Source organism: Moschus berezovskii, chromosome 2 (genome assembly GCF_049115385.1).
Source record: "Moschus berezovskii isolate FMDL1 chromosome 2, NW_MosBer_1.0, whole genome shotgun sequence".
NCBI classification, from domain to species: Eukaryota; Metazoa; Chordata; class Mammalia; order Artiodactyla; family Moschidae; genus Moschus; species Moschus berezovskii.
In genome coordinates, this window is record NC_142461.1 from 65901141 (window position 1) to 66045319 (window position 144179).

A 144179-nucleotide genomic window follows, 5' to 3' on the forward strand; every position below is an offset into this window, starting at 1 on the left:
CTTCCTTCCCTTGTCACTCACCCCAGGTTGCCACCCCAGAACTGGTCCCAACTGGGAATACATGGCGCTTCCCAAGTCCTGTCTACTCGGGCCGGATGCCACAAAATCCCAGCAAATCACTACACCTCCCTCTGCTGGCCTCTGCCTGGTATTGTTACTGAAAGGAATTCGTGGGTCTGGCTGCTCACCACTCAAAAGGCAATAAACAGGTCAGGTTGGTGGAAAGGAAAGTATGTTTTATTTCAGAGCAACAGCCCTGGGCGAGGGTGGCGGAAATCTGCCCAAAGGCCTGCTCTCTGCCCTTGACAAACAAGGGGTGAGAGTTTTTACAGACAGAGTTGCCCGGGCGGGGGTTGTGGGGCGGGAGGGGGGTGTGTTACAGGCAGAAACAGCACAGTCATCTCTAACAGTCATCTTCAAACTGGTCATCAGTGGTCTGACCAGCATCATCTTGATTGTTTTAGGTACAGTTAATCTTTCGTTCCGGGGTACACTTGTTCCCATTTCTTTGTAGTCCATTCTCAGAACTGTGGCAGCTCATGTCCTGGATACAGTCTGGTCATTGTGTAGTTAACACCTCCATCTGGTGTTTTGGTATCAATAAGACAGTTCACAGGATATGGCTCAGAATATTATCTATAGCCCTTGAGAAAGAACTAAAGGTCCTTGACTATGTTTAATGACTACATTATTATTATTTAGTCTCTTTGACTGTTTTCCTTTGTTTCTGCATTTCTCACATCGCTGATTAAACTTATCCTTCGACTAAAGTTTTCCACAGGCAAAAGGCAGGCAGAGGATATGGTGCGGGGTGGGGGGCCTACGATCCTGCTCCGTTTCAGTACTACAGTCAAAGAATCCACTTGTAAGTCCCCCACCAAAGCCTGGCACCCTGTTGCCTCCTTTAACACACACCTCTGTTGAGGCTGCCCAGTTCTCCTGGACAAGGTATGGGTGCGGGGGTTGTGGGTAGAGTCTCATCCTCTCCACCGTGAAGTCCCGTCATCTTGTCCCTGTCATTCCATCCCACTGAAGCCAGGATCTCAGAATCGCACACCTTGACTCTGACGATACGTACACAGTCCAGGGCAGCAACAGTGATGGGCCTGGTATGTGGACACATAATCCAGACAGGGCTGTCCCGGGCTTCTTATGCGTACACTGTGCTAGTCCCCTTGCTCTGGGTCTCTCAGGCGGGTCATCAGCTTGGGCTGTGTGTGGCCTCAGCCCTCCTCCTGGCCTAAGGTAACCCATCCACAGCAGGAGGGAAGCAGGCCAACATCTATTTTCCATAGCAGAGCATCACAGCTCCTGAATCCAGTCAGAGTGGGCTGACCAGTTCCTTTCTTGAGAACAGGGTTTGCTGTGGGAGTTAAAACAAGTGGAGGAAAAGACCCCCAAGGAGGAAGCTGGGGGCTTCTTAGAGGGGTGGTCACTTTCCATCCTATTTTTTGGATATTCAAGATATATCATGTATGAATATGTATTTTTTGGCTGGCAGGATCTTAGTTCCCTGACCAGGGATCGAACTTGGCCCCTCGACAGTGAAAGAGCCAAATCCTAACCACTGGACAGCCAGGGAACTCCCAAGATGTATCATATTTAAAATCTATGATTATTATTTTGTTTCCAGATATTTTATAGCTGGTATGAATGCAGATTACTTTCTTATACGTAATAATATAATTGAATAGAGAGGGTCATGAGCATAATGTTCTTCCTTATTTCTTTGCATTTTGAGAGAAATTGTTAAATGAGAGAAGAACACAGTTTGAGCCCCTTCCTGGCAAGCTCCAAGGCATGACAGCTGTGTAGTTATCGCTTTCTTGGAGTCACCTCTGACTCAGTTTCCAAATTGAGACAAGTCCAGAGTTTTCCACTTTTATCTTCTGCTTCAGTTATTTGTGATTATGATCAAGACTGCATCGTAGTTAATCACGGAGGAGTTTATTCCAATCAGAGTTGCAGTACGATGTATCTTAATAGGTTGACAATCCAGCAAAGAATGTGATGGTGGAAATGGGCTTCTCTTTTCTAGGGAGAGAATAGGTTTTACTTTCCAGTGGCCTAAAGGACTGATGACTCTCTTGTTCTTCAGGCTGTGGCCCCAAAGAATGAGGCATGTCTCAGGCAGGAAAGCAGGCATGGCTGGAGCAGGGCATCACCAGCTTCATCAGCAGAGGCACTAGTACATTGAATGGCTTTGCATCCCGGCCAGGAGGGGGCGCATGTCCTCCGACTATTGACCCCGAGCGTCCTGCTCGGCCCTCAGTGGCCGGCAGGTGGCGCCAGAACTTTCTGGCCTCCGCACGGGCGCATGCGCACTTCTCCGGCGTCCTTGGCAACGGAGCGGCTTTTTCCCTCCGGAAGACCGAGGGCCCGCCACGGTGGCTCTGGGGCAGTTGCCTGGCGTGGTCGCGTCCGAGGCGGCAAAGCGCTTCCGGCTACGCCGCGCGTCTGAGGAGGTGATCAGGTGAAGGGGCTGGTGGTGCAGCGGGGGCCAGTGCGGGAGCTGGGAAGGAGGTCGTGCTGCCGACATGTCTGTCAGGCTCAGGGTGGTTTGTGGGGGATGGCAACCCACTCCGGTGTTCTTGCCTGGAGAATCCCAGGGACGGGGCAGCCTGGCGGGCTGCCGTCCGTGGGGTCGCACAGAGTCGGACACTACTGAAGCGACTTAGCAGCAGCACAGACGTGTCGTCGTGGAGGGAGATGCGGTGCTGGGGGCCCGCAGCCTCGGGAGAGGGACGAGCGGGACTCGGGCCCGGCCTGGGGAGACGCAGGACCCCTGGGCAGAAGGGAAAGTTTACAGATATCCCCGTTCTTCCGTTACTGTTTCCTCACTGGCCCTCGAAAGGTTATAAAAACGTCTGTTTTCCTTCGTGACCGAGAGTGTTTGCCTCCCCTTGTTCCCAGGGCACTGAACTATTCAGTCACTGGTGCAGAGATCTTTACTAAATTCCTGGTCTGTGCGGACAAAACGGATAGAATGCAATAGTAGTTGAAAAAATACTGAAAAAGTAAAGAGGAAGTGTGTTACATTACTTTAATATTTTAAGTACGCAAAACCCATAATTTTCTATAACTTTAATTTCCTGACTTTAAAGGAACACAAATTATCTAAAATATACTTAATATACTTCTTAACCTCATTTCCAGATTAAGATATTGCCATGCTTGACAGTTTCTTTTAACACAGTGACCATCTTAGATATGTGTAAATATTAGGTCATTGAAACATCTTTTGCAGGATTACAATTCAACTAGACATGTTAAATAATAATATCCAGGCCACTACCAAGTTTTTTTAAGAATATAATGAAAATACTGCAAATCACTTTTAGAAGATCCAAAGACAGTTGTGATTTTTAAAAAAAAAATACTAGCCATTGTGTATTACTTAAGACAATTTAAGATGAAATATATTAAAACTCAAAACTTTAGCATATTTAAGAGCCGAGACAATAGGTGCTTTTTGTAAATTAGACACTTTTGTTGCAAATTAGAAACTTTTGTAAATTATAAACTTTCTCCTAATAACTTCAATATCTGAAGACATTTAGATTAATTTTGTATCTCTCTTTTCAAATGGTAAATTGGAATGTCTATAATCTTATTTTTAATAAGCTCCTTTCCCAAAAGAATTGATATTTTTATATGTAGTTCTTCATTCCCCATTTCTTTACTTTTCCTTTTTTTATTTTTTATATCAGAAAATGTATATCTGTGTCTTGTTAAAGCTTTTGATTCTTCTAACGTATTTCAGGAGGTACACTCTCTTCCTGTAAACAAGGAAAGAGCCTTTCTAATAAGCATGCATTATATATATAATCAGGATTTTTCCAAGGAGCACTTAACAGTTTCCACTTGGCTTACGGTATCATCCTGTCTTGAATCCTGCATAAATATTTGTACAATAATGTCCTTTTACCAACATGCTTCTGATTTCACCATGGTATATTTCCTGATATGACTTTATCTTATTTTTTCATTTCATTTTTTTAAATGGAGTATAGTTGCTGTACACTGCTGTGTCGTTTTCTGCTGCAACCCACTCCAGTATTCTTGCCTGGAGAATCCCAGGGACAGAGGAGCCTGGTGGTGTGCTGTCTATGGGGTTGCACAGAGTTGGACACAACTGAAGTGACTTAGCAGCAGCAGCAGCAGCAGCATCCCCCTATATATTCCTGTTTTTGGATTTCCTTCCCATCTAGGTCACTACAGGGCACCAAGTAGAGTTCCCTGCACTATGCAGTAGGTTCTTCTTCTTAGTTATCTATTTTATACATAGTAGTGTATATCTTGGAGAAGGAAACGGTAACCCACTCCAGTATTCTTGCCTGGAGAATCCCATGGACGGAGAAACCTGGTAGTCTACAGTCCACGGGGTCGCAAAGAGTCGGACACGACTGAGCGACAGAACGGAACGGAACGGAGTGTATATCTAGGGCTTCCTGGGTGGTGCTAGTGGTAAAGAATTGCCTGCAGTGGAGCAGACACAAGAGATGCGGGTTCAATACCTGGGTCGGGAAGGTCCCCTGGAGGAGGGCATGACAACCCACTCCAGTATTCTTGCCTGAAGAATCCCATGGACAGAGGAGCCTGATGGGCTACAGTCCATAGCTTTGCAAAGAATCAGACATGATTGAAGCAACTTCACACGCATGTGCTGTATATATGTCAATCCCAATCTCACAGTTAATCCCACTCCATTTACCCCCTAGTGTCCATATGTTTCTTCCCTACATCTGTGTCTCTATTTCTACTTTGCAAATAAGATCATTTATATCATTTTTCTAGATTTCAAATAATGATTTTATTTTAAATATTAATACAGTATTTTTGACTTTGTTTTGTATCATCTACTAATATATGCTTTAAGAGAATGTATATTAATATTTGCTAAATGTAGTTAATTTGAATGAGATGGTGAAATTGAAGTTGCTCAGTTGTATCCGACTCTTTGCGACCCCGTGGACTGCAGCCTACCAGGCTCCTCTGTCTGTGGGATTCTCCAGGCAAGAGTACTGGATTGGGTTGCCATTTCCTTCTCCAGTGATCTTCCCAACCCAGGAATTGAACCCGGGACTCCCATATTGGAGGCAGACGCTTCAACCTCTGAGCCACCAGGGAAGACATAGCTGATTGCCTTTCATCTTGATGCCCATTGGGCATTCTTATGAGTGTTTAAAGTACTTTTTAGAACAGATGTGAAAATATCTTCCATCAGGAAGCTTCCATTAGCCTCTTATCCTTATCTGTCAGAGGACAGACAGAATGAAAACCACAATCACAGAAAACTAATCAAACTGATCACGTGGACCACAGCCTTGTCTAACTCAATGAAACTATGAGCCATGACATGTAGGGCCACTCAAGACGGACAGGTCATGGTGGAAAGGTCTGACAGAATGTGGTCTACTGGAGAAGGGAATGGCAAAGCACTTCAGTATTCTTGCCTTGAGAACCCCATGAACAGTATGAAAAGGCAAAAAGATAGGACACTGAAAGATGAACTCCCCAGGTCGGTAGGTGCCCAATATGCTACTGGAGATCAGTGGAGAAAGAACTCCAGAAAGGATGAAGGGATGGAGCCAAAGCAAAAACAGCACCCAGTTGTGGATGGGACTTGTGATAGAAGCAAGGTCCAATGCTATAAAGAGCAGTATTGCATAGTAACCTGGAATGTTAGGTCCATGAATCAAGGCATATTGGAAGTGGTCAAACAGGAGATGGCAAGAGTGAACGTCGACATTCTAGGAATCAGTGAACTAAGATGGACTGGAATGGATGAATTTAACTCAGATGACCATTATATCTACTACCGTGGGCAAAAATCTCTTAGAAGAAATGGAGTAGCCATCATGGTCAACAAAAGAGTCCAAAATGCAGTACTTGAATGCAATCTCAAAAATGACAGAATGATCTCTGTTCGTTTCCAAGGCAAACCATTCAATATCACGGTAATCCAAGTCTATGCCCTGACCAGTAATGCTGAAGAAGCTGAAGTTGAATGGTTGCATGAAGACCTACAAGATATTTTAGAACTAACACCCCAAAAAGATGTCCTTTTCTTTATAGGGGACTGGAATGCAAAAGTAGGGAGTCAAGAAACACCTGGAGTAACTGGCAAATTTGGCCTTGGAGTACAGAATGAAGCAGGGCAAAGGCTATAGCAAACATAGCAAACACCCTCTTCCAACAACACAAGAGAAGACTCTACACATAGACATCACCAGATGGTCAACACCGAAATCAGACTGATTATATTCTTTGCAGCCAAAGATGGAGAAGCTGTATACAGTCAGCACAAACAAGACCGGGAGCTGACTATGGCTCAGATCATGAACAAATTCATGACTTAAATTCAGACTTAAATTGAAGACAGTGGGGAAAACGACTAGACCATTCAGGTATGACCTAAATCAATCCCTTATGACTAGACAGTGGAAGTGAGAAATAGATTTAAGGGACTAGATCTGGTAGATAGAGTGCCTGATGAACTCTGGACGGAGGTTCGTGACATTGTACAGGAGACAGGGACCAAGACCATCCCCAAGAAAAAGAAATGCAAAAAAAGCAAAATGGCTGTCTGAGGAGGCCTTACAAATAGCTGTGAAAAGAAGAGAAGCAAAATGCAAAGGAGAAAAGGAAGGATATACCCATTTGAATGCAGAGTTCCAAAGAATAGCAAGGAGAGATAAGAAAGCCTCCCTCAGCGATCAGTGCAAAGAAATAGGGGAAAACAATAGAATGGGAAAGACTAGAGATCTCTTCAAGAAAATTAGAGATACCAAGGGAACATTTCATGCAAAGATGGGCTCAATAAAGGACAGAAATGGTATGGACCTGACAGAAGCAGAAAATATTAAGAAGAGATGGCAAGAATACACAGAAGAACTGTACAAAAAAGATCTTCACGACCCAGATAATCATGATGGTGTGATCACTCCCACTCACCTAGAGCCAGATATCCTCTAATGTGAAGTCAAGTGGGCCTTAGGAAGCATCACTACGAGCAAAGCTAGTGGAGGTGATGGAATTCCAGTTAAACTATTTCAAATCCTGAAAAGATGATGCTATGAAAGTGCTGCACTCAATATGCCAGCAAATTTGGAAAACTCAGCAGTGGCCACAGGACTGGAAAAGGTCAGTTTTCATTCCAATCCCAAAGAAAGGCAATGCCAAAGAATGCTCAAACTACCGCACAATTGCACTCATCTCACACGCTAGTAAAGTCGTGCTCAAAATTCTCCAAGCCAGGCTTCAGCAATATGTGAACCGTAAACTTCCAGATGTTCAAACTGGTTTTAGAAAAGGCAGAGGAACTGGAGATCAAATTGCCAACATCCACTGGATCATCGAAAAGCAAGAGAGTTCCAGAAAAACATCTATTTCTGCTTTATTGACTATGCCAAAGCCTTTGATTGTGTGGATCCCAATAAACTGTGAAAAATTCTGAAAGAGATGGGAATACCAGACCACCTGACCTGCCTCTTGAGAAACCTGTATGCAGGTCAAGAAGCAACAGTTAGAACTGGACATGGAAGAACAGACTGGTTCCAAATAGCAAAAGGAGTACGTCAAAGCTGTATATTGTCACCCTGCTTATTTAACTTATATGCAGAGTACATCATGATAGATGCTGGGCTGGAAGAAGCACAGGCTGGCATCAAGATTGCTGGGAGAAATATCAATAACCTCAGATGTGCAGATGACACCACCCTTATGGCAGAAAGTGAAGAAGAACTAAAGAGCCTCTTGATGAAAGTGAAAGAGAAGAGTGAAAAAGTTGGCTTAAAGCTCAACATTCAGAAAACTAAGATCATGGCATCTGGTCCCATTACTTCATGGGAAATAGATGTGGAAACAGTGGAAACAGTGTCAGACTTTATTTTTTGGGCTCCAAAATCACCACAGTTGGTGATTGCAGCCATGAAATTAAAAGACGCTTACTCCTTGGAAGGAAAGTTATGACCAACCTAGATAGCATATTAAAAAGCAGAGACATTACTTTGCCAACCAAGGTCTGTCTAGTCAAGGCTATGGTTTTTCCCGTGGTCATGCATGGATGTGAGAGTTGGACTGTGAAGAAAGCTGATCGCCAAAGAATTGATGCTTTTGAACTGTGGTGTTGGAGAAGACTCTTGAGAGTCCCTGGGACTGCAAGGAGATCCAAGCAGTCCATTCTAAAGGAGATCAATCCTGGGTGTTCATTGGAAGGACTGATGTTGAAGCTGAAACTCCAATACTTTTGCCACCTGATGCGAAGAGCTGACTCATTGGAAAAGACCCTGATGCTGGGAAAGATTGAGGGCAGGAGGAGAAGGGGACGACAGAGGATGAGATGGTTGGATGGCATCACCGACTCAAAGGACATGGGTTTAGGTATACTCTGGGTGTTGGTGATGGAGAGGGAGGCCTGGGGTGCTGTGCTTCATGGGGTCACAAAGAGTCGGACATGACCTAGCAACTGAACTGACCTGATATTTGTCAGGTATGTTTGTCAAGTCAAATACCAACAGGCAAATTTGGCCTTGGAGTACAAAATGAAGCAGGGCAAAGGCTAACAGAGTTTTGCAAGAGAATGCACTAGCCTTAGCAAACACCCTCTTCCAACAACACAAGAAGATTCTACACATGGACATCACCAGTTGGTCAATACCGAAATCAGCCTGATTATATTCTTTTCAGCTAAAGATGGAAAAGCTCTATACAATCAGCAAAAACAAGACTGAGAGCTGACTGTGGCTCAGATCATTAATTCTTTCATGCAAAATTCAGACTTAAATTGAAGAAAGTAGGGAAAAATACTAAACCATTCAGGTATGACCTAAATCAAATCCCTTACGATTATTCAGTGGAAGTGGCAAATAGATTCAAGGGATTAGATCTTATAGACAGAGTGCTTGAAGAACTATGGGCAGAGGTTCGTGACATTGTACAGGAGGCAGTGATCAAACCATCCCCAAGAAAAAGAAATGCAAAAAAGCAAAATGGTTGTCTGAGGACCCCTTACAAATAACTGAGAAAAGTAGAGAAGCTAAAGGCAAAGGAGAAAAGGAAAGATATACCCATTTGAATGCAGAGTTCCAAAGAATAGCAAGGAGAGATAAGAAAGCCTTCCTCAGTGATCAATGCAAAGAAATAGAGGAAAACAAAAAATGGGAAAGACTAGAGATCTCTTCAAGAAAATTAGTGATACCAAAGGAATATTTCATCAAAAATTGGCACAATAAAGGACAGAAATCGTATGGACCTAACAGAAGCAGAAGATATGGCAAAAATACACAGAAGAACTGTACAAAAAAGATCTTTATGACCCAGATAACCACGATGGTGTGATCACTCATCCAGAGCCAGACATCCTGGAATGCAAAGTCAAGTGGGCCTTAGAAGACATGTGTACACTGTCTTAATGGTGTTTCCCACTGTGGTTTTAAATGAAATTCTAGGTAATGAACAGTTTTCCTTCGTCTCAAGTGAAAACTTGCGGGTGGGTCCTATAGTTTGATACTTTCCTCTCACATAATAAAGTGTCCTTAGATGAAGTGAAATAAGCCTTACACAAAGGATACACAGGTATGATTTCACTCACATAAGTTGTGGAACAGGCAAAACTAATTTATGGTAGAAAAAAATGAGAGTGATGTTTGCCTCTGGGAGTGTGATGACAGACAGTGACTGGAAAGGAACTTGAAGGAACTTTCTAGATCAATGATGGTGTTCTATAGTTTTGTTTCAGGAAGGGGGACCCCTTCCAGGGCCCTAGACTGAACTCTTGTCTAACACTCAGAAATGGATTCTCCAAGAAGAAACATGGTGCTGACAAAGCAAGAGATTTTATTGGGAAGCGGCACCCCAGTGGAGAGCAGGAGGGTAAATGAACCCAGGAGAACTGTCTACCATGTGGCTTGCGGTCTCCGGTTTTAGGTGATGTACTGCCTAGATTCTCTCTGATCAGTCATTCTGGCTCAAGGTCCTTCCTGTGGTATACACATTGCTTAGCCAAGATGGATTCCAGCAAGGAGGATGTGGGAGATTGGTAGGACTTTTGGCATCTCTTGTTGATCTTTCCCAAATTCCTGTGGTTGGTGGTGGCTTGTTAGTTCCATGTTCCTTACCAGGACCTCCTGTTGTAAAGTAACTGGTGCAGATAGTGCCTGGCCCAGGGTGAGTGGTTTCAGTCAGTGTTTCCCCTAAGATTTTGATAGGGATTTGGGTTGTACAGGTACATGTACTTGTTGAAACTTACCAGTTGGTATATTTAAGATTTTGCATTTTATTATAAATAAATTTTATTCCAAAGAAATAATAAAACTAAGCAAATGTTGAACTATACTTAATAATATTCCATAACATCTTACAGAAACACCAGAATGAACTTTTTGGCCAGCCCAATATATACGCCGAAGTATTCAGGGAGAAGCATATGAATGCCTGCAACTTACTTTGAACGGCATCCAAAAATCATTCAGGTTGCCGGATAGAGTAGTGGAAGGATAGCTAGCTATATGATAAAACAGCTAGAGTGAAATGCTGTGGTAAAAATCTAGGTAGGGAGTGCTCAAGAGCTCACTGTAAAAAATAGTATTTTCACTTTCATTAAAAATGGGCAGAAATAAGTTGGAAGTCCTTGAAAAGTCCTTTAAAGTTCAGTGAGGCTAAAAGAAGGCCCGTTTCTCTTGCTCTGCTGTGCTGTGCTTGGTCGCATCGGACTGTTTGCAACCCCATGGAATGTAACTCGCCAGGCTCCTCTATCCAGGGGATTCTCCAGGCAAGAATACTGGAATGGATTGCCATGCCCTCCTCCAGGGGACCTTCCCAACCCAGGAATTGAACCCAGGTCTCCCGCATTGCAGGCGATTCTTTACCGTCTGAACCACTAGGGAAGCCCAGGAATACTAGAGTGGGTAGCCTATCCCTTCTGCAGAGGATCTTCCCGACCCAGGAATCAAACGGGGGTCTGCTGTATCGCAGGCGGATTGTTTACCAGCTGAGCCACCAGAGACGCCCCTCCTGCTCTGCAGCCACCTGTTTCTGCAGATCCTTTCTCAGTCTGTGTCCTGTCCTGTGGCTGCCCACGCATGAGAACGGCTCCCTCCCTCCTAGCCAGGAGCTTGTGTTCCTGAGCAGGCTTGTGTGTCTTGACCAGTTGGCCTGGTGTAGAAGGACTGAGTCCTCACCTACTGCCTGCGGTGGCTCCAGGGAAGACTAGGCACTTAGCCTTCTTCTCCCAGCCTGTGGCATCCGGCCTGCCCAGCCTGCCTGGGGGAGGCACCTCCGCCCCATTCTGCTTTCCTGGGTGCAGTCCAGCTCTGCACTCCTGCCATCTCCAGGGGCTTCCTAGTTGACCATTTAATATACATGGCCTTGGTTAATGGAAAACATCTGGCCTTGTGCTCCCTGGCAGAATGAGACTTTGAAGAGCAGAGGTGAAACTGAGAAAGAAATGTCTGCTCCAAAGAAATGAGCAGAAAACTGTGCAAGATGGTGAAAGATGACCAGGAGGTTGAGAGAGAGAGGGAGGGAGAAAGAATCTGTAGGAGCAGAGGTCACTAAAGAACCTGGAAAAGACAGCCCTCAAACACTCTCACTTTCAAGAGAATCTCAAACTGCAAGACACCACTTTTTACCTGCCAGATTGTAAAAACAAAAGAAATTTTAAGTGATAATATTCAATGCTGGCAAGGAAGTGATAGTGAAAAGGCACTATAGTACATTAGCAGTAAGAACTTTTTATGGAAATAATTTAAAAATATGTATACAAGATGATAAATTTTGAATCAATAAATTACATTCTAAGTGAAAAATCAAAATGTTTTCAAAGATCTGTATATAAAGATGTTTAACAAATTATCATAATAATAGCAAAAAGTAGATATTGTCTATCAGGGTACTAATTAAATTACAGTCCAACAAAGTGATGCAACTATTATGCAGACATTTTTCATGAAATGATTTTAGGAAAGAAGAATCAGGTTACAGAATTTTATATACAATGTGATTCCCATTATATGCTATAAGACTATGAGAGTTAACTTGTTCTCTTTTTTACATTTCTGGCATTTCCCAAGTTTTCTGCAATGCGTGCACATTGTTTTTCAAATCAGAAAAGACTTTAATTTTTATTTTATTATTTATTTCATTTTTGGCTGTGCTGGGTCTTCACTGCTTTGCATGGGCTCTCTCTGGTTTCTGAGAGCGGGGACTACTCGTGATTGTGGTGCGCCGGCTTAATGCGGTGGCTTCTCTTGTTGTAGAGCATAGGCTCTGGGAAGCTCCAACTTCAGTAGTTGCGGCATGTGGGCTCAGTAGTTGTAGAGCACGGGCTTAGTTGCTCCAAGCATATTAAATCCTCCTGGACCAGGGATTGAACCTGTGCCTCCTGGATTGGCAGGCAGACTCCTGTCCACTATGCCACCAGAGATGTCCAGAAAAGATTTCTTTTTAAATGCCGCACAGTCTGGGACTGGGATATGAGAGCGATGTCTGCATAGGGATTTGGGATATGTTGTAAAGAAACTGTATCTTAAAAGACTTGTTTAAAAACTCTTAAAAATCAATTTGCAAAATCTTTTGTTTATAATATAAAGTCAGTGCAGGTCCCAGTTTTGGATCATATTGATGTAAATGTTAAGTTGGTAGGTAGAAGGAACAAAGATTACTGCTTAAGAGCAGAGCTCTGTCTGTACTGGGCTGGAGCCATGTATTACAAATTTCCTGAGTGTACTTGTAAGCATAGGGTATGAACTGTCCATGATGATAAAGGTTGCTGCTACTGCTGTTTGCAACATAGATGGCATTAGTTGTGGATTCTCACTATCCACAAGGGAAATGAGTTATTGGAAGGGAAGGAGCGGGGGTAAGGGAACTTCCAATTATGGAGCTCCTATAGTTTGCACTGTGCTGTGAGTTTTGCAAGCATTCAGTTCAGTTCAGTTCAGTCGCTCAGTCGTGGCCGACTCTTTGCGACCCCATGAATCACAGCACGCCAGGCCTCCCTGCCCATCACCAACTCCCGGAGTTCACTCAAACTCATGTCCATAGAGTCGGTGATGCCATCCAGCCATCTCATTCTCTGTCGTCCCCGTCTCCTCCCACCCCCAATCCCTCCTACCATCAGACTCTTTTCCAGTGAGTCAACTAATTAGCAATCATCTAATCCTTAGAGTAGCACTGTGAGATATTGTTATATTGTAATCAGGAAGTGATAGAAACCTATGTTAAGCCAGCTGAAGCAGAATGGGAGTGTAATGGTTTAGTTATCTGGAAAGGACAGTTTGATGGCGGCCACATGCTATATGGTCATAAATCTCTGGCAGGTTATACTAATATTTTCCCCAAAGAGCAGCAACAGTGTCTCCCATCTTACCAGCCTTTCCTACATTGTGATCATGAGACTTTCCATCAAGAATGGGGTCCATGTGTTCTTTCTCCTTGAATTTGGGTAGGCTTGTGACTATGGTAGAGGTATTGCCATGTGACTTTCCAGGCTAGGTTATAAAAGGCAGTACGGATTCACACTGAGTCTCTTGGGACACTCACTCTGGGAACTCAGCCACCATGCTGTGAGGAAGTCCAAGCCACGTGGAGAATTGTGGGTCAGTGTCCTGGCTAACAGCCAGCATTAACCACCAGACATGCGAGTGAGGAAGCTCCGAGGTGACCCCTATCCCCACCATCATCTAGCCTCAGCCATATGAGCCATCCTGAACAAGAACCACTCAGCTGAGCCTAGTTAAGTCTAGAACCGTGAGAATGATAGTGAAATCACTGTTAAGTCACTAACCTTGGGGGTGACTTATACAGCAACAGATATCTTTTTTCTTCTGGTATCCAAATAGAATCTCAGGTAAGAGATTTTACTGAAATCATTCTTTGCTATGCCAAACAGCTTCTTCCATGCTTCTGGGAAAGATGGAAGCAAGCAGCTCTCACTTATAAAGTCCCTACAGTTAGAGATTTTGGAGGACGGGGGAACTTTCCAACAATGCCTGGCCACTTTAAGGTGTTCTATGCAGCTGGCCATGAGATTGGTTCAAAGACAGTCAAGTGACCTAGGCAGTCATTCTTTCCTAGGATTTTCATGCTGGGACCTTAAGGAAAAATGACCCCTCTTATATTCTAGGACTCTGGAGGACTAATTACCCTGGAATAGGGGAGGGGGCGTTATTACTCAAAAGCAGGGATGCCGGTCCAAGCACACATGAGCACAAAAGATACACAGTTTAAGATCAGGGAAGAGTCTGGACTATCTCAACCAGAACCTCTCAAATTTTAAAACTCTAAATAGATGAATCCATTTTTTAGTCATCCTGAATGCTTTTGTTGATAGTGTGTATTCATTTTTCTTTTTTGTGTTCAGTTCAGTTCAGTTGCTCAGTCGTGTCTGACTCTTTGTGACCCCATGAATCACAGCACGCCAGGCCTCCCTGTCCATCACCAACTCCTGGAGTTCACCCAGACTCATGTGCATCGAGTCGGTGATGCCATCGAGCCATCTCATCCTCTGTCATCCCCTTTTCCTCCTGCCCCCAATCCCTCCCAGCATCAGAGTCTTTTCCAATGAGTCAACTCTTCGCATGAGGTGGCCAAAGTATTGGAGTTTCAGTTTTAGCATCAGTCCTTCCAATGAACACCCAGGACTGATCTCCTTTAGAATGGACTGGTTGGATCTCCAAGGGACTCTCAAGAGTCTTCTCCAGCACCACAGTTCAAAAGCATCAATTCTTCAGTGCTCAGCCTTCTTCACAGTCCAACTCTCACATCCATACATGACCACGGGAAAAACCATAGCCTTGACTAGACGGACCTTTGTTGGCAAAGTAATGTCTCTGCTTTTTAATATACTATCTAGGTCTGTCATAACTTTCCTTCCAAGGAGTAAGCATCTTTTAATTTCATGGCTGCAATCAGCATCCACAGTGATTTTGGAGCCCCCCAAAATAAAGTCTGACACTGTTTCCACTGTTTCCCCATCTATTTCCCATGAAGTGATGGGACCAGATGCCATGATCTTTGTTTTCTGAATGTTGAGCTTCAAGCCAACCTTTTCACTCTCCTCTTTCACTTTCATCAAGAGACTTTTGAGTTCCTCTTCACTTTCTGCCATAAGGGTGGTGTCATCTGCATATCTGAGGTTATTGATATTTTCCCCTGCAATCTTGATTCCAGCTTGTGCTTCTTCCAGCCCAGCATTTCTCATGATGTACTCTGCATATAAGTTAAATAAGCAGGGTGACAATATATAGCCTTGACATACTCCTTTTGCTATTTGGAACCAGTCTGTTGTTCCATATCCAGTTCTAACTGTTGCTTCCTGACCTGCATATAGGTTTCTCAAGAGGCAGGTCAGGTGGTCTGGTATTCCCATCTCTTGAAGAATTTTCCACAGTTTATTGTGATTCACACAGTCAAAGGCTTTGGCATAGTCAATAAAGCAAAAATAGATGTTTTTCTGGAACTTCTTGCTTTTTTGATGATCCAGCGGATGTTGGCAATTTGATCTCTGGTTCCTCTGCCTTTTTTGTGTTAGGCATTTATTAAAATCGCCACTCAATTCTGCACCATAGAGATTATCCCTATTTTATAGACCAAAAAAAAAAAAAAATTGAGGCTCAGAGAAAATAAGCTGGCTCAAGGTCAGAAAGAGCAAAAATAGCCACTTTGTGGTTCAAATTTAAATCTATGTGGGAAGCCCATGCTGTTTCCACCACTACATATCTTCTGGTGAACTGAGTGTCCCTCAGGGTCACACTTAGGCAAAGCTGTGTGAAGGGCTGAGGTAATCATTCTTCCCAACCCCCTCCCACTTTGCAGTCCCCACTCTCTTTTGGTAAGTCTCATGCCCTGGTGCCTGTGGGTGATTTCTAAGTATCACCTTAACAGCAACCTGAGCTTTAGCTTTTCATGATTTCCACCGAAACTGTGCTAACTCCCATACCTTAAGGTTGGTGATTTTTAACTGTTGTTGCTGATGCTAAGTCACTTCTGTTGTGTCCGACTCTGTGCGACCCCATGGACGGAAGCCCACCAGGCTCCCCCATCCCTGGGATTCTCCAGACAAGAACACTGGAGTGGGTTGCCATTTCCTTCTCCAGTGCATGAAAGTGAAAAGTGAAAGTGAAGTCACTCAGTCATATCCTGACTCTTAGTGACCCCATGGACTGCAGCCTACCAGGCTCCTCCATCCGTGGGATTTTCCAGGCAGGAGTACTGGAGTGGGGTGCCATTGACTTCTCCGGATTTTTAGCTGAGGTGGGCCCAATCAGGTATTCACCAGAGAGCCCTCCGGGTAATGGAGACTCATTTGTGCTTGATAGAGACCTTAAGGGTCTTCTGAAGAAGGGCCGCTGGTGCACGAGACCAGCCCACGGACAGTCATATGAGGATTATTAGCAGGCATATTAGTTTCCTGGGGCTCCTCTGACAAATCACATAAACTGGATAGTTTAAAACAACAGAAATTTATTTTACCACAGTTCTGGATGCTAGGCTTCCCTGGTGGCTCAGATGGTAAAGCGTCTGCCTGCAGTGTGGGAGACCCAGGTTCGATCCCTGGGTTGGGAAGATCCCCTGGAGAAGGAAATGGCAACCCACTCCAGAACTCTTGCCTGGAAAATTCCATGGACTGAGGAGCCTGGTGGGCTACAGTCCATGGGGTCGCAAAGAGTCGGACACAACTGAGCGACTTCACGTCACTTCTTCTGGATGCTAGAAATCCAGATTCAAGGTGTTGGCAGGCGTGGTTCCTTCTGGAGACCCAGAGAAGATCCGTCTCCTGCCTCTCTTAGCTTCTGGTGTTGCTGGAGCCCTTGGCATTCCTTGGTTCCTAGATGCCTAATTTCAGTCTCTGCCCCCATGTTTACATTGTCTTTCTCTCTGTGCATATCTGTTTCTCGAATTTCACTTTCTTTTCTCTTATAAGAACAACAGTTATTGGATTAGGGCCCAACCTTAATCCAGGATAATCTTGTCTTGATATCCTTGTCTCAATTGCAACTGCAAAGATCCTCTTTCCAAATAAGGTCACATCCTGAGGTGTGGTGTGTGTATTTGGGGGCAGTGGTGCTTAGGACTTGGACCTATATCCTGAGGGAACACCATCTACCCCACTCTAGCAGAGTATTTGGAAGCCCCACAAGATACACACTGAAGCTACTTGAGATTACCGCTCCCACCAAGTGCAGAATCCTTTACTGTCTTTGATATCTCACTGATTACTCTGAAAAGGCTTTGTAGGGCTATCTAAATGTTTGCAGGCTAGACTTACATTAGTTCATTCCTGAGCAAGGATACTTATAAAAAAATCATATAACAAAAAAGGTGTAGGTCGACTAATTCCTGGTCCTCCAAGGATCGAGTTGCATCCAAGGCAGGAGGGTGTTGTGAAGCAAGGGGGATTCTTTGCTTGTTGGTGTGCACAGAGGGCATTCCAGGGCCCTTCTGGTGTACTTCCTGGTTTATGGCTCTTTCAGAACAAGGAGGGCATCTAACTGATCTTTAAACCCTAGGATCCAGGTAGGGCTTTGCTCATTTGGGGGGGTCTGTTCTTAGCTACCCCACGTCCCTTCAAAAGCCAGGTTGTATGTAATCACAGAAATAAATAAAAGGGAAGAACCATTCTGCCCCTTTCTTTCCTGGGAGCTACTGAGGGCAGAGGCGTTGTCCTGCCCTGAGCCAATCCAAAGCCTCAGCTCCTTAAAGCCTGCCTCCGCTGGTTATTTCTTTTGGTTCATCCTCAACTCTGAATACCTGTAATTTTACTTTACACACCTTTATGCTGCTTAAGAGAAGGAAATGGCAACCCACTCCAGTGTTCTTGCCTGAAGAATCCCAGGGAAGAGGGAGCCTGGTGGACTTCTGTCTATGGGGTCACACAGAGTTGGACACGACTGAAGTGACTTAGCAGCAGCAGCAGCAGCATGCTGCTTAAACCGCCCCCTCACAACTTTCCAGCCTGATTCCTGCAAGCCAGGAACCCCTGGGGCCTTCTCATTCCCCTGTTCCGCTATCCTTCCTTTCTGTACTGGACCCCATGACCTTCTGCTCAGCCCCATTTTACTGATGAAGAAGCTGAGGGTTACAGAGGTGACACAACTTGCCCTATATCTATGTAACTTGGGCAGTGTTTAGCCAAGGTCCAGTTGCAATCCAGGGGCCTTTCTGTGTCCCCTAAGATGGCTGGTCTCTAGCAGCAGTTCCCAGGCTTTTGGATCTTGGAACTACTTTAGTGTAGGGAAAACATGGTGACTGCCCCCCCTTACTACTCCCTTAGTAGTATTATTGAAGCATTACTAAGGAGGGGGCGCTTCCCAGTTGGCTCAGTGGTAAAGAATCCGCTTGCCAATGCAGGAGACCTGGGTTCATTCCCTGGGTTGGGAAGATCCCCTGGAAAAGGAAATTGCAACTCACCCCAGTTTTCTTGTTTGGAGAATCTTGTGGACAGGGGCTGTAGTCCATGGAGTTGCAAAGAGTTGGATACAACTTAGCAACTAAAGAGCAGCAAAGTGGGGAGCAGCAGCTTGTGTCCTCAGGCCAAGGCTTGTCCAAACATTTGGGCAGGGAAGTACTGAGGGTGAGGATGCTGGCTAGGGACGGCCTCCAGGCTGTTCAGTTCAGTCGCTCACTCGTGTCTGACTCTTTGCAACCCCATGAATCACAGCACGCCAGGCCTTCCTGTCCATCACCAACTCCCAGAGTTCACTCAAACTCATGTCCATAGTGTCGGTGATGCCATCGAGCCATCTCATCCTCTGTCATCCCCTTTTCCTCCTGCCCTCAATCCCTCCCAGCGTCAGAGTCTTTTCCAGAGTCAACTCTTCGCATGAGGTGACCAAAGTATTGGAGTTTCAGCTTTAGCATCAGTCCTTCCAATGAACACCCAGGACTGATCTCCTTTAGAATGGACTGGTTGGATCTCCTTGCAGTCCAAGGGACTCTCAAGAGTCTTCTCCAGCACCACAGTTCAAAAGCATCAGTTCTTCGGCGCTCAGCCTTCTTCACAGTCCAACTCTCACATCCATACATGACCACTGGAAAAACTATAGCCTTGACTAGACGGACCTTTGTTGGCAAAGTAATGTCTCTGCTTTTTAATATGCTATCTAGGTCAGTCATAACTTTCCTTCCAAGGAGTAAGCGTCTTTTAATTTCATGGCTGCAATCAGCATCCACAGTGATTTTGGAGCCCCCCAAAATAAAGTCTGACACTGTTTCCACTGTTTCCCCATCTATTTCCCATGAAGTGATGGGACCAGATGCCATGATCTTTGTTTTCTGAATGTTGAGCTTCAAGCCAACCTTTTCACTCTCCTCTTTCACTTTCATCAAGAGGCTTTTGAGTTCCTCTTCGCTTTCTGCCATAAGGGTGGTGTCATCTGCATATCTGAGGTTATTGATATTTTCCCCTGCAATCTTGATTCCAGCTTGTGCTTCTTCCAGCCCAGGGTTCCCAGACTGTTAGCAGTTACTATTTGCTGGGCATTGTGCCAAGCACTTTCCCCATTTTATCAGTTCATTTTCTAGATGGAAGAAAGTGTGGCTCAAAGATAGGTGATTCAGCACCTGAGAGAGGCTGGAGTGGGATTCACATGTGTCTTTCAACCGCCTTCAATGCAGGAGACCTGGGTTCGATCCCTGGGTCGGGAAGATCCCCTGGAGGAAGGTATGGTGACCCACTCTATATTGTTGCCTGAAGAATTCCACGGACAGAAGAGCCTGGTGGGTTGCAGTCCATGGGGCTTGCAAAGAGTTTGACCTGACTGAGTGAGTTTGACTTTATGTTAGCCCAGCAAGACAGGGGTCACCAGGTAATGAGTGGTGACCAGAGGGGATGTGACAGAAGTGGACAGGCAAGGCCTTCCTGGTCAGAGAGCCCTGGGTTTGGATCAACGCATCACCTGAGCCTTCTTTTCTTGATTTGAATAATGGGCATGGTAGCACAGCAGGGAGGTAAAGTTCCCACCTCAGGGCATGTGGATGAATTTCAGAACTAAAGCAAAGAGCCTGCAGGTCATTTGCAAATAATGGCAATTCATCAGAGGCCATGCCCTTGGTGGGCAGAGGGGCCTTGGGTCTGTCTTTTCACTCCAGTGTCTCTCCCATTGGCATCCACTGGAGAAGAGATATGAGTCGTCATAGTACAACCTAAGCAGAGTGTAACTGCAGAGGGCCATACTGTGCTTTTTGTCAGGGCTTCCCTAAGCTCAGGTCCACTCTTTGGGGATCCTGGCTGGCAACGAGGCAATGATATGTCTGAGTACAGGTCTACGCTGCCTTTCCAAGCTAGAAATAGGGCAGGGTACCAGGTAGTTGATTTTCGTATCCACACCATCTCCAGTGTTAGGCTCTTGGACTAGGTCCCTGACTGATAGATACTGCAAGGGATGCTTCCAGGGACAAAAACTGGTTTGAAGGAGGGTGAGAGAGAAATTCCTGATAAAGTGCTACACACTGTGGTACCTCCTGTATGGCAGGACCTTCTCACACCCTCTGGAGGCTACACTAGGCCTGACCCTGGAGCCAGGCCTATTTAAGACAAGCGCCATACCTTGGACTCTAAGATTGTTTTTCCTTTGGCTTACTCCCCAAAACAGCCAATAACTGAGCAAAGATGATCTAAATATGGGTCCAGGCAGGTGGCTATGACTCCTTAGGGCTCAGAGGTACCCCGAGTTGGGTGGTCTTGGCAGCCCGGGTGGAGTGGAGCCAGGTGGGAGGCCAGGTTCCCTGCCTCATATGCCCTTAATCACACCAGCACCGAGGAATGGCGCTGCACAAATGACACTGCTCCTCAGGATGTCACCTCACCGACATGGCACATCTGAACTGTGGGACTTCCTTTTCCATGGGCATCCTGGGCTGGACCTGGATGACTCACTATTCTCAATAATCACTGATATCGTCAGACTGACCATCTGAATGCCTTGACCATGTTGACCATGTTGCCTCTGCTGCAGCTCCCCATCACCTATGGTCAAATTCTGTACTTTTTTACTTGGTTGTCAACTTTCCACTACCTAGTCTTCTTCCACATTGAAGGCACGCTGTATTCCAGCCATACCAGACACCCTCCCTGCTCGCTCCTGTTTTTCCCACCAGTGCTACTCATTCCTTTGAGGCCACCTTGGCTGGTACAGGTATCTGAACCAAGAAGACCTGCACCTGAATGCTGGTCCTGGGTTTCTTTACCAGCTGAGTGACCTTAGGCAAGTTACTGTAGTGCTCAGGTCTCACTGTTCTGGAGCAAGCCTGAACTATGTCTAGGAGCAGGGCACTGGCTCTGGAGAGGAGATCCAAGAGCGGCCTGGCCTCAGAGAGCCTCTCTTTAATTCCTTTTCGCCTCAGCATGCTCACCTGCAAAATGGAAATATGACTGCTTCCCTTGCAGGACTGTGGAAGTGACTGAAGGGGAACATAAGGCACACAGGGTCTGATTGCTGCCTCCTTTAATTCTTACTATTCAACCACCTGGAAAGTCAAGCTTCAGCCTATCTTCTTTGCAGCCTTAACCCCTTGCCCTTCCGAGGTCCTGACTGCCCTTCTCCCTGCTGAGCCCTCACTTCCCCTACTTGCTTTTTGCCTGCCCAGCTGCATGTGGCCAAGCTTCCCCAGAGGACATTGGAGACGCTCCCTGAAAATGCCTGTTTCACCCTGACTGGGGTGAAACCTCCTTGCTTGTTTAGCCTGCAACCATGGACTGGTTGGACCTCAGCCAAACCTCAAATGCTCATCAACCCTGCCTTCCTCAGAGTATGAGGCCAGCAATGTTCTTGACAGAGGGCTGGCAGTGCCTGCATATTGACGTCTCAGCCCACCTGACTGGTGTAGTTGAGGTTGGGCAAGATGGAGACAGGGAAGGCCACTTCTATAATAACTCCTTTGCACCGAGGTGAACACATGCCAGGTCTGAACAGGTGGGTGCACCTGCCCACCCTCCGGCAAAGTGTATAGGAGGAGATAGGTAAGTTCAAACACTTCTAGATGAAATCTTTAGAAAAAGTGAGGAAGAGAGATTGGAACAGAGGACATTATTTCAAGAACCCAAGTTATCGAAGACGTAAAGTAACAAAGATACTTTTAATTCATCTACTGATAAAAATTACTCAGCAAGGATTAGTAACTGTTTCAGCTCCTATTAGAGTCATATCCTGGGCTGTCTTGAGCTTCTGGTTTAGCTAGTTATTTATTAACTTCATCCACAGTATTAGAAAAACAAGGCATTAAATCAGTTTAGGTGAAATGAATGGCTGGCAGCCAAAGTCAGTCTCTTATATTCCATATTTTTTCTTTAGTTCTTCTACTTTGTCAACGTAAGCTTTCATGGCATCTTCTTTAGAAGTCCCTGCAAGGCAGCAACAAGATTATTTGTCAGAGAGGCAGTACTGTAGAAAGGCAGCAAACTTTAGAGCCCCAGGTTAATGCTGCGAGGCTGTTTCTTACCTGTGAAGGGGTTGGGGGTTCTACTACCTAACCTTACAGACCTGGCCAGGATGTGACTTTTGAAGTCCTTAAGGAGCTTGGCCCACAGGGAAGGCTCCATAAAGCACTGAGCTCATAATGTGTGTGCAGCTGCCTGAGGCCTGTCACTGCTTGCTGGCCAGGTGAGTATCCCACTGTTGTGTCCCACTGACTTTCCCGATTGGCTTTGATCTATCAAGTATTTCTGTTGGGCTCTTATCTCTCAGAGTTGTTAAGCTGCCAGGGAAGAAACAAAGCCAGATACCCTCTTTTCCCCAGAAAGCAGCTTTGGGAACTCTGAAGACAAGCAGCTGGCCCTTGGAGGGGAAGACAGAGGACACTGGAGATATCCCTCAGAGATATGTCCTGGATTCTGCGCTGAAGGAGAGATACTCAGTGTGAATTAGTGTGTGTTCTGGAGCAAGGGTGAGTACATGGGGCCTCAGAATGGTATGGAAACGCCCAATGGGAATGGACAGACGGGCATTCCTGTTTCACTTACTTGAAGATCCTAGGAGTGTATTTATTGTATTCTGGCCCCTTTTGAATTCAAGGGTTTCTCATTTGCTGGAAGACAGAGGGCTTATTCAGAAACGAGCAAGCTAGGACACAAAAGCTGGCAGGCACTTCAGTGCCAACTTCTGGGTCTTGCTGCCACAGGTGGCATGTGATTAAGTCACAGCCGGGATACTTCTTGGCCTCTGTTCTTAGCATATAATAGCTCCATTCACCGAGGCTACGATGTGCCAGCAGCCTGCGATGCATTAATTCATTTCTTTTTTTAGGTGCCTTTCTGGCTAGAAGGGAACTAGGGAGGGTTACTTGGGCCAGGGGGGTCACTGCCCGGCCTTGTGAGGGAAAGGAAGGTGTGGACAGGAAACCGTCCCTATTCTGAATATTATAAAGCCCAAGGCAAGTTATCACCCCCCAGTCTGTTTGTCAGTGGCCTGGTCCCCTGCCCCTCTACTCTCCAGATGATATTATGACTCAGAGATGGTGTTTTTGGAAATGGCACAAATGGTATCATAGTGGTCTAGTTTTGTTTTTGGTTTTTTTCCATTTTGGTCTAGGTCAAACTGCTCCCTAGCATGTGCCTCATCTACTCTGTTCTCTCTCCTCACCCCTTACACTCCTTAACAGTATTTCATTACTGGGGTTCCCAAATGAGGGAAGCGAATTAGAACAATTACCTTTCAGCTCATTCCAGGCATCCCACTTGGCCTTGCCTTTGAAGTCCAACATTCCAGGACGTTCTTAAACAAGGGAAGGAAAGACATTAGACCTGCTGCAAGTTCTAATGGGGAACTTTATCCATTTTCTTGCCATGATAGCCATATTTTATCTTCTTTTTCCAGGCTCTGTTGTGGAGTTAAATGGGTCTAGTATAGTGGGTTCTGCCTTCAGAAACCCACAGGTACCGAAATTCAAAGTTAAAATCTAGAGAAAATAGGAGGAAAACTGTTCTCATTACTAGAGAATCCCTTTCTTATAAATTAACGCCAAAATTTCTTTTAAAAACTGTACTTTATTTTTTTTAAACAAGTACCACAATCCATTCACCTGGCTTAAAATTCAAACACCGCAAAGGGATTACTATAAAGTTTCCTTCCACTCTTCCCACCCAAGGTCTCTCTCCCAGGTTACTGTTATCAGCTCTGTAGGTGTCCTTTTCTGTGAACTGTCTTCATATCCTTGCCCCATTTTGCTACCAAATTGTTAGTCTATTTCTTATTGTTTTATGGGAATTTTATCCACCCCCCAGACCCCGTAGGCAAGCTTCCTTTAAGGTATACCATGGTTTTATACCTGTAGACCTGTTATCAGTTGCACTTGGGGAACACACTTACCACCTCCCTGCTGACCTAGTTCACTGCCATGTTAAGAAGAAAGCCCAGGGGAGCAATTGCAGTGCCCACAGCCAGGACCACAGTGTCTGAGAAACATAAAGTCTCCCCTGAAGTGCTTGCCGGGAAGCATTCCCAGGGACACCTGAGGGAAACTGCACCCCAGAATCATCATCAGAATCTGAGATTGGCACAACCCAATAGCCCTCTTATGATGATGGAAAGGTGGTACATTTGCACTGTCTAACTCGGGGGCCTTCCCTGGTGGCTCAGAGGTTAGCGTCTGCCTCCAATGCGGGAGACCCGGGTTCGATCCCTGGGTCGGGAAGATCCCCTGGCGAAGGAAACGGTAACCCACTCCAGTATTCTTGCCTGGAGAATCCCATGGACAGAGAAGCTTGGTAGGCTACAGTCCACGGGGTCGCATAGAGTCGGACACGACTGAGCGACGGAACGGAACTCGGGGGCTACCTGCCACTGGTGGCAGCTGAGCATCTGAAGTGTGACTGGGGAGTTAACTGTTGACTTTATTTCATTTTAACTATTCTCAGTTTAAATTTAGATAGCTGCATGTGGCTAGTGGCTGCTGTATTGGACCGAACAGCCCTAGAGGGAGCTGATCAGGAAGTGGTTAAGAATCCCAAGCCAGTCTACCTACACAAATGTGAAAGCAGGGCAGAGGACAGTCTCTGTGAAAATCATGTTTGTCAGAAAAGTGTCTCAGTCACTCTGGTCACCCCTGCTTCAGTTCCCCTCCCTCCCTGGGAAGGTGCAGAGTTTATAAACCCAGGGTAAAACTCACCTTCACCACAAGACCTTTCTTAACTAAGCCCTCCCTGTGATTTTTATTTTAAAATATTTATTTGGCTGTGCCGGGTCTTAGTTGTTGCATATAGGATCTTTAACTGTGGGATCTAGTTCCCTGACCAGGGATCAAACCTGGGCCCCCTGCAGTGGGAGTATGGAATCTTAGCCACTGGACCATCAGGGAGTCCCACTTCCTGTGCTGTTTGATTTGGCACTGCCCAGGATCCTTAGCAGCTAGCCCACCTGCTCTACCCTCTACCCTAACTGCAATGGAATTATGGAATTAGGGGCTATGCTCACCCTCCTGAAGAGGAGGGAGGGGTGACCTCCTCTATGCTACTGTGGCCACCGTCTCTTGAGTCCCTGTGTGCAATGCATCATGCTATTACCATATATTCCTGAGTTTGAATAACTTAGGGACAGAATGAAAACTGTCCAAGGGAGAAAAGACATTATAGAATATGGTGGTCCAAACCAAAGCCTCAAATCTGTACCTAGATTTTTTGACAGGGAACACATGGTGGAATTGCTGTCAGCAAAAATGTTTCTGACCTGCCGCAGAAAGTCAGCTGCTACTCTGGCTGTAGGAGCTGACGTCAGGCTTGGCCCGGCTGCCAAGCTCCCCGACTTTGATCCTGTCCGACTGGGGTGGCAATAGTGTGGTTTAACAAAACTACTACTGAGCTGAGAGCTTGGAGCAAGGCTCTTCAAAGCTGGGATCTTTGTTCCTCCCAAATAGATGGAAAATGCTGGTGATAACGAGACAAGTCCTCAAACTGGGATTTGAATTCTGCTATCTGAGCCACCAAGAAACCAAGAATAGTGCAGTGTCTGTAAACCCCATTCAGGAACATGCTCTTTGGGCAACCTCTCCCAGCTTAAACCCCAGGAACCACCTTAAGGGTAGGGGCGTGGGTGGTTTTGAGAATGAGGTTCCCAGAGATTAACAGTTTCAGCACCAACCAAGGCTGCCAAGCCTACTTTGATGAATCTGGGCCCTCCCAACTCCACCTCAACATACCTGTATTTATGTCACCCACAGTTGCTTGCTTGTAGTGGCTGTAGATGAACAGCATCTCCTCATCTGCTGGCTTGGTCTTAAGCTGCTTAACTTCCTCAGCAGCTTTGTCAAACTCAGCCTAAATATGAGGGAGAGAAGAGGCCTGACTAGAGTTTGGTAATGAGGATGGAGGGGTTGGAAAGGAAGCACTCTCTTGCCCTGCTGTTGAGGAAAAGCAGTCTTCCTCATCTCCTCAACAGGGCAGCTAGAAAGATTCAGCAAAACCAGGAGGGTAAGCACATCCCTTCACTCACTTGGACAACTATGTATGGGGCTCTCTCACTAAACCAGGTATCACGTGCTGGAAACAGAGGTGAAGGAGGCAGGCTGAGGCTGGCTGCACTACACAGAAAAAGCACGGCCAACTGGCTGGCCAGACAGAGGTCTCAGGATAGCCCTGACTTGCGACAGGGCTGGCATTGGGTGACTGAAACAGCGGAGAAAACTGCATGAACGCAGCGGTGTCAGCGGCCAGAGTCCGCTGGGCTCCTCTCTCTGAGGCCAGGGGATCCGGCGCCATCCCTGTCCCAGTGTCCGGACTGAAGACGGGGGAGGAGCCAAAGATCGCCACCCCCACCCCGACTGCTAGGTCCCAGAAAAGCGTCTACAGTCAAAGAAGGGAAAGGCCTCTAGGTCACCCCTCCTCAGGCTGCGACCCTCCCCTGGCCTCGCGCTGGACACTCGGCCCCTGCTTCCCCTGACCTCCAAACTCTCAACCGCGGCCTCCTGAATTCTCCACTCTATATGGCACCCCTACTCCTGCCCTGTCCTTCCGGATGGGGCACTCTGTCCCCTTTGTCTTTCAACCTATAAAAACCATTACATCCCATCTGTCTATGTTGGACGCTAGCCTCCGACCTCAATTCCTGCTTCACTGCGAAGTCTTCCCTTTGGGCAACTTGCCAGCCGTTGCGGGCTCAGTAAGGGTGTTAGGAGCCCCAAACAGGAAAGTTCCGCTTACAGGGTTCTGTTCAGAGTTTGGGCTGGGCAAGGGTCCAGAAATAACAGCAGCGCACGGAAGGGAAAGATCCTGCGGGGTTGTGTCTGCGAGATGATCCCCGCACCAGCTTCCTGCCTCGTGGCACCTTCGCAGCCAAGGCTGGGCACGCGTATTACCTGAGACATGCCGGCGGTGTTGCAAAGATTCCAGGAAGCCCGCGGAGGCGGCGATGAGCTGGAAGCAGTAGCACAAGACTCAACTGACAGCGCCTTTGGAAGCGCAGCCTTAGGCCCCTCCGCCGGTGCTCGGACCAGCGAGAGACAGCCAATCAGAAGCCAGATGTACGCCGGGGGCGTGCCCAACCACCCCACGCTGCCAACCTCGCTTGAACCCGCGGGGGTTTGCTTGCGCAAGCGCAGCGGGGAGGAGCCGAAGGGGACGCCGGGAGCAGGTGAGGATCGCGGAAGTAGGGCGTTCTCGGTAGTGACTGCCAGTTGGCCAGAGCGGGAATTGGGTTCCCGGGTCACCGTGGGGAGTGACCCGCGAGGCAGAAGAGAGGGGGGTGGAAGCTGAAGAGCGGAGGTTTAAAATTTGTTTCATTCAGTCTTGTGTCCTGCGTGAAATGCCGGAAGTCGCGCCGCCGGACGAGTAAACGCTCACGCTTGGGGAGGGCGAGGGTCCCGGTCCTTCTGTGGGGACTAGAAGAGACTTTCTGGGGGTGGTCCCTGGAGAAATGCTCGAGGGTGGGAAGCTGGACTGGTTCCCAGAGGGTCGAAGCCGCGGCCTCTTCCTCTGTATTTTTGACAGGTTCTGTGACTTGCCATTGGCCGTGATTTGCAGTCCTGTTTTGTGTGCAGTAATCCGTCTGGAGAATCCCAGGGACGGGGGAGCGTGGTGGGCTTCCTTCTATGGGGTCACACAGAGTCGGACACGACTGAAGTGACTTAGCAGCAGCAGCAATCCGTCTGGTGCACTCAAGTCAGGGACAGTGTCTTGGTTGGCTTGACCTCCCTGGTGGCTCAGACGGTAAAGAATCTGCCCAGCAGATTCTCTCCAGTGTGGGAGACCCAGGTTGGATCCCTGGGTCGGGGAGATCCCCAGGAGGAGGGCATGGCAACAACTTCCAGTATTCTTGTCTGGAGAATCCCATGCGCAGAGGAGCCTGGAGGGGCTAGAGACCATGGGGTCACAAAGAGCAGGACACAACTGAGCGAGGAACACTTTCACGTTAACAGACTCGGCCCGGATTAGCTGCTCAGCAGACATCTGTTGTGACTTTCCTTTGTTCACTAGTGTGTACTGAAGTCTTGTCAGGTTACTTGCACTGCTCCAGACCGTAGGGTGAAGGATTAAGGGAAGGTAACTTTTGAGAAAGCCCCTCAAGAGGAAGCATTCCAGGCAGAAAATGAGTGTAAATGTATGAGCAGGGAGTGAGGGGAAGATAGGAGATGAGGCTGGAAGGTTAAGGAGGTGGCAGGCTGGCTGGATGATGCAGAACCTTGAATTTTATTCTGAATGAAATGGAAAGTTAAGAGGCTTTGGAGCAGAGGATAAGGAGACTAGGGCAGTTTTGCAAAGTTGTTGCAGAGGCTAATATTCTCCATGGGAGAAAGGTGGGTGGGGGAGTTTGAACGTGATACCTAAGAGACCAAAGGGAGAATTTTCTGGCTGCGGTTACAGAGGAGCTAGGTGAAAGGAGGGAATTGATGGAAAATAAGTCTCCAGAGATCTTTTGATAAAGAGCGACCATTCCTCTCCAATTCCTAATTTGTAAGGAGGAGTGGACTGCAGATCAACCTCCAGCTCCTTCCCACATTAATTTATAGCTGTAGGTGTTTAAAGGCCAGGTAGATGCTTTCAGATATAACTTACTAACTTAATGGAGGTCAGGCTTTATAAAAAGGGGAAAAGTGGAGATGCAATAGCAGGGAGTACATCTCTCGAGTCTTCATCCTATGTGTAATTTTGTTTGAGAAAGCAAAGTCAAACAAATTAACAAATTTTGGGGCTAACTTTGGGGAAAATTACATTTGAATTATAAGAGATGTGAGTTTCTTCCAAATTGACAATTCAGAACTGTCTTTTTGCCCTTAGTCCCATATGAAACTTGGATTCGCTTTTGCCTCCATCATTTGGTGCTTACAGCTTCCTTGATGAAATTCAGATTATTCCCTGTGTGGATCAATATATTTTCTAGTAGGTAGGTTTTGTGCTTCCCTGGTGGCTCAGTGGTGATGATTCTGCCTGCAGAGCAGGAGCCTCAGGAGACATGGGTTAACAAATTATTGTGTTTGTGTTGTGTTTGGCACATTTGAAAAGATTAGGTACCTCTGAAAATGGAATTTTCTTTTTATTCCTCCAAGGTTGGCTAGTGTGATTGAATTTTGACTGAAGTTAAACATTGCCGAAAGCAAAGCTAGTGTTTTAAACTAACTTGATAATCTCCAGCTTAAGTGGGGTTGATTTTTTGGTTGCTTCTTTGGAATATATGCTACTTTTCTTGAAAAAACTGACCTTCCACTTGGTGGTTTTGTGCCCAGGTTGCTTAAAGTGACTGAAGTATGGAACTGATCTCAGGGAGCCTGAGTCTGCAGCGGCTTGAAGTGGGGCTTCAGTTCCTTAACCAGAGATTGAGGCAGGGTTGCTGTGGTAAGAGCCCCAAATCCTAGCCACTAGACCAGTGGTCAGTGACAAGGGCCCTGGCCCTTCAGCTTTGCAGGAAAGAATTTCCACAAAGTCAGAAAGTAGTGAAGCAAGTGGAATATTTATTAAGAGGAAAAAGAGTACATTATATGTGGATAGAGACACAGGTGGACTGAGAGAGAGTCCCTGAGTTGTGCCTTCGTGGTAATTTGAATTACTTTTATGGGGCATTTCTTCCAAGTTTCTGTTGGCCAGTCATTTTGAATTGCCTGGTTCAGAGTCCATGTTTGATACATCTCAGGATCCTCCCACGTGTGTGCATGTGTCTCTTAGCCAAGATAGATTCTACCGAAAAGGCCTAAGGGTAGAACATCTCTTATCATCTCTCCCCTTTTGACCTCCACGGAACCCTTTTGCACATATGTAGCTGAGGAGTCTCCTGACTTCAAGAATGGGAAATATGTTGTCTGGGCAGGGAACAGCCTCCTATCTCAATTGTCCTGCTATTCTCCACGGTGGAGTTCTGGTCCACAGAGAATCTTCAATTGCTTTACCCTGGCGGGGGTGGGTGTGAGGGGAGCTGTGGCATCTGCCTCCTGCTTCAGAACTAGTAGTGATTGCAGATCCCAGGGAACCTGCTGCTATGTGATCTTGAGAAGGAAGAATGTTTTTCCTTGTTAGGGGATCCAGCCTAGGCCAAGTTTCGAAATAGCTGAAGGCATGCTTACTTTGTGCTTCCTTCCCTCACTTTTCAGTGACCTCCACCTATGCAAATGCTGCTTTATGCCCTGTTACCATCTCTGCTCTAGGGAATTGGAATGTCATTCAGCTTTTAACATGAAGAGAGGGTAACAAGTCAGCAGCTGGTATTTAATTTTTAAAAGTAAATTTTAGAGTATATTTGGAGTCAATAGATGATATGAATTTTAAAAAATAATTTTTTTGGCTATGCTGAGTCATTGCTGTCAGGCAGGTTTTTCTCTGTTGTGGCTAGCAGGTGCTACTCTCTAGTTGTGATGTAAGAGCTCATTGCAGTGGCTTCCCTTGTTGTGGAGCACACGCTCCAGGGCATGTGTAGGCTTCTGTAGTTTTGGTACATGGGCTCAGGAGTTTCAGCTCCCGGGCTCTAGAACATGGGCTCAATAGTTGTGGTGCACGGGCTTAGTTGCTCTGTGGCATCTTCCCGCACCAGGGAACCATGCCTCCTGCACTGGCAGGTGGATTCTTTACCACTGACCCACCAGGGAAGCCCAGAATTTTTTGATTCTACGTTTTGACACTACTGGAAGGGTCTTCATATCACAAGAAAGGACAAGGTTGTTAGCTTTGTTCATATTCTTGTTAGCAACTATCACAGTTGATAATTATTTTTTGTAATTATTTTATTTACAATCATTTTATTTTAATTTACTCCTCTACTGTCTGAGCCCCTGCCCTACCTAAGTCAGGGAGGATAGGGATCACTGAGTATCAGTTGGTGCTCCATCTCCAAGTACCTGGCCCTTAAATGGTGGGTGAATGAACGGAGGGATTTTCTTTCTATGAAACATTTTCCTTCTGATTAGCCGTGAACTTAGAAACCAACCAAGTTTATTAGAACTAAATGTGAAACTATGAGCTAGAGTAAAGTAGATGAACTCTGGTGCAAGGGCTGTGTCATCTCTGTTCTGCCTTCAGTCTTGGAAATAGAACACTTGAAGTGTTAAGGGAAGATGAGAACCTGATGAGCTGACTTGTCAGCCTGATTGACCCTTCGAGTTAGTGGAGGGGCCATTATCATTACTGCAGTTTCCCCCCACATCCTTGTCTTGCCAGTTTTGGCTACTCACAGGCTTCACTTGCTGGGTGTCAGTGTAAAGCCAGCCAAGCCAGTTATATTAACTGGTGAAAGGAGTTCTTGCCCAGTGGGTGTGAATAGTAGTTTAATATTATGTTTCTTGGTGTAAACTAAATCTCTAATTTCTAAGAGTAACCTAGTCATTAAAACGTGAAAATCATTACCAAAAGCTTTATGGTAAAGCTTTACTAGAAGGCAAGGGTTAGTGTATTCACAAATGATGAATTATATTCATTTTGTATTTATTTTCTGGTTTCTTGGCATAAGAGACTAGGGTTAATCATTTTTGTGACACTTTAAAATTGTAGTTTCTAGTTTCGGGAGTCAGTGTGCTCTGGTTTACCGTTCTCTGGCCAGGAAGTCCATGGCTTGGGGGTCTGTTATCTCATGTTGTCCTGGAGAAACAACCTGAGTTTGTTCATTAATGATGACACCTATAGTAGCAATTTTAGAAAGATGTTATCAGTAATAGCGATTGTAGTTATCTGACTCTGGTTGTTTACTGCTCAGCATCCAGTTGAGGTCAGAGGGGATAAAAAAGGGAATAAAATTTTGGATAGAGAGATTAACCATAAACTTGGTAAGGGAACTTGAGTTTAGGGGCACTTGGGTTCAAAGGCACTTGGGAACTGCTGCTGGGATAGGAGTGGGGAGAGCTGGATAGAGTTGTGGCCTTTATTTTGTGAAGGTGAGGGGAACTGACAGCTGAGGTGAAAATGTACCATAGCTTTTCTTCTCCCATCCACCCCCCACCCCCCTGCCTTTTCTCCTCTTTTGTCTCTTTTCCTTTTCTAATAAAAAAAACTGGTAAGAGGCCTGGTTACCAGAGATCTTTTTTTTTTTTTTTTTGTTACCAGAGATCTTAACCAGCCCTTCACCTTTGCCATTCTTTTCTTCCTTTGGGTGTTAATATTTGTAGAAATTGGGTGAAAGAAGAATGGGCATGTGTGTAAGACACATGAGCGTATGAGTCTCACCTTTCCCCTGTCCTGTTTTTGCCCAGCCAACATGGGGTGCGGGGGTGGTTTGGGCTTAGTTGAGACACGAATACCAGGGCCTGGGTAGAGTTGTGGGTATTCCTGGTAGGAAGTGACCTTCACTGGCTGGGAGTTAAGAAGTAAGGAAAGTTACTTATAAGTTGGTCATGCACTGGTGAGGTGCTACCTGTGTTCTGTTTAGAAATACTTACGAATGTGGGCAGGCATAATGAAGTGCTTTACAAAGATAAGTTCAGTACTGTAGTTCCTGTTCAACTTCACTGGAAGAAGTATAAACTCTCTTCTAAATCTTCCTCCCTTTGCCTGTTTCCCTAGCTCCTAGTTGCACGTGACAAGCTCTTGGTAAATGCTTTGAAACTAGGTTGTTAGAGATGAATTTTCTAGTGCGCTTTCCTATTGCCTGTCAACAACAACAAAAAATAGAAATATTAAAATTTGATGACAAATGATTTGACTGATAATTCCTTTGGAGATAATGCTGCTGCTGCTAAGTTGCTTCAGTCGTGTCTGACTCTGTGTGACCCCACAGACGGCAGCCCACCAGGCTCCCCCGTCCCTGGGATTCTCTAGGCAAGAACACTGGAGTAGCTTGCCATTTCCTTCTCCAATGCATAAAAGTGAAAGTGAAGATGCTTAGTTGTGTCTGACTCTTAGTGAGATAATGCAGTTTTGTTTGCTTATTTTTAAATTTTTTTTTTGGATGTGGACCATTTAAAAAATCTGTATTGCTTTTGTTATAATATTGCTTCTGTTTTATGTTTTTCATTTTTTTGGCCACAAGGCATGTGGAATCTTAGCTCCTCGACCAGAGTTTAAACCTGTGCCCCCTGCAGTGGAAGCGTGGAGTTTCTTAACCACTGGACAGTCAGGGAAGTCCCTCTGTGCTGTTATCCCTTGTACTCTTTACCTGTTTTGTCCTGATGGTAACAGCTTGCACAGCTCTTGTACATACCACAAATAGTACATTGACAATAATAGGTTGAAGATACAGAACATTTTCATCATTGTCCTTTTATTGCCCTGTGATAGCCACAACCACTTCCCTCCTGTCCTTACTCTTCCTCTGCTCCGGGCAACCAGGAATTTGTTCTATTTCTATAATTTTGTCATTTCAAGAATGTTATATAAGTGAAACCATGTAGTTTGTAACCTTTTGGGATTGGCTTCTTTACTCAACATAATTCTCTAGTGATTCATCCAGATTGTTGTGTGTACCAGTAATTAATTCTTATTGCTGAATGTATTCCATCATATGGATGAACCAGTTTGTTTAACCATTCACCTGTTGAAGGACATCTGCACTGTTTCTACATTTTAATTGTTACCAATAAAGCTGAAGCTTGTCACTCACGTACAGATTTTTCTGTGAATATTTTCATTTTTTCTGGAATGAAAGCCCAGGAGTGCAGCTCTGGGCCATGTGGCTATTCCATGTTTGGTTTTATAAGAAATTGCCATTGTGTCTGTACCATTTTACATTCCTACCAGTAATAAAGGAGAGATACAGTTTCTCCACATCCTTGCCAGAATTTGGTGTTATTACTATTATTTATTTTAGGCATTCTTATAAGTGTGTAGTGGTATCTCATTGTGATTTTAGGTTTGCATTCCCTAATTATTAATGATGTTGTGCATCTTTTCGTGTGTTTCTTTGTGCCACGTGTATAATCTCTTCTCTGAATTTTCTGTGTCTTTTGCTTATGTTTAAATTGGATTTTTTTTAATGTTGAATTTTGGGAGTTCTTAATATATTCCAGATACTATTCCTTTGTTGGATATATGGTTTACAATAGTTTGTTTTTTCATCTTCTTAACAGTCTTTCACAAAGCATAAAATTTATTTCTGTTGAAATCCAGTTTTTCCAATTTTTTCTTTTATGGATTACACTTTTGGTGTCATGTCTAATAAATCATGACCTAGCCCTAGATTTTGAGAATTTTCTCTTTTTTGGTAAGTTTTATAGTTTTGCATTTTAAAATTCACATAATTGATTTTGAGTTAATTTTTGTATAAAGTATAAGATTTAGATTGAGGTTCTCCTCCCCTCCCCTACCTTGGATGTCTAATTGTTCCAGCACCATTTTTTGAAAAGATATCTTTCCTTTAATTAATTGCTTTTTGCACCTTTGTCTGTAACCTCTTGGGCATATTTATGTGGTCTTTTCTGGGTCCTGTGTTCTGTTGATCTGTGCATCTGTTCCTCCACCAATACTACACAGTCCTGATTATTGTAGCTGTATAATAAATCTTGAAATTGGGTAAACTAATTCTTTCTACTTTATTCTCCTTTTTCAGAATTGTTTAGTTATTTTAGTTCTTTTCTCATTCCTTATAAATTTTAGAATAAACTTGTCTATGTCTAGAACTTTCAGCACTGTGTTCTAGAACCATAACTATATTGAATAAGAGTGATGAGAGTGGATATATACTTGCCATTGGATTTGTAGGGAATATTGGTCTGTGGCTTTCATTTTTATAATGTCTTTGGTTGGTTATCCTGTAACTTAACTTCATAAAATGAATTAGGAAATGTTCCCTCCTCTTCTGTTCTCTAGAAGAGAATATATAGAATTCTTGAGTCAAACCTTCTGGGACTAGAGATTTCTCTTTTGGGAGTATCAAAATTATGGATTTTCCTTAACAGTTTCATTAAAAGTTCCACTCAGATTATCTATTTCTTATTGGATTAATGGTGGTAGTTGGTGTTTTTCAAGAAATTGGCCCCTTTAATCTAAGTTGTGAAATGTGTGTATATAGATTTGTTCATAGTATTCCCTTATGACATGTACAGAGTCTTAGCGAATATTTCTTGTTTCATTTCTGATGTTGATCATTTAGATCTTCTATTTTTGGCCAGTCTTGCACAAGATTTGTCAATTTTTTGATCTTTCTGAAGAACTAGCCCTTTTTCCATTGATTTTCTCTTTATTGTCTCTCTGTTTTCAACTTTATTGATTTCTGTTCTCTATTATTTCTTTCCTTCTGCCTATTTTGGGTTGTTTTGCTTTTATTTTTTCTAGGTTCCTGAGATGAAAGCTTCCTGACTCTTCACCAGGCCCCCTGTGACACTAGCTGCTTTGTTATAGTAACATTTGTGAAGTGGAGCACAGGTTGCTGGATGGCGAGCTGTGGTCAACGGAGGACCACAGAGAAGCTGAAATAGAGGTTTATTATTCACCTGTCCTGAAGGAAGTACATGGCACTACTTGAGGACCCACATGGGGAGGAGGTCAAGACTGAGTACAGGGAGAGAGTGAGCTGTAGGACCTGGAACACATGGTCTATGGGTGGAACCCCTGGGATTCCCAGGCTAACACTGGATTGATCAGTTCAAACCAAACTGTTCAGGGTTCTAGTAAGCTCTGTGGGGGTTTTATCTAAGGAGTGTGTCAAAGGGCAGGCCCTGGAGGCAGGGGAAACTGGTGATCACAAGGGCTGTTGGGGAAGTCTTATCAGGAGCTTGTATTTCTTTGTGATTCACGGCTGTTATCTAGGGCACATACTTCCATGAGGGGGGCAAGTTTCAGTTTAAGGTCCTTGTGGGGCTACACAACCAAACAAAATGTTTGCTGGAGCAGCAGTGTCACTTAGTAGCTTAGCTTAACTCTCCACAGCGCCCCCGTGGGGAAGGGGAGGGCCTTTTATTACTGTGGAGGTGGGAGTCCAAGCTCTTTACTGACCCCAGGATGCAGAGGAATCAAGCTGGTGATTGTCCAGCTCCCTACTCTGCCTTCTCTAATGTGACCCTGGCGGGGGGTTCAGTTCAGTTCAGTCACTCAGTTATGTCCGACTCTTTGCGACCCCATGAATCACAGCACGCCAGGCCTCCCTGTCCATCACCAACTCCCGGAGTTCACTCAAACTCCTGTCCATCGAGTCGGTGATGCCATCCAGCCATCTCATTCTCTGTTGTCCCCTTCTCCTCCTGCCCCCAATCCCTCCCAGCATCAGAGTCTTTTCCAGTGAGTCAACTCTTCGCATGAGGTGGCCAAAGTATTGGAGTTTCAGCTTTAGCGTCAGTCCTTCCAATGAACACCCAGGACTGATCTCCTTTAGAATGGACTGGTTGGATCTCCTTGCAGTCCAAGGGACTCTCAAGAGTCTTCTCCAGCACCACAGTTCAAAAGCATCAATTCTTCGGCGCTCAGCTTTCTTCACAGTCCAACTCTCACATCCTCATTAAGGCCTGGGGAGGGTGGAAGTCTAGATTCCAGCTCTACCTTTGCTAGTGGGGGTGGGGCAGCAGTTTCTTATGTGATTTCTGGCTGGATTAGAGGGCTCCTTTGTCTAAAAGTTTTCATTTTTGGCTAGGCTGCCCCTTTCCTGGTCCTTTGGCTAGATAGAGACTTGTTCAACCTTTTTTTTTTTTTTTCTTTTCCTTTTCCTGCACCTGTTTGTGATTCTGGGTGGCTGACTTCTTCAGCTCTGTGTCTGAGATATATGACAACCCAGGGACCTCTCCGCCATGTTGTTCCTTATGTCTGTAGGTCCCTAGCTAAACTGCTGCCCTCCCTTCACCTTTCTGACCCTCTTACATTTGTTTAATAGATAATGCCCAGGATTTTTAGTTGTTTTTTATCAGGACATATGGGGAAAGATATATCTACTCCATCTTCCTAGACACAGAGATGAAAAATAGTACCACTTAAAATTCATCATTAGTTTCTCCGTGATTAGACTAGATTCTGAATTCGTAACCTAAGTAGTGGCTTTTATTTTATTTTTTAAAAAATTCTATTTTCCGGACCCGGAATCCGGCTCCCCACGAGCATGCGCAGCGAGGGAGCGCCCCCACCTTCACCGCGGCCGCCTGTGGAGAATTCCGCCCTTCCCAGTCTTCACAGCGGACCAGAAGCTGTGGCTTTTAAAGTTGAATAAAAACTCAGTGTTCTCCATTCTTTTCAGAAGAGCATTAGTTCTCTTTGGCAGTTTGAAAGTTGTTTCATGTGGTTGAAGCTTACAACCTCCCAAATTCAATAGCAGGATTATTTTCTTCTTAAGAAGCCAAGTGGTAGGGGAATATAGCCAATATTTTGTAATAAGTGGAGTATAACCTTTAAAAAATGTTGTTCATTTGTAACTTATATAGTATTCTATAGGAACTTCTTCAATTAAAAAAAAGAAACCAAGTGGTCAAATACAAGCCAAGTGGTTTGCCATTAAAAATGAGTTTGTGCTGTGCTATTCTAAATGTCTTTAGTCATGTCCGACTCCGTGCAACCCTATGGACTGTAGCCCACCAGACTCCTCTGTCCATGGATTCTTAAGGCAAGAATATTGGAGTGGGTTGTCATTTCCTCTTCCAGGGGATCTTCTTGACCCAGGGATCAAACCTGCATCTCCCACATTGCAGGTGGGTTCTTTACCACTAGCACCACCTGGGAAGCCCAAAAAGTGAGTTTCAGTAAGGCCAAAGCCAACTTTAGCTAGAGCTTAATATAATGTACATTTTAAAATACTAACTTAGAAACAATTTATTTAAAAAAGCATCCTTCCTGGGATGGGTGATACAAAAAAGTAAGTTTTGAATTTAACTTAACAGTATTTTCGGGCTTCCCAGGTGGCCCTAGTGGTAAAGAACTCACCTGTCAATGCAGGTAGAAGTAAGAGATGTGGGTTTGATCCCTGGGTCGGGAAGATCCCCTAGAGGAGGGCATGGCAACCCACTCCAGTATTCTTGCCTGGAGAATCCCTGGTAAGATTCCAGAGGAATCCCAGGCTCTAGAGGAGCCTGGAGTCTGAAGGGTCCCTTAGTCCATAGGGTCACACATAGTCGGACACAACTAAAGTGACTTAGCATATGACAGTATTTTCTGATTATGTGTAACAGTACTGGAAATGTTGCTGCAGTGACACTGATTGTTCTTGAGTAGAGTCTGCCAAATACATTATTTGTGTATAGGTAGCTCTTGATGGAAGTCAAGGCATGTGTCTTGTCTCTGCTACTGAATTATCTGCGTTATTCTAGACTCACATATCCTTTGTTTCCTCATCTGCAAAATGGGGGTAGTTGCACCTGCTTTACTGATAGGTAATTGAGGATTATTAGTGACATTGTACAGGAGACAGGGAGCAAGACCATCCTCAAGAAAAAGAAATGTGAAAAAGCAAAATGGCTGTCTGAGGAGGCCTTACAAATAGCTGTGAAAAAAGAGAAGCCAAAGGCAAAGGAGAAAAGGAAAGATATACCCATTTAAATGCAGAGTTCCAAAGAATAGCAAGGAGAGATAAGAAAGCCTTCCTCAGCGGTCAGTGCAAAGAAATAGAGGAAAACAATAGAATGGGAAAGACTAGAGATCTCTTCAAGAATATTAGAGATACCAAGGGAACATTTCATGCAAAGATAGGCTCAATAAAGGACAGAAATGGTATGGACCTAACAGAAGCAGAAGATATTAAGAAGAGGTGGCAAGAATACACAGAACTGTACAAAAAAGATCTTCATGACCTAGATAATCATTAACGTGTGATCACTCCCACTCACCTAGAGCCGGACATCCTAGAATGTGAAGTCCTGTGGGCCTTAGGAAGCATCACTATGAACAAAGCTAGTGGAGGTGATGGAATTTGAGTTGAGCTATTTCAAATCTTAAAAGATGATGCTGTGGAAGTGCTGCACTCAACATGCCAGCAAATTTGGAAAACTCAGCAGTGGCCACAGGACTGGAAAAGGTCAGTCCTCATCCCAATCCCAAAGAAAGGCAATGCCAAAGAATGCTCAAAGTACCGCACAATTGCACTCATTTCACGCTAGTAAAGTCATGTTCAAAATTCTCCAAGCCAGGCTTCAGCAATATGTGAACCGTGAACTTCCAGATGTTCAAGCTGGTTTTAGAAAAGGCAGAGGAACCAGAGATCAAATTGCCAACATCTGCTGGATTATCGAAAAAGCAAGAGGGTTCCAGAAAAACATTTATTTCTGCTTTATTGACTATGCCAAAGCCTTTGATTGTGTGGATCCCAATAAACTGTGGAAAATTCTTCAAGAGATGGGAATACCAGACCACCTGACCTACCTCTTGAGAAACCTGTATGCAGGTCAGGAAGCAGCAGTTAGAACTGTACATGGAACAACAGACTGGTTCCAAATAGGAAAAGGAGTACGTCAAGGCTGTATATTGTCACCCTGCTTATTTAACTTATATGCAGAGTACCTTATGAGGAACGCTGGGCTGGAAGAAGCACAAGCTGGAATCAAGATTGCTGGGAGAAATATCAATAACCTTAGTTATGCAGATGACACCACCCTTATGGCAGAAAGTGAAAAAGAACTAAAAAGCCTCTTGATGAAAGTGAAAGAGGAGAGTGAAAAAGTTGGCTTAAAGCTCTCAACATTCAGAAAACTAAGATCATGGCATTTGGTCTCATCACTTCATGGAAATAGATAGGGAAACAATGGAAACAATGACTGACTTTATTTTTGGGGGCTCCAAAATCACTGCAGATGCTGATTGCAGCCATGAAATTAAAAGACACTTGCTCCTTGGAAGGAAAGTTATGACCAACCTAGACAGCATATTAAAAAGCAGAGGCATTACTTTGCCAGCAAAGGTCCGTCTAGTCAAGGCTGTGGTTTTTCCAATAGTCATGTATGGATGTGAAGTTGGACTATAAAGAAAGCTGAACACCGAAGAATTGATGCTTTTGCACCGTGGTGTTGGAGAAGACTCTTGAGAGTCCGTTGGACTGCAAGGAGATCCAATCAGCCATCCTAAAGATCAGTCCTGAGTGTTCATTGGAAGGCCTGATGTTGAAGCTGAAACTCCAATATTTTGGCCACCTGATGCTAATAGCTGACTCATTGGAAAAGACCCTAATGCTGGGAAAGATTGAGGGCAGGAGTGGAAGGGGACGACAGAGGATGAGATGGTTGGATGGCATCACCGACACAATGGACATGGGTTTGGGTGGTCTCCGGGAATTGGTGATGGACAGGGAGGCCTGGTGTGCTGTGGTTCATGGGGTCGCAAAGAGTCAGACACGACTGAGCGACTGAACTGTACTGAATGATATTTGTAAAGCATTTAGCACATTCTGAGTAGCTCTTATTATCATCCTTAATGCAGTTTGTTAAAGCAAAAACCTTGAAGCATATTCATAACAAAATTAGAGATAACTTGCCCTAGTCCTTGTTATAAGAGCATAGAGTTGAGATTGAGGAATCTGTGACTTTTCTTCATTGACTCCATTGTAGTTTTTCAGGAACTGTTTGCAGTGCCATTTAATACGGATTGGTGTAGTAATAGAGATTTTTTTTGGGGGGGTTGCTGGTTGAAGTGGGTTCCTAGACTCAATTCCAGTGTACATATATGGAGGCTTCCCCACATCAACAAGCAGTTCTTCGTGCTAGGAGGGTATCCAAAAATTCAACTCAGTTCTGACACTACCTGCCGAGATAGAATCAGATTCCATAGACAAAGGGTTCAGTTGCACAGGTCTGCCCTCCACTTCAGAGGCCAGTCACACAAGTTATCTGTGCTTTTGACTAGCTACAGACTGGAGGTTGTATTGACCCCTCCCATTCAGGATGCTAGCTGCAAGTCTAGGTTGCAGCCCATACTTCTGATCAACTGGCTGTAAGTCAGAGGTTCCCACAACTCCCTGTTGCGTTTTAATTAGCTTGTTAGAAGAGCTCACAGAACTCAGGAAAACCTATTTACTCCCTAGATTACTAATTTATTACAAAAGGATATTAAAGGATACACATCAATAGCCAGACGAGATACATGGGTTGAGGTCGTACAAAGGGACTTCTGCCATCATGGTTGATGAAGCTGAGCATGGGGGCATGTGGAAGTGTTCTGGTTCCCCAACGTGGAAGAGATCTGAAAAAGGTCCAAAAAGCTGTTCTTTGGAGTTGTTTATGGAGGCTTCATTACATAGTTATGATTGACTAAATCACTGGCCAGTGGTGATCGATTCAACTTCCAGCACGGGGTGTGACTGAAAGTTAGTTCTCCTGACCACCAGCCCCCACCTTTGTGTGGGCCCCAAAAGTCACCTTCCCTGGAGTGGTTTTCAGAAACTGAGGATGAGAGACCAAATTCCATTCCAGGTTCAGGAAATTCTAAGAGATTTGGAAACCGTGAGCAGGAACTGTGGATGAGGACCAAATGTATATATATTTCCTATAAATCATGACATTTCTGTGTAGTGAGGCTTCACTGTAACTATAGTTCATATGCATTTTGGACTGCACCATGCAGCATGGAGGATCTTAGTTCCCTGGACCAAGGATCCAAATCGTTCCCCCTGCAGTGCAAGTGCTGATTCCTAACTCCGAGGCCACCAGGGAACACCTGTTGTTCATATTTTAATAATTAGGTTACTTTCAAAAATGAAAGTTTTAGTTTAAGCAGATAAATGTTAAAACTGTCACTAATGCCCCTTTATCCACTGCCTCCCTCTGTAAGAACACCTTTCACTTCTATATATGTCTTTGCAATTTGGCATTTGTGTTAGTCTCTTAGGGTTGCTATAGCAAAGTATCATAAGCTGGGAGACTTGAAACAACAGATATTTATTGTCCCATAGTTCTGGGGGCCAGAAGTCCAAAATCAGTGAGCAAGCCTGATTCCTTGTGAGGATTGTGAGAGAGAATCTGTTCCTTATCTCTCTCTTATCTTCTGGTAGCCCCAAGCGTTCCTTGGCTCATAGAGGCATCACTTCAGTCCCCATCTTCACATGGTGGTCTTCTTGTGTGCTTGTTTTTACAAGGCCCTCTACTTTCATAAAGATGCTAGTTGTATTTGATATGAGGCCCAGCCTACCCCAGTATGACCTCACCTTAATGAGTTACATCTTCAGCAACTGCATTTACAAATAAGGTCACATTCTGAGGTATAGGGTAGGTAAGGATGTCAGCTTATCTTTTTAGGGAGGACACAGTAACACCCACAACAACATTCACCTAAAAAACCTGTTCTCTAGTTTCTGGAATAATCCAGAAAGCTGGATGTATTGGAAGAACTTAAGGAAGGCCAGTGTAATTGTTGAGCAGTGGCATAGGGGGAGATGGTGTCTAGGGCCAAACCTTGCAGGGACCAGCTGGTCATAATGATGAGCTAACTTCTTTCCTTTACGGGCTCTGGGGAGCCTGTGAAAAATTTTAAGCAGGGGAGAGATATTCAGATTTACATATTAAGGAGATCACTCCTGCTGCTATATGTCACATGGATTGAGAGAATTGGACTGGTATTGGGACCAAGACCAGTTTCCATTATTTCAGTAGAGACAGTGAGAGTGGAGGCTTAGACTAGTGTAATGGAAGTGGAGAGAAATGGGGAAATTCAAGATACGTTTTGGGGAAAGAGCTGAGAAGATTTGCTAGGTTAACTAAAGAGTAGGGAAGGAGGAATCCTCTGCTGATGGCTTGAGTAACTCAGTGTAGTAGACTGAGATGGGGAAATTAGGATTAGGGGTTGGGGTCAGATTTAACTGCCAGGTTCAGTTTGGGATGTGTTAAATGCCTGGGGTGATATCTAACTAGAGAAGTTAAGTAGCCCACTGATGTCCGAGTTTTGAACTTAGATCTGGAAATGTATTTGAGAGAGTGGTCAGAGGAGCAGTAACATTTCAAGGTCTCAGAGAGGAGAGGAGCCTGGAGAAGATCTAGGAAAGGAGCAGTGCAGTAATATACAGCTGGAGAGAGCGTGTCCCAGAGGCAGACAAGGATGAGCAGGCTCTTCAGCTCTGTTCAGTGCTTCTAAGAAGTTGAGTGTGATCAAAGGGATATGAAGAAAAGAAGAGAAATGTATTCAGTGGATCTGACCTCTGCTATTTTAACTGAGGGGTGAATGCAAAATCTTTCATTTCTATTCAGTTCAGTCACTCAGTCATGTCCAACTCTTTGCGACCCCATGGACTGCAGCACGCCAGGCTTCCCGGTCCATCACCAACTTCCAGAGCTTGCTAAAACTCATGTCTGTTGAGTCGGTGATGCCATCCAACCATCTCATCCTCTGTTGCCCCCTTCTCTTCCTGCCTTCAGTCTTTCCGAGCTTCAAGGTCTTTTCCAGTGAGTCAGTTCTTTACATCAGACGGCCAAAGTATTAGAGCTTCAGTCAGTCAGTCAGTTCAGTCGCTCAGTTGTGTCCAACTCTTTGCGACCTCATGAATCACAGCACGCCAGGCCTCCCTGTCCATCACCAACTCCCGGAGTTCACTCAAACTCATGTCCATCGAGTCGGTGATGCCATCCAGCCATCTCATTCTCTGTCGTCCCCGTCTCCTCCTGCCCCCAATCCCTCCCAGCATCAGAGTCTTTTCCAGTAATTCAACTCTTCGCATGAGGTGGCCAAAGTACTGGAGTTTCAGCTTTAGCGTCAGTCCTTCCAATGAACACCCAGGACTGATCTCCTTTAGAATGGACTGGTTGGATCTCCTTGCAGTCCAAGGGACTCTCAAGAGTCTTCTCCAGCACCACAGTTCAAAAGCATCAATTCTTCGGCGCTCAGCCTTCTTCACAGTCCAACTCTCACATCCATACATGACCACAGGAAAAACCATAGCCTTGACTAGACGGACCTTGGTTGGCAAAGTAATGTCTCTGGTTTTTAATATGCTATCTAGGTTGGTCATAACTTTCTTTCCAAGGAGTGTCTTTTAATTTCATGGCTGCAGTCACCATCTGCAGTGATTTTGGAGCCCCCCAAAATAAAGGCTGACATTGTTTCCACTGTTTCCCCATCTATTTCCCATGAAGTGATGGGACCAGATGCCATGATCTTTGTTTTCTGAATGTTGAGCTTCAAGCCAGCTTTTTCACTCTCCTCTTTCACTTTCATCAAGAGGCTCTGTAGTTCCTCTTCACTTTCTGCCATAAGGGTGCTGTCATCTGCATATCTGAGGTTATTGATATTTCTCCCAGCAATCTTGATTCCAGCTTGTGCTTCTCCCAGCCCAGAGTTCCTCATGATGTACTCTGCATATAAGTTAAATAAGCAGGGTGACAATATACAGCCTTGACGTACTCCTTTTCCTATTTGGAACCAGTCTGTTGTTCCATGTCCAGTTCTAACTGTTGCTTCCTGACCTGCATCATCAGTCTTTCCAGTGAATACCCAGGACTGATTTCATTTAGGATTGATTGGTTGGGTCTCCTTGCAGTCCAAGGGACTCTCAAGAGTCTTCTCCAACACCACAGTTCAAAAGCATCAGTTCTTTGGCGCTCAGCCTTCTTTATGGTCCAACTCTCACATCCATACATGACTACTGGAAAAACCATAGCTTTGACTAGACGGACCTTTGTTGATAAAGTAATGTCTCTGCTTTTTAATATGCTGTCTAGGTTGGTCATAGCTTTTCTTCCAAGGAGCAAGTGTCTTTTAATTTCATGGCTGTGGACATCGTCTGCAGTGATTTTGGAGCCCAGGAAAATAAAGTCAGCCACTGTTTCCATTGTTTCCCCATCTATTTGCCATGAAATGATGGGACTGATGCCATGATCTTCGTTTTTTGAATGCTGAGTTTTAAGCCAGATATTTCACTCTCCTCTTTCACTTTCATCAAGAGGTTGTTTAGTTCCTCTTTGCTTTCTGCCAAAAGGGTGGTGTCATCTGCATATCTGAGGTTATTAATATTTCTCCTGGCAATCTTGATTCGAGCTTGTGCTTCTTCCAGCTCAGCATTTCTCATGATGTACTCTGCATATAAATTAAATATGTAAGGTGACAATATACAGCCTTGACGTACTCCTTTTCCAATTTGGAACCAGTCCATTGTTCCAAGTCTGGTTCTTACTGTTGCTTCTTGACCTGCATACAGATTTCTCAGGAGGCAGGTAAGGTGATCTGGTATTCCCATCTCTTTCAGAATTTTCCACAGTTTATTGTGAGCTACACAATCAAAGGCTTTGGCATAGTCAATAAAGCAGAAGTAGATGTTTTTCTGGAACTCTCTCACTTTTCCGATGATTGAACAGATGTTGGCGATTTGATCTTTGGTTCCTCTGCCTTTTCTAAATCTGGAAGTTCTCAGTTTATGTACTGTTGAAGCCTAGCTTGGAGAATTTTGAGCATATCTTTTCTAGTGTGTGAGATGAGTGCAATTTTGCAATAGTTGATTTAGCGTTGCCTTTCTTTGGTATTGGAATGAAAACTGACCTTTTCCAGTCCTGTGGCCACTGCTGAGTTTTCCAAATATGCTGGCATATTGAGTGTAGCACTTTCATAGCATCATCTTTTAGGATTTGAAATTGCTCAACTGAAAATCCATCACCTCCACTAAGTTCGTTGGTAATGATGCTTCCTAAGGCCCACTTGACTTTGCATTCCAGGATGTCTAGCTCTAGGTAAGTGATCACACCATCGTGGTTATCTGGATCATTAAGATCTTTTTTTTGTGTTGTTCTTCTGTGTATTCTTGCTACCTCTTCTTAATATCTTTTGCTTCTGTTAGGTCCATACCATTTCTGTCCTTTATTGTGCCCATCTTTGCATGAAATGTTCCCTTGGTAGCTCTTATTTGCTTGAAGAGATCTCTAGTCTTTCCCATTCTATTGTTTTCCTCTGTTTGCATTGGTCACTGAGGAAGGCTTTCTTATCTCTCCTTGCAATTCTTTGGAACTCTGCATTCAGTTGAACATAGAAATTTCCTTTTCTCCTTTGCCTTTCACTTCTCTTCTAAGCTATTTGTATGGCCTCTTCAGACAGTCATTTTGCCTTTTTGCATTTCTTTTTCTTGGGGATGGTTTTGATCACTGACTCCTGTACAGTGTTGCTGCTGCTGCTGCTGGTAAGTCGCTTCAGTCGTGTCTGACTCTGTGTGACCCCATAGACGGCAGCCCACCAGGCTCCCCCGTCCCTGGAATTCTCCAGGCAAGAACACTGGAGTGGGTTGCCGTTTCCTTCTCCACCTGTACAGTGTTAGGAACCCCTGTTCTAAAGTCTTCTTTAGAATAGATTGAGAGCTTGTTTGGAGGTTCTAGCAGGGGAGCGCAGCTACTCGTATACCCTTGACCGAAGACCGGTCCTCCTCTAGCGGGGATGGTCGTCCTCTTCGACCGAGCGCGCAGCTTTGGGAGGGACGCACATGGAGCGGTGAGGGAGGAAGGGGACACCCGCCTAGCCAGCCAGATCAGCCGAATCAACCCTGGCGATCAATGGGGTGACAGATGTCGCAACCAGATCGCCCAGAGAATGGGAGGTGGGTATGCAGAGTAACACACCATCCGTATGCTGGGGGCAGACACTATCTTCCAAGGCCATAGACTATATAGATATCCTGAGAAAAGATAGTTGAGAACAAAGGCCGCCAGTGCTTTTGCTCAGTAAGATATGCAGAAACTCAGACTCATGGAAAATTGTCTCTGGCTCAGAGCCACTCGCAGGTGGCACTAGTGGTAAAGAACCCGCTTGCCAGTGCAGAAGATGTAAGAAATGAGGGTTTGATCCCTGGATCGGGAAGATCCCCTGGAGAAGGGGCAACCCACTCCAGTATTCTTGCCTGGAGAATCCCATGGACACAGGAGCCTAGTGCCTACAGTCCATGGGGTCACAAAGAGTCATGTGATTGAAGTGACTAAGCATGCATGGCAAGAGCCACTCCTCATTTCTATAGCATATTCCAGTGAATTTTCCTCTGAGTTTGCCACTCTCTCAGCCAGTCTGGTTAATCTACTGATAGGCTGGGACTAAATCAATTCTGTTCATCTCACACAGCATTTCATTAGGATTACTATCAGTAAGACTCCAAGCTGCAGGACTAGGGCAACCTGCAGTATCGACCTCCACCATACCACTAGGGTCCTGAGCAAATCCCAGAAACCACCCATGGGCCTTATAAAACTAGGGCCCTTTCTCTTTAAGTTTCTGTATTGACCTTCCCTCTGGGTGCAAGACGTCAATCTAGGTGCAACAGCTTGTGTTAGTCTTGGCACAGACTCCACCCTGGGCAAAAGGCAGGAGTTTAGAGTCTGCCACCCATAGCCACACTGGCCAGTGAGTGAACCCTTGCTAACCTGCAGGACGAGGTGGTGTTACTTATCGCTTTAGTGTAAGCTGGGGATGGATTTCAAACCACCCTTTCTGATTGGATGGCTCACTGTGGGGGAAACTGCCCATAGGGTCTACTTAAGATAGTTAACCCTCCTAGAAGTTTTCCTGAGTTCCCTAGGACTGTTTTGGAGAGATTGCTACCTCTAATCTAATTGCTGGTCATCTGAGATCTACTCATGTGTGTTCTTAGACCTGTTTTCTGGGAGAGAGGCAAGTGGTGTGCCTGTGTACACACACACACACACACACACACACACACACATTCACGCATACAACCAGTCACAGGCCTGGAGGTGCATTTGGTATCCCTGGAAAAAAATTTCTTTGCAGTTTGCCACTGGGACTCACATGGTTTGGAACACATAGGTTGTCAGGGCCTCCAGTATGACCCTTGACCTGCTCAACCCAAATGTATCACTTGGGTTCACGTTATTGCACTTAGGCCTTGTTTTTGGAGGCACTGCCTGAGTGCTGGCAGTCAGTCTGTCTTGTTTGTTTAGGTTGCCCGCTGAGTGTCATTGTCTGTAACATGACATGCTGAGCAATGGCTGTGGGACTGGGGTGGAGATGTCTGGAGGTGTGGACAGATGTCTTGTATGAGAAGTACAGGAGCTGGGACAGATGTTCTGAGACACTTGTTTTCTTGGTAACAGTGATCACATTGGGGTCAGAGCCATCTGTCAGGGGTGGCAAATTCAGGAGTCAGTTAAATTTGAAGTGCTTATACCAATTCTAAAGGAGATCAATCCTGGATGTTCATTGGAGGGACTGATGCTAAAGCTGAAACTGCAATACTTTGGCCACCTCATGCGATGAGTTGACTCACTGGAAAAGACTCTGATGCTGGGAAAGGTTGGGGGTGGGAGGAGAAGGGGACGGCGGAGAATGAGATGGCTGGATGGCATCACCGACTCGATGGACATGAGTTTGAGTGTACTCCGGGAGTTGGTGATGGACAGGGAGGCCTGGCGTGCTGTGATTCATGGGGTCGCGGAGAGTCGGACATGACTGAGCGACTGAACTGAACTGAACTGAACTGATACCAATTTTGGGGAAGCTTGTCAGCAGTTCATGTGAAATGCCCTGGGCAGTTTGGAAAGGTGAAAGATCGTTAAGGAATGGTCCTTCCCACCCGTATCTCCTGAGGTACAAGTTGTTCTCTTCTTCAATGGTGAGGTTAATTCCCTCCCTCCACCTCCGCAAAAATGTGTGTGTCCCATTCAAGGCCCCTGGACACTGCTGGGTTTGAGTTTAGTGAAACCATCTGTGAACTAAGTCCAGGCATTTAGAGCAACCTTGGTGAACAGAGTGTCCTGCTGAGTCAGTAGCTGTGTCAGGGAGGTAAGGAACCCAAAATGCAAAGGAGTGCCTCTGAATGGAGGCTGTCTCCCTTTGCTAGAGGCTCTAGTTTGCAAAATCATCAGCCACAGAGACTGGTACCTCAACGAGGTCATTGGGTTGTGGGAACCAAAGTTAGAGGTGTATTGCAGCTTGTTGGATCACTTGTGATTCAGCCAGTTGATTTGGGCACCTCTCAGGATGCTGCCTTGTAGGTTAAAAGACCATGTAGAGTGTCCGTGTGAGGATTGTATCAATCAGGGTTCAACTGGAGAAGCAGCAGAACCATTGTATTTTGTAGGGACAAATACAGACACACACAAACACACTGAATTGACTTACTCCATGGTGGGGACTGGATAAGCAGGTTGGAAATCCAGATGCCGGCAGTCAGGAAGGGCCCATGAGGAGCAGACTGGACCCCACAGACACCAACCAAGGCAGCGGTCAGGAGGGAGGACCCAGGGGAAGGGAGAGCAAGTGCAGGCCTCACTGTAGTTTGGACTCTGAGCTCAGGGATGCCTATGTCCTCCTGTGCTGTGCTTAGTTGCTCAGTTGTGTCCAACTCTTTGCGACTCCATGGACCAGAGGCCACCAGGCTTCTCTGTCATGGGGATTCTCCAGGCAAGAATACTGGAATGGGTTGCCATGCCCTCCTCCAGGAAATCTTCCCAACTCATGGATCCAACCCAGGTCTTCTGCATTGCAGGCGGATTCTTTACTGCCTGAGCCACCAGGGAAGTCCTCCTAAAGGGCTTGTAACTAATTAAGTCAGGCCCACCCAGGAAAATCTCCCTTTTGATTAAGACCAGCTGATTATGGACTTTAATTATATCTACAAAATGGTCACTGCCCCCTTCTTCCTCTGACATTCTGGAGAGAATATCCCTTGTATATTCTGGGGACTGTAGCTCAGCCTGGCCCCGATGAGCCACCCCAGGCGTATACTGTCTCCAGTACCCAAAGAGTGTAGCAAGGTGCTAGGCTTTCTCTTTAGTGGTGGGAGGCTGAGGAGGCAGCTGTTGTTCCTTGATCACCAAAGGGCTTGGGCATTGTGAATCCACCCACATAATCCCAGGAAACTTTACTTGTTGAGTAGGGCCCTGGATTTGGCTGGCAGAGGTGTGGTAACAGCATAGACCGGACCATGGAGACTGAGGTGTCTGATTTGCCAGCCAACAGGACATCTTTTATATATTGAAAACTTTGAACATCAGTGGGTAGGGCAATTACATGTTGTCTTGACCCACCCACTGATGACACACAGCAGGGGAGCTTCTCCCACTAGCATTTCTTATCTATAGCTCTTCCTTATGGGGGAGAATCTCCTCTGGCCCTGTGGACGGGGAAGTATTAAGGATATATAAGCATCATTTGTACAGTCAGATGTAGAAATAACAGCAGTACTTTGAATTGGCCTGAAGCACCCATCTGCTCCATTGTGTTAGTTTCCCTCTCCCATTGTGAATCTTGTCCAGATTCCGTTAGCTGAATCTGAGTACCTCCTCCTGCACAGGGCCAAGTAGGACAGTGACGTGGGTGCCTGTATCCACAGAGCCACAGATATTTGAGTCCCTCCTTTCCTTGGAGTTTTCCAGTATGCTTGGGTGCGTCAGGTCTTCAGTCTCTTTTGGGAGCAGAGAGGCTTCAGGCCACCCCTCATGCTTCTCCTAAAAGCAGGTGTCAGGGTAGAAGGCACAGGGCAGGATCAGGGTTACAAAGGGGTAGAAGAGCTTTGTGCCAGTAAGCGTGCATGTGTATGTGTGTGCTAAGTCGCTTCAGTTGTGTCCAACTCTCTGTGACCTCATGGACACAGGCTTCTCTGTCCTACCAGGCTTCTCTGTCCTTGGGATTCTCCAGGCAAGAATACTGGAGTGGGTTGCCATGCCCTCCTCTAGGGGATCTTCCCGACCCAGGGATTTAACCTGTTTCTCTTACGTCTCCTGTATTGGCAGGCAAGTTCTTTACCACTAGCACCACCTGGGAAGCCCCACTTATCTTTAGTTTCATATGGCTTGGTGACTAAACATGGCTCAGCTTAATGAATTTTTCAGTTATCTAAAAGCTCTGCATCCTCACTGATGACATCTGTTTCAGCTCTGAGGACTCTACTCAAGAGCTGCAGCCACATTGCTTCTTATCTGGAGTCAGGGGCTTGTGCTTCACTGCCTCAGTAATATCCCTTTGTCCTCCCACCCGAGGGACAGTGAGCAACAGCAAAAGGTCCACTGGGCAGTTGTTTCAGTCCTACCTTTTGCTGCTTGTCCTCTGAGGTTAATTAGCCCTAACACCCCCACACCCATCACTTGGAGAAGAACCTTTGTTACTGGATCCCCAGGAATCTTCTTGTGTACCCTAAACCCGTGGGACCCTTGTTGTTTCTGTTCCAGAAAGCCATGTTTCTGCCAGCATCCCATCCTTGTCACTTACTGTCAAGAACTGTGAAGAGTCTTTAGATTTTACCCAACTTGGAAGCCAGCAAGTCAGCCTGTCATAGTTTCCTGGATGCTGGCAGAAGACATGGGACTCCTGGTTCTGAGACAAAGGACTGTATATCAACACAGCCAACAGCATGAGCTCCCTGTCTGTGTCATTTCCTTTTGTCCCATGAGTCCACAGCTGTAGAACCCTGAATTTAGGTAATCCAAATATTGCAGTATTTTTTAAAGAACTATAGCGAGCCTACCCAACCTTAGCCCAGAGGGAGCCATTGTTTTTGTTATACTAGACAGGAAGCACACCTGCCCTCTATTCTGGAGGGGGAGAATATCTGTCTTCCTGGACTGTTTGCTCTATACACATCCTTGAAAAGAATATTTGAGAGAGCAGCCAGTGCCTCTGCTCACAAGGTGTGCAGAAGTGTGAGAGCACCATGGAGAAGTATCTCCAACACACTGTGTGAGGATTGACATTCTCACTGATGATTGTGTATCAAGAAAAATCGAATTGGTATTCCATGTTCCTTGTTACAAACAGGAAGGACGGCGTGAAATATTTTTTCCAAATGGTTAACTATTAAACCCGTTGGAAAACTCAACTGTCCAGAATAGTTAGTTCTCTGAGAGTTTTGTTTTCTTCCTTGAGCAGAGAAACCAGATTATGATTTTGTGTATTTGCCCCAAATCGAAGGTCATAAAGGCAGGTCAGTGGAATTGTAGGTGTTGATTTGTCAGTGAGTGATACACTCAGGGTGAACAGCAAGAATTTACTTATTAGAATTGACAATGACTCTTTCTTAGGAAAGGCTAGCTGCTAATATCATCTTGCAGTGAAGCAGTTACAGTATGAGAATTATTTGCATAATCATCTGATTTAGCTAATATTTGTTGTTTAGTCTTTAAACTAAACTATGTCTGACTCTATCGACCCCATGGATGGTAGCCTGCCTGCCAGGCTCTTCTGTTCATGGGATTTCCCAGGCAAGAATAGTGGAATGGGTTACCCTTTCTTTCTCCAGGGGATCTTCCCCTCCCAAGGATTGAACCCATGTCTCCTGTATTGGTAGGCAGATTCTTTACCATTGAGCCATCAGGGAAACCTTAATTTAGCTAATTATTTGTCTTGCACCTTCTGTGTTATCTTAAATATCTAATGTATGAAATTTTATTTTTTTGATCTATCTAAAAAATGGCTGAGGTCAAAGACTTTAAAGTCTTTCATAAGTTAATACATTGAAAATCTCTTTCTCAAAAGTTTTGTGTCACTGAAAGATGAATAAACTGATTTTTCTAATATAGTGTTTTGATTTGAATTATACAACTAAACATTTGGAAGAAAAAGGCTAGGAGATTTCCACATGTTTCTTTGATTCTCTCATGGGCCTATTCTATAAAGTTATAGCTTATGATCTTAAAACTTATACTTTTGAAAATATTTAAAGCAAATTTCTGTTACCTTTTTCTTTTTTATTATAATGACCAGATTTAGGTATTTCATTTTTACAAAGGTCTATTTTTAGAATAAAATTTTGTTCATTTATGAGTTTAAAAATAATTACACTTTTAAAGTAGGATGGAATAGATTAGAATGGAATTAACATTTTAGGCATAATCTAAAATAATTGATTATAATTTGTCATTCTTATCAACTTCAGTTAAATTGGAATTTTGTATAAATTTACTAATTTGCCAAGGTTATGTTCTCTTTAAAAGGTGAACAGTTCTCATTTACCTATTTAGCAGTGTGCTAGGAGCTCAGTATTTTTAAGAATAGTATAAAGAATGTAGGTCAATTGTAGTGAGGTGGATGAACCCAGAGCCTGTTATACACAGTGAGGTAAGTCAGAAAGTAAAAAACAAGTATCGTATATTAATGCATATACTCATGAACCTGTTCACAGGGAAGGAATGGAGATGCAGATGTAGAGAATGGACTTAGGGATGTAGCAGGGGAAGGAGAGTGTGGCATGAATGGAGAAAGGAGCATTTACATATATACACTTTGTTGTTGCTCAGTCGCTAAATCGTGTCTGACTCTTTGTGACCCCATGGACTGCAGCACGCCAGTCTCCTCTGTCCTTCACTGTCTCCCAGAGTTTGCTCAGATTCATGCCGATGGAGTCAGTGATGCTGTCTAACCCATTGCATCCTCTGCTGCCCCCTTTTCCTTTTGCCTTCAGTCTTTTCCAGCCTCAGGGTCTTTTTCAGTGAGTCGGCTCTTCTCATCAGGTGGCCAAAGTATTGGAGTTTCATCTTCAGCTTCAGTCCTTCCAATGAATATTCAGAACTGATTTCCTTTAGGATTGACTGGTTTGATCTCCCTGAAGTCAAGGGAACTCTCAAGAGTCTTTTCCAGCACCACAATTTGAAAGCATCAATTCTTACATGTAACATATATACACCATCCTGTGTAAAATAGATAACTAGTGGGAAGCCATTATATTACACAGGGAGTCCAGCCTGGAGCTCTGTAACCTCCTGGAGGGGTGGGATGAAGTGGGGAGGGAGACACTGGAGGGAGGGTGTGTGTATATAATTATGACTGATTCGAATTGTTTAGAAGAAACCAACACACATTGTAAAGCAGTTATTCTCCAATTAAAAAAAAAAAAGGCAAAAACATTAAAGGAAAAAAGAATGTAGGTTCTCTCCCTTCTCCCTCCTTGACCTCAAACAACTTTTTCTAGGGGTAAAATCACATATTTAGGTGATATTTAGTAGTCAGTTCAGTTCAGTTCAGTTCAGTCGCTCAGTCATGTCCGACTCTCCGCGACCCCATGAACCACAGCACGCCAGGCCTCCCTGTCCATCACCAACTCCCGGAGTACACTCAAACTTATGTCCACAGAGTCGGTGATGCCATCCAGCCATCTCATTCTCCGTCGTCCCCTTCTCCTCCCGCCCCCAACCTTTCCCAGCATCAGACTCTTTTCCAGTGAGTCAACTCGTCGCATGAGGTGGCCAAAGTATTGCAGTTTCAGCTTTAGCATCAGTCCCTCCAATGAACACCCAGGATTGATCTCCTTTAGAATGGACTGGTTGGATCTCCTTGCAGTATAAGGGACTCATATGTTTATTTTCTTCAGAATCATTGTCAGACTCATTTGCATATCGAGTAATTTTCATCTTAGCAATACTCTTCTTTTTCCTACTTTTAAGCCAGTTTGGTTTCCTCATATAAAAGAACAATAAACTGTATTTCTTCTTTTTATTAATTTGTTTCAAAAGGAAGGCAAATTAAGTCTTAGCTGTGTTTTATTAGTTCCTAAATCTAGAGGAAAATTAAGCATTTGGTGTAATATATGTTTTTTGTATGTGCTTAGAACATTAGTTTTTTGAAAGCTGTACCTTTTTCATATGGGTAAGACAAGTTTTAAAGCAAACTTTGTATTATGACAATTTTGATTTTATAATACTTAAATTTAGGGGGTAGATATAACTTTACAAAATATTTTAGTTTTACAAAGTGATTCACCTTAGGAATCTGTTAAATTTCAAGTTACGTACACCCTTTCTCCTTCCTGGTGATTATAGTATCTGAATGCTTACTGCCTGAGTGGTGAGTGCTTTTCTACACTTAAAACCCAGGGATCGAATCCAGGTCTCCTGCATTGCAGGTGGATTCTTTACCAGCTGAGCCACCAGGAAAGGCCACGAATACTGGAGTGAGTAGCCTATCCCTTCTCCAGTGGATCTTCTCGACCCAGAAATCGAACCGGGATCTCCTGCATTGCAGGTGGATTCTTTACCAATTGAGTTATCAGGGAAACCCGGAAAGCACATATACTTTTTTTTTTTAAATTGTAATGCAGTCAATCCTTTTTATTCACAGACTGTGTATTTGTAATTTACCTACTCACTAAAATTTACTTGCAACCCCCAAAGCAATACCCAGGCACTTTCTTGGTCACTCTCCAGTCTGCAGGGCTGTGACACATTTGAATCAACAAAATTCACATTGCCAGCTGAGGTGAAACGAGGCCACTTGCTGCCTTCTTGTTTCAGTTCATATTGTAAACAGGTGTCCGCATTGTGCTTCGATTAATACCATGCTTTTCACATTTTCATGGTTGTTTGTTGGTGATATCACTTTAAAATGGCCCCCAAATGTCTTGCTGTCTGTGTGTGCCTTAGAAAACATGTGTGTTAAGCAAACTTTGTTCAGGCATGACTTGTAATACTCCTGGCTGTGAGTTTAACATTTATGAATCAACAGTGTACAGTATATATCAAATAAGGTGTCTTTAAACAGAAATGCACATAAAACAAGGTTATATATTTACCAGTTGATGAAAATTGTGACTGGAGGAAACAGGTGTCCCAGAACCTGACTCTATATTTCCCCTGGAGCAGCGGTCCAGTATTCATGAATTAAGTGTTCGAGACTCCTTTACAGACAGCATCCACTGCAAGTAACTAGAATCAGTTCTAGTTATTTTATTTTGTTGAACTGATAGAGATCATCAGTCAGGTATTTTACGCATACGTGTGTTTCGTGTTTATGTTAATGCTGGGCTGTGCACTTTCATCTCAGGAGCGCCCTAGCTAGTTTACAGCTCATCAGCTCAGAGCTTTGCCTCAGGGAGAGGTGCCAGCTCTGGCATGAGAGCCATTGGGTGGTTAGGGAACCTGGCTTGCAACTTGGCTTGGCTTTTCCCTCACCACTCCATGCTGACTTTCCACCTTCCCTTTTCGCGCTGCTGCAGTCTGGGCCATGAAAAGCATCTCCGACCTGACTGTGAGGCTGGTCCAGGAGAGGAGGATATTGGACTGCATCCGTTCTTAGCTCTGATGGTGCAGGGACGTGGGATGTGGGAGCTCCTCGTGAAGGCCTTCCTATGTGGGTTTTGTGATTGCTTTGTTTGTTTCTTTGTTTTTAAGAGTTTTGCTTTGCTATGGTTATGGGTGTTTCTTCATTATCCCAAACCAGCTGGGTAAGGTACCAGCCAGAACAGGTTTTTTAGGCAGGGAAGTTTAAAGACCTTCCTAAGCCCTAGGCACTGTTACTTTTCAAATCCCCACCTTACACTGTAGAAAATGGACTTGTATCCTGTATTAAATCTAAGATTTATAAGTAGAGTTGAATTGCTGTTGAAATGTTACTTGTGTTGTAGTTACTTAAATGTTAAATTTGATTTTTAAAAAATTTCATGTTCTAGAGCTATAAGTTTTTTCTCCAGATCTCAAGCATTTTCATGGGCCCTGGAAAAAACTCATAGGTACCTGGGTGCTTCTCTAGTGGCTCTGCAGTAAAGAATCTGCCTGTAGTACAGGAGATGTGGGTTTGATCCCTGGGTCAGGAAGATCCCCTGGAGGAGGACATGGCAACCCGCTCCAGGATCCTTGCCTGGAGAATCCCATGGACAGAGGAGCCAGGGCTACAGTCCATGGGGTTGCAAAGAGTCAGACACGACTGAGCGACTAAACAGCAATAACTGTGTCTGTAGTGCTGGACTGTGTGTCAGGAACTCAGGTGGTCCTTGCTGCTGCCAAGTCACTTCAGTCGTGTCCGACTCCGTGTGACCCCATAGACGGAAGCCCACCAGGCTCCCCCGTCCCCGGGATTCTCCAGGCAAGAACACTGGAGTGGGTTGCCATTTCCTTCTCCAATGTGTGAAAGTGAAAAGTGAAAGTGAAGTCGCTCAGTCGTGTCCGAACCCTAGCGACCCCACGGACTGCAGCCCACCAGGCTCCTCCATCCATGGGATTTTCCAGGCAAGAGTACTGGAGTGGCTTGCCATTGCCTTCTCCGCAGGTGGTCCTTAGCATTGCAGTTATCCAGACACTGATGGGGGCTCTGATGTGCCTCATGACACATACGTTGCTGTGGTACAAAAACAAGCCATAAACAGATGACTGCAGTATGATGTGGTCAGGCGCTGTGGGTGGACAGAGGGCCTCCAGGTGAGTTGGGCAGAGGAGAAAGCATTGTGATGCTGTCCTGGAGCAGATGGCGCCGGGCTGGGTTTTGGAGGCTGCCTGTATAGTAAGGTGAAGAGTGGAGGGACAAAGGGAGTTTGGAGAAAAGCTAGGGGCGGAAAGGTGTGGCAGGGGCTTGGAAACAGCCTGATGTGTGTGGGAAATCATGGGCTGACATTACTGCCGGGGTAATATGTACAAAGTGGGTTGTGGTGGTGACAAATACCATCAGAGGAGCAGGGAGGGGCTGAGTATGGGAGGCCTTTTGTGCTTCTTTCGTTCCGTTCCGTCGCTCAGTCGTGCCCGACTCTTTGCGACCACGTGGACTGTAGCCTACCAGGCTTCTCCGTCCATAGGATTCTCCAGGCAAGAATACTGGAGTGGGTTACCGTTTCCTTCTCCAGGGAATCTTCCCGACCCAGGGATCGAACCCGGGTCTCCCACATTGGAGGCAGATGCTTTAACCTCTGAGCCACCAGGGAAGCCCCTTTGTGCTTCTTAGACAAGTGCAAGCTTGTTTTGGGCATGTGACCTGCTTCTAGTGCCTCTTGACTGCTGAGTAATACTTTCTGGATTTATCAATAGTTGATGTCCTTCAATACGTATCAGTAATATAACTAAGTTTCTGACCCTCTCTGTCCTTTCCAGTATTTGCTAAGTTCTATTTTGTTTGCCTTTGCTCAGTAAGCTCGTTTTTCTTAAAGGAAATAGAAATACCTTAGTTTTAAAAATAACTTTTTGTTGATGTATACCTCATACCTCAGAAAAGTGAAAATGTAAGTATACAGAGAAATTAGCCTATATTTCAAAACATATACTCATTCTTAAAACATCAAGCAATATTAAAACTTTATAAAACAAGTAGCAGTCTCTTGGATTTCTACCATTCATTGCTGCTGTGAACATTTTGGTCAATGCTGCTCTGAACCTCTCTCTGATCTTATGCAGACACCATACATCCATGGTTTTCTAACTTATTTTTTCATTCACTAATATTTCATAACCATCTTTTAAAGTTAATATCTCTGGATTCATTTCACCCTTTAATGGCTGCAAGGGATTTCATCTTATGGCATGACATAATTTACTTCATTGATAAACTCAGTTGATTCAATTGAATTCAGTTCCTTCATTGAATTCTAATTTTTATAAACTATTAGAAGCACATCAATAGATGGAAAAAAAATCTTCCTTGAATGTACAGTTTTGTACATTTATCTTTTCTTAAAATGATTTTATTATTAAAAATTTCAAGCATATAAAAATTGTGTAGTATGATAAAGTCCCATATACATTCAGCTTCAGCAGTTACCAGTGTTCTACTTTTTTTTCAGTCTACACATCCATAATTGTTTTTCCTCTGTCAAGAGTATTTGAAAGCAAGTACCAGTCATAGTATCATTTTACCTATATACCTCAGTCTTTTAAGTTAGACTCACAAGCATAATAATATTAAATAAACAAAATTTATATTGATTCCTAATAGCTTCTAGTATTACGCAGATTAAGATCCATGCATGATCTAAACATTAGTTGATATATCTCTTTTAAGTCTCTTAGTTTATAACCTTCCTCCCCTTCTGTATATTGCATGCTAATTATTAGTTGAAGAAAACAAATCATTTATTCAGTAGAATTTTCCAGAGTCTGAACTTGGCTGATGACCTCCTTATAGTGTCATTTAACTTGTTCTTGCAGACACTGTCATAACCCCTAAACTGGGAGTTAGATTCAGAGGCTTAATTCATTTGTTAAGTTGGATTCATTTGTTAATTTTGATTACTAAGTTTAGCCCCTGAAGTATCCATTCTAAAGTTTCCCATCAATCTTTTACGTAATGGTTTTGTCACCCCTTTATGATCACTGCCTACTTTCATTACTTCATTAGGGTTTCCAAAATGATGGCCTTTAGCAACTTTTTACTTTGAGATAATTGCAGAGTCACATGCAGTTATGAGAAATAATACCAGTGATCCTTTCTGCCCCTCATCCAGTTTTCCTCAAGGGTGACATCCTGCTTCAGGGTGGTCTTATATCAATCACATCTGATACAATCCATAGACCATATTCACTTCCACTAGTTTTACACCTTCTTCTGTAGGCATGTGTGCATGTGCATGTGTGTTTGGTTTTAGGCAATTTTATCACATGTGTAGATAAGTGTGGATAACACCACGGTCAAGAATTAGAAACTTTCCATCACAAGGATCTCTTTTGTTACCCTTTTATAGCCAGAGCCACCTCCTTCCCTCCTTGCTAACCCCAGGGACACTAATTATTCTCCGTTTCTATACTTTCGTCATTACAAGAATAACATACAGGACTTCCCTGGTTGTCTAATGGTTAAGAATCCATCTTCTGGTGCAGAGGGCATGGATTTGATCCCTGGTCCGGGAAGACGTCACATGCCATAGGGCAACTAAGCCCATGTGCCTTACCGCCTGTGCTCTGCAGCAGGAGACACCACTGCAGTGGGCAGCTGTGCACCGCTGCTGGAGAGCAGCCCCTGCTGGCCACAACTGGGGCAGGCCCACGCGCAGCAGTGAGGACCCAGCACAGCCGGAAATAAACAAGCAAAAGTCTACTGTTAAAAGAGAATGGTGTGTAATGGAACTATGCAGTATGTAATCTTCTGAGACTGATTTTTCTTTTCAATTTAATTCCCTTAAGATCTATCAAAATTGTTATGTGTATCAGTAGTTTTTTCTTTTTTATTACCCAGTGTTTCATGATATGAATATACCACACTTGGTTTAACCATTCACATGTTGAAGGATGTTTCGGTTGTTTCCAGTTTTGGGGTATTAAACATGGGTATAGTATGAGCATTTGTATATAGGTTTTTTTGTGTGAACATAAGTTTTCATTTCTCTGGCATAAATGCTCAAGAGTGCATTTGCTAGGTCGAAGCATGTGTTTAGTTTTATAAGAAATTGTCATATTCTTTTCCAGAGTGGCTGTACCATTTTGCATTTCCATCAGTAGTGAGTGAAAGATTAGTTTCTCTGTACCCTCACCAATATTTGGTGTTATCATTGTTTTTATTTTAGCCATTTTGATATTTATGTAAATAATAATTTTTAAATTCTGTCATTCCTTCAGTGCTTTTTAGCTGTCATTCTTCTTTAAAGAAGAAACTTTTCATCAGCTACTTGGTAATCTTAAAATACAAACTGTATAAGAATCTGATTATTTTTCTCATTTTCAATGTCCCGTTCCCTACCTTGGTAAGCCAGTTTTCAGGAAAACAAATAAGTGCCCCTTTAGCTTCCCGAGTGACTTAATTGATTTAAAAAAATATCATTATAAACTCATGGATTTTTAAATATTTGATGTGATTGTCTTCTCTGGGTAAATTAGTAGAAGGAAAATTGTCCTGTCAAAAGGTAGGCAAATTTAAAATTTTGATATCGGTTATCGCACTCATTTTCAGAAAGTCTATCATTTAATGTTCTTGGCAAGAGTATGTAAAATATTTATTTTTCTATATCCTTGCCAACATTGGTGTGGCCAGTTTTTACTTTAAATATATTTTACCAATCTGTGGCTAATCAGTATCTTTCTATTTCTGTTTTTCAGTTCTATAGTTACCAATAATATTGACTTAAAAATTTAGCCTGTTGCTCATTGATTACCTTTATCCCTGTTTCTGTCAAGACATTTGTCTTTTCTTATAATTTTTTCTTTTTTTTTTGGCTATATCTGTCAATCTTCTCCTTGGTGGTTGCTGATTTTTATTTGCTTAGAAAGGTTTTTTTCTACCTTAGGATTATAAAGGTTTATACCCATTTTTTGATGCCTTCCTGTAAATTTATAGTTTAGTTTAAATATTTGTTCTACATATAGTTTATTTTGTATAAGATATGAAGTAAGGATCCAGAATTACCTTTTTCTAAATGTCTGACCAGTTTTCCTAATGCCATTAAGGTATCTTCCCCACAAATGTGAAATGCCATTTTTATACTAAATTCTTGAGTCTTGAGTCTTTTCTGAGTTTTCTGTTCTCTTCTACTGATATGTCAGTCTTCAGTGTCACATAATTTATGGTACTGCTGGTCTCTCTCTCTCTTTTTTTCTTTTATGACTTTGCTAAATTCACAAGCATTTTCTTCCAGATTAGAAATACTTGTTTTAAATCCAGACCACCCTGTTATATTTTGATGGGGATTTTATTTAATTTATAGATTAATTTAGGGAGAATTATTTCTTTACAACTCTGAGCTTTCATAGTTAAGAACATGGTCTATCATTTCATTTATTCACATCTTTTTTCTTGTTTTTGAATGTTTTGTTAATTTACCTCTAAGTTATTGCTTTTGGTTTCTCTGTCCCTTCATTTGAAAGATACCTTTTAAACTTGATCAGATTCATTTTTTAAAAATAGGTCAAACCTTCTGGGAAAACATCACATTTATAGTTTGTAATACTCGCATTCCAAGCTGTCTCTTCAGTATGTCTGGCTCCCTAAACTAACAACCTATATTTCCCACAGTCCTTGAGACAAATTAAATAATGGCCTCATTCTAATAGTAGCTAATATGGCTTAGTTACTGAGTATAAATTACTACAGATTTCTGATGAAGATGACAATACATTGTTAATCAAATTAGACAGTAATGCACATTTGGAGTTTTAAATTGAATACTTCAGCTATTTAAGTATAGCATACGGGGCAGCTTTTTTTTAAGTGGAAAAAACAAGCCTACAATTATAAAAGTTTCATAAGGCATACATGTGCTAGCTTGCTTGGCCTCTTTCATTAGTCCATTTACATCATTTATTTCATTGCACCTGGGAATCTTGTATCTTTGTTTGCTGCCTACATGAGCTGTATTTATGCCCAAACCTGTTTAATCCTAAGTAGACCCTTGATAAAAGCAGCTACTATTTATTGAGATCCAACTATGTGTTGGTGCTGAGAAGTAGAGTCAGTAATTAAGTTTGATCTGTCCAGCTCTGAACTCTCTAGGAATTTGGACTTCATTGTAGGGCTTCTGTCCGTGTGTGTTTATGTGTGTGTGTGTGTGTACTGCATTATAGGGCTTCCGTGTGTGTGTGTGTGTGTGTGTGTGTGTGTGTGTGTGTGGTGTGTTTTGGAGAGCTTCTTTGCGGGTTAGGTGAGAGGAGGAAGAAATTGGTCATAATTTTCACAAACCTGTTAACACTGCCTCTAAAATATGGAGTCTTTCCTTTCTTTCTTTTTAAAATTTGTTTATGTATTTATTTGGTTGCTTCGGGTCCTAGTTGCAGTGTGCAGGATCGTCGTTGTGGTGGGGGCTCTCCAGTTGCGGCTTGCAGGATCCAGAGTGCATGGGCTCAGTAACTGCAGCACTTAGTTGCTCCTTGGCGTGTGGGATCTTAGTTCCCCCACCAGGGATCACACCTGCGTCCCCTGCATTGCAAGGGATTCTTGCAATGGATTCTTAATCACTAGACCACAGGGGAAGTTCCTAGAGTCTTTTATGCTATCCCTTTCTTGAGAGAGATTCAGTATCTCAGTAAATTTTAAATTGTAGTTTTGTAGATGTCTTGCTAAACTGCCATTATTTGGTAAATTTTAGGGTCAGAATTTTGGGGAAGCCCAGTAAAACCAGATTTAATAACAAATAGCTTAACAGCTAATAATGGAATTTCCAAAAGATTTAATTTAAGCTCTCAAGCCACAAAATAAGATTACACAATGAATCCTTTATTTTAGAGGAAAAATACTATTTAAAATTCAAGATCATTTAATTAAAACTATTTGTTTAGTTATAAATAGGATACTATAATCTTAGATTATTTTGTGCATTAAAACAGCTTGACGGAGAAGGCACTGGCAAGCCACTCCAGTACTCTTGCCTAGAAAATCCCATGGATGGAGGAGCCTGGTAGGCTGCAGTCTGTGGGGTCGCTAAGGGTCGGACACGACTGAGCGACTTCACTTTGACACATTGGAGAAGGAAATGACAGCCCACTCCAGTGTTCTTGCCTGGAGAATCCCAGGGACGGGGTACCCTGATGGGCTTCCGTCTATGGGGTCACACAGAGTCGGACACGACTGAAGTGACTTAGCAGCAGCAGCAGCAGCAGCAGTGTTTACTAAGACTCACTGCTGAGACAGTTCCTTGTTACGTGATACTGCTAAAAGATTTAATTAAGTTATTAAAAAGGACACTCTAGGTTAGTTTCTAAGGCTTATCTCAGTAACCAATCTTCAGATAAAGGTCGGATGCTCCATAATGTACAACCAGGAGATTAATACCAGACTATAATCATTTAACGAATGAAGTCAGGTGACTTGGGGTATACCAGGCTTTATCTAATGAAAGTTCTTGACTTATAATTCTTATTTTACTAATAACTGCTAGCTATGGCTATATTATTTTCTATGTCATTTGTTTCACTGAGCCTGTGATATAATGCTGAACTGACGGTTCACAATAATTGTAATAATGTGACTCTGGGTATGGGAAAAAGCAACAAGAGGAAATATTTTCCTGGACCAGGAGGCTAGTAAGACAGTGGTCCAGAGACTTTTGCTACTTGCAAGGCCTGGTCCAATTTTAGCACACTGAGTGGCCCATCAGTTCCCTAGACCTGGGAATGAGCCTTCCCAGCACCACGGGACACAATGGCTATGAAATGGTGTCACATGGTCAGATATGTGGCTATGAAGGGACCCTGCTGACTGGAAGTTGGTCCTTGCCAGCTGCCTCTACAAAGATTACATCATGACCATTGCAAGCTGCTGACCTTCAATACCCCCTGAAAGAAGTTCAGGGTGAAAATCAGGAATGAGGCACTCTGTGCTCTGAAAAAAAAAACAAAACTGGCAGAACAGGCCTTCAGATAGTTAGATCTTTTCAGAAAAAGGTTTTATGAGTTCCAGTTCTTGCATCTTCTCATATCTAGAAAAACACTGACGTCATTAATGGTGAAATCTGCTTTGGCTATTAAAAAAAAAATTTTTTTTTTACAATTAAAAGTCAAACTAGAGTAGCTATGGTTCAGACATCCTGGGAAATAACTATTTCCCAGATATCCTGAAAAATGATATTATGGGTGTGATTTCAGATTAGACGCTGTGACCTAATGTAGAACTTAATGCTCCTGTAATGCATTTTTGCTCCTGTACTTTGCTTGCTGCTCGTAAAACCAAAGTTACTCCATTTTAAGATAAGGTTGTTTTTAAGTAAAGATTCCTAAAATTGTTTTTGAAAAAATAAAAAAATTAAAAAAAAATTAAAAAAATAAAATAAAAATAAATAAAACAGCTTGAACCTTTGCTTTTCACACGTAATGTGCTGTATATTCTCTCAAACTTAGTGAAATATTTGTATAAGCATTTTGTGATTCAAAGAAACTTTCTAGATCAAATTAGTGTGGCTTCTTTGTGTATATTATGAAATATTAAGAAATATTCCAGACACACTAAAAGGCTTAAAGAACAGTAGCTATACTGTCCCTATACTTAACATCCTGCTTAAGATATAAAATGCAACCAGTATGATGGAAACACCTGTTTTACTTCTCCCTAATTGCATAATCCTTTCTTTGTTTCAAGAATCATGTCTTTTTCAACATAATAAAAGCTATGTTTTTGAATTTTGTGTAAATGATGTGTTATTCTGATGCTTTTGTGACTTGCTTTTTCTGCATTCACCATACTATTTCTGAGATTTCATCTGTGTTGATGTGCATAGTTCAAGTTCATTCATTCTCACTGCTTGAAGTATTTTGTTGAATGAAAGTACCATAATTATCTACTCTCCTGCTGATGGACATTTAGTTGTTTACAGTTTTTGCAATTAACAAACAATGTTAATATTGATCTTCTTTTACAGTTCTCCTTGTGCACACATGTGAGAGATTCCCAAGAGCACCTACATATGAATGACATTGCTGGATTGAAAGGTATATGAATCTTCAGCTTTACTAAATACTGCCCAGTTGTCTCCAGAAGTAGAATCCATTTGGATGCCCACCTTAACTGATTAAACTCTCATTGTTCTGCACTGTTGCCAACAGTAGGTATCGTCAGGGTTTTTCATTTGTCAGTTTCATGAGTAATATATAGCTCATTGTTATTTTGAATTTCTCTGATTACTGGTGAGTTTGGACATCTTATTTTTTCTTATTAGCATTACAGGTATTTTTTTTTTTTTTAGTACTTGTGTATTATGGCTGAAAGTTATATGCAGAGTTGAAAGCATGAAGTAGTTGCTGCTAATTAGAAATGTACCATAATTTTATTTTTAAAACATTGGCAACTTTGCAGATTTTTTGGAGAAAATTATTTGGGGTGATTTTTTTTAACAGTATATTATATATTAGATTATGAAATTTGGAATTAAATTGGTGCTTGAATCCTGGCTCCATGTTTTATGACCTTGGGCATTTAGTGCAATGAATTTTTCCTCATCTTAAAATAAGTATGATTTGGTAATAGAATTAAAATATGGTTTGGTAATAGAATTAAATCTGATAACATTAACACTGGCATGTAGGACTATTACATAGTTTAGGGTGAAATAAACATATTCAAATTAAACAATAATTGTCCCATTTGTGGACAATGGGTGATACTATGCTTGCTAAGTTGCTTCAGTTGTGTCCAGCTCTTTGCAATCCTATGGATTCTAGCCCACCAGGCTTCTCTTTCCATGGCATTTTCTAGGTAAGGATACTGGAGTGGGTTACCATGCCTTCCTCCAGGGGATCTTCCCAACCCATGGATGGAACCCTGAGTCTCTTTCGTCTCTTGCATTGTCAGGTGGATTCTTTACCACAAGCACCACCTGGGAAGCCTGGGTAATACTATGACACATGATTAAATCAGTTCTGAAACCTGGCAGCATTTGTGAAATGAAAATGCAACCTGATAGTTGATGCTAATGTAAGTGAACTTCCTCTCAGGGCCAAATGAGATTGGTGGTGTGGCACACCGGAGCAGTGACGTGTGCAGCCCCAGTTCTCCACATACACCCACATTCCTGAGTCGGTGTTCATCTTCTGTACCTTGTCAGTTTTCTACCTGTCAGAGCATCAGGGACTGTGGTAAAGCTGTCCAGGATCACAATGGGTAGGTGGGAGTGACCTTGGGACCCTTTGGTTGTCCCGGAATCTGGCCTGTTTCTGGGAACTCTGTTGTTAACTGTGTGGGAGAGACAGCCTGGGTGCCTGAGAGCTGATGGAGGAAATGCAGGCTGGTGGATAATTATGAGTTGATGTTATTATCCCTTGCCACAGGAATTTCTGCATATGGCTTCCGAAGATGTGACCATTACAGTTCGCCTCATTCGTTCATTTGAGCATCGCAATTTCAGACCTGTAGTATATCACGGAGTTCATTTGGACCAAACTGTAAAGGATTTTATAGTATTTCTAAAGCAAGGTATGAGATGTCTCAGCCACTTTGTTTTTATTAGTGTTTCAAAAAAGTATTAGAGTGAAGTAATCTTTTAAAAGCACTTTGAAAGATATTAATCTGTGTTCTAAGCCAGGTGTGAGGCTTGCTTCTGCTCTGGGCCTTGTTAGCAGCAGCAGTATCTCGCCAAGGCTCATTTAGCAACACCGTGTGCCTTCCTCAGGGATTGTCATTATCATGTTTGACTTCTTTTTTTTCTCTAATTAAAAAAAATTTAAGATCTACGATTCCTCATGACAGATGGCTTTCTATATTTGGAGGCTCGTTAACAAGAGAAGGTAGTATTACCTGGCTGAGCACACAGAGGGCATCCTGGGGTGCGTGACAGGAAGGTAGCAGGCCTCTATCTGTCCAGCCAGGAGATCACGAGAGCATCTGCTCGTTGTGGGCACAGAGTGATGACCAGCCTCACTGGTGTAGTGTATCATTCCAAGCTCAGCATACAGCAGGTATGAATGTAGTTTTCATTTAGATAGGTCCTTGGTGGGTTTCTATCCTCTGGTCTTAATTACAGAAGTGTTCCAATCATCAACATTTGATGAAACATCTAGAATAAGCTTTTATTGCTTTAATTGAATTGCAATTTATATATGGTATAAGGTACAGATCTACAGTTCTGTGAATTTTGGCAGATGTAGCACTTTATATCCAACTTAATTTTTTTCAGCTGACATAATTTGAGACAGAGAAGTTGTGAAAACTCCTTGAAAGCACTTCACATAGGTTCTGAAATGTCAGCATTTTGTTACGTTTATTTTTCTCTCTCCTGCTTCTCTCCAATTCCTTTCTTACTCTTCCACTTTATTTTTCTCTCTGAACCATTTAGAAGTATGTTGCAGACGTTATTCCCTTTTACCTCTAAATATTTCAGTGAGTATTTTCGAAAAACAGGGAGTTTGCTTATATAACTATAGTTGCAGTAATGAAAATCAGAAACTTAACATTGAAACAATGCTATCAGCTAATTTACAGACCTTATTGAGATTTTACCTGTCCCAGTAAGGTCTTTCTGCACAAAAGAAAATCCGAAGACATATGTTAGTTCAGTTCCTTTAATCTGAATTAATTTCTTCATCCAGGAGTCTTTTTTTGTTGTTGTTTTTAATTATTTTTTTTGAAGGATAATTGCTTTACAGAATTTTGTTGTTTTCTGTCAAACCTCAACATGAATCAGCCATAGGTATACATATATCCCCTCCCTTTTCAACCTCCCTCCCATCTCTCATCCCATCCTACCCCTCTAGGTTGATATAGAGCCCCTGTTTGAGTTTCCTGAGCCGTACAGCAAATCCCCGTTGGCTCTCTATTTTACATATGGTAATTTAAGTTTCCATGTTACTCTTTCCATACATCTCTCCCTCTCCTCCCCTCTCCCCATGTCTGTATGTCTATTCTCTATGTCTGTTTCTCCACTGCTGCCCTGTAAATAAATTCTTCAGGACCATTTTTCTAGATTCCATATGTATGCATTAGAATACAATATTTAACTTTCTCTTTCTGACTCACTTCAGTCTGTATAATAGGTTTTAGGGTCATCCACCTCATCAGAACTGATTCAAATGCATTCCTCTTTATGACTGAGTAATATTCCATTATGTATATGTACCACAACTTCTTTATCCAGTCATCTGTTGATGGACATCTAGGTTGCTTCCATGTTCTAGCTGTTGTAAATAGTGCTACAATGAACAATGGGATACATGTGTCTTTTTCAATTTTGGTTTCCTCAGGATATATGCCTAGGCATGGGATTGCTGGGTCATATGGTGGTTTTATTCCTAGTTTTTTAAGAAATCTCCATACCGTCTTCCAGAGTGGCTATATCAGTTTACATTCCCACCAACAGTGCAAGAGCGTTCCCTTTTATCCACACCCTCTCCAGCATTTATTGTTTGTAGATTTTTTGATGATGGCCATTCTGACTGGTGTGAGGTGATCTCACACCAGATATCTCGTGGTAGTTTTGATTTACATTTCTCTAATAATGAGCGATGTTGTGCATCTTTTCATGTGTTTGTTAGCCATCTGTATGTCTTCTTTGGAGAAATGTCTGTTTAGGTATTTTCCCCACTTTTTGATTGAGTTGTTTGTTTTTCTGTCATTGAGTTGTGTGAGCTGCTTGTACGTTTTGGAAATTAATCCTTTATCAGTTGTTTCATTTGTTATTACTCTTTCCCATTCTGAGGGTTGTCTTTTCACCTTGCTTATAGTTTCCTTTGCTGTGCAAAAGCTTTTAAGTTTAATCAGGTCACACTTGTTTCAGTCAGTTCAGTTCAGTCGCTCAGTCGTGTCCGACTCTCCACGACCCCATGAATCACAGCACGCCACGCCTCCCTGTCCATCACCAACTCCCGGAGTACACTCAAACTCATGTCCACAGAGTCGGTGATGCCATCCAGCCATCTCATTCTTCGTCGTCCCCTTCTCCTCCCGCCCCCAACCTTTCCCAGCATTAGAGTCTTTTCCAGTGAGTCAACTCATCGCATGAGGTGGCCAAAGTATTGCAGTTTCAGCTGTAGCATCAGTCCCTCCAAAGAACATCCAGGATTGATCTCCTTCAGAATGGACTGGTTGGATCTCCTTGCAGTATAAGGGACTCTCATGAGTCTTCTCCAACACCACAGTTCAAAAGCATCGATTCTTCGGCGATCAGGCTTCTTCACAGTCCAACTCTCACATCCGTACATGACCATGGGAAAAACCATTGCCTTGACTAGACGGACCTTGGTTGGCAAAGTAATGTCTCTGCTTTTTAATATACTATCAAGGTTGGTCATAACTTTCCTTCCAAGGAGCAAGCGTCTTTTAATTTCATGGCTGCAATCAGCATCTGCAGTGATTTTGGAGCCCAAAAAAATAAAGTCTGACACTGTTTCCACTGTTTCCCCATCTATTTCCCATGAAGTGATGGGACCAGATGCCATGATCTTTGTTTTCTGAATGTTGAGCTTCAAGCCAACCTTTTCACTCTCCTCTTTCACTTTCATCAAGAGGCTTTTGAGTTCCTCTTCACTTTCTGCCATAAGGGTAGTGTCATCTGCATATCTTGTTTACTTTTGTTTTTATTTCCGTTACTCTAGGAGGTGGGTCATAGAGGATCTTGCTTTGATTTATGTTATCGAGTGTTCTGCCTATGTTTTCCTCTTAGAGTTTTATAGTTTCTGGTCTTACATTTAGGTCTTTAATCCATTTTGAGTTTATCTTTGTGTATGTTGTTAGGAAGTGTTCTAATTTCATTCTTTTACATGCAGCTGTCCAGTTTTCCCAGCACCATTTATTGAAGAGGCTGTCTTTGCCCCGTTGTATATTCACCTCTTTTGTCAAAAATAAGGTACCCATAGGTGCATGTGTTTATTTCTGGGCTTTCAGTCTTGTTCCATTACTCATTCTATAAGGCCACCATCACTCTGATGCCAAAACCAGACAAAGACAACACACAAAAGGAAAACTACAGGCCAGTATCACTGATGAACACAGATGCAAAAATCCTCAACAAAATTTTAGCAGACAGAATTCAGCAATATAGCAAAAAGCTCATACACTATGATCAAGTTGGGTTTATTCCAGGAATGCAAGAATTCTTCAATATACGCAAATCAATCAATGAGATACACCATATTAACAAAATGAAAGATAAAAACCATACGATCATCTCAATAGATGCAGAAAAAACCTTTGACAAAATTCAGCACCTATTTATGATTAAAACACTTCAAAAAATGGGCCTTGAAGTACCCTGCCTCAACATAGTAAAGGCCATATATGATAAGCCTATAGCAAACATTATTCTCAATGGGGAAAAGCTGAAAGCATTCACCCTAAGATCAGGAACAAGACAAGGGTGTCCACTTTCACCATTATTATTCAACATAGTTCTGGAAGTCCTAGCTACAGCAATCATCAAAGAGAAAGAAATAAAAGGAATCCAGATCGGAAAGGAAGTAAAGCTCTCATTGTTTGTAGATGACATGATATTGTACATAGAAAACCCTAGAGATAGTATCAGAAATATACTAGAGCTAGTCAGTGAATTTAGCAAAGTTACAAGATATAAAATCAATACACAGAAATCACTTGCATTTCTATATACTAACAATGAAAAATCAGAGAAATTAAGGAAACAATCCCATTCACCATTGCAACAAAAAGAATGAAATATCTAGTAATAAACTTACCTAAGGAGACAAAAGAACTGTATATAGAAAATTATAAAACACTAATGAAAGAATTCAAAGATGACATAAACATATGGAGAGATATTCTATGTTCCTAGGTAGGAAGAATCAATATTGTGAAAATGACTATACTACCAAATGCAATCTACAGATTCAGTGCGATCCCTATCAAATACCAATGGCATTTTCCACAGAACTAGAACAGAAACTTTCACCATTCATATGGAAACACAAAAAATCCTGAATAGCCAAACCACTTTTAAGAAGAATGGAGCTGGAGGAATCAACCTTCTTGACTTCAGATTATACTACAAAGCTATGGTCGTCAGGACAGTATGGTCCTGGAACAAAAACAGAGATATAGACCAATGGAACAAGATAGAAAACCCATAAATAAACCCATTTGGGAATCTTTTATTGTGTTTCGTCACATTGGTAATTTTGAATAGTACAGGCCAATTTTTTTGTAGAAGGCTTCCCTCTGGTGGGTTTTTCCAGTGTTTTCTCTATTAGATTTAGGTTATGCTTTTGGCAGAGAAATCACTGAAATGATGCTGACTTTCAGTGCATTTACACCAAGACACACACACTGTCGAATGGCCACACTGCTGACAATGGTGACTTCAATCAGTTGGTTAAGGCAAAATCAGATTGATTATATTCTTTACAGCCAAAGATGGAAAAGCTCTATACAGTCAGCAAAAACAAGCCCAGGAGCTGACTGTGGCTCAGATCTTGAACTCCTTATTGCTGAATTCAGACTGAAATTGAAGAAAGTAGGGAAAACCACTAGACAATTCAGGTATGACCTAAATCAAATCCTTTATGATTATACAGTGGAAGTAAGAAATAGATTTAAGGGACTAGATCTGATAGACAGAGTGCCTGATGAACTATAGATGGAGGTTCGTGACATTGTACAGGAGACAGGGATCAAGACCATCCCCAAGTAAAAGAAATGCAAAAAAGCAAAGTGGCTGTCTGAGGAGGCCTTACAGATAGCTGTGAAAAGAAGTGAAGTGAAAAGCAAAGGAGAAAAGGAAAGATATACCCATTTGAATACAGAGTTCCAAAGAATAGCAAGGAGAGATAATAAAGGCTTCCTCAGTGATCAATGCAAAGAAATAGAGGAAAATAATAGAATGGGAAAGACTAGAGATCTCTTCAAGAAAATTAGAGATACCAAGGGAACATTTCATGCAAAGATGGGCTCAGTAAAGGATAGAAAGGGTATGGACCTGACAGAAGCAGAAGATATTAAGAAGAGGTGGCAAGAATACACAGAAGAACTGTGCAAAAAGATCTTCATGACCCAGATAATCATGATGCTGTGATCACTCACCTAGAGCCAGACATCCTGGAATGTGAAGTCAAGTGGGCCTTAGGAAGCATCACTACAAACAAAGCTAGTGGAGGTGATGGAATTCCACTTGTGCTATTTCAAATCCTGAAAGATGATGCTGTGAAAGTGCTGCACTCAATATGCCAGCAAATTTGGAAAACTCAGCAGTGGCCACAGGACTGGAAAAGGTCAGTTTTTATTCAAGTCCCAAAGAAAGGCCATGTCAAGGAATGCTGAAACTACCGCACAATTGCAGTCGTCTCACATGCTAGCAAAGTAATGCTCAAAATTCTCCAAGCCAGGCTTTGGCAATATGTGAACCGTGAACTTCCAAATGTTCAAACTGGATATAGAAAAGGCAGAGGAACCAAACTGTCAGTATCCGTTGGATCATTGAAAAAGCAAGAGAGTTCCAGAGAAACATCTGTTTCTGCTTTATTGACTATGCTAAAGCCTTTGACTGTGTGGATCACAATAAACTGTGGAAAATTCTGTAAGAGATGGGAATACAAGACCACCTGACCTGCCTCTTACGAAACCTGTATGCATGTCAGGAAGTAACAGAACTGGCCATGGAACAACAGACTGGTTCCAAATAGGAAAAGGAGTACGTCAAGGCTGTATGGAGAAGGCAGTGGCACCCCACTCCAGTACTCTTGCCTGGAAAATCCCATGGACAGAGGAGCCTGGAAGGGTGCAGTCCATAGGGTGGCTGAGTGTCGGAGACGACTGAGCGACTTCATTTTCACTTTCATCCATTGGAGAAGGAAATGGCAACCCACTCCAGTGTTCTTGCCTGGAGAATCCCAGGGACGGGGGAGCCTGATGGGCTGACGTCTATGGGGTTGCACAGAGTCAGACACAACTGAAGTTACTTAGCAGCAGCAGCAGCAGCAAGTCTAGATATTGTCACCCTGCTTATTTAACTTATATGCAGAGTACATCATGAAAAACGCTGGGCTGGATGAAGCACAGGCTGGAATTAAGATTGCTGGGAGAAATATCAATAACCTCAGATATGCAGGTGACACCACCCTTATGGCAGAAGGTGAAGAATTAAAGAGCTTCTTGATGAAAGTGAAAGAGGAGAGTGAAAAAGTTAACTTAAAGCTCAACATTCAGAAAACTAAGATCACGCCCATCACTTCATGGCAAATAGATGGGGAAACAGTGGAAACAGTGGCTGACTTTATTTTTTGGGGCTCCAAAATCACTGCAGATGGCGACTTCTACCATAAAATTAAAAGACGCTTACTCCTTAGAAGCAAAGTTATGGCCAACCTAGACGGCATATTAAAAAGCAGAGACATTACTTTGTCAACAGAGGTCCGTCTAGTCAAGGCTATGGTTTTTCCAGTGGTCATGTATGGATGTGAGAGTTGGACTGTGAAGAAAGCTGATCGCCAAAGAATTGATGCTTTTGAACTGTGGTGCTGGAGAAGACTCTTGAGAGTCCCTTGGACTGCAAGGAGATCCAACCAGTCCATCCTAAAGGAGATCAATCCTGGGTATTCATTGGAAGGACTGGTGCTGAAGCTGAAACTCTGATACTTTGGCCACCTGATGCGAATAGCTGACTCATTTGAAAAGACCCTGATGCTGGGAAAGATTGAGGGCGGGAGGAGAAGGGAACGACAGAGGATGAGATGGTTGGGTGGCATCACCGACTCAGTGGACATGAGTTTGAGTAAATTCTGGGAGCTGGTGATGGACAGGGAGGCCTGGCGTGCTGCAGTCTATGTGGTTGCAAAGATTCGGACACGACTGAGTGACTGAACTGAACTGAACTGAAGGTGATAGCTGCCAGGTTTCTTTACTGTAAATTTTGATTGTACTTGGAAAGTAACTTGTTAGGGATACATTCTGAGACTTCGTGAATGTCCTGTTACTTCCCAATCTTTCATCCACTAGTTTAGCATTGTTTGATGATTCTTGCCTGAATCAGTTATGAAGTTCGGCAAACGGTGATTCTTTTTATTCCATCATTCCTTTTACATATATTAGTTTTTTTTCTACAGTAAGGAAGAGCTTTTTACCCTACCCCCCGTTCCTATTCCTGCCCCATTTATTTAATCTTTGGTTTATATCATTGTGGACTTAAGAATTCTTACTTTATTCAGAGGATTAGAATTCTTTATTTTTATTTTATTCTGATGCTCTAATCATCTCATTTTGGCAGGGGGCGGGTGGGGGGGTAGCCAAAGACACTATTCAAAATTGCCAATGAAAGACAATGAAAGACTCCTGAATGAAAAAGTTAATTCAGATTAAAGAGTCTGAACTAACATATGTCCTTGGATTTTCTTTTGTTACAGAAAGAAAGAACATGGCTTCATGTCCTTTTAACATGTCCACATCCTTCTTTGAGCACTTCCTTACTTTTTGATCTAAGATGTTCCAGATATGTCCTGTTCTTTCCCTACCCCAGCCCTGGGATCAGTCATTTGTCTGAGGAGCTGTGATTCCATTACTGGAGAATGTTATTGGGAAACCACAAACTTGGTTTATATGTGTGCAATGTAAGTGTACATAGTTAACTTTTAAAAATATAGTGAATTCTTGACATTTTACTTCCTGATTGACTTTGTAAAATTTCTAAACTCTTGTCCTTTACTTTTTTTTTTGACTTTGTAAAATTTCTAAACTCCTCTCCCTTACTTTTTTTTTTCGTCTAATTTGAGTGGTTTTACTGCTCAATATTACTTGCCTAAGAAGAAAGCATGGTGTTTTAACTCATAGAGAAGACAGGCTAGTCACTCTACTTGTTAGGGGGAGATGGAGAGTTGGTACTAAGATATTGCCAATTAAAGAGTGTCCTGTTTTTGAAAGGCTATCACTGAAAATGTATTCAGATTTTGAAAGAAAAGCGAATCCCTACTTTTTTTATTTTAATATCTTTTTGTGTACTATGGGTTACAGTGTTTCTTAGTACACTAAGTGCTCTGGTGTTCTTGGTACAGTGCAGAATAGATTCTCTGAAGCCCTTGAGAACAAGATGTAATCTTCAGGCTGCTCCAGTGCCAAGGAAAGACATATTCTCTTTAGGGTCACTGTGTTCTTTTCCTTCCGAAGTACTGCAGAATTGCTCCCCATTAGAGCAGTGGTGTGGATCACTGCAAATGCTCAGCACAGCCTACTCACATCTTTCACCTGTTACTTGTTTCTATTAATATTGTGCATGTGGGAAATGTGTTCCACTGATTAAAAGATAAACTTTGGGCCTCAGGCCTTTTTGAGCTATGTGCTCTGTACCTATCTTTGTCCTCTAATTTGAGGTACAATGGAACTCTGCAAAGTTAGTGAATTTGCCTTTTATGAATTGTGTACATAACAAAGACCAAACAGCTTATTACTGAGGAATTTTTGAACTAATTTGTTCTAAGAGCTTTACGTAGATTTTCTCATTTCATCCTCACAGCATCCTTCTAAATTAGGAAATGTTACTACCTCAATTTTGCAGATGAAGAAACTAAAGAACAGAGGGAGTTGAGAAGCTTGCCTGAGATTACATGGCAAAAACAAGGCAAAGCTGCAGTCCAACCCTTGCAGTTTAGCTATACAACCATCTACTCCTAAACAGTATGCTTAGTTGCCTCTTTCTTCTCTATTGCCTTGCTCGCTTAAATAGAGTCTCTGAAATAAATGGATTTGCTTAGAGTCAAAAGAGACTTTGAATTTAGTTTATCATGCTCTACCGTTTTATTTTTAGTTGAAGTATAGTTGATTTACCGTGGTTCAGGTATATAACAAACAGATTCACACACATACATATTCTTTTTCAGATTCTTTTCCGTTATAGGTTATTATATTGAATATAGTTAGTTCCCTGTGATATGCAGTAGTCCTTGTTGTTTAAATTTTATACATAGTAGTGTGTATCTGTTAAATTTCTAATTTACCCTTCCCACCCTTTACCTTTGATAACCATAATTTTATTTTCTATGTCTGTGAGTCTATTTTTGTCTTGTAAAAAAGTACATTTGTATTATTATTTTAGATTCCACAGATAAGTGATGTCATATAATCTTTGACTTTCTGCGTCTGACTTAACTTGATTTAGTATGATAATATCTAGGTTCATCCCTGTTGTTGCAAATGGCACTACTTTGTTCTTTTATATTGCTGAGTAATATTCCATTGTATGTCTATGCCACATCTTCTTTATCCATTCCTCTGATGTTGGACATTTAGGTTGCTTCCATGTCTTGGTTTTGTAAATAGTGCTGCTGTGAACATTTCAATTAAGAATTTTTGTCTTTTTTGGATATGTGCCCAGGAGTGGGATTCCCAGATCATATGGTAACTCTAGCTTTATTTTTTAAGGAGCTTCCATCCTGCTCTCCATAGTGACTGCACCAATTTATATTCCCACCAACAGTGTAGGAGGGTCCTGTTTTCTCCACACACTCTCCAGCATTTATTATTTGTAGACTTTTAAAAAATATTTTCATTTACATATTTATTTGGCTGCACCAGGTCTTAGTCTCTGGGCATGTGAGATCTAGTTCCCTAACCAGGGATTGAAGCCAGGCCTGTACTGGGCACACAGAGTCTTGACCACTGGACACTAGGGGAGTCGCCTATTTGCAGACTTTAAGGGTGGCCATTCTGACTGGTCTGAGGTCTGGTCTGATCTCATTATAGTTTTGATTTGCGTTTATCTAATCTGGTTCCAAATAGGAAAAGGTGTACGTCAAGGCTGTATATTGTCACCTTGCTTATTTAACTTATATGCAGAGTACATCATGAGGAACGCTGGGCTGGAAGAAGCACAAGCTGGAATCAAGATTGCTGGGAGAAATATCAATAACCTCAGATATGCAGATGACACTACCCTTATGGCAGAAAGTGAAGAGGAACTCAAAAGCCTCTTGATGAAAGTGAAAGAAGAGAGTGAAAAGGTTGGCTTGAAGCTCAACATTCAGAAAACAAAGATCATGGCATCTGGTCCCATCACTTCATGGGAAATAGATGGAAAAACAGTGGAAACAGTGTCAGACTTTATTTTTTTGGGCTCCAAAATCACTGCAGATGCTGATTGCAGCCATGAAATTAAAAGACGCTTGCTCCTTGGAAGGAAAGTTATGACCAACCTTGATAGTATATTAAAAAGCAGAGACATTACTTTGCCAACCAAGGTCCGTCTAGTCAAGGCAATGGTTTTTCCCGTGGTCATGTATGGATGTGAGAGTTGGACTGTGAAGAAAGCTGATCGCCGAAGAATTGATGCTTTTGAACTGTGGTGTTGGAGAAGACTCTTGAGAGTCCCTTATACTGCAAGGAGATCCAACCAGTCCATTCTGAAGGAGATCAATCCTGGATGTTCTTTGGAGGGACTGATGCTAAAGCTGAAACTGCAATACTTTGGCCACCTCATGCGACGAGTTGACTCACTGGAAAAGAGTCTGATGCTGGGAAAGGTTGGGGGCGGGAGGAGAAGGGGACGACAGAGAATGAGATGGTTGGATGGCATCACCGACTCTGTGGACATGAGTTTGAGTGTACTCCGGGAGTTGGTGATGGACAGGGAGGCCTGGCGTGCTGTGATTCATGGGGTCGCGGAGAGTCGGACACGACTGAGCGACTGATCTGATCTGATCTGAATAATTAGCGATGTTGATCATCTTTTCATGTGCCTGTTGGCCTTGCTTAAATGTTTTGAACACTGAAAGCTGGAAGGATGCTTGACATTACGGCATAGAGAATCTTGTATACAAACCGAATGTTCATTGTGGTGAACGGCTTTTTGGGGTTATTTTAGATACGTTCTTGCCTTTCCAGGTGTCCTTTTGATAAATCACTTTTGCCATCCATAGCTTAACATGGTCTCTTCCCATAATTGTCTGTTTCTCCCTCAACCAAGAAACTTTGGTTAAATTTGATCCATTCTGCCTTGAGAATTATTGAACCACTATACCATGCCATTAAAATCTAAAGTTGTGTAAATATAACAAATAAGTGTAGTGGATATAAACTAGCATTTATAAATAAGTGTAAATATAATGATATATAAGATGACAAATTTTCAGAATAGTATACAAACCAATTATCTAGACTATATGACATTTTAATTATTTGTTGATCTGGCATTTTAATACTTTGCAATACTTTAGATTTGGGTTCTGAATGTAAAATCATTTCATCTATTAAATAAAAGCTGTGGAGATTTTATCCAGACTTCCAATTCATAACTCAATTCTTTATACCCTGTTACTCCTGGTGAATTGTTACTTTGTAGAGCAGTCTGTTCTGTTGGGTGACTACTAGAATAGTTAGAAAGATTTTCCTCATCTTTTTAATGTTTATTTATTTGTTTATATTTAATTCTCCCCTCCACAGTTTCCCCTATTATTAACATATTAGTATGCTGCATTTGTTGCAGTTAATGAACCAATATTGATGCATTGTTAACTACAGTCCATAGTTGATTCAGGTTTCCTTTGTTTTTACTGATGTCCTTTTTCTGCTCCAGGATCCCAGCCAGGATACTACATTACATTTAGTTGTCATGTCTCTCTAGGCTCTGTGAACTGTGGCAGTTTCTCAGATTTTCCTTGTTTGAGGACTTCGACAGTTTTGGGGAGTACTGATCAAGCTTATTGTAGGATATCCCTCTATTGGAATGTGCCTGATGATTTTTCTCATGATTAGACTGGAGTTATGGGTTTTTGAGAGGAAGATCACACAGATAGTGTCACTCTTATCACATCACAACGTATCAAGGGTACATATTTTCTAAATGATTTATGGTTGTTGATGTTGACTTTGACCACTTGACTAAAGTAGTACAGGTTTCTCCACTGTCAGGTTACTCTGTTATCTCCCTGTTCATAAGGTACTCTGGAAGGAGGTCACTATGCACAGCACACAGTTAAGGAGCGGAGAATTATGTTCCCTTCCTTTAGTGTGGATATCTACATAATTTATTTGGAATTCTTTTGCATGGGAGATATTTGTTGCTCAGATTGTTACAGATTTGGTCGCTGAAAACTTTCAGTTGTCTCTGTGCCTCTTTGACGTATGCCATCTGTGTGTGGTTTTTAAGATGGTCCAGCCTAATTTTGTATATTTCCCGTGCCAGTCCTAGAATCAGCCATTTCTCCAGGAGCCTTGGTTGCTTTTATTGGAGAATTGTTTTAGACCAAAATCTCGGTGCTAGGTATGCTCTTCACTACTTTCATTTCTTAGGCTTTCTTGACAGAGCAAGGAAATATGTCAACCTGTGTATTTACACATACGTATAAATATTTTCATATTTACCGTCTGAATCTGTATGTTAAATGTGAGTTCTTACTGATGCTTTCAACTCTAATCCATTATCACATGGATCATTTCAGCCTTCTCTGTTTGCTTATATGTACATCCTCACTCCAACTGTGAGAAACCTGGCTCCCATCATCTGCCATCCATTTACCTACCTGTTTAATTCCAGTATACAGGTATGGGCTTCCCTGATAGCTCAGTTGGTAAAGAATCTGCCTGCAATGCAGGAGACCCTGGTTCAATTCCTGGGTTGGGAAGATCCCCTAGAGAAGGGATAGGTTACCCACTCTAGTATTTTTGGGCTTCCCTTGTGGCTTAGCTGGTAAAGAATCTGCCTGCGATGTGGGAGACCTGGGTTTGATCCCTGGGTTGGGAAGATCCCCTGAAGAAGGGAAAGGCTACCCCCTCCAGTATTCTGGTCCAGAGAATTCCATGGACTATACTTCATGGGGGTGCAAAGAGTCAGACACAACTGAGCAACTTTCACTTTCCCTGGAGAAGGAAATGGCAACGCATTCCAGTATCCTTGCCTGGAAAATTCCATGGACTGAGGAGCCTGGCAGCTACAGTCCATGGGGTTGCAAAGAGTCGGACACGACTGAGCAACTTAACTTAAACTTAACATACAGGTATAGCTGTATTAGAGTTGTTATTTGGTACTCTGTGGGAACAACTTGATATTAACTAGAATACAGTGCTTTTGTGATTTCCTTTTACCTTCAGTTCAGTTCAGTCACTCAGTCTTGTCTGACTCTTTGCGACCCCATGAATCACAGCATGCCAGGCCTCCCTGTCCATCACCAACTCCCGGAGTTCACTCAGACTCATGTCCAACGAGTCGGTGATGCCATCCAGCCATCTCATTCTCTGCCGTCCCCTTCTCCTCCTGCCCCCAATCCCTCCCTGCTTCAGAGTCTTTTCCAGTGAGTCAGCTCTTTGCATCAGGTGGCCAAAGTATTGGAGCTTCAGCTTTAGCATCAGTCCTTCCAATGAACACCCAGGACTGATCTCCTTTAGAATGGACTGGTTGGATCTCCCTGCAGTCCAAGGGACTCTCAAGAGTCTTCTCCAACACCACAGTTCAAAAGTATCAATTCTTCGGTTCTCAGCTTTCTTCACAGTCCAACTCTCACATCCATACATGAACAGTGGAAAAACCATAGCCTTGACTAAACGGACCTTGGTTGGCAAAGTAATGTCTCTGCTTTTTAATATGCTGTCTAGGTTGGTCATAACTTTCCTTCCAAGGAGTAAGCATCTTTTAATTTCATGGCTGTAATCAGCATCCGCAGTGATTTTGGAGCCCCCCAAAATAAAACTCTGACACTGTTTCCACTGTTTCCCCATCTATTTCCCATGAAGTGATGGGACCAGATGCCATGATCTTAGTTTTCTGAATGTTGAGCTTCAAGCCAACTTTTTCACTCTCTTCTTTCACTTTCATCAAGAGGCTTTTTAGTTCTTCTTCACTTTCTGCCATAAGGGTGGTGTCATCTGCATATCTGAGGTTATTGATATTTCTGCTGACAGTCTTACAAAATCTGTTCATTGCCAGAGTTATTTAAATCAGCACCTTTTTTTTCCCACTTCAGTAAAATTGTTTCATATATTTGCAATAAATTTATATTCTCTTCTCACCCTCTGTGTTCTTTCCTGGGACCCTCTGTCCTGGTTTTATTTTTTTGTAGTTGTTTTGTTTTGCATACATTAAAGTTCTCTCTTTGTGCTGTAAAGTTCTATGGGTTTTGATAAATGAATAACGTCATGTAGCCACCATTATAGTATCATACAGAATAGTTTAATTGTCCTAAAAATCCCCCATGCTTCATCTATTCATTCTTTTTGCAAGCCCCTGGCATCCACTGATCTTTTTATTGTCTCTAGTTTTGCTTTTTCCAGAATATCATGTACTCGGAATTATACAGTATGTAGTCTTTTTAGACTGGCTTCTTTCACTTAGAAATGTGCATTTAAGGATCTTCTGTATGTTTTCATGGCAAGTCCTATCTTCTTAACCTCCTTTAATCTGGAACAGGCCTCACCTTCAGTTCAGTTCAGTTCAGTTCAGTTCAGTCGCTCAGTCGTGTCCGACTCTCCGCGACCCCATGAATCACAGCACGCCAGGCCTCCCTGTCCAGCACCAACTCCCGGAGTTCACTCAAACTCATGTCCATCGAGTCGGTGATGCCATCCAGCCATTATCTGTCATTTTATTGATTTTTTTTTTGAGAAAAATCCAAATCTGAGTTTTTATAGAATGCCCCATAATTTGAATTTGTCCGATTGTTTTCGTATGATTAGATTCAGATTAGACATTTTTGACATGATTACCATGTAGGTTGCAGGTTGACAAATCACGAGCTATGGATCAGTCTGACCTTCCCCCTGGTTTTATAAAGTTTATTGAAACACAGCCACACCCATTTATTTACATATTATATGTACTGATTTTGTGTTTCAATGGCACTTACATAGTTGTGACAGAAAAAAACTCACATGTGGCTCACAAAAACTAAATTTTGTTTACTGATCTTTACAGAAATAGTTTGCTGATCACTGTTGGGAAGGATTGGGGGCGGGAGGAGAAGGGGACGACAGAGAATGAGATGGCTGGATGGCATCACTGACTCGATGGACATGAGTTTGAGTGCACTCTGGGAGTTGGTGATGGACAGGGAGGCCTGGTGTGCTGTGATTCATGGGGTCTCAAAGAGTCAGTCACGGCTGAGCGACTGAACTGAACTGAATGTTGGTAATTCCTCCTCATTGCATCATATCAGGAAGCACTTGGTTATTGGTAGTATTTGTGAACTTACTGGGTCAGCCGTTTATTAGGGAAGGATTAAGCTGAGGAATGGCCAGATGGAAAATATGCATAGGACAAAGCACGGGGCAAGGGGATGGAGCTTCCATGCCCTCCTGGAGTGCACCATTCTACCTGGTATCACCATGTGTTCACCAACCTGGCAGCTCTCGTGATAGATGTTTAAGCCATTTGGTTAAGAAGCTGTCTACTAGATTTCTCTGTTGTAAAGGTATCTTTCCAACTAATAAATAGTTGAGACCATATGTGTATGTTGTTTCCAATAGTTTTAGTATCTATTTTGTTTTTAAATTCGTTTTTAAATTTTTTGGCCACGCCAAAACAGTTCCTCAACCAGAGATTGAACTTGTGCCCCCTGTATTGGAAGCCTGGAATTTTAACCATAGGACTGCCAGGCAAGTCCCGGTTTTAGTATCTATTGATGATCTTTACCCAAATCTCTGGTAGTTGCAGTAACTGGGATTTTTTTCTAACTCTGTGACTCCTTCTATGTTTATTATCTAGCATTTTTTTCTGTAAAGAGGTATTCCCCTGGTGCCCCTCCTATTTAGAAAGAAACAGGATAATTTTGTAGTAGCAAAATCATAGCACATTATCCCCTTATCACAAAGGGACCATTCCTTCAATACAGTGTTAGGGTAATACTCTCTTGTTTGTATGTACTATAGATTCCTTAGTTTAAATATTTAACTCCATAAATTTAAAACACAAAATAACACTTTATCTTCTGTAGCTATGACTTAACAGAGTGAAAATACAGCAATGAAGAAAGTAATGTTAACTTAAGGATAGTTAGTGGTTACTTCTGGGAAGGGAGGTTGATGGTACTAGGAAAGAAATCTTTGATTTCTGCCAAACATCAACATCAGTCAGCCATAGGCGTGCTTATGTCCCCTTCCTCTAGAGCCTCCCTCCCACCTCCCACCCTTTCCCACCCTTCTAGGTTGTTATGGAGCCCTGGTTTGAGTCCCTGAGTAGTACAGCAAATTTCCATTTGCTGTCTGTTTTACATATGGTAGTGTATATGCTTCCACAGCATCCACTTCTGTTAGAAACTTTTTCAGTAAAGTCGGAATAGAAGGGAACTTTCTCTACCTGATTAAGGATATTTGTGAAAAAAATGATACCCTACATTATATTTAATGGTGAAAGACTGAGGACTTTCCTCCTAATATAAGGAACTAGGCAGGGTGTTTTCTTAGAAATCGCTTTTATTAAACACTGTGCTGGAAGTTCTAGCCAGTTCAGTAAGACAAGATAGAGAAATAAATGGCATCCAATTTAGAAAGAAAGAAGTAAAATTGTCATTATTCACTGGTGAGTTGATTATCTTTGTTGAAAATCCTATGGAGTTTATAAAAACACTACTGGAACTAGTAACTTGAGCTTTAAGCAAGGTTGTAGGATATAAATGGATATATAAAAACTAATTATGCAATATATAGTTGGAAACTAAAAAAGAATAATAGCATCCAAAAAATTGAAATAGGGTATATTCAATAAGAGTTGTAAGACTTTTGCACTGAAAACTCTAAAACATCACAGAGAAGTTTAAAAAGACCTAGATAAATGGAGATATACTGTGTTCATAGATTAGAAAACTCGATATGGTTAAGACATCATGACTCCTCAAAATAATGTATAGATTCCAATCCCAATCAGAATCTCAGCAGGCTTTCTTTTTTCCTTCAGATAATGTCTACTGATTCTAAAGTTTATGAATAAGTTATTCTAATGTGTTCAAAAATTATAAGGAAAGTAAAAAAGACATAATATATAAATAAATAATGATATAAATAAATCACAAAAAGAAGTTGGAAGAGTTACACTATCTGATTTCATGATTTACTACTATAAAGCTGTATCAGGCAGGATTCAGTGGTATTGATATACAGATGACATGTATATCGATGAAAAATAGTCCAGAAATAGTCCTACACATATATGTTTAATTGGTTTTTGATCACAGCATTTTAGGGGGAAGAGGTCATCTTTCTATAAAGGAGCTGAAACAATTGGATATTCATATGCAAATAAATGAACTTGAATTTCACCTTTTGCCATACACAAAAAATGATTTGAGATTGGTCAAGGCCTGAATTTAAATTCTGAAACTATAAAAACTGAAAGAAAACATAAGAGAAAATCTTAAAGACTGATTTTGGCAAAATTTCTTAAAGTACAATGAGCCAAAAAAAAAAATCTAGCTAGGGTTCATCAAAATTAAAAACTTTTGCTTTTTAAAATGCACTGTTAAGAAAATAAAGAGGCAAACCACAGATATTGGAGAAAATACTTGTAAAACATATATCCATCAAGAAATTTGTGTCTAGAATAATAGTAACTGAAGAAAGAAACCAAACTCTTACCACTCATTTATATGGTATATAACCCAATTAAAAAAATGGGCAAAATATTTGAATATGCACTTCATCAAAGAAAATGTATGGACGACGAATAAGCACGTTCAGTGATATCATCATCAGTCTTTAGTGAAATGGAAGTTAAAACCACAATGAGAGCATAACACACCCACTAACATGACTAAAAAAGAAAGCTTTGGAAGTTAAAAACCAAGTTTTTGGGTAGGATGTGAAAGGACTGGAGCTTCTTATATGTTGCTAATGGGAGCGTTAATAAAGCTACCATTTTGGAAGAAGATTCAGCAAATTCTTGACAAGTTAAACATACGAACTTACCATACAACCCAGCCATTCCACTTGTAGGTGTAATGAAAGTGTTTGTCTACATATGAATACTCATGGCCGTATTCATAGTGGTACAAAATGGGAAACAACCTTTTTCATAAGGAAGTGTTTGTTCTTTTTCTCTTCCCCTTCGAGAATTTTTATATGTAAATTTATTCTCACCAGAATGTGTTTAACATCTAATTTTTCTTTTCTTTTGCCATCACAGAAGATACCAGCTTTAGTCCTACCCTTCTTAGTGTGGCAGATGGAAGTTGGGAGGGCTGGATTCTAGTCCTGGCTCTTGACGCTTTGGGCTGATTGAATGCCTTCTTGGGACTTCAGTGCTCTAACCTGCTGATTAAAGGGATTAAATGATGCATTTTTACTCATGTCTATTTTTGAGCACCTGCCATGTGCCAAGTACTCTGTTAGATTTTGGCAACATGATGAAGGAAGTAGGCTGTATTTCCCCGCCCTCATTGGAACCAGTATTTATTAACATATAATGTGCCAGGCACTGTCTTAGGTTTTGGGAAGTCAGGCCATTGTGTCTTAATCTCTAGGCATTTATGAACTAGTAGAGAAGAGAGACCAAACTAAGTAAACAAAGCTCTAATTGTAAAAAATGTTATGAATGGAGGAATATGAGAGGACACCCCTCTTTTAGTAGGGCTGTCCAGGAAGGCCTCTTTGTGGAAGTGACAGCTGAGCTGAGATCCACAGATAGAAGATAAAAAGGGCTCCTTTCATCTGTCATACTCTCTTCTCTCAGAAGCCTAGACTTCTGAGGTCTAAGGAGGTGATTTGGTGTCTTGACTGTTCAGTTCAGTTCAGTCGCTCAGTCGTGTCCGACTCTTTGCGACCCCATGAGTCACAGCACGCCAGGCCTCCCTGTCCATCACCAACTCCCGGAGTTCACTCAAACTCATGTCCATAGAGTCGGTGATACCATCCAGCCATCTCATTCTCCGTCATCTGCATTTCCTCCCGCCCCCAATCCCTCCCAGCATCAGAGTCTTTTCCAGTGAGTCAGCTCAACGCATGAGGTGGCCAAAGGATTGGAGTTTCAGCTTTAGCATCAGTCCTTCCAATGAACACCCAGGATTGATCTCCTTCAGAAAGGACTGGTTGGATCTCCTTGAGGTCCAAGGGACTCTCAAGAGTCTTCTCCAGCACCACAGTTCAAAAGCATCAATTCTTTGGTGCTCAGCTTTCTTCACAGTCCAACTCACCTCCATATATGACCACTGGAAAAACCATAGCCTTGACTAGACGGACCTTGGTTGGCAAAGTAATGTCTCTGCTTTTTAATATGCTATCTAGGTTGGTCATAACTTCCCTTCCAAGGAGTAAGCGTCTTTTAATTTCCTGGCTGCAGTCAGCATCTGCAGTGATTTTGGAGCCCAAAAAAATAAAGTCTGACACTGTTTCCACAGTTTCCCCATCTATTTCCCATGAAGTGATGGGACCAGATGCCATGATCTTCGTTTTCTGAATGTTGAGCTTCAAGCCAACCTTTTCACTCTTCTCTTTCACTTTCATCAAGAGGCTTTTGAGTTCCTCTTCACTTTCTGCCATAAGGGTAGTGTCATCTGCATATCTGAGGTTATTGATATTTCTCCCAGCAATCTTGATTCCAGCTTGTGCTTCTTCCAGCCCAGCATTCCTCATGATGTACTCTGCACATAAGTTAAATAAACAGGGTGACAATATACAACCTTGATGTACTCCTTTTCCTATTTGGAACCAGTCTATTCTTCCATGTCCAGTTCTAACTGTTGCTTCATGACCTGCATACAGGTTTCTCAAGAGGCAGGTCAGGTGGTCTGGTATTCCCATCTCTTGAAGAATTTTCCACAGTTGATTGTGATCCACACAGTCAAAGGCTTTGACATAGTCAATTAAGCAGAAATAGATGTTTTTCTGGAACTCTCTTGCTTTCTCCGTGATCCAGCGGATGTTGGCAATTTGATCTCTGGTGCCTCTGCCTTTTCTAAAACCTGCTTGAACATCTGGAGTTCACGGTTCACATATTGCTGAAGCCTGGCTTGGAGAATTTTGAGCATGACTTTACTAGCGTATGAGATGAGTGCAATTGTGCGGTAGTTTGAGCATTCTTTGGCATTGCCTTTCTTTGGGATTGGGATGAAGACTGACCTTTTCCAGTCCTAGACATCTCTAAATGAGAATAGTTTCATGGCACTGTTTATTCTGTACCTTAGTCCTTTCTTCAGGAATTTTTGCTGTCTAGTTTAGGAAATACAAATGGCAATAAATTAAACAGATTTAATTCTTCTTTCTGATACTTAGTCAACACTTCTTTGGCGTATAATTCAAAAGTGAGAAACGAAAGATGAAGTTCTGTGCTCTGCTAAGGCTAAAACAGAGGTTTCAGATGGAGTTGGACAGGAGAATGTGGACTCCACAGACAGGTTTCCTTTGGCCTACAGCACTTTTTTTTTTTTTTGGCTGCATAGGGTCTTGGTTGCTGCACATGGGATCTTCATTGTGGCACATGGGCTTGTTGCCCTGTGACATATCTTGCCTGGGAAATCCCATAGACAGAGGAGCCTGGCGGGATACAGTCCATGGGGTCGCAAGAGTAGGATATGACTGAGGGACTAAACCACCACCAATGTGGGGATCTTAGTTCCCCAATCAGGAATTGAACCTGTGTCCCTTGCGTTGGAGGGCGAATTCTTAACCACTGGATCACCAGGGAGGTCCCTGCCTACAGTGTTTTAAAAGTCAATACAATTCACCTAACCTCCCACTGCAGACTTAGTGTTTCCATTTAAATCTTTAGGTGATTCATTTCACATATGATAATATACATGCTTCAATGCCATTCTTCCAAATCATCCCACCTTCACCCTCTCCCACAGAGTCCCAAAGATTGTTCTATACACCTATGTCTCTTTTGCTGTCTCGTATACAGGGTTAAGGTTACCATCTTTCTAAATTCCATATATATGCATTAGTATACTGTATTGATGTTTTTCTTTCTGGCTTACTTCACTCTGTATAATAGGCTCCAATTTCATCCACCTCACCAGTCCAGGTTTGACGGATGATACAGGATGCTTGGGGCTGGTGCACGGGGCTGACCTGGAAGGAGGATATGGGGAGAAGGGAGGTGGGAGGGGGGTTCAAGAAGGGGAACACATGTACACCCGGGGCGGATTCGTGTCAATGTATGGCAAAAACAACCAATATATTAATGTAAAGTAATTCAGTTCAGTTCAGTTCAGTCACTCATTCGTGTCCGACTCTTTGCGACCCCATGAATCACAGCACACCAGGCCTCCCTGTCCATCACCAACTCCCGGAGTTCATTCAAACTCATGTCCATCAAGTCGGTGATGCCATCCAGCCATCTCATTCTCTGTCGTCCCCTTCTCCTCCCGCCCCCAATCCTTCCCAGCATCAGAGTCTTTTCCAGTGATTAGCCTCCAATAAAAAAAAAAAAAGTGAAAAAAAAAATCTTTAGGTGACCAATTAGAATGAAGGGACTGCAGCTCCTTTAATGGGATGCTTGCTCTTACCTCCTGGCCCTCCTGTTTGCCCAGCCTCACTCAGTCCTGTCATCTGGTTGGCCTCCTGTGATTGTGTTTGTCTAAGAATCATCTCAGCAGATTTTCATTTTGAGTTTAAATATGCCTGGGACTGGCCGGCTGTGAGTCTGATCTATGGTTGTGGGGCTGGGTGATTCTAGCATGTGGCAGGTGAGATCATAGCCCTAGCTGTGAATACACCTTTGTTAGAGGATTCATAAGGAGCGTGCCCTCTCAAGAGTGGGGACTTGTCTCAGTAACTTCTTATTTTCCCTGTCCCTGGAATACTTGGTAGTGGGTACTTTAAATGCTTGTAACATAAATGAATAAATTATAATTTTGTTATTTATTTGACCTTTAAAATTTAGGCTTTTGTGGTGACTCAGTGGGAGAGAATCTGCCTGCAATGCAAGAGATGTGGGTTTAATCCCTGGGTCAGGAAGATACCCTGGAGAAGGGAATGGCCACTCACTCCAGTATTCTTGCCTGGAGAATTCCATGGACAGAGCAGCTTGGTAGGCTACAGTCCATGGGGTTGCAAAAGAGTTGGATATAACTTAGCAACTAACACTTTTTTACTTTCACTGACCTTTAAAACGTTAAATGTACTTGAACACTTTTCCTAATTCAGATGTGTAGGTTTTTAAAAAAGTTTTCTTTGGTAACACATTCCTTTGGTTTTTAAGATGAATATGTAAAAAGGAATACAGTGAAAAGTCTCCTTCCCATTTCTGTTCTTTATCTGACCAGTGCATCATGCTCTCTCCCATGGAAGTATAAACAAAAGCAAATACATATCCTTGTTTTTCCTCTCTTTTATTCAAAAGGTAGCATACTAAAAATAATGCTCTGCCTTATGCCTCCTTCGCTCTTTAAAAAAATTATTTATTTATTTAATTTTTGTCTGCATTAGGTCTTCGTTGCTGCGCACGGTCTTTCTCTAGTTGCGGCACATGGGGGCTACTCTCTAGTTGCTGTGCACAGACTTCCGTTGTGGTGGCTTCTCTTGTTAAGGAGCCCCAGGCTCTAGAGCGTGGGTTCAGTAGTTGTGGCTCACAGGCTTGGTTGCTCTGTGGCATGTGGGATCTTCTGGACCAGGGACTGAACCCGTATTCTCCGCACTGGCAGGCAGATTCTTAACCACTTGGACCACCAGGAAAATCTGCCTTCTTTACTCTTGACATATCTTGAACACCTTATCATGTTAGTAAAGAGCTTCCTTCTCCTTTTTTGGTTGTTTTACTGGTTGGTGAAAAATATGTTTAATTGTTTGGACATATTATAGTTTATTTAGGAAGTCCCCTCATTGAAAGACCCTTGCATTTTCACGGGCATTTGCTGTTGCAAACAGTGCTACTGTTAGTACCTTTGTTTAAGTCATTTCACACACACACACACACACACACACACACGAGTGTGCAAACTATATTTCTATGGCAAATTCTCCAAGTGGAATTGTTAGGTCAAAGGGTATATGCGTATGTAATTTAGATATATGTTACTTAATTTCCCTCTGTAAGGGTTGTAGTTTAATTAATTATTAATTAAAACTAATACTAGTGTTTGAAAACATTGTTTTAAGAAAATTTTACTGTTTCTTTGCTGAGTTATAGTAGTTACATTATAGGTTATATGAATTTTGGTAAGAGTGATAGATTGTTCTAGATCATTGGTTTCTACTACTGACCCCAAGGGATTCTCAGATTCATGTGCTAAATGAACATCAACTATATAATAATGTTTCACACATACTTACTATATATTTCAAGTGTATGTAGATGCTTTTGTATAATAAAATGCCAATTCTCTTAATACTATGACTATTTGAGTATTTTATAATAAAAAGACTCTTTATATTACAGATATCCCTTTGAGGACCAGCCTCCCACCACCATTCAGAAATTATAAATATGGTAACCAGTTTTTATTCTTTTAAAACATATAATTTCACATTAGTTTTATTTTGAAATGAATTTAAATTTGGTTTTCAAAAATGAGTTTGCAATCTGTATATAAAATCAATATGGAAGTTATTTAAAAATATAGGAATTCTAACTTGATTGAATGCTGATTTAAAGAAAACTATAAAAAGACATTTTTGGACAATTGGAGAATTTGAATATAGACTGGATATTAGATGACATTATTGAATTATTATCCATTTCCTGAGTTGTAATAATAATACCACAATTTTATAAGAGAATGTCCTTATTTTTAAGAGAACATGCTAACGTGTTCAGGGTAACAGGGAAAAAAATGAACAATTGTACACTTACTGTATTTCACTGTATCTGTTGATTGTAAGATGTAACATTTTGTTTAACAACTAAGAGAAAAAAATGCTGTCAATAAAAATTATACTGCATGAAAAATAAAAATAAAAATATAGGAATTCTAGTATATCGTTAAAGTAAACACTACTTGTGTGATCAAATGGCATATTTATGAGGAATAGCATGTTTGGAAAACTGTTTGAAATGAATTTCTTTGTCAGGTAATCAGAAAAGGAGAAATGATTAAAGACTGGGAATTAAAAGAAGAGATTTAACATTTTAGATGTCAATAACTTGAGTATCTTGGCTTCCCTGATGCCACAGTGGTAAAGAATTCACCTGTTAATGTAGGAGCTGCTGCTGCTGCTGCTAAGTCACTTCAGTCATGTCCGACTCTGTGCGACCCCAGAGACGGCAGCCTACCAGGCTCCTCTGTCCCTGGGATTCTCCAGGCAAGAACACTGGAGTGGGTTGCCATTTCCTTCTCCAATGCATGAAAGTGAAAAATGCAAATGAAGTCACTCAGTCGTGTCCAACTCTTTACAACCCCATGGACTGCAGCCTACCAGACTCCTCTGTCCGTGGGATTTTCCAGGCAAGAGTACTGAAGTGGGTTGCCATTGCCTTCTCCAGCTAACGCAGGAGAGGCAGGTGCAACCCTTGGGTCAGGAAGATCCCCTGGAGAAGGAAATGGCAACCCACTCCAGTATTCTTGCCTGGGAAATCCTATGGACAGAGGAGCCTGGTGGGCTATAGTCCATAGGGTTGCAAAAGAGTTGGACTCTACTTAGCCGATTAAACAGCAGCAACAACTTGAACATGTTACAGAATAATTTTATATGTTGCAATTATTGATTTTAAAATGTAGTAATAAGTCAAGAAGCTAGGTTTCATTATTCGTTATAAAGATGATACAGTTATTAACCTTCAGGATAGTGACACTCATCAAACTTTGGATTTGAGACTTCACTTGAGAATTACCATGCACCTAATAAATATTTCTGTTAATTGGTGCAGACATTTTAAAGCATAAATTTTTAATTACCCTAGATCATTCCTGGAGTGGTTTTTAATTCTGCTGCCATTTGGTAGAGCAACTTATGACATAAAATACTTTGAAATCACAGTCTTCACCGTGTGTATGCATTTTAATATCCAGAGACTAATTGTGAGGTCACAAGGGGTAGTCAAGCAGAGGTTAAAGGCACTGAGTCAAAAGTACTTTGATTTATTGGACTTAAAGAATTTACATACTAAATATTGAATAAGAGAAAGGAATAAAAAGCATGATTAAGTAAATATGAAACTTTTCAGTTCTGTCTTTCACGGCTTTCAAAGTGTCAAGCCTTGAAATACAACCTTAAACTTGAATCTGCCTACAGATGCCACTTCAAATTAGCATAGTTACATATGGGTTCCCTTTTTGCATGCTGTGGATGTGTATTCAAACTCGTGTTCCATGGAAATTATTTTGAAAGATAAGTTTTAGGTAATGAAATTATCAAAATATCTGGCTGCTAATCATCATGATGGTAAATAATGTATTCCTTCAGTTTTTCCCTTTGTTGGTATTTGTATATTTAGGTGTGATGTTGGGTACGTATATTAGTTTGTTAATGGGTGGAGTATCTTCTTATTCAGTTCAGTTCAGTTCAGTCGCTCAGTCGTGTCCGACTCTTTGCGACACCATGAATCATAGCACGCCAGGCCTCCCTGTCCATCACCAACTCCCGGAGTTCACTCAAGCTCATGTCCATCGAGTCGATGATGCCATCCAGCCATCTCATTCTCTGTCGTCCCCGTCTCCTCCCGCCCCCAATCCTTCCCAGCATCAGAGTCTTTTCCAGTGAGTCAACTCGTCGCATGAGGTGGCCACAGTATCTTCTTGTATTGATTCTTTTATCATTTTATAGTGTCTTTCTTTATGGCCCTTGTTAAAAAGTCTGTTTTGTCTGACATGAGTATTTTGCCACCCCTGCTTTCTTATCCTTTTTGTTTGCATAAAATATCTTTAAAAATCTTTTTTTGTTTCATTTTTTTAATTGAATTATACTTAATTTATAATTTCTGTTATACAACAAAGTGACTCATATATATGTATGTATGTGTGTGTGTGTGTGTGTGTATTCTTTTTCATTATGATTTATCCCAGGACATTGAATATAATTTCCTGTGCTATACAATAGGACCTTGTTGTCCATCCATTCTATATGTAATTTTTGCATCTACAAAACCCAAGATTGCCGGGGGAAATGTCAATAACCTCAGATATGCAGATGACACCACTCTTATGGCAGAAAGCAAAGAGGAAGTAAAGAACCTCTTGATGATGGTGAAAGAGGAGAGTGAAAAATCTAGCTTAAAAGTAAACATTCAAAAAATGAAGATCATGGCATCTGGTCCCATTACTTCATGGCAAATAGATACGGAAACAGTGAGAGACTTTATTTTCTTGGGCCCCAAAATCACTGCAGATGGTGGCTGCAGCCATGAAGTTAAAAGATGCTTGGTTCTTCAAAGAAAAGCTATGACAAACCTAGACAGCCTAGTATTAAAAAGCAGAGACATTACTTTGCCGACAAAGGTCTGTCTAGTCAAAGCTATGATTTTTCTAGTAGTCATCTGTGGATGTGAGAGTTAGGACCATAAAGAAGGCTGAGTGCTGAAGAATCGATGCTTTTGAACTGTAGTGTTGGAGAATGCTCTTGAGAATCCCTTGGACTTCAAGGAGATCAAACCAGTCAATCCTAAAGAAAATCAACCCTAAATATTCATTGGAAGGACTGATGCTGAAGCTGAAGCTCCAGTATTTTGGCCACTTGAGGCGAAGAGCTGACTCATTAGAAAAGACCCTGATGCTGGGAAAGATTGAAGGCAGGAGGAGAAAGGGATGACAGAGTATAAGATGGTTGGATGGCATCACCAACTCAATGGGTATGAGTTTGAGCAAGCTCCAGGAGATGGTGAAGGACAGGGAAGCCTGGCGTGCTGCTGTCCATGGTGTCACAAAGAGATGGACATGACTGAGTGACTGAACAACAAACCCAAAACTCCCAGTCTATCCCCCCTCACTGCTTTTGGCAACCACAGATCTGTTCTCTGTGTTTTTGAGTCTATTTCTGCTTTGTAGATTTGTTTCTGTCATATTTAGATTCCACATTAAAGTGATATCATATGGTATTTGTCTTTCTGACTTACTTCCCTTAGTATGATAATTTCTGGTTGCATCCATGTTGCTAGAAATGGCATTGTTTCCTTGTTTTTTATGACTGAATAGTGTTCCATTGTATATATGTACCACATCTTATTTATCCCTTCCTCTGTTGATAGACATTTAGTTTGTTTCCATGTCTTGACTGTTGTGAACAGTGCTGCTATGACCATAGGAGTGCATGTATCATTTTGAATTATAGTTGTGTCCACATATATACACAAGAGTGGGAATGTTGGATCATATGGTAACTCTAGTTTTAGTTCTTTAAGGAAATTCTATAGTGTTCTCTATAGTAACTACCACCAATTTATATTTCCACAAACAGTGTATGAGGGTTCCCTTTTCCCCACACTCTCTCCAGCATTTGTTTTTTGTAGACTTTTTAATGATAGCCATTGTGACTGGTGTGAGGTGGCACCTCATTGTAGTTTTGATTTGCATTTCTCTAATAATTAGCAACGTTGAGCATCTTTTCACATGCTTATTGGTCATCTCTTTGTCTTCTCTGGAGAAATACCTGTTTAGATCTTCTTCTCGTTTTTTGTTCGGGTTTGTTGTCATTGTTGTATGAGCTGCCTGCATATTTTGGAAACTAAGCCCTTGTTGGTCGCATCACTTTCAAATATTTTATCCCTTTATGTAAGTTGTCTTTTGTTTTGTTTATGGTTTCCTTGGCTGTGCAAAAGCTTGTAAGTTTGATTAGGTCCCATTTGTTTATTTTTCTATTGCCTCTTGCCTTGGGAGACCAACCTAGACAGCAACCTATGACCAACCTAGACAGCATATTAAAAAGCAGAGACATTACTTTGCTGACAAAGATCTGTCTAGTCAGAGCTATGGTTTTTCCAGTAGTCATGTATGGATGTGAGAGTTGGACTATAAAGAAGGCTGAGTGCCAAAGAATTGATGCTTTTGAACTGTGGTGTTGGAGAAGGCTCTTGAGAGTCCCTTGGACTGCAAGGAGATAAAACCAATCAATCCTAAAGGAAATCAGTCCTGACTATTCATTGGAAGGACTGAAGCTGAAGCTCCCAATACTTTGGCAGCCTGCTGTGAAGGACTGACTCATTGAAAAAGACCCTGATGCTGGGAAAGATTGAAGGTAGGAGGAAAAGGGGATGACAGAGAATGAGATGGTTGGATGGCGTCACTGCCTTGATGGCCATGAGTTTGAGCAAGCTCCGGGAGTTGGTGATGGACAGGGAAGCCTGGCATGCTGCAGTCCATGGAGTCACCAAGAGTCAGACATGACTGAGTGACTGAACTGAACTTGGGAGACTGACCTGAACTTGGGAGACTGACCTAAGAAAATACTGGTATGATTTGTGACAGAAAATGTTTTGGCTGTGTTCTCTTCTAGGAGTATTATGGTATCTTGTCTTATGTTTATGTCTTTAAGCCATTTTGAGTTTATTTTTGTGCATGTTGTATGGTTGTGTTCTGACTTTACTGATTTACATGCGGCAGAATCACTTGCTAAAGAGACTTTTTCCCCTTTTATATTGTTGCCACTTTGTCAAATATTAGTTGACTGTATGTGTGGTTTATTTCTGGGCTCTCTGTTATGTTCCATTGATTTATATATCTGTTTTTGCCCAATGCCACACTGTTTTGATTACTGTAGCTTTGTAGTATTGTTAATATTATAGTATCAATTGACTCCTTCCCGAAGTTTGGGAGGGTTTGCCTCCTGTTTTGTTCTTTTTCCTCAGCAGTGCTCTGGCAGTTGTGGTCTTTTATAGCTCTTTACATGAATCTTTCCTATCCCCTCACTCTCAACGTATGTGTGTCCTTCACCCTAAAGTGGGTCTCTTGTAGGCAACATATTGTAAGCTGTTGTTTTATTATCCAGTGTGTCACTCTAAGTCTTTTGATTGGAGCATTTAGTTAATTGATAATTAAGGTAATTATTGCCAGATATGTTTTTATTGCCATTTAAACCTTGTTTTGCAGTTGATTTTGTACTTTTTCCTTGTTCCTTTTTCTTTTGGTGCTAGATAATGTATCTTTCTTCTTAGTCCACCTTATTAACATCCACTTGTCCTATTATTTCTATACTACTCAGATGAATTGGCAGGAAAAACAAACACATTTACCTGTGAAGAAATTAGAGAACCACCATGGTTTTGGTACAATTCAAGTGACTGTGTTTGGCTCTTTAACAATCTGCCACTTTGTGTTTGATAAGAAATGCTGAAGTGTTCCTTGCTCACCTGTCCGTGTCCTGCAGTACTGCTATGTGGGACTGAACACACTGGGTGTTGGGGAGTGGAAAGGGCACAGAGTCAGATTTCATTTTTGTTGTTTGCCATCTCTGTGTCCTTGGACAAAGGGCCAGTCTCTCTGCCAGGCTGCCAAGAGTCAGAGATTTCTCAGAGCCCTGCCTCCCATATGATTGGCATCTGCATCTATTACTAATTTACCTTGGCCAGACAGTATGTTTCTAAAGCACAGGGGATATTGTCTTATTTTAAATTCTTTTTGTTTAGGCATGGTGTATGTGTGTAGTGAATGTTTGTTGTTGTGCAGTGTGAGACTGCTAATTCTGTTTGTTTCTAAGGCTGTGTGAGATTACATTAAACAATGTGAACACATTAAATACTCTGCAAACGTAAATCTTGTTTTTGTCTTTATGAGGTTGTTTTCCTCAAGAAAGCTGAACTAAGGAAACAATACCAGCAGAAGTTGTTTCTGTTAATAATTAAAATTGTTTTTTTTTTAAGAAGTAAAAACAAATGAAAAAGATGATTTAACAAAGAAAGGGGCGTTTCTTTTCTTCCCAATTCTTACCAATTTCTGTTGGAGAGAAAAATCTGGTGAAAATTTATGTTCAAAGCATTTCTTTTTCTGCTTAAAAAGAAATGTTGCCTCCTTATTGTGGGGTTGCAGAGCATATCAGAGCAAAGATATTTCTAACTTAAACAGTTATTAGCAAAATATATAGAACATGATGACACTTGGAGATGTCAGTCTGCAATTTTGCAGGTCGATTATAACAGACTTTAATCAAGGTCCTTTTGTTTAAAAAAGAAAAAAAAATCAACTACTGTTGGCTTCTCTAACTTGTCTCTAGTAACTAACAATGTATATTTGTAGTGAGGAAAAGAGTGTAATAGGTAACTCAGTATAATAAATAATTGAAACGTCACATTTGTTTATTTTTTTGTGTACATTGTAAACTTATTTTTAGCCATTGTGACCTATTTTATATCCTAAATGTTAGGATAGGTTGATTTTTATAAGGCTGACCTTATATTAAAAATTGTAATAGGCAATTGAAAGTTTACTGTTTAAAATAATGAGCATTTCAGAGTGCCTGTTCTTAACTAAATAGGTACCCTAATTCTTCTTTATTATTAGAACATAGTTAAATCAAGGTTTTTTTTTTCTTTAATAGAGTCTTTCATTTCACTGAAATTCCTTGTTGAATCAAATAGCATGATTGATAGAAATGAATTTTAGCTTAAGGTTAAGAGTTTATTCAGATATAATAATATATATAACTGTAGTAAATTAATTAAATGGCTAGGTAAAACTGAGTGAAGAATTAGTAACTTTCTGAATTTAAACCTGTTGAATGCTATGTCTGTTATATAATTAAGAACTGATTATTGCCCAGTTAGAAATACCCAATGTAGAGAAACTACTTACTGGAAAAACACAGTGTAGCCTGACTTCAAGATAAACAGATTAAGGAGTGAAGGAGAGATTGAATAAAGCAGAATAGATGGTGTGAGCCTGTGCAGTATTTGAAAACCAGGAGACAGATATTAGTGCTATTTGGGTATTAGCAGCCTTGATCAGATTACCAGTGCATCCTTGATGGTGTTTAAATTCTGAGAGTGGTAGCAACTTGTTGCTATGATCATTTGACCTCCTGTCACTGAATCTCTTCTGAGAGATTAGTAGAAAAATACTAGTAGTAGACATTAACAAAGACAGACTTTTAAAAAAACCTTATTTGCTAAAAGTAGGAAGTCAAGAAACACCTGGAGTAACAGGCAAATTTGGCCTTGGAGCATGAAATGAAGCAGGGCAAAGACTAATAGAGTTTTGCCAAGAGAATGGTCATAGCAAACACCCTCTTCCAACAACACAAGAGAAGACTCTACACATGGACATCACCAGATGGTCAACATCGAAGTCAGATTGATTTTATTCTTTGCAGCCAAAGATGGAGAAGCTCTATACAGTTGGCAAAAACAAGACCAGGAGCTGACTGTGGCTCAGATCATGAACTCCTTATTGCCAAATTCAGACTTAAATTGAAGAAATTAGGGCAAACCACTAGACCATTCAGATATGACCTAAATCAAATCCCTTATGATTATACAGTGGAAGTAAGAAATAGATTTAAGGGACTAGATCTGATAGAGTGCCTGATGAGCTCTGGACGGAGATTCGTGACATCGTACAGGAGACAGGGACCAAGACCATCCCCATGGAAAAGAAATGCAAAAAAGCAAAATGGCTGTCTGAAGGGGCCTTACAAATAGCTGTGAAAAGAAGAGAAGCGAAAAGCAAAGAAGGAAAGATATAAGCATCTGAATGCAGAGTTCTAAAGAATAGCAAGGAGAGATAAGAAAGCCTTCCTCAGCAATCAATGCAAAGAAATAGAGGAAAACAACAGAATAGGAAAAACAAGAGATCTTTTTAAGAAAATTAGAGATTCCAAGGGAACATCTCATGCAAAGATGGGCTCGATAAAGGACAGAAATGGTATGGACCTAACAGAAGCAGAAGATATTAAGAAGAGGTGGCAAGAATACACAGAAGAACTGTACAAAATAGATCTTCACGACCAAGATAATCACAATGGTGTGATCACTCACCTGGAGCCAGACATCTTGGAATGTGAAGTCAAGTGGGCCTTAGAGAGCTTCACTACGAACAAAGCTAGTGGAGGTGATGGAATTCCAATTGAGCTATTTCAAATCCTGAAAGGTGATGCTGTGAAAGTGCTGCACTCAATATGCCAGCAAATTTGGAGAACTCAGCAGTGGCCACAGGATTGGAAAAGGTCAGTCTTCATTCCAGTCCCAAAGAAAGGCAATGCCAAAGAATGCTCAAACTACCGCACAATTGCACTCATCTCACACGCTAGTAAAGTCATGCTCAAAATTCTCCAAGCCAGGCTTCAGCAATATGTGAACCGTGAACTTCCAGATGTTCAAGCAGGTTTTAGAAAAGGCAGAGGAACCAAGATCAAATTGCCAACATCCGTTGGATCATGGAAAAAGGAAGAGAGTTCCAGAAAAACATCTATTTCTGCTTCATTGACTGTGCCAAAGCCTTTGACTGTGTGGATCACAATCAACTGTGGAACATACTGAAAGAAATGGGAATACCAGACCACCTGACCTGCCTCTTGAGAAACCTGTATGCAGGTCAGGAAGCAACAGTTAGAACTGGACATGGAACAACAGACTGGTTCCAAATAGGAAAAGGTGTACGTCAAGGTTGTATATTGTCACCCTGTTTATTTAACTTATATGCAGAGTACATCATGAGGAACGCTGGGCTGGAAGAAGCACAAGCTGGAATCAAGATTGCCAGGAGAAATATCAGTAACCTCAGATATGCAGATGACACCACCCTTATGGCAGAAAGTGAAGAGGAACTCAAAGGCCTCTTGATAAAAGTGAAAGAGGAGAGTGAAAAGGTTGGCTTGAAGCTCAACATTCAGAAAACGAAGATCATGGTGTCTGGTCCCATCACTTCATGGGAAATAGATGGAGAAACAGTGGAAACAGTGTCAGACTTTATTTTTTTGGGCTCCAAAATCACTGCGGATGCTGATTGCAGCCATGAAATTAAAAGATGCTTACTCCTTGGAAGGAAAGTTACGACCAACCTAGATAGCATATTAAAAAGCAGAGACATTACTTTGCCAACCAAGGTCCGTCTAGTCAAGGCTATGGTTTTTCCAGTGGTCATGTATGGATGTGAGAGTTGGACTATGAAGAAGGCTGATCGCCAAAGAATTGATGCTTTTGAACTGTGGTGCTGGAGAAGACTCTTGAGAGTCCCTTGGACTGCAAGGAGATCCAACCAGTCCATTCTAGAGGAGATCAATCCTGGGTGTTCATTGGAAGGACTGATGCTAAAGCTGAAACTCCAATACTTTGGCCACCTCATGCGACGAGTTGACTCACTGGAGAAGAGTCTGATGCTGGGAGGGATTGGGGGTGGGAGGAGACGGGGACGACAGAGAATGAGATGGCTGGATGGCATCACTGACTCGATGGACATGTGTTTGAGTGAACTCTGGGAGTTGATGATGGACAGGGAGGCCTGGCGTGCTGTGATTCATGGGGTCGCAAAGCGTCGGACACGACTGAGTGACTGAACTGAACTGAACTGAATCTTAGCATTTAGAGACTCTAACAAACAAGATAAGAGTTATATCATTCAGCTGTTGTCTAAGGGAAAAATGGCTGAGCTGACTACAGGTTATGGTACAAACACAGTTCTATTTGTCAAAGGCCAGGGCTTTAAAATATTTTATACAGTGATCTTTAATTTTAATGATATGCAAATATAATCTTTCTTTTATGCATATTAGATTTTTAAGTGAGCCTGATCATAAGGTGGGGACCCAGATTTCTCACTTTCCTAGCTGCTACCCTCCCCATCTCACCACACGCCTCATCTCACTTTGTGTATGTGTGTGCTCACTTGTATCTGACTTTGTGACCCCATGGGTTGCAGCCCACCAGGCCCCTCTGTCCGTGGGATTTTCCAGGAGAGAATACTGGAGAGGGTGTCATTTCCTTCTCCAGGGGATCTTCCCGACCCAGGGATCGAACCCTCATCTCTTGTGTCTCCTTCATTGGTAGATCCTTTACCACTAGCAACACCAGGGAAGCCTTTTAATCTCACTTGAATAAGTTTGAAATGAAGCTTTAGAATAATTTTAGTAAAAAGACAACTTTTTTTTTTCTTTCAGATAAACTGAAGATTGTTCATCAAGCACATAAATCAAAGGTATGTTTCATATGTACAGTATCTGGCACATAGCAGGTAATCAGTTTTGGTTGACTTAGTGAATAAATGAATGAACATGTGTACTTCTAAGATATTTTTCATTATAATAGCATTTTTCATTTTGAATTTACCCTTTAAATAGCCTTTTATCCATTAAAAGAAAAAATAACCCATAAATCATATTCCTGTTGGTAATATATTCTTTTTAAACAAAGTGTTAATTTAAAAAAAAATGTTGTTAATATATTGAGTTGACCAAAAAGTTTGTTTGGGTTTTTCTGTACCAGAAAAACCTGAATGAACTTTTTGGTCAACCCAGTATATCAAGCAAATATTTAACAAGCATAAAACTTTTTGAAATAAATTCAGCTTACAAATAAAGGAAATCAAATATTATATCTAGTCCAATTTCTTTGATTTTCTTATTTCTATACCAGAAGAGAGCATTATGAAAATAACATGTTTTCTCTCATTTGACTTTCTTTGTATGTTAAGAGAAGGCCCCATACTGTGGCTCTCGGAAATAGGCCTACGAGTTTCACAGAGGACATGGCCCGCCCCAAAGAGGACTGCTTAGTTATGTGTTTATAGTATGTTTACATTTCCGTCTTCATACTTTTTTAGAACAATGTTTTTATGTTTGCATCTCACGTAGATAGACCAGAGTGATCTTTTTTCTTGAATCTCAGTGACCTCGTACAAACTTCTCATTAGAACAATAATCTCCTCTATTATAGAAACTATTCAAGGACAAGGAACTGTATTTTATTCCTCATATCTCCAATACCTGGCACAATGCCTCATTCAAAGGAGTGTTTCCATAACAATTTTTGAAGGAAGTATTTATTCATGGATTCATTTAATTTCATTCTCTTTGCTAGTCATAGATGATGCCACCCCATAAACTCAGTCAGCTTTTGAATAAACGTATAACAAGAGATCACAAAGAGGATGACATGAGGATATGTCTGTTGACTTATAGGATAAGTCAGAGGATATGTCACAGGATATGTCTGTTGACTGTGGATTAGTAACTCAAAAATTTTTTTCCCCTGTGGCTTAAAAAAATGCACATTTACTGTCTTATAGTTCTGGAGGTCAGAAATCTGAAATCAGTTTCTCTGGGCTAAAATCAAGCTGGTTTTTTCCAGTAACTTTATTTTTCTATAGCAAGGACTGTGTATACAAATTTGACAGCATCCAGTTGTCAAATGCTTTGAAATTTGGTGCTTGTGTATGTCTAGGACAATGGTATGGAATCTTTACTTTGTATGGATGCTAGAATTGTATCTGGCCACAGACTCCATCTGTTTTGTCTTGTCCAAGCCAGGACTGTTTTTAGGCTTGTCCCTAAAATGTGGAGAGTAGGAATCTTGATCTTATTGTAGAAAGAAAATAAAGTTAAAATGAAACAATAGGCTCTTTAAAAAGGTTGTCATCCTCCATTTAGTGTTGCATTTATATCATAGCTTGCTCATATGCTCATGTTTCCTAAAAGGGAATAATAATATTCCTTTATCCTAATGAAGACCTAGTTCATAATATTCAAATTAATCAGTATTATAATATTTTAAAAAATCAGGAAGTTTTCCTGCTATAGTTGGAAATATCTTAGAATTGTTTCTTATATTTAAAACATATGTTCCATCTTGGCACATTAGACTTGTGAAATTAGAGCCCATTTTTCAGTTGAGCAATGTATTTACTTAAAGATTCTCCAAACAAATTGAGTCACTGGCGATGTTTCTGGAATCTGGCTTTATAAACTTTCATCTAAATCATAGAGATTCTAGTTGAGATTGTTGTTATTTAGTTGCTAAGTTGTGTCCAACTCTTCTGTGACCACATGGACTGTAGCCCTACCAGGCTCCTATGTCCATGGAATTTTCCAGGCAAGAATCCTGGAGTGGGTTGCCATTTCCTTCTCCAGGGGATCTTCCAGACCCAGGAATAGAACCCATGTCTCCTGCATTGGCAGGTAGGTTCTTTACCCCTGAGTCACCAGGGAAACCCAGTTAAGAGATAGTTCTTCAGATTTCCTCTTTAACTTTTGTAAGGAAGGAGTCAATATATTTTTACAGGTACAGTTTTAAGACTTAAAATTTTTACCCACATGTTCCTCATTTGTGCCTTTTCCAACTTCCAGCCATTTTTCTCATTTTTGCATGTGCATTCTACTTCCCATTTACAAGGCCTATAGACATCACTGGCCCAGCCTGTCAGTTTTCCAGCTCTGCTGTTATTTTAGTCTTCTTCCTTAGCCAAAGGGAGAAACTTCCAACTAACTCCTATATCTTAATGAACTTGTTCACAAAAGGCATGTTCCCCATTTCCCCAAATTTCTAGGTTTAGACTTTCTTAATTGAAATTACCAGGTGTCCACAGAAATTTGGTGCCATCACTACAATGAAAAAGTGACTGGATACCTTCCCACCAAGCTTCCTGTTTGAATGATGAGCTCAGTGTTTGTTGAATGAATCAGTAGTCCAGTGCAAATAATTACTGTAGTATGGTTTATTTTGGCAAGAAAATGTACTTGTGTGTCTCTGTGTGTAGTATGGAGTATAATCAGTAGGCTACTTGTAAAGTCATAATAATTCCTATCAAAAAGATTTGAAAGAAAAACCCCAATTTCTGTCTTACATTTTGTGAGTTTGGAAACTGGATAGCTATCCTTGTTAAAAGTTTATGAAAGGAAGAAGTCACACCCTGTAGTAAACTTTGTAATAAATATGCAAGATCTTTAAGAAGAAAACTTTAAAATCGCAGAGAGGTTATTTGGTTGTCCAGACTCATTGAGCTGAACTTCTCTTAAGAACTATGTGCTATCTTTATATGAAATTCCACCTTAATTTAACAAAAAAGAAAAACATGCAGAGAGGGATATAAGATGAGATTTAAGTGGAAATGTGAAGGATATTTGGATGGGAAGGGGCAACAGTATGAAGATGTCAGTTCTCGCATAGTTAATCTACAAATTTAATGCCACCCAAATAAAATTCTAGTAACAGTTGTGTGTATATATGTATTTGTATATGTGTGTGTGTGTATATGTGGTGTGTATATAAAAGCTAAAGAAACTGATTATAAAACTAACATGCAAAAGATAAATAATGAGTAGTCAGAAAAAAGAGAAATGAGAGTGACTAACCCTGGCACATTAAGACATATTGTAAAACTATAGTAATTAAAACAGTATGGTACTGTCACATGAACTGTTAGTTCAAAGACACAGAATCAGAAGTCCAAAAATAGACCCAATTATATATGGGAATTTAGTATATAGTGAATATTGCATTTCAAATTTATGGAGAAAATATGGAGGATTCAGTAAATGTTACTGGAACAACTGGAAAACAGTTAAATTGAATCCATATCCTTTTCCTTATGCCAAAATAAATACTCAAATAAGTCTAAGATGAAACCCATAGGTAAGGATAGAGATTAACTAGATTAACATGAGTGGATAATTTGTTCAAGCTGGGTATTGGGTACATGAAGGGTTCATTGTACAATCCTGCATGCATTTTATGTTTGAAATACTCTATGATTAGAAGTTTAAAAGATGAAGTTAATTAAAATATTTTAAGGAAACATGGAATTTTAAAGTAATCTTGCACTGAAGGTCTTTTTAAGTATGATAGAAAAATAAAAGATTGATGCATTTTCCTTTATTCATTCAGCAGACATTCAGCACCTTCTTTAAAAAAAAGTCACTAGAAGGAAAATGAAGGAACAAATGAAAACTGGGAGATTTTCTAACTTGTATTACAGAAAAGACCTAATTTTCTGAGTGTTAGTCACTCAGTTGTGTTCGACTCTTTGTGACTGGCGTGGGTAGCCATTCCCTTCTCCAGAGGATCTTCCTGACCTGAGGATTGAATCCAGCTCTCCTGCATTTCAGGAGATTCTTTACCATCTGAGCCTTTAGGGAAGCACAGTTTTCTTAGAATGTAATGGTATTCCACAATTCCATTTAAAAAAATTATCCTACAAGTTTATTAAAAAATAGAAACTATTCACACCCCAATAAATATAAATTACTCTTCTTGGGGGCTTCCTTGGTAGCTCAGTGGGTAAAGAATCTGCCTGCAGTGCAGTAGACCCAGGTTCAATCCCTGGGTCAGGAAGATCCCCTGGAGAAGGAAATGGCAACCCACTTCTGTATTATTGCCTGGAAAATCCTATGGATAGAGGAATGTGGAGGGCTACAGTACAGGGTTCGCAAGAGTCGGACACAACTTAGTGACTAAACCACCACTAAACACTATTCTTAATCTACATTTGCTAGATTGGCAATATCAAAATCTTTCGATAATACACTGTGCTGGTGAGGAACAGGGATCTCAGTGATGGGTAGTGGCATAAATGGGTACGGCTTCTTTGGAGAGTAATTTGGAAATATCTGTCAAAATAAAAATTGTACTTCCTCTCTGACTGAACAGTTCTACTTCTAGGGATTTATCTTACAGACAAAACTTGTACATACACCAAATGATACATGGACAAGGATATTTGATGCAGGACTGAGCAGGATAGGAAGAGATAGGAAACAGCCTGAGTGTCCATCAGTAGGGACAGAGAGAGTGTTAATCCTTCCATTGGAATATCCTGCAGCCTTGACAGATTATGACGCAGCTCTTAAACTGATTTTGAATGACCTTAAGATATTTTATTTTGTATTGGGGTATAGCTGATAAACAATGTTGTGGTAGTTTCAGGTGAACAGCTAAGGGACTCAGCCATATATATACATGTATCCATTCTCTCCCAAACCCTGCTCCTATCTAGGCTGCCACATGACATTGAGTAGAGCTGCATGTGCTATACAGTAGGTCCTTGTTATCCACTTTAAATATAGCAGTGTGTACGTGTCCATCCCAAACTCCCTAACTATCCTTTCCCCCAGCAACCGTAGGTTTGTTCTCTGTGAGTCTCTTTTTGTTTTTTGTAAGTTCAGTTGTATCCGAATGACTTTAAGATATTTTAAGAGAAGTTAGCATACAGCATATACCATGCCATCGTTTGTGTGAAAAAGTTTATAGGCACATCTCTGCCTGCATGCACATGTACAACAGCAGTCTCTGGAAGGTACAAGGACAGTCTCTGGAAGAATGCATAAGAATTAGTAGAAATTCTCTTTAGGAGAACTGGGTAGCTGGGTGGAGGAGGGAGGAGCCTACTTCTCATTCTGTCCATATGTACTTGGAGAATTTTGTCTTGTGAGTATGTATTACCTATTCTAAAATTATGTTTTCAGTAAAACTTTTCCCCCCTTTTATTCTGTGCGGGTTCAAGCCCCTGTGCTCTGTAAAGCTGTGGAGCATGGCTCCTGGGGCGGCTCTTTTGACTGCTGAGAGGCCTTTCTTTTGAGCCTTCCTCTCAGCCATATTCTGGAAAGAGAATTTGGTACTAAACAACTGCGTTCTGGTTGACAGGTGGTACTGTGTGCCCAGTGAGTGCTCACTACGAGGTGCTGTTTAGAGGCAGGATTAATGTTTATGATGGTTAAGTGGATTTGTGAGTAGCATTGGAGAGCAAACTCGCCCTAAATCACAAAGAGAAATGTTAGTTAACAGGACTTGGGACCAAGTGTTTGTTAGCTGGAGCAGGGTTTTTAAATACGTGAGCTTTCAGCGGAGGCAAACTTGCTTCTCTCAGAAGTCAGACTGGTCAAAACTGGATCTGTTGCAGGGAGAGAGACACCTACCAGGACCCAAGACTGAGCTCTTGTCTAAAACTGGGGAATGAATTGTCCGAGGAGACACACATGCTGACGAAGCAAGAGACTTTACTGGGAAGGGGCTCCCGGGTGAAGAGCAGGAGGGTAAGGGAACCCAGGGGGACTGCTCTGCCATGTGGCCTGCAGTCTCAGGTTTTATGATGATGAGATTAGCTTCTGAGTTGTCTCTGGCCAGTCATTCTGACTCAGGGTCCTTCCTGGTGGAGCAAGCATTGTTCAGCAAAGATGGATTCCAGTGAGAAGGATTCTGGGAGATTGGTAGGACATGTGGCATCTCCTTTTGACCTTTCCCAAATTCTTCCAGTTGGTGGCGGCTTGTTAGTTCTGTTTTCTTTACTAGGATCTTCTGTTGTAAAATCATGCAAATGGTTACTGAAGTGCCTGACCAGGGTGGGCGGTTTCAGTCAGTGTTTCCACTGACAGAACCTTAGTCCCCTGACCACATCCTCTGAGCCTGTATCCTAACCTTTCTGAATCCTCCTGGGTTATTGTGAGGATGAGATGACGATGAAACAACACTGACAGCTAACACCACTCCCTATGTGACTGACACTGCTGCTGCTGCTGCTGCTAAGTCACTTCAGTCGTGTCCGACTCTGTGTGACCCCATAGATGGAAGCCCACCAGGCTCCCCCGTCCCTGGGATTCTCCAGGCAAGAACACTGGAGTGGGTTGCCATTTCCTCCTCCAATGTGTGAAAGTGAAAAGTGAAGTCACTCAGTCGTGTCCGACCCTTAGCGACCCCATGGACTGCAGCCTACCAGGCTCCTCCATCCATGGGATTTTCTAGGCAAGAGTACTGGAGTGGCTTGCCATTGCCTTCTCTGGACTGACACTGCACTAGGGGTTTTATATACTTCATCTCTTTTCATCCTCACCACGTGGCAATAAGAAGATGCATTGCTACCCCTACTTTTTTTTTTTCCTAAGGCTATTTAATTTATTGAGACTGCACAAATGGATATTTGTGGAACCTGAATTTTAATCCAGCTCCAGCACAAAAGCTCTGTGTTCTAGCCCTGTCTCCCTAGTGCTTTATGTAGCGTGTATTTAGTAAGCACTCACTATGTACATGTTCACTGCTTTCCCTACAGCAATGGGAGCAAATGTGACTTGGATTATTGCTGTGACCCAAAGTAACAATTCAGTTGTCTTTGAGGAATCTGACCAAATGTGAAACTAATAAAAGTACTGGTAAAAAGTGGATTTTTTTTTCTTTCTAGACAAATGAACTTGTGTTGAGTTTGGAAGATGATGACAGACTCCTGTTAAAAGAAGATAGCACCCTGAAAGCAGCTGGAATCGGTGAGAAAGTGTGTGTGTGCGCGTGCAGAGCTGGAGGGGGCACTGGCTTTCCCGGCCTGGATGGTGATGTCTGGCTGATTATATTTGGATAACTTAATGCAAAGTAAATGCTACCCTTGGTGCTCTTTACACTACCTGATAATTATTCAGAGGGGAAGGACAAGAATCATGTACATTCAGATTGTTTGACTGAGGGCAGTAGATATCTGCTCTCCCAACATTCAGCATGCAAATAGTTCTTTCCAGAAAGTATGCTCAGAATTCTGCTGAGGGTTATTTTAAGTGATTGACAGGTTATTACTCACTTAATAACCTACTTACTCATATCAGCTTCATTTGAGCTGATAGTTTAAGAGAAAAGGGCCCGGTAGAAGTATCATGGAATAATGAAGTGAGATGTTTGTATAACAAGGAGCGTGGTTTCTGATAGTTATCCAAATCACTCTGAGCCGACCAAGTCATGGAATTTCAAATAGGAGCCTATGGTATGCAGTTGAAAAATTGCCTGATTTAACCTTTCAATTTGGAATATGCATGCAGTTTTATTTTAAAGAAATGCTGTGTGACATGTGTTGTGACCATTAGATGTCACTATAATTCTACTTACATGTATACTTACAGATGATGTGGTAGTACAGCGAAGGTTTTGAGAGAAATGTGAGCAGTTGAAGGCATGCCTCTGACATAATGAAGCAGCACAAATCACACTTCTTTCTAATTTTTTATATGCACTGGTTAAGGGACACTCTAAGGTTCATGAAGTCCATGTTAGGAATCCTTACATTTTTTTGACAGGTGTTTTATTGTTGTCACATCTGTCAGGAATTCATTTTTAAATGACACGTGGTTAAAGTGGGTTCCTGACATCTCTAACTTAGATATGATTTTGAATGCCATGTTATATAATCTCAGACTTGTTCTCTGTGTCTAAGTCTATACTCTTGGCTAGATTTAGTGTCTTTCCATATTGTGACTACATGAGATTGATTGCTGTTATTTGAAAAAACAATGTTTAATTTGGCATTATTTCTTCTTAATTTGGTGCTTATTTTATTACAGCAGGTAGCACTTAACTGCTTATTAAGCATAAAACTATACTTAGTATGGGCTTCCCTGGTGGCTCAGAGGTTAAAGCGTCTGCCTCCAATGCGGGAGACCCGGGTTCAGTCCCTGGGTCGGGAAGATCCCCTGGAGAAGGAAACGGTAACCCACTCCAGTATTCTTGCCTGGAGAATCCCATAGACGGAGAAGCCTGGTAGGCTACAGTCCACGGGGTCGCAAAGAGTCGGACACGATTGAGCGATGGGACGGACGAATACTTAGTATAACAGACTGGTATTGATACAGGCCGGAGAAGGCAATGGCAACCCACTCCAGTACTCTTGCCTGGACAATCCCATAGACGGAGGAGCCTGGTAGGCTGTGGTCCATGGGGTCACTAAGAGTCGGACACGACTGAAGTGACTTAGTAGCAGCAGCAGTGTTGATACAGAAATTGACAGCTCCATGGAAAAGACTGAAAATTAAAAAAACCGCTCAAAAACTTTCATGGTATGAAAAAAATTTGACATCTCAAATAAGTGGAGAAAAGAATGAATTATCCAAAAACTGCTGGGCCCATTGCCAAAACATTTGAGAAAATAAAACTTAAGTTCTTAGTCTTTATTCTAAAATAAATTCTATATAGATTAAATGATAGATATAAATTCTATATAGATTAAATGTTTGCAATGTAAAAAAGTTTTTAGGTAAAATGTAGGTCAGTAGTTTCATAATCTTGGGGAGAAGAGCTTTCTAAGCCTGCCCTTGAATCCAGAAGCCATAAAGCAGGGAGAAATGATAGATTTGACCACATAAACAGAGTTAAAGGAGAAGCAATAAATTGTGAAAAAATATTTTCAGCATATATGACAAAGAAAGCCTGACTTTATAAAGAGGTCTTATAATTAGCCTAAAAAAGAGAAATAAACTACTGATAGAAGAAATAGCTAACATAAGAAATAGTTCAGCCCTATTAGTAATGAGAGCAATATACACGAAAATAAAGACTAAATTTTATGTAGTTTACTACTCTAGTGATTAAGAATTAGAGGCTGAAGTCAGAGTGCTTGGGTTAGCAGCTTGACTGCCACGTACTGTCCGGGTGACCTTAGACAAGCAATAATTTAAGACTAGCAGAGCCTGGTAGGCTGCAGTCCATGGGGTCGCTGAGGGTCGGACACGACTGAGTGACTTCACGTTCACTTTTCACTTTCATGTATTGGAGAAGGAAATGGCAACCCACTCCAGTGTTCTTGCCTGGAGAATCCCAGGGACGGGGGAGCCTGGCGGGCTGCCGTCTATGGGGTCGCACAGAGTCAGACACGACTGAAGTGACTTAGCAGCAGCAGCAGCAGCAGACACGAAGAACAGTGGTTATATCTGAAGAAATGTTAGAAAATGGATGTTCCTTTGTACTGCTGTTGGGAAGGTGTATTACCTCTAACTTTGTTAATCAATTTGACCAGTAAGATTTTCTCAAACTTGCTAAGTAATTTTCTGTCATATCTATTACCAAGCCAACAGAAGTATGCTTCCTCAACTCTGTGACTCCTCCAAGGTTGTGATACACATTCAGAAGTGTTATCTCTCACCTTCCTGGTTTGAGAGTCATTGATATAGAGCTTTATTAAATGGAAATAGAAAAAAAAAAAATAAATGGAAATAGAAAATGTATTGTGTGATACCATTATTATTTTTAAATGTATGTATTTACATGTCTGTATATGTATATGAAGAAGAGATCATATACTAAAATTATAGAAATGGTTTCCCTGGGTGGTGGCATTGCTAGCAATTGTTTTTTTTTCTTTATTCTCCATTTTATCTAATTGTTCTTATAATTTAAACTTTCTTATGTAATTTACATGTATTACTTATAAAGTAAGGGCCCAATTTTAAGGAATCAACTCCTAAATTTAGGGAAAATTGGTTTGAATGATGGCTCTGTACCTGTGACCTTCTGGAAGCCATTTTTACTCTCTGAACTTCTACTTTGATTTCTGTAAAATGAAACAGAAATAATAAACCTATTTCAGAGGGTTGTCGTAGGGTTAAGTAAAAGAATGTATATGAAAGCATCTGAAGCAATGCATGTAAACTCCCTCAAAAACACTTCATTTTATTTGGAAACCATTTTGGAGAAAGCAATTGGCAAATGTTTGAATTTGTTAAAATCTCAAGTTGTTGGTTTAATTGTCATCAATTTCAGACTTATATAACAAACCACCTATAAAGGTGTAAATCAAATCACTTTTTTTTTGGTCATTTTTGTTTTAAGGCTGTATAGATCTTCGATCAGAATTGGATCATTTTCATGGGTTCTCCACTGGTTTCAGGTTGTTCCTTCAAACTGTTCTCATGCCCTGGCAAGTCTGTAGCCCTGGTGTCTTCCATCCCTATTGGGATCAACCCCCTCTTCTGTATGTTCCCCTTTGTTGCTGAGAGCAATGTTTTTGTACCCTTGAGAACAAGCCATAGTTATTTCATGGGGAAGGAGTTGATGGCCCCTGGAGAGCAACAAAAAATTCTAAGTGGGAGTAGAGTTGTAAAAGCAGTACTTGAAATGTGTGATTTTTCTAGGGAATTTTCCCTCCCTTGGTGCTATGCCTGGTTAGGTTTTTAAGAGATTTTAGGAGAAAAAATCTAAGTCATCGCTTTCTCCCTTCTTACCACTTGATCTTGCTGTAGAGCTGTCACTCTGCCATCACAGCCAGTTGCCATGGGAATAAGGCCAGTGTAACAAATGTATCATTATGACTTTTCTGTAAAAATCATGAAAGGAAAAGAAAGACTGTGAGGGGGGAAATTAAGGGAACAAACTGGTTTGAAGATTTCTTTTCTCACCGAGAAATTCTCTAGCCTTTTATCTACATTGCAGATCCCAATTGTATATTCTACGCTTGACGTCAGGGGAGGTTTTTGCTTGTGGATTTAGTCCTAAAATACATCAATAAAAAGATTTGTTTTGTGGAAGAAGGAAGAAAGCCTTACCTAGAATTGTTATTTATAATTTAAAGGTCTTGTTAACAGTTGTGGTTTTATGGACTAATTCCCCTAAGTAATAAATTTTCATGTTAAATATTTTTGGGGTTATATTTTATCTCTTTCATTTTGCTGCATTCTACTATTGCTGTCTTTTGAATCTTCTCTGGTTTAGGAAAGAAACTGAGATTAGGGTAACTCTTCTAAAGTCAGTTATTTTTTCCTGAAAATATTTTAAAACAAGACACAGTCTGGTAAACTCTCAGTGCTCACCTCTGGGAAGAGTTCGCATCAAGCCACATCTTGTAATAATTCCCCAATTTGTTTTCACTTTGTGTGTCACTCCTCTATTGTCTGCCCGCAACCGAAACCCAGTCTTGGCGCCTGGCACCTCTTGGGGATCTGGGCTAAGCAGCCCAAACTGTAGGATTCCTTGGCTCCACTTCTTTATCAGAATCATACATGATTAGTGTTTCCTGAAGGTTTGAGTCCCTTTCCCGTTCTCTTTTAGGTAGTGATATCTTGGGGCATACATGCTTTCGTGCTTTGACAGCGTGTTTAACTGGCTGTTCATGTTAACATCATAGCAGCGATGATCTGGTACTTGCTAAAATAGGTGGCAGGCCCAGGGAATTTGGGATCCCAGAGAAAGAAGATCAGAAGGAACCTTCCAGACATGATTTTTCCCTTTTTGCCCTCCCCTTGGGCTTCCCTGGTAGCTCAGATGTAAAGAATCTGCCTGCCGATGCAGGAGACATGGGTTTGATCCCTTGATCAGGAAGATCCCCTGGAGAAGGGAATGGCAACCTACTCTAGTATTCTTGCCTGGAGAAGTCCATGACCAAGAAACCTGAAGGGCTACAGTACATGGGGTCACAAAGAGTCGGACATGACTGAGCGACTAACACTTTCACTTTGCATGCTGATGTGGAAATCACAGTGTCCAGTCTATCAAAGGTCAGATTCATTTCTTTATTTGTTTTCTCCAAACTATAGTTTGAAATCTCAACCAGCTTGTAAACAGATTCTCAAGCAAATAAAAAATAAAAGACACACAGTTGTTTGGAACTACTTGTTGGATTGTTGACCTCCTTTGGCGAAAAGTTAGAAATATAACACAGCTGTGGGCATGGTTTTGAATGATTTGTAGATTAGACTTTTGTGAAACTTGCAGAGATGAGTCCTGGACCAGGCGAGACAGTGAAACTTTGTCCTTTTGGTGTCAAATTGCTGCAGAAACCACACCTTGCCCTTCCTGGCTTTTTTTCCTTCAATAATCTGGAGTTATTATTCACATTACAGCCTGCTCTGATCATTAATTGTCTAGGACACACGTCTCAGCCTCTTTTCTTAGACGACAGTTGCTGTGCTGCGCACGGCTTTGATATGAGGCTCGGACTTTAGAAGCCATGTACTGGCATAAAGACAGAAATATAGATCAATGGAACAAAATAGAAAGCCCAGAGATAAATCCACGCACCTATGGACACCTTATCTTCGACAAAGGAGGCAAGAATATAAAATGGAGAAAAGACAGTCTCTTTAACAAGTGGTGCTGGGAAACTGGTCAGCCACTTGTAAAAGAATAAACTAGAACACTTCCTATCACCATACACCAAAATAAACTCAAAATGGATTAGAGAGCTAAATGTAAGACCAGATACTATAAAACTCCTAGAGGAGAACGTAGGCAAAACACTCTCTGACATAAATCACAGCAGGATCCTCCAAGACCCACCTCCCAGAATATTGGAAATAAAAGCAAAAATAAACAAATGGGACCTAATTAAAATCAAAAGCTTCTGCACAGCAAAGGAAACTCTAAGCAAGGTGAAAAGACAGCCTTCAGAATGGGAGAAAATAATAGCAAATGAAGCAACTGGTAAGAATTAATCTCCAAAATATACAAGCAGCTCCTGCAGCTCAATTCCAGAAAACTAAGTGACCCAATCAAAAAATGGGCCAAAGAACTAAACAGACATTTCTCCAAAGAAGACATAAAGATGGCTAACAAACACATGAAAAAATGCTCAACATCCCTCATAATCAGAGAAATGCAAATCAAAACCACAATGAGATACCATTTCACACCAGTCAGAATGGCTGCTATCCAAAAGTCTACAAGCAATAAATGCTGGAGAGGGTGTGGAGAAAAGGGAACCCTCTTACACTGTTGGTGGGAATGCAAACTAGTACAACCACTATGGAGAACAGTGTGGAGATTCCTCAGAAAACTGGAAATAGAACTGCCATATGATCCAGCAATCGCACTCCTGGGCATACACACCGAGGAAACCAGAATTGAAAGAGACACATGTACTCCAATGTTCACTGCAGCACTGTTTATAATAGCCAGGACATGGAAGCAACCTAGATGTCCATCTGCAGATGAATGGATAAGAAAGCTTTGGTACATATACACAATGGAGTATTTTTCAGCCATCAAAAAGAATACATTTGAATCAGTTTTAATGAGGTGGATGAAATTGGAGCCAATTATACAGAGTGAAGTAAGCCATAAAGAAAAACATCAATACAGTATACTAACGCATATATATGGAATTTAGAAAGATGGTAACCTGAACCCTGTATACGAGACTGCAAAAGAGACATAGGCATAGAGAACAGTCTTTGGGACTCTGTGGGAGAGGGTGAAGGTGGGATGATTGGGGAGAACGGCATTGTAGCGTGTATATTGTCATGGGTGACCAGTCCAGGTTCGACGCATGATACAGGATGCTTGGGGCTGGTGCACGGGGATGACATGGAGGGAGGATGTGGGGGGGAGGGAGGTGGGAGGGGGGTTCAAGAAAGGGAACACATGTACACCCGGGGCGTATTCGTGTCAGTGTGTGGCAAAACCAACCAATATATTAATGTAAGGTAATTTGCCTCCAATAAAATAAATTTAAAAAAAAAAAAAAGAAGTCATACAGTAAATCCTTGTTGTTAGACGGATTTATTGAAATAAGTCAGTTGAGGAGTTTAAGTACATTATACTCAACTTTCGTGAGATTTTTACATTTAAATTGGTTTTTCTTCTTTTTTTGAAAAATGTGAAGTTATTATTTTCCCATTCAAGGTATATATATGTGCATTTTATAATGGAAACATTATAAAATTCTTCATTAGTAATTTCATATCCAACATTTGAGTGTTCATTTCATTAAACTTGAAAGTCAGTATTAAAATGATCCACAAATGTATTTGGAGAGTTCTTACTTGGTTTCATTTGCTAGTAAGACAAAGGGATGAGCTGGTGGTATATTTATTGGATTTGAGAATGCACATTCATTTCACATTCACATGCCAGGGCACTATGCACCTGAGTGCACTGCCGCCTGCAGCACATTTAATTTAAAATCAGGTGCCCTAGGGGACCAGCATGTGGTAGACTTCCTGAGGGTTCTTCTGGATCCATTTTAAATAGAATTTGGGATAATGGAGGAAAGGTGATTATGTAGAGGTCTTGAAAATCTTTTGTAATTTGTTTTTACTGTAATTGGCAAGTAAATTTGCAGTCTAAATACGTGAAATCATTGTCTCAGACATTTTCAATAGGGTTCTGTAGATTTAAGAAAAAAACATTATATTCTGTTTCTGCTTAAGGACCACATTACTAAAATTTAAAATCCACCTTATGTCTTTCGTTTGAATGTTCAAAGCAGCTAACTCCTAATTTGTGTGTTATTCTCCAATTTGTTAAGGGTGGACATTTTGATCAACCTGGACCATTTGAGTTTAACCCATTTGTCAATCTAATTTTCCTGAAAAAAAATTCATTCATCTGAAAATAAAATCTTTACCTTAGATGACCTCATTTTTAAGTGTGTAGTATATAAATAATGGATTGATCTATAACTTAATTAGGCCCGAGAGAACTTATGTGTCAAAACAGAAATGCTATGTCGGTTCTTTCTGTGCATTCATTTAATTCTAAACCTACCATTGGTATCCTGAAGACCTGTAAGATGTACTAGTTTCTCAAAAGGGGTACGGATAAATGTCAACTGCGGTTAAGTGAAAATTGTAATTACAGTTAGTGTGTATTGAGCAAAGTGCTGTGTGGGCAAAGCACTGTGTAAAGTTCTATATGTAAATAGCACATTGTGTATGAAATCTTGCATTGTGATTATTAAGAACAGGGGACTTTTGCTTATTCTCCTAATATCAGGAGGAGGATATTAGAATCACTTGCAAATTATGAAGGTCTACCTTTGGGCTTGCTTCTGTTCAAAAAAGGAGCTTTTTATGTAAAGGATAGATCTCAGAATATCTTCTCTTTGAATACTGAATTTTTTGAAGCCCCCTTTTCAACTTTTTACTAATTCCTAGTGTAGAGCTCTTAGCTGTTAATTTAAATGCCATTTTCTTGTAAAATTTAACTGTACATTAACTTACTGTTTGCCCAGGGTGCATTTGTCTACAGCCCCTCTCATCGATTCCCAGTTTCTTTCTGCTGTGTCTTCCCTGCTTGCCTACACACACACACCCAGGCTTATTGTAACAAGAGTTCGTAATCTGATTTTTGTCAAGATTAATCTTCATTTAATCTTGAATATATAAAAGGGCTGGAATGAGGATCTGAGACTCTGGGTGATTTTATTTTCTTCTTTCAGCATTTCCATATTTTCTGTAAAGACCACAGGAATTTAGGTTTGAGAAACATTAAATTTAGTATACTTAAAACCAGCAAAAACATTTTTAATGAAATGTTATGCTAAGCTCTTTAACTTCATTCTTCTGTGATAAATTCTAATGAAGAGATGAGAGCTTTAAACTGGGAGACCAGTGGTAATCCTTGGCATCCTTCCTGATTATCCTATTTATTTGGCTTGAAGAGTTTCACTTGTCTGTTTTTAGAGAATATGTTAATTGAGTGATCAGTATTCATTACAAATAATCTTGTCTGTTTTCTTGTCAAGATTCTGAAGGCCCTTTTGCTCTTTCTGTAAAAGCTAAGCAGGCTGTATTAACTTCTGATTTAATTTTAAAAAATGTGGAACTTGTTGGCGCAACACCTTAAAGAATTGCATGTTTAATAATTGGAAGGCTTTCCATCAGATTTGTCTCCAGTCTGAATTAATAATGTTGCTGACTTATTGTTTTAGAAGACAGAGTCCTTGACCTGCTAGGTTGAAAGAATTGTGACTGCTCTGAACCTTTGTGGGTCCTTTAGCTGTGCCGTATCCCTTGTGAATAATTAGAGGTATTTGAAGGTATTGCAGTAGAAGCCAATTTGTGTCTTTCACTTTGCATATTGTTGAAGCCTCATGAATTAGTCATAAGCAGGCAAAAAATTAACTTCTTCAGACACATATTTTGATGGGTCATGAGGGAGAATGTAAAGTGATCTGTAAAATATTCTACTGATCCTCTAAGTATTAAATTATTATACCTACAGGCTAATTTCAGAGTGGGGAGAAAAGAGTTTTCCTCCTCCTTCAGGAACAGAGTAACACATTTGGAAAAAAAAATAATGGCTTATTATTTCTAGGATTGTAAAGAGGACTATAAATGAACAATTTTATGATTTCTTGAAAACCAGATTCATGTGTTAACTCTTGTTTTTAATTTTTTTGGTTATTTTTCTTTTTACTTTTAAATTGGTTGAATTCTAGATTCTCGTACTTAAACTTATTGTTGATTTTGTGAAATGTGAAACCAAACTTGTTTTTATAACTTTAGGCCTTGGAAGCACTGAATCAATAAAATATGGATTTCCATACTTATTTAAAATCTATTTTACATTAAATTTGTTTTTCCATTTTCTGTTTTTCTTTTTTTTTCAGCCAGTGAAACTGAAATTGCATTCTTCTGTGAAGAAGACTATAAGAACTACAAAGCTAATCCCATTTCATCCTGGTGAAAACCTCACAGAGCTTCCTTTTTTGCATACTTATATTAAGCTCTTTATTCCACTAGTGAGTTTCTGAAATTGACAAATAAACTTAAAAAAATTAATCCCAACCTCTGCTGTTTGAGGTAAAATCTGTGGTGTGTTCTCTCTTGCGCAGGTCTCATTTCTTTCTTTCTTGTGGTAAAATAATGTGTTAATTTACGGGAAAAACATCTGGTTTTAAGCGAAATAAATAATTATTCAAAAATCACCATGGAGTGTTGGCTCTTTAGTTATAATTTGTTTCTCGAAATTAGAGGTCATTTTGGTGACTTGCATGTTGGATTCTTTAAAAAAGATGATAAGACTAAGGTCATTTTCTTTTATTTTGTGTTTTCTCCAAAGTTTCTAATTAGAGCCCCTGTTACTATCTTTGTCTAGCAGGGATTCTTATGCCCATGAATGACCCTAAGAGTCTCTTATGACCATGAATGCCATCTTTTCACTCACTGTGATAAACTCCATCACACATGAAATTAAATTGGGTATATTTTAGGGAGGTTTTCTGATATAAGAGAGTTTCTTCTTTCTTTTGATGTTACAGCCCACACAAATAACATTGCTGAAATGTGTTTTTCTGAGCTATGTTTCCTGACTTCAGGAGCAAACTATAATAGAATCAAACTCATTTATTTGGAGAGAGGAGGTAGCAGGAAGTTTGCACTTTTGGAAGAAAATTGTCCATTGAGAACAAGTCTAATTCACGGGTGATACATTCTTTCAAAATAGTATAATACTTTGATGTCTGACTACCAGCATCTGAAGAATAGTGGATTCAAGGGGGCCTCTCAACCAGCATGTATCTAATCAGAACTCTGAGAGAGGTTAGTTGGCTCTAGAATTGTTCCATGAAGCCTTAAATTGCTAGTAAGGCTTCATTGTGGTGAGGGTAATACAAGAAAATCTATTCTGCTAAAACAAACAAACAAAAATCAAACTTGAAAGTCTGGTTAACGTAGCCAGAAGATGCGTTGCTTTGTTTAAAGGCAAAGCACTTGGAGTAGAGGAAGATTAAGGCAGAAAGTCCATTGAGCTAGGCCTTATAAGTCATGCTGAGGAGTTGGAACTTTACCTAGTAGGTAGTTGGGAGCCAATGGGAAGATTTAAACAGGTAAATTACATGATTAGGTTTGTATATTAGAAAGTAAGCTTTGGCAGCAGTGTGCATATGGCAGAAAGACTAGAAGACAGTTGTCATAGACCAGGTAAAGGTTGGAAGGCCTCAACCTAGGACCCAACAGAGGGGAAGGGAGAAGAGGAGACCTTGCTGAAGTAGTGCTAACCTTTGCTCACGCATTAGATGGCAGGCATTGTGTTAGGTATCTACGTGTGTTATTTAATTTTTACCACAACTCTTTAAGGGGCTTCCCAGGTGGCACTAGTGGTAAAGAACCCACCTGCCAATGCAGGAGACATAAGAGACACAGGTTTGATCCCTGGATTGGGAAGATTCCCCTGGAGGAGGGCATGGCAACCCATTCTATCATCCTTGCCTGGAGAATCCCCTGGACAGAGGAGCCTGGTGTGAGCTATGGTCCATAGGGTCGAAAAGAGTCAGACGTGACTGCAGTGAGGTAGCATGCACAGCTCTTTAGTCTTGATAGTATCGTATCTATTTATAGATGAAGAAATTAGGGCCCAGAGAGGTAAAGTAACTTACCCAAGGCAACACAGCAATGTGCACTGCGAGTGGAGCCAGGTCTGTCTTTGACCTTGCCCATTTTATCCTGTGGCCTCCTAGGAGAGCTGTGATGTAAAATCTTTGGGACCTGCTGAATGGCTGTTGTGGAAGATGTAGAAGAAGGAGGGAAGGAGACTTTAATTCTTCCAGATTCTTGCTGGAGCAAGTGACTGGATTGATGGTGACAGCCTGAACCCAAACAGAAAGTTAAGTAAGTAGAAGAATAAATTAAAGCATATTTAGTTTGATTATTTTTCAAACATTCAGTTTACCCACACTATTTTTCTTTTTTAAGAAAAATTAAGCATTCTTTACCTGTATGTTTTCTTTTTAATAAATAATGCAAAAATATGTATGTATGTCTAATCCTTTGTTTTGGCCTGTATTTATTTTCCTTATTAGAAAGTTATATATAGCCTTTTCTCACTTATAAACACAGATGTAAAAGTCAGAAATTAAAATATATTATGACTAAGAAGGACTTTTACCAGGAGTGAAAGATTGGTTGAAAACATAGAAAATTTATCATTGTACATAATTTGCAAAATCTATAAAGGAAATTGTGCTATCTCAAGAGATGCCAGAAAGAAACATATGATGATGTGCAACCCCATGTGTGAATAACAATAGAACAGAATTTCCCTAACCTGATGAAGGTTGCTCACAGGAAACATACTAATGGAGAAGTGCTTAAGCAAACCTATGAGATGAATGGAACGGGGAGAACAGCTATTACCAGTACAATTCAGAATGGTTCTGCCTCATATTGCAGCCAGTGCAATAAGAAAAGTAGTGAGAACCACAGGCATTGCAAAGGAGACAAAACATTTGTTTGCAGGTAATATGATTGCCAGAGAATCAACTGACAAGTTATGAGAACTAACAGGAGACTTTGAGTGCTTAATAATGAATTAAAGTGTGCACAAAAGCTATAAAACTGTTAACTAGAAGATTTAAGAGACCTAAGTAGAGAGATACTACACGTTCATGGATGGAAGCTTTGGTGTGTAGTAAAGATGTTGATTTATACCTAATCTGTAATTTAGTGCAACCTCAGTATTTATATTAGGATTTGACAAATTGATTTTAAGGTTCATTTGGAAAAGCACATGTAAAATATATGCAGATGACACCACCCTTATGGCAGAAAGTGAAGAGGAACTCAAAAGCCTCTTGATGAAAGTGAAAGAGGAGAGTGAAAAGGTTGGCTTGAAGCTCAACATTCAGAAAACAAAGATCATGGCATCTGGTCCCATCACTTCATGGGAAATAGATGGGGAAACAGTGGAAACAGTGTCAGGCTTTATTTTTTGGGGCTCCAATCACTGCAGATGCTGATTGCAGCCATGAAATTTAAAAGACGCTTACTCCTTGGAAGGAAAGTTACGACCAACCTAGATAGCATATTAAAAAGCAGAGACATTACTTTGCCAACCAAGGTCCGTCTAGTCAAGGCTATGGTTTTTCCCGTGGTCATGTATGGATGTGAGAGTTGGACTGTGAAGAAGGCTGATCGCCGAAGAATTGATGCTTTTGAACTGTGGTGCTGGAGAAGACTCTTGAGAGTCCCTTGGAATGCAAGGAGATCCAACCAGTCCATTCTAAAGGAGCTCAATCCTGGGTGTTCATTGGAAGGACTGATGCTAAAGCTGAAACTCCAATACTTTGGCCACCTCATGCGACAAGTTGACTCACTGGAAAAGACTCTGATGCTGGGAGTTATTGGGGGCGGGAGGAGAAGGGGACGACAGAGAATGAGATGGCTGGATGGCATCACTGACTCGATGGACATGAGTTTGAGTGAACTCTGGGAGTTGGTGATGGACAGGGAGGCCTGGCATGCTGTGATTCATGGGGTCGCAAAGAGTCGGACACGACTGAGCGACTGAACTGAACTGAATTGAACTGAAGAAGAGCCAAGATCAATTTGGAAAAGCAAGGAGGAGGGGGAATTGCCTACCCCGTATCAAATACATTGTAAAACTGAAGTAATTAAAACAGCTTGGTTGTGATACAGTAAACCAAAAAAGCAATGAATAGAAACTGACTGATGTCTATGGAAACTTAGTATATAATAAAGGTATTTATAATCAATGGGTAAAAGATGGGTATTCAGCACCTGCCTACGCCTTAAAAAATTGATTAAGGACCTTGCTTTCTACCATTCACTGAAATTTCAGATGGACTAAACATGAAAAATGAATTTTTTAGAAAAAAAAGATTATTTTTATGACCTGGGGGTAAGATGGCTTTAAAACACAAAACGTGCAAATGCCATCATTTGCTGAATTTGATGTTTTGGTATGAAAAACTAGATTCTCCCCCACCCCACCCCCCACCCCCGCCAATGTAAACAGATTGGAAGACAAAGACTGGGGAAAGCTGCTTGCACATATAAGGCAGACAGAGGATTAGTTTCCAGAATATATGAAGAACTCATAAAAACCAAGGAGAAAAGGACAAACCTGCAACAGAAAAATGGACACATTTTGTAAAGAAGAAATTTGTAAAAAAGGAAACATATGGCTTATGAAAATTTGAAAAGACACACATCCTGTGATTCAAGGAAATTAAAACAGCGGAGAGTCATTTTTATTCAAGTTGGCAAAAAATTAAAGGTTTTGTTAGCAAGTATTGACAGTGATGTGTGCCTACACTGGGAGTATAAATTCGTGTACAGTCACTTAGTCAAGCAATTTGATGTAGTGTTTATTAAAACAACAAATGTGTGTCTTCTCTTGACCTAGCAGTTCCATTTCTTAAAATGAATCTCAAAGAAGCCCTGTAATGCCTGCAGAAGAAGGCATTTATAAGAGAATTGACTGCAGAATTATTTTTAGTAGAAAAACACTAAATGCTGTTAGAAGGGAGTAGCTAAGTGACATTTGGGATATCTATATTTTGTGTTGCTACTTAATCTAAAACAATGAGGGCCATTCATATTAGTTAGTGACACGGGATGATCTTTGAGACATCTTGATGGGTGAAATTGCAAAGGGTCTCGAACTGATGTCGTTTGTTTAAAAAAGGCACAAAATTATATATATATATATATAATGTTATATATAGTGTGTATGTGTGAATACACACATTGTATCCACATATGTACATATACACGAAAGAACATACACCAAACTGACAACATTGATTACCCCTTGGTAGGGACCTAGGATTGGGAGGTGAAAGTGGTAAAAGGCTTTATCTGTAATATTTAAGGAGAATGTATCTGTGTTGCTGCTGCTGCTGCTAAGTCACGTCAGTCGTGTCCGACTCTGCGACCCCATGGACTGCAGCCCACCAGGCTCTTCCGTCCATGGGATTTTCCAGGCAAGAGTACTGGAGTGGGGTGCCATTGCCTTCTCCGTATCTGTGTTAGGAATTAGTAAAAACTAGTGGAGAAGGCAATGGCACCCCACTCCAGTGTTCTTGCCTGGAGAATCCCAGGGACGAGGGAGCCTGGTGGGCTGCCGTCTATTGGGTCGCACAGTCGGACACGACTGAAGCGACTTAGCAGCAGCAGCAGCAGCAGCAGTGCATGTATAGAAATTAAAAGAGGCAGGAAAAGAACCCATCAGGCAATTGCTGTTAATATTTTGGCATATTCCACCTAGGTTATTTTTTCTATGTATTTTTTAATGTTTCTGATCTTTTTGATGTGTTTTGAGTTATATAAGTAATATGTGCTTGTTAAAAACAACTCTAGAGGACTTTCCTGGGGTCCAGTGGTTATGAATACACCTTGCAATGCAGGGGATGTGGGTTCACTCCCTGGTGAAGGAACTTAAATTTCACATGCCATGGAGCAACCAAGCCTGTGAGTTGCAGATACTGAGCCCGTGCACTATGACGTTCAAGCGCCACAGCTAGGGAGTCTGTGAGCAACAATGAAAGATCCCAAAAGATGCAACGAAGGCTCAGCGCAGCCCAAGTAAATAACTAAAAACAACTCTAAGGTGAAATAAAATGCCATTCAATGGTCTCTTTTTTCATGACTTGGTGTTCATACTTCAGTTTTTTTTTTTTTCCTGCACATATATCATTTTTAACTGTGCATTTTAAAGCATTATCATTTGAATATTTTAAAATGTTCTCATATATATAGAAGTCTCATTTTCTTTCATTTTTAAAACTTTATTTATTTTTGGCTGTGCCGGGTCTCCGTGCCGTGTGTGGGCTTTCTTGAGTTGCAGTGAGTGTGGACTGCTCTCTAGTTGTAGTGCTCAGGCTTCTCATTGCAGTGGCTTCTCTTGTTGTGAAGCGCAGACTCTAGGGTGAGCAGGCTTCAGTATTTGCAGTACTTGGGCTCTGTAATTGTGGCTCAGGGGCTCAGGAGTTCTGGCACACGAGTCTACTTGCTTTGAGGCATGTGGAATCTTCCCAGACCAGGGATCACACTAGTGTCCCTTGTATTGGCAGGTGGATTCTTAACCACTGGACCACTAGGGAAGCCCTGGAAGTCTCATTTTATTTTTGAAAAATCACTGTGTACCAGACACTGCATCAAGTTGGATAGAGCTATGAGTAGCTCTATCTGTGAAGTGGAGGTGATGATGCCCACCTTACAGGATCTTAGTGTCAAGTGAGACACTGTCCACAGGGCACTTAATAGGCAGGGACTGGTGTGGGGTAAGTGCTCATCGAATGTCTTATGATACTCATGAGTTGTGAAGCAGCATCAGCATCAGTTTGAAGCCCCAGATCCTGATGCACTCAGGTATTAAGCCACTTGCCCAAGGCGTAAAATCTGGAAGGTCAAAGAGCAGGTTTCTTCTGGCTTCAGATACCATGTTCTGCCACTCTTGAAAAACAAGGTGTGTTGGGCACTTGGAGAAACATGATGTGAAGGTTGTCAACCATGGGCTGAGAGATGGTGTCCCATTTTTGTTGATTGTCACCCTTTCTCCAAGCATTTTTGCCATTCTCAGTTGAAGAGAACTTTCTTCCTCTTCTTGTGCCAAACGAACATACAGGCCCTCAGTTCAGTTCAGTCGCTCAGTCGTCACTGACTCTTTGTGACCCCATGAATCGCAGTACACTAGGCCTCCCTGTCCATTACCAACTCCCGGAGTTCACTCAAACTCATGTCCATCGAGTCGGTGATTCCATCCAGCCATCTCATTCTCTGTCATCCCTTTCTCCTCCCGCCCCCAATCCCTCCCAGCATCAGAGTCTTTTCCAGTGAGTCAACTCGTCACATGAGGTGGCCAAAGTATTGGAGTTTCAGCTTTAGCATCAGTTCTTCCAATGAATGCCCAGGATCGATAGCCCCACTTAATAACCACACCTAGTTTTATGTGTCTGAGGCTTTTTAACACAGCAAAGGTGTTTTATTTCCCTTCTCTTTCTGCCTGTTTCAGATACATGCAGGAGAGGTGGTGATGCTCTTGCCTGTGTGGGACACCCAGAGAGCTGGCCTGGCCTGGGCCTCTTGGGAAACTGCTGCTCATTGCTAAGGAGGGGAGGGGAGGGAAAAATGAGGCTTTCTTCAGGCATGCAGGGGCAGGGGCTAGAGGAGTCTAAGGCTGCTGAACCACATCTCAAGAACACAGAAAAGTCCAAGTAAGACAGTGTCCAAGGATCTGGACTTGTTCATTTTTTCTTCACTGTGTGGGCATGCATGTGTGTTGGGGGAGGGGTTCTGATTATTGGTTATAGGCAGTTTCCTTTTATTTTACTCTTAAAATACTCTCATAGTTAATCAGGTTAGTTAGCAAAGGTAACTGAAGCAAGTGCTATAGTTAATTCCTTGGTTTGAGGTGAACATTTCGAACCCCACCATCATGATGGGGGGGCTTGGGTGTCTGAGGGCCTGGAAAATACCTGTCTTTCACTTTGAACCCCCTGTGTGAAGCTCATGGCCACTATCGACCTTTCACTCAGCACTTCCAACATGATAGAGAAGAGCCTGGCTTTTGTCATTTCTCTCCATCAAGGGAGACGTATTTCTTCAATGAATCAGACCTGAGACCAGTTCTCCCATCCCCAAATGTGCATTTTGGGTTGTAATACTAACACTGACCTTGGATAAAGACCCTTGGAGACTCTTTTTTTTTTTTTTTGATTGTTAGTCAGTGAGAGCATTATATAATGTGCAATGACTTAAAAGAAACATACAGGATATATGTCATGCTGCTTTATGATGTGGGTTTTCTAGAGAGCAGTGACTCAACTCTTCTGTGCTTCTGGCTCTTCACACAAGTATTCAGTAAATAATGTCATTCATAGGCAGGAAGATTTAGGATGGAGAAAATCCATTTCAAGTCCCAGGTGATGTCATATGACTCCTGAAATACGTGGAGGCAAATGGCTTGGGGAATGCTGGGAATGCCTTAGAGATCAGGCCTTTGGTTTTAGCTTCATTCCTAAGTCCAATACACAGGAAAAATGCCACCAAAATTTTTCTTGTTCATGAGTGAGCAGAGGCTCTGATTCTTTAACAGGACTAAGGCAAGTGATAAAGACAAGATTGTGGGGGCTTCTTCCCCCCATTTCTCACTTGGTGGGAAATGAGAACAAGAACGATCAAGGACTATTATCTGCATTCCTTTCTTTGTTCAGTCCTGCTGCTGCGTCACTTCAGTCGTGTCCGACTCTGTGTGACCCCATAGACGGAGCACACCAGGCTCCCCCGTCCCTGGGATTCTCCAGGCAAGAACACTGGAGTGGGTTGCCATTTCCTTCAATGTGTGAAAGTGAAAAGTGAAAGTGAAGTCGCTCAGTCGTGTCCGACCCTTAGCGACCCCACGGACTGCAGCCTACCAGGCTGCTCCGTCCATGGGATTTTCTAGGCAAGAGTACTGGAGTGGCTTGTCATTGCCTTCTCCGATATGTTCAGTCCTACTTAGTGAAAAATAAGAATCCCATTTAATTTCCTCATCATTATTGCCTCTTTGCCTCTTCCTCCCTCACATAATCCCCAGTTTTGTGCTTTCTGCCATCAGACTGTACATCACCTGCCTGCCCAAACCCCTTGTTGCAGGGCCCAGCACCAGTCCCCCTTATTCCTTGCAAACTTAGGTCAGCTTTTGGCTCATGCCAATACTACTGCTGTCATGATTTGGTGTAGACAAGCCTTCCAGTACCATGGAGCCCTGCAGCGCGACTTCTCAGCCAACTGCCTACTCATGCTCACACTTTAGGCTTAGTCACCATCACTAATCACGTCCTAGTCCATAGCTTCTCAATAGCGTGCCTCTCATTCATCAACCACTGTGTGCTATCTTTCCAGTTCTTTCCCTCTGGTGCCCCTTCCTGCAGTTCTTCAGCCTCGCAAGACTCCACCAGCATTGACTCTACTATCTTTTCACTGTCCCTCCTCCTAACCGCATTGAGATTCTCCAGTCCTTTGGAGAAGACTTGTGAGTCCCTTGGACAGCAGGGAAATCAAGCCAGTCAACCTTAAAGGAAATCAACCCTGAATATTCATTGGAAGGACTGATGCTGAAGCTGAAGCTCCAGTACTTTGGCCACCTGATATGAAGAGCTGACTCATTGGAAAAGACCCTGATGCTGGAAAAGACTGAAGGCAGGAAGAGAAGGGAGTGACAGAGGATGAGACGGTTGGATGGCATCACCGATTCAATGGACATGAGTTTGAGCAAGCCTGGGAGATGGTGAAGGATAAGAAAGCCTGGTGTGCTGCAGTGTGTGGGGTTGCGGAGTGTTGGATACAACTTAGTGACTGAACGACAACTGGTCCTTTGTATGGATCCTTAGTTCCCTTACCACTTCCAAGTCCCCAGGCTTAATTCTACCCTCTGCCTTCTCCACATTTGCCTGGCTGGATAAAAACATGTGGTCTGACAAACCATTTTGTTTGGTTTGTGACTGCTAAACTCAGGTGAGTTCCTAATGCTGCCCTGCAGTTCTTACACTTCCCTAGTCCCATCACTCTCCTTAGCCCTCAATTTTAACACCTCCTTTCCAACTTTGAGCTGCTATCCCTGCTTCCTTTTTCACTTGAGAAAATGGAGGTCATCAGAAGATAGCTTGCTTCTGTCCCGCCAGTTACTGATGAATGAGAAAACTCCTTTCGAGTCTAGCCTCTACTTGTGTATCCACCCCTGCCTTTCAAGCACCACCACAGCACTTGGCCTCTCTCCCTCCCCTGTGCTGTCACATCTGCCTTGTCCCCCGGATCATTCCCACCAGTGTATAAACATATAAACATGCTGTGACATCTCTCATCTTGACCCACAACAGTTGTCCCATTTTCCCTTTACAGCAAAGTTCCTTAACAGAGTTCATCATACCCTCCTTTTCCCACTTTCTCTCTTCCCATTTTCCCTTGAACTCACTCTAGTTGGACTTTCATCCCCATCACTGTACTGACTTGGGTCTGATCAGGATCACCAGTGGATTCCCTCTTGCCAAAGGAGTATGATGCTTCGGCTTCAAACTACTGGACCTATCAGAAGCATTTGACACAGATTCACTTGGCACCCTCCTGCTTGTGAATACTGTCTTCATTTGGCTTTCTGGTGCTCCCCTGGCCACTCATCCTGGTTTCCTTTACTGGTCCTTCCTCATCGTCTTTACCTTTCTACTCCCTTAATGACCTCGTGCATCTCACAGTTTTAAATGACAACTAGATGCTGTAGACTCCTGATATTTTAATAATTTTATTCATTCATTCATTTTTGGCTGCACTGGATCTTTGCTGTTTTGCACGGGCTTTCTCTAGTTGCAGTGACGGACTCCTCATTGCAGTGGCTTTTCTAGTTATGGAGCACATGTTCTAGGTGTGAGGGCCTCAGTAATTGCAGCATGTGGGCTCAGTAGTTGAGGCATGTGGGCTTGCTGCTCCAAGGCATGTAAAATCCTCCCAGATCAGGGATTGATCCCATGTCCCTTACGTTGGCAGGCAGATTCTTATCCTCTGTGCCACCAGTGGGTAAGTTAGAAGTCCAGTTAGAAGTGCCTTCTAACTTTACTCTTAAAAAATCTTTTTCTGATCAGTCTCCTACAAGGCTGTCCCCAGTATATGGAACTGTGCTGGCACTTAATAGGCCAGCATAAATATTTCTTGAATGAATGAATGGCTTTGGGACCATATCTGAATCTTAAAACTTTACAGACTCTTGAAGCTCATCTCTTAGCAAAGTAGACCCGAAGTAGATTGGATAAGTTCTAGACACTTTTTACTTGAAGACAGTCATCTAGATTTGTATACCAATAGACTGGGCCCTGTCTAGTGCCAGGGTCCTTAGTGCATATGTGTTTCAAATGGTATTAAGGAAATGAGATTAAAAGTCTTGTTACAGTTGGTGTTTATTTATGTGAACCTGGTGGCTGTCACACCTGCCTATGCATGCGTTCTGACAGCTCTCTTTACTGTGCAGTCCCTGCGTGTGCCTGGAGGCCATCATGCACCTCGTGTGAGGGTTCTTTTTACCAGCTGGAAAAAAACACAGTGTTGAGTACTCACAACAGACAAGACAGGTGTCCTAGATTGTCATCTCTTTCTGTTTGAACTGTCCCTGGAAAGCTGAGTAGAAAACTGCACAGTGGATCCTACAACTGTACAAATTACAGCAGTATTTTTTCCCCTAGTTGCCTTAAAGCAAAGTTTCTTGTTTTAAAAGTGACCTAGAAGAGAACTTGTGGTGACATTTAAAATTATACAAATTGAAAAAGGCAAATGGTACACTTCTGCCTGTACTGGAATTATTTATCTTTCAGTGTTTGCTTTAAGCGAGTGTGAGCAGGAGGAAAGAGCACTGGCTCTGAAGTCAGCCCTGGGCTGGAAGGACAGACACTGTCACTAGTGCGGAGGTGTAACCTTGGGCCCCTCGGCCTCTCTGGGGCTCAGTCTCTTCTACTGTTGTTTAGTCGCTAAGTTGTGTCCAACTCTTGTGACCCCATGGACTGTAGCCCTCCATTCTCTGTCCGTGGGATTTCCCAGGCAAGAATACTGAAGTGGGCTGCCATTTCATTCTCCAGGGGATCTTCCCAACCCAGGGATCGAACCTGTGTCTCCTGCACTGGCCGGCAGATTCTTTCCCACTGAACCACCTGGGAAGCCCCTTTTCTCCCATTACATGGGGGGATAACTCTGACCGCACAGGATTGCTCTGAGCTTTAGCAAAATGGCCTACTCAGTGCCTGGCATACAGACACTCTGTTTTGGGAGGAACTATCGTATTGGCTGTTTTCACAAAGAAGACGATTCATCCTATTTAGGGACAATCTATGGAGAAGGCAATGGCAAGCCACTCCAGTACTCTTGCCTAGAAAATCCCATGGATGGAGGAGCCTGGTAGGCTGCAGTCTGTGGGGTCGCTAAGAGTCGGACACGACTGAGCAACTTCACTTTCACTTTTCACTTTCACACATTGGAGAAGGAAATGGCAACCCACTCCAGTGTTCTTGCCTGGAGAATCCCAGGGACGGGGGAGCCTGGTGGGCTTCCGTCTATGGGGTCACACAGAGTCGGACATGACTGAAGTGACTTAGCAGCACTTAGCAGCAGGGACAATCTAAACAGAGAATGGGGTTGTCCCACATCAAACACTGGGTAGTAGAGCCAAGCCTTTACAAGTATTTCCTTCTGCTTGCCAATTTTCTCTTGACCTGTTGGCTCCAATGATACAGCCCAGTAATGTTCTTGGGACCTGGTGAAGAATTCATTTTTCTTTTTCCAAGAAATCTTCCCATCTTATTCCCTTTCCTGCAGAGCGTTGTCCTTGAATGCAGCTAACCATTAACAATGTTAAATGTTTCTTGTACCTGTCCCTTTTCTTCTGGTTGCCATTGTTCCCAGTTAGGATTGAGTTAATTGACAACAGCAGAACAATTTAAATACCCCCTTTAAAAGAATAAGGACTATTTTTTTTATATATTCTCTGGATATAACTTGCTTAAAATGGGGATAAGGGCAGGAGTTGATAGAATGAATGGATTCCAGAGAGGTGGATACAGAGGTTGTTCAAACAAATTTCATCTATGGGAAGAACAATTTTGAAAAGCAGGTTTTGCCATTTGAATTTTCTAGATACCTGCGTGGGATTCTTTACTGGTGCTGATTAATTTGGCCATTAGTGTGACAATCTTACAGAGCAGCTCTTCCTCTAATGTAACATCATTCTTGCTGTTTTAGCCGATATCCACTGCAGACCAGAAGTCCAGGCAGCAGGTCAGGTGGAAGGAAATCCTCTGTGGACTCAGCTCCGTCTGCCTGCTGTCTGCCACCAGGTGTCAGCAGAGGCCGCTGGGCCTCAGGGTTGCCAGGGCAGAGAGGGCTGAGCCCTTTGTCAGACTGTGCTTAGTGGATGGGCTTCCCAGGAGGTGCTAGGGGTGAAGAACCCACCTGCCAGCGCAGGAGATGGAAGAGGCGCGGGTTCGATCCCTGGATTGGAAAGATCCCCTGGAGGAGGGCATGTTGTCATGTATTGTCATGTCTCACTCCTGTATTCTTGCCTGGAGAATCTCATGGACAGAGGAGCCTGGCTGGCTACAGTCCATAGAGTCAGAAAGAATCGGATATGACTGAAGTGGCTTAGCAACAGGTAGGTTTGTACACCTGTCAAGTTGGCCTTGCAGTACTTCAGCAGAAAGTCAAAGCATTCAACCAGTAAATGATTTGTTGTACTCCTGTTCAAAATGATTGTGTGGTTTCTACTGCCTAAAATTTTAATTTGTTTCAGAAATCAGCGCCTAATGATTACAAAACCAATGGCTACTTTTAGTCAGTTGCACCTCTGTAATCTTCCTTATTTCTATAATGAATACCAATAATGTGTTCATGCTTCAGAAAATGCTCCTACTTATTTTTTGAGGATTATTTTTTGAAGATTATTTTTTGAAGGTAAGGATTGAGAGGCGGTGAGCAAGTTTTAATAGATCCTTTGTTAAAAGCTTCCAAGTATACTGCATTATGTGCGACTTCCTTTGTTTGACTGAGGTTATATGCTTAAGCCAGTTCCTTCCCAAACCAGTGATGTTTGTGAAAACATTCTACTTGGTGGAAGGCCTTGGGAGCTCTCTTTTTTTGAGCTTTAAAGCAGTGCCCACAGCTCCAGGAGCAAAGAATGACTCGCACCTCAAGGACATAAAAATTACTTTGCACAAGATGGTGTCTCTCTTCCCTTTTAAAGGCTGAATGTTCTCACACATGATTAGGCAATGCCTTTAACCCCTAACAGTTTACAAAAATCCCTGTGTTTGTTTCTGAATTATTAAAAAAAATTTTTTAAACATCATTTTGAGTTAGTGAACAGAATTATAAACCAATCTGGCATGGTACAGAATTGTCTCTGTGGGTTCTCTTCATGGTTCGGCTTCAGTCTGGCCATTAGAAGAGAACTTTTTGTATAGACAGAGGGCTGAGCTGGTGCTGGGAGTGGGGCCTAGAGTAGATTTATTTATTTATTTTTGGCCACACCGCACAGCATGTGGGATCTTAGTTCCCTGACCAGGGTTCGAACCCATGCCCGTTGCAGTGGAAGTACAAAGTCCTAACCACAGGGAAGTCTAGAGTAGATTTTAAAACTTTTAAAAAAAATTCTTTATTTTTTATTTTTGGCTGTGCTGGATATTTGTTGCTGCATGGAGGGTTTTTCTCATTGCAGAGTGGGGGCTTCTCTTCACTGCTGTGTGTGGGCTTCCTGTTGTGGTGTCTACTCTCATTGCAGAGCACAGGCTCGAGGCACACAAGCTTCAGTAGTTGCAACATAGCACGAGGGCTCAGTAGTTGCACGGCATCTGAATCTTCCCGGACCAGGGATTGAACTGGTGTCCCCTGCTTTGCAAGGTGGATTATCAACCACTGTACCACCAGGGAAACCCCTGACAGTAGATTTGTCTTTTTATAGCTTTGGGGACTCTAATTGGTGTCTAATTTCAGCTCCCAGTGCTGTCTATGTCATTCAGCTCTTTAATGCATGTACCACAGCTGGCAGATGCTTCCAGACTAAGACATTGATGAGAGACTTGGCAAAGCGTAAGATGCAGCACAGTGGCTGAAAAGGAGGAGGAGAATTCTAAGAAGCCTATTTGATGTACGAATGAGTCCAACCCGCCCTTACGCTCCATTTTCCAAATTCTTACAGCCCTGGGGTGAAAGGGGCTTCTCTGATCTAGTGAGCATTCTGTGGCCTTAGGTCTCCTATGTTTCATGGAAATGTGTTGGGACCTGTTGTGCAAAGGCCTGGTGACTGGCCTTCCTCAAGGTCTCCAGCACAAGGGGACAGAGTGGTATAGAGACGGGAATTTGTGTGTGGTCCTCTGTATTCTCCCCTCTTCTTATTCTAAGATTATTGGGCTCTTTGGTGTCCTAGCCCAGGGGTGCTTGAAGGGTTGAAAGCAGAAGCAATTTGAAGATAAATTCTATAAGTCTTTCTTGAAAGTTTTAGCTGGTCAGGCACATTTTGGAAGGCAGGGTAGGGGAGACTGGGAAGCTGGAGTGATTCTCCAAGACAGGAGGGGAATGGAGGCCTAAGTTCTACTATAAGCAGCTGTCTGCATTCTTGGGGCATGGTGGGTGGGTCTGACCTTGGAGACAAAGAGGTAGTTCTGCGCAGGGGAGCACTCCAACTCCACCCAAGACCCCAGGCCTCTCTGTTCCTCAGGAGAGCAGCCAGGTTGTTTAGCCTCTTGGAGCCATATGGATTGAGATAACAGGCATCTATAGGAAATGGCTGGATGGCATCACCGACTCTGTGGACATGAGTTTGAGTGTACTCCGGGAGTTGGTGATGGACAGGGAGGCCTGGCGTGCTGTGATTCATGGGGTCGCGGAGAGTCGGACACGACTGAGCGACTGAACTGAACTGATAGGAAAGCAAGTATGAGCTGAAGACTAAGAGCCTCAGAAATATTTTGCCCCAGGACATTTGTGTAACCCTCAGGTAGGGGATAAGGAAGCTCAGTAATGTCTGAGGTTGAATTTCAAGTCAGATAGGGACTTGAAATCAGACTTCAGGAAATTAAAAAATATGAAATTTTTTTTACACATACGTTCGTAACTGAAAATTCATACACACTATACCATGAATTCCTTATTGCCAAATTCAGACTTAAACTGAAGAAAGTAAGGAAAACAGCTAGACCATTAGGTATGACCTAAATCAAATCCCTTAGGATTATACAGTGGAAGTGACAAATAGATTCAAGGGATTAGATCCTGATAGAGTGCCTGAAGAACTATGGACGGAGGTTCGTCACATTGTACAGGAGGTGGTGATCAAGATCATCCCCAAGAAAAAGAAATGAAAAAAGGCAAAGTGGTTGTCTGAGGAGGACTTACAAATAGCTGTGAAAAGGAGAGAAGTGAAAGGCAAAGGAGAAAAGGAAAGATAAACGCATTTGAATGCAGAGTTCCAAAGAATAGCAAGGAGAGATAAGAAAGACTTCCTCAGTGATCAACGCAAAGAAATAGAGGAAAACAATAGAATGGGAAAGACTAGAGATCTCTTCAAGAAAATTAGAGATATCAAGGGAACATTACATGCAAAGATGGGTAAGATAAAGGACAGAAATTATATGGACCTAACAGAAGCATAAGATATTAAGAAGAGGTGGCAAGAATACATACAGAAGAACTATACAAAAAAGATCTTCACGACCCAGATAATCACAATAGTGATGATTATGATGGTGATTGCTCTAGGTGATCACTCACCTAGAGCCAGACAATTTGGAACGTGGAGTAAAGTGTCCCTTAGGAAGCATCACTACAAACAAAGCTAGTGGAGGTGGATGGAATTCCATTTGAGCTATTTCAAATCCTAAAAGATGATGCTGTGAAAGTGCCGCAGTCAATATAGGAGCAAATTTGGAAAACTCAGCAGGGCCACAGGACTGGAAAAGGTCAGTTTTCATTCCAATCCCTAAGAAAGGCAATACCAAAGAATGTTCAAGTTCAGTTCAGTTCACTTTAGTCGCTCAGTCGTGTCTGACTCTTCCCAACCCCATGAACTGCAGCATGCCACGCCTCTCTGTCCATCACCAGCTCCTGGAGCCTACCCAAACTCATGTCCATTGAGTCGGTGATGCCATCCAACCATCTCATCATCCATCATCCCCTTCTCCTCCTGCCTTCAATCTTTCACAGCATCAGGGTCTTTTCAAATGAGTCAGTTCTTTGCATCAGGTGGCCAAAGTAATGGAGTTTCAGCTTCAACGTCTGTCCTTCCAATGAACACCCAGGACTGATCTCCTTTAGAATGGACTGGTTTTATCTTCTTGCAGTCCAAGGGACTCTCAAGAGTATTCTCCAACACCACAGTGCAAAAACATCAATTCTTCAGTGCTCAGCTTTCCTTATAGTCCAACTCTCACATCCATACATGACTACTGGAAAGACCATAGCTTTGACTAGATACACCTTTGTTGACAAAGTAATGTCCCTGCTTTTTAATATGCTGTCTAGGTTGGTCATAACTTTCCTTCCAAGGAGTGAGCGTCTTTTAATTTCATGGCTGCAATCAGCATCCGCAGTGGTTTTGGAGCCCAAAAAAATAAAGTCTGACACTGTTTCCACTGTTTCCCCATCTATTTCCCATGAAGTGATGGGACTGGATGCCATGATCTTAGTTTTCTGAATGTTGAGCTTTAAGCCAATGTTTTCACTCTCCTCTTTCACTTTCATCAAGAGGTTCTTTAGATCTTCTTTAATTTCTGCCATAAGGGTGGTGTCATCTGCATATCTGAGGTTATTGATACTTCTCCCGGCAAACTTGATTCCAGCTTGTGTTTCATCCAGTCCAGCATTTCTCATGATGTACTCTGCATATAAGTTAAATAAGCAGGGTGACAATATACAACCTTGAGGTACTCCTTTTCCTATTTGGAACCAGTCTGTTGTTCCATGTCCAGTTCTAACTGTTGCTTCTTGACCTGCATACAGGTTTCTCAAGAGGCAGGTCAGGTGGTCTGGTATTCCCATCTCTTGAAGAATTTTCCATAGTTTGTTGTGATCCACACAGTCAAAGGCTTTGTCATAGTAAATAAAGCAGAAAAAGATGTTTTTCTGGAGCTGTCTTGCTTTTTGATGATCCAGCAAATGTTGGCAATTTGATCTCTGGTTCCTTTGCCTTTTCTCCAGCTTGAACATCTGGAAGTTCATGGTTCACATATTGCAGAAGCCTATCTTGGAGAATTTTGAGCATGACTTTACTAGTGTGTGAGATGACTGTAATTGTCTGGTAGTTTGAGCATTCTTTGGCATTTCTTTTCTTTGGGATTGGAATGAAAACTGATCTTTTCCAGTCCTGTGGCCACTGCTGAGTTTTCCAAATTTGCTGACATATTGAGTGCAGCACTTTCACAGCATCATCTTTCAGGATTTGAAATAGCTCAACTGGAATTCCATCACCTCCACTAGCTTTGTTTGTAGTGATGCTTCCTAAGGTTCGCTTGACTTCACATTCCAGGATGTCTGGCTCTAGGTGAGTGATCACACCATCGTGATTATCTGGGTCATAAAAATCTTTTTTGTACAGTTCTTCTGAGTATTCTTGCCACCTCTTCTTAATATCTTCTGCTTCTGTCAGGTCCATACCAATTTCTGTCCTTTATTGAGCCCATCTTTGCATGAGATATTCCCTTGGTATCTCTAATTTTCTTGAAGAGATCTCTTGTTTTTCCTATTCTGTTGTTTTCCTCTATTTCTTTGCATTGATTGCTGAGGAGGCTTTCTTATCTCTCCTTGCTATTCTTTGGAACTCTGCATTCAAATGGGTATATCCTTCCTTTTCTCCTTTGCCTTTTGCTTCTCTTCTTTTCACAGCTATTTGTAAGGCCTCCTCAGACAGCCATTTTGCTTTTCTGCATTTCTTTTCCATGGGGATGGTCTTGCTCCCTGTCTCCTGTACAATGTCACGAACCTCCGTCCAGAGTTCATCAGGCACTCTGTCTATCAGATCTAGTCCCTTAAATCTATTTCTCACTTCCACTGTATAATCACAAGGGATTTGATTTAGGTCATAACTGAATGGTCTAGTGGTTTTCCCTACTTTCTTCAATTTCAGTCTGAATTTGGCAATAAGGAGTTCATGATCTGAGCCACAGTCAGCTCCTGGTCTTGTTTTTGCTGTTTTTGTTTTTATAGAGCTTCCCCATCTTTGGCTGCAAAGAATATAATCAATCTGATTTCGGTGTTGACCATCTGGTGATGTCCACGTGTAGAGTCTTCTCTTGTGTTGTTGGAAGAGGGTGTTTGCTGTGACCAGTGTGTTCTCTTGGCAAAACTCTATTAGCCTTTGCCCTGCTTCATTCTGTGCTCCAAGGCCAGATTTGCCTGTTACTCCAGGTGTTTCTTGACTTCCTACTTTTGCATTCCAGTCCCCTATAATGAAAAGGACATCTTTTTGGGGTGTTAATTCTAAAAGGTCTTGTTGGTCTTCATAGAACCATTCAACTTCAGCTTCTTCAGCATTACTAGGCGGGGCATAGACTTGGATTACCGTGATATTGAGTGGTTTGCCTTGGAAAGGAACAGAGATCATTCTGTCATTTTTGAGATTGCATCCAAGTACTGCATTTTGGACTCTTTCGTGGACTATGAGGGCTACTCCACTTCTAAGGGATTCCTACCCACAGTAGTAGATATAATGGTCATCTGAGTTAAATTCACCCATTCCAGTCCATTTTAAGGCTGATTCCTAGAATATCGATGTTCACTCTTGCCATCTCCTGTTTGACCACTTCCAATTTGCCTTGATTCATGGACCTAACATTCCAGGTTCCTATGCAATACTGCTCTTTACAGCATCGGACCTTGCTTCTATCACCAGTCACACCCACAACTGGGTGTTGTTTTTGCTTTGACTCCGTCCCTTCATTCTTTCTGAATTTATTTCTCCACTGATCTCCAGTAGCATGTTGGGCACCTAACAACTTGGGGAGTTCATATTTCAGTGTCCTATCTTTTTGTCTTTTCATACTGTTCATGGGGTTCTCAATGCAAGAATACTAAAGTGGTTTGCCATTGCCTTCTCCAGTGGACTACATTCTGTCAGACCTCTTCACCATGACCCGTCCATCTTGGGTGGCCCCACACAGCATGGCCTAGTTTCATTAAGTGAAACAAGGCTGTGGTCCATGTGATCAGATTGGCTAATCTTCTGTGATTGTTGTTTCAGTCTGTCTGCCCTCTGATGCCCTCTTTCAGCGCCTACCGTCTTACTTGGGTTTCTCTTACCTTGGATGTCGGGTATCTCTTCACGGCTGTTCCAGCAAAGCGCAGCTGTTGTTCCTTACCTTGGACTTGGGGTATCTCCTCTCTGCCACTCACTGCCCCTGCGTCACGCAGCCCCTACTCACCACCCTGACTACAACACAATTGAACTCATCTCACATGCTGGCAAAGTAATGCTCAAAATTCTCCAAGCTAGGCTTCAACAATATGTGAACCATGAACTTCCAGATATTCAAGCGGAATTTAGAAAAGGCAGAGGAACCAGAGATCAAATTGCCTACATCTGTTGGATCCTTGATTAAGTCAAGAGTTCCAGAAAAATGTCTCCTTCTGCTTTATTGACTATGCCAAAGCCTTTGATTGTGTGGATCACAACAAACTATAGAAAATTCTTGAAGAGTTGGGAATACCATACCACCTGACCTGCCTCCTGAGAAATCTGTATTCAGGTCAAGAAGCAACAGTTAGAACTGGACATGGAACAAAAAACTGGCTCAAAATCAGGAAAGCAGTACCTCAAGACTGTATATTGTCACCATGCTTATTTAACTTATATGCAGAACACATCATGAGAAATGCTGGACTGGATGAAGCACAAGCTGGAATCAGGATTGCCAGGAGAAATGTCAATAACCTCAGATATGCCAGATGACACCACACTTATGTCAGAAAGTGAAGAACTAAAGAACCTCTTGATGAATGTGAAAGAGGAGAGTGAAAACATTGGCTTAAAGCTCAACATTCAGAAAACTAAGATCATGGCATCTGGTCCCATCACTTCATGGCAAATAGTTGGGGAAACAATGAAAACAGTGACAGGCTTTTGAGGGCAGGGGCTCCAAAAATACTGCAGATGGTGACTGCAGTCATGAAATATAAAAGGTGCTTGCTCCTTGGAAGAAAAGTGATGAACAACCTAGATAGCATATTAAAAAGCAGAGACATTACTTTGCCAACAAATGTCCATCTAGACAAACCTGTGGTTTTCCAGTAGTTAGGTATGGATGTGAGAGTTCTACTATAAAGAAAGCTAAGCGCTGAAGAATTGATGCTTTTGCACTGTGGTGTTGGAGAAGACCCTTGAGAGTCCCTTGGACAGCAACGAAAGTCAACCAGTCCATCCTAAAGGAAATCAGTCCTAAATATTCAGTGAAAGGACTGATGCTGAAGCTGAAGCTCCAATACTTTGGCCAAGTGATGCAAAGAACTGACTCATTTGAAAAGACTCTGATGTTAAGAAAGATTGAAGGCAAGAGGAGAAGGGGATGACAGAGATGAGATGGTTGGATGACATCATCAACTTAACGGGCATGAGTTTGAGTAAACTCTGGGAGCTGGTGATGGACAGGGAGGCCTGGCGTGCTGCAGTCCATGGGTCACAAAGAATTGGACATGAGTCAGCGACCGAACTGAACTGAACTGAACACAGTATACCAGATTTGTATAAACTAATGTTTAAGGAAGAGCAATGTAACCTCTTGGTTACCAACCAAAATGATAGTTTAATAAAAATGGAGAACAGAATTAAATTCTCCTTCCAAATTATCAAAAGAAACACCTGTTTTTTTTGGGGGGGAGAATTAAAAAATATATGTTTATTCTTACCAAGTTAAAAAAAATAATGTCCTACAGTACTAATGCCTTATACTAGCTTCCATCTCCTCTCTCTGGTATCTAGCCCCCAAAGCAACTCCTGTAATCTCTTGGTTAGCTCCTTCTACATGTTTCATCTCATGTGCTCCTGCTCCTCTACTTGATCTGCCCATTTGGGGAACAATCTCTTGACTTTCTACTGTAGAAGGGAATTGACTCACCTATTTTAAATAGATGAGGATTTAACTCTTTTATGCTTCTTTCATATTTCTATCCTTTATTTTCATGATTGTATACCATGATTATGCCTTTTCTTGGGAATTTGTAAATGTTTTCCCCCTTCACATGTATAGTGTTTCCCCATCAAAGTAGTCTAAGTCTTTTGTTAGTTTTTTCCCAACTGCTGAAGCATATCAGATAACCTCTTTTCCTTGGCTTGCTGAATCCTGAGACCTCTGTCCTGCTGTGACCGGATGGGCTGCTCCTTGGATCTGCTGTAAATATATTAGAGGGGGCTTCCCATTGCCATCATCTGGGGCTCTCTTCCTTGTTTTCCTGTCTTCTCGGTTCCTGAATGCTTTATCTTTTTTGTCTCACTTCTTGAGCTGTATCACAGCTTCTATTAGGTTGGTGCAAAAGTAGTTGCAGTTTTGTATTGTTGAACTTTGCCTTTTGATATTGGAATACATCCATAAATAAATGTGATTATGTTATATATCATTTCAGTGCACATTTTTTGCTTTATGTTTTTTGCTAATGACTTATTACTTGCTGTTTATGTTTATGTTAGACTATAAAAATGATGTTAGTTAAAAAACAAATTTGAGCACTTTTCTTACTTGAGTTCAAAATGGGTCATAAAGCAGCAGAGAAAACTTGCAACATCAACAACACATGTGGCTCAGAACCTGCTAACAAACATATAGTGCAGTGGTGGTTCAAGAAGTTTTGCAAAGGAGATGGGAGCCTTGAAGATGAGGAGCGTAGTGGCTGACCATTGGAATTTGACAATGACCAACTGAGAGGATCATCGAAGCTGATCCTCTTGCAACTACATGAAAAGTTGCCCAAGAACTCTGTGTTGACCATTCTACAGTCATTTGGCATTTGAAGCAAAGAGGAAAGGTGAAAAGGCTTGATAAGTGGGTGCCTCGTGAGGTGACTGCAATTTTAAAAAATTGTCGTTTTGAAGTGTCATCTTCTCTTGTTCAACCCAACAACAATGAACCATTTCTTGATTGGATTGTGACATATGACAGAAGTGAATTTTATATGACAACCAGCGATGGTCAAATTTGTACCAAAAAAAGGGTCATGGTCACTGGTGGTCTGCTGCTAGTCTGATCCACTACAGCATTCTGAATCCTGGCAAAACCATTACATTTGAGAAAAACGCTCAGCAAATAAATGAGATGCACTGAAAACTGCAATGCCTGCAGCTGACATTAGTCAACAGAAAGTGCCCAATTCTCCACAACACCTGCCCTCACATCACACAACCAACACTTCAAAAGTTGAACAAATTGGGCTACAAAGTTTTGTCTCATCTGCCATATTCACCTAACTTCTCACCAACTGAGTACCACTTCTTCAAGCGTCTCGACAATTTTTGCAGGGAAAATGTTTCCAAAACCAGCAGAACACGGAAAGTGCTTTCCAAGAGTTCGTTGAATCTTGAAGGATGGACTCTTATGCTACAGGAATAAACAAACTTATTTCTTGTTGGCAAAATGTGTTGATTGTGAAGATTCCTATTTTGATTAATAAGCATGTGTTTAAGCCTAGTTATAATAATTTAAAATTCAGGATCCGAAACCTCAATTACTTTTGCACCAACCTAATAGTAGCAGATGACACCACCCTTATTGCAGAAAGTGAAGAGGAACTAAAAAACTTCTTGATGAAAGTGAAAGAGGAGAGTGAAAAGGTTGGCTTGAAGCTCAACATTCAGAAAACAAAGATCATGGCATCTGGTCCCATCACTTCATGGGAAATAGATGGGGAAACAGTGGAAACAGTGTCAGACTTTATTTTTTTGGGCTCCAAAATCACTGCGGATGCTGATTGCAGCCATGAAATTTAAAAGACGCTTACTCCTTGGAAGGAAAGTTATGACCAACCTTGATAGTATATTAAAAAGCAGAGACATTACTTTGCCAACAAAGGTCTGTCTAGTCAAGGCTATGGTTTTTCCCGTGGTCATGTATGGATGTGAGAGTTGGACTGTGAAGAAGGCTGATCACTGAAGAATGGATGCTTTTGAACTGTGGTGTTGGAGAAGACTCTTGAGAGTCCCTTGGACTGCAAGGAGATCCAACCAGTCCATTCTAAAGGAGCTCAATCCTGGGTGTTCATTGGAAGGACTGATGCTAAAGCTGAAACTCCAATACTTTGGCCAACTCATGCAATGAGTTGACTCACTGGAAAAGACTCTGATGCTGGGAGGGATTTGGGGCAGGAGGAGAAGGGGACAACAGAGAATGAGATGGCTGGATGGCATCACTGACTCGATGGACATGAGTTTGAGTGAACTCTGGGAGTTGGTGATGGACAGGAAGGCCTGGCATGCTGTGATTCATGGGGTCGCAAAGAGTTGGACACGACTGAGTGACTGAACTGAACTGAACTGAATAGTAGCTTCCCCAAAATGGGCTTGCCTGGTAGCTCAGCTGGTAAAGAATCCACCTGCAATGCAGGAGACCCCAGTTCGATTCCTGGGTCAGGAAGATCTACTGGAGAAGGGATAGGCTAAACATTGCAGTATTCTTGGGCTTCCCTGGTGGCTCAGCTGGCAAAGAATCTGCCTGCAATGCGGGAGACCTGGGCTGGATCCCTGGGTTGGGAAGATCCCCTGGAGAAGGGAATGGCTACCCATTCCAGTATTCTGACCTGGAGAATTCCAAGGGTTGCAAAGAGTTGGACATGGCTGAACAACTTTCACTTTCACTTTCTTTCAAAAATGGGGACATAGAAGGTCTGTGTTTTGAAATGTTTTAAAATGGTTGTTTTTTTTTTTTCTTCAGACTTTGGTAGGTATTAAAGTCTAGACTGAAACACTGATGCTTAGACTTTTGAAGGTGCCATCTGCTTTTAGCTTATAGGAAGCTGTTGAGAGGACTAGTGCCTTATTTTTTGTTGTTCAGTGGCTCAGTCGTGTACGACTTTGTGACCCCATGGACTGCAGCATGTCAGACTTCCCTGTCCTTCACCATCTCCCAGAGCTTGCTCTAATTCATGTCCATTAAATAGGTGATGCCTTCCAACCATCTTGTTCTGTTTTCCCTTCTCCTGCCTTCAATCTTTCCCAGCATCAGGGTCTTTTCTAATAAGTCAGCTCTTCGCATCAGGTGGCCCAAGTATTGGAGCTTCAGCTTCAGCATCAGTCCTTCCAATGAATGTTCAGGGTTGATTTCCTTTAGGATTGACTGGTTTGATCTCCTTGTTATCCAAGGGACTCTCAAAGAGTCTTCTCCAACACCACAGTGCAAAAGCATCAGTTCTTCAGTGCTCAGCCTTCTTTATGGTCCAACGCTAACTCAGGTCGCTCAGTCGTGTCCTGAGTCATCACGTGAGTCATCACGACCTGCCTCAGCGACTGAGTCATCCATACGTGACTACTGGAAAAGCCATGCTGCTGCTGCTGCTGCTGCGTCACTTCAGTCGTGTCCGACTCTGTGTGACCCTATAGACAGAAGCCCACCAGGGTCCCCCGTCCCTGGGATTCTCCAGGCAAGAACACTGGAGTGGGTTGCCATTTCCTTCTCCAATGTGTGAAAGTGAAAAGTGAAAGTGAAGTCGCTCAGTCGTGTCTCACCCTTAGCGACCCCATGGACTGCAGCCCACCAGGCTCCTCCATCCATGGGATTTTCTAGGCAAGAGTACTGGAGTGGCTTGCTATTGCCTTCTCCGGGAAAAGCCATAGCTTTGACTATATAGACCTTTGTTGGCAAAGTAATGTCTCTGCTTTTTAATATGCTGTCTAGGTTTGTCATAGCTTTTCTTCCAAGGAGCAGGCGTCTTTGAATTTCATGACTGTTGTCACCATCTGCAGTGATTTTGGAGCCCAAGAAAATAAATTCTGTCACTGTTTTCATTGTTTCTCCATCTATTTGCCATAAAGTGATGGGACCTGATGCCGTGATCTTCATTTTTTGAATGTTGAGGTTTTTATTATTATTATTATTGGCATTGCTTTATTGTCATTGAATTTAAAATTAAAGGATAATTGCCTTACAGAATTTTGTTGTTTTCTGTCAAACCTCAACATGGATCAGCCATAGGTATATATATATATATATATACCCCTCCCTTTTGAACTTCCCTCCCATCTCCCTCCCCATCCTACCCCTCTAGGTTGATACTGAGCCCCTGTTTGAGTTTCCTGAGTCATACAGCAAATTCTCGTTGGCTGTAATGAAATTTCCGTGTTACTCTTTCCATGCATCGCACCCTCTCCCCCCCTCTCCCCATGTCCATAGTCTATTCTCTATGTTTGCTTCTATTCTCTATGTCTGTCATCTGGGGACGACAGAGAATGAGATGGCTGGATGGCATCACAAACTTGATGGACATGAGTTTGAGTGAACTCCGGGAGTTGGTGATGGACAGGGAGGCCTGGCGTGCTGTGATTCATGGGGTCGCAGAGAGTCGGACATGACTGAATGACTGAACTGAACTGAACTGAACTTACTAGGAGCATCTTAACTCTGGCAGTTCCTACTCCTCTATAAACTTTCCATCTTCAGAAATGGGGTGAACTATCTTAATCTCTTTGTCTTTATGG

General features: G+C 41.9%; 2 protein-coding genes across 12 annotated transcripts; one reads left to right on the forward strand and one right to left on the reverse strand.

Annotated features, from left to right (window-relative positions):
* The first annotated feature begins 2341 nt into the window (after positions 1 to 2341).
* On the forward strand, positions 2342 to 118194 carry C2H2orf76 (chromosome 2 C2orf76 homolog). 11 transcript variants are annotated; one of them, XM_055397335.2, is made up of 8 exons: positions 2342 to 2473; positions 22741 to 22887; positions 65109 to 65178; positions 66514 to 66658; positions 90402 to 90452; positions 100976 to 101013; positions 107980 to 108061; positions 117877 to 118194. In XM_055397335.2, the coding sequence occupies exons 4-8, from the start codon at positions 66526 to 66528 to the stop codon at positions 117951 to 117953; spliced, it is 381 nt and encodes a 126-aa protein (XP_055253310.2). In that variant the 5' UTR covers positions 2342 to 2473; positions 22741 to 22887; positions 65109 to 65178; positions 66514 to 66525; the 3' UTR covers positions 117954 to 118194. The 11 variants fall into 11 exon arrangements, with proteins under 11 accessions (XP_055253310.2, XP_055253313.2, XP_055253312.2 ...); XM_055397340.2 differs by lacking the exons at positions 2342 to 2473; positions 22741 to 22887 and adding exons at positions 27497 to 27563; positions 66038 to 66160; XM_055397338.2 differs by lacking the exon at positions 22741 to 22887 and having other exon boundaries at positions 2415 to 2465.
* On the reverse strand, positions 22062 to 27420 carry DBI (diazepam binding inhibitor, acyl-CoA binding protein). The gene is made up of 4 exons (XM_055397347.2): positions 27289 to 27420; positions 26134 to 26251; positions 23652 to 23714; positions 22062 to 22345 (listed from the first exon to the last, which is right to left on the reverse strand). The coding sequence occupies exons 1-4, from the start codon at positions 27295 to 27297 to the stop codon at positions 22272 to 22274; spliced, it is 264 nt and encodes an 87-aa protein (XP_055253322.1). The 5' UTR covers positions 27298 to 27420; the 3' UTR covers positions 22062 to 22271.
* Positions 118195 to 144179: the final 25985 nt, after the last annotated feature.

What these genes read in the sequence shown, in the direction of transcription:
- C2H2orf76 (XM_055397335.2), top strand. Translation starts at nt 66,526, where the DNA reads ATGGCTTCCGAAGATGTGACCATTACAGTTCGCCTCATTCGTTCATTT. An exon ending in TATAGTATTTCTAAAGCAAG is followed by an intron (nt 66,659 to 90,401) that starts GTATGAGATGTC and finishes TTTATATTACAG; the next exon opens with ATATCCCTTTGAGGACCAGC. An exon ending in CCTGAAAGCAGCTGGAATCG is followed by an intron (nt 108,062 to 117,876) that starts GTGAGAAAGTGT and finishes TTTTTTTTTCAG; the next exon opens with CCAGTGAAACTGAAATTGCA.
- DBI (XM_055397347.2), bottom strand. An exon ending in TGTGGGTGACATAAATACAG is followed by an intron (nt 23,715 to 26,133) that starts GTATGTTGAGGT and finishes CCCTTGTTTAAG; the next exon opens with AACGTCCTGGAATGTTGGAC. An exon ending in TGCCTGGAATGAGCTGAAAG is followed by an intron (nt 22,346 to 23,651) that starts GTAATTGTTCTA and finishes GCTGCCTTGCAG; the next exon opens with GGACTTCTAAAGAAGATGCC.